At 44.9% G+C, this 124,866-nt stretch overlaps 1 protein-coding gene across 3 annotated transcripts; it reads left to right on the top strand.

Annotated features, from left to right (window-relative positions):
* Positions 1–68,213: 68,213 nt before the first annotated feature.
* On the top strand, positions 68,214–106,677 carry Zbtb38 (zinc finger and BTB domain containing 38). Of its 3 annotated transcripts, none has more exons than XM_059268403.1 (3): positions 68,214–68,320; positions 69,694–69,797; positions 100,385–106,677. In XM_059268403.1, the coding sequence occupies exon 3, from the start codon at positions 100,385–100,387 to the stop codon at positions 103,955–103,957; it is 3,573 nt and encodes a 1,190-aa protein (XP_059124386.1). In that variant the 5' UTR covers positions 68,214–68,320; positions 69,694–69,797; the 3' UTR covers positions 103,958–106,677. The 3 variants fall into 3 exon arrangements, with proteins under 3 accessions (XP_059124386.1, XP_059124385.1, XP_059124387.1); XM_059268402.1 differs by lacking the exon at positions 68,214–68,320 and adding an exon at positions 68,562–68,824; XM_059268404.1 differs by lacking the exons at positions 68,214–68,320; positions 69,694–69,797 and adding an exon at positions 92,357–92,511.
* Positions 106,678–124,866: the final 18,189 nt, after the last annotated feature.

The following is a 124,866-nucleotide window of genomic DNA, read 5'->3' as shown; positions in this document are numbered from 1 at the left end:
GAATTGCTGGTCATTTTAGTAGTTCAAAGGAAAACAACCCTTCCTTGTAGACTCAAAGACTAATATGCAGGCATAACCTCCTGACTTTTGTACACTTCCACACTAGTGCTGCTGCAGGCATCTGAGTGGGGCACTGTTGTGTGCTGTGAGACACCCCTGTAATAGGACATTTAGCATTTTCCATCACGAGGGGACTAAATACCAGCTGCCTCCAACACCCAAGAAGTTTCCATAACAACTCAAACTGCTCTTGGCATTTCTAAATACCCCCCAAGGGTTGTGATGTGCCAGTTGAGAATACTGACTTGTGGGAAATAAATGAATTCATTTAATCTTAAATATAGTATGCTAAGTATCATCTTACTTGGGTAATATTGAAAAATAATTTATAGGCTGGAGAAATGCTTCAGTAGTTAAGAGCACTCACTGCTGTTCCAGAGGACCCAGGTTCAGTTCCCAACACCCACAGCAGGGACCTTACAACCACCGGGACTACAGTTCCAAAGACTCTGGCACCCTTTTCTAGACTCTGCAGGCACCAGGTGTGCATATGATGCACATACATACTTGCAGGCACTCACACATATGCATACAATAAAAATATATTTTTAATTAATAATTTCAATTAGTAAGCAATACAGTTTCTTTGTAAATTATTTTTAAATTAAAAATGTTTATGTATATGAGTGTTATGTCAGCATGTATGTATGTACATGATGTGTGTGCCTGGTGCCCTATGGGGACAGAAGAGGGTCTGGAACTGGAGCTACACATGGTTGTGAACCACTGTGTGGGTCCTGGGAACTGAACCCAGGTCCTTTGCAAGAGCAGCAAGTGCTCTTAACTGCTGAGCCATCTCTCCAGCCCCAGAACATCTCCTTTGTAATCAAATATCATAGATAAAGCTGAAGTGTCTATGGCTACCCATATTCAAGTTTAATCACTTTTACACTTTAAACCACTGTATCTTCATATTGGTATAGTAGGGTATTCTTGGTGTGTAGGTAGCTATGCTTATTTGCACATTGGGGTTTTTAACTCCAAAATGAGTCTTGGCTATTTTTCCATGTCTAAACAGAGGAATGCCTTGCTCTTTGTAACTGCTGAACAGTATTTTACCACAACAGTGCATCTCCTAGCAGAGAGCCATAAAGGAAATTGTTACCCCGAATAAGGCGTTGCCTCTGATCTGGTCATAGGACCAGATTAGACAGAAGCTGAGGTCATCTTGAATCATCCCCTCTGCCATGTGACTGTTGCTGAGTAGATGTGAGCAAACATCTGTTCACATCAGATAGGAGACTGACGAGAGAGAGAGAGAGAGAGAGAGAGAGAGAGAGAGAGAGAGAGAGAGAGAGAGAGAGAGACTCCATCCACATCCAGCCTGTTAAACCAGTGAGTGTATTGGGGTTATTTGCAGAAGTCTGGGTGACTCCTGGGCACCTCTCCTTTCCCCATTTTCCTGACACATCAGAGGCTAATGTGGAGAGCAGTGTCTGTACACGTCTTTCTTAGAATTCCTCCCTTGTGTGGGTACATTCTGCCTGGGAAAACAGCTGAGACTCAGTTGCACATCTTATCACCCACAGCAAAGCCAAGCAACTCCACCTCAGCCTGCTTCCAATCCGTTCTCCATGTGCTATTTCCAAAGTTTGCAATCTATTTTCTCATTCATCACCCATTTGGGGGGGATATTCCTATACTCTAGTGGCAGTTTTTATTCATCAAGGATGCATGCTACTCCATACCATGTAGAGAAATATGACCACCTCGGTTCCCCATGAATATGCACCATCCTCAGGTGGCTCAGCCTTGGTTGTGTATCTTATTTCGCATTATTTGGGGGGCATTCATATTTGGCTGCCATTAAGCAAGAAGATATACCCTTCTCTACCACAGGGGAAAGGTAGCCATGTTGGAATTGTCCCCAGGAACACCCCATTAATAAATGGATCAGTCTCACCTGTACAACTTATCACCTACAGCGGGGGCCATACAAACACTCCTTGTAAACTCAGTCTCCCTGTTCAGGTACCAATTATATTATGTGACTTTTCCTAGCCAGCTGTGAACAGATGTTTGTTTAACCCATATAGGACATGGCCAAGAAACAATTCCACCCAAGTCTAGCTCGGGGGACCAATGACTATTGGGGTTACTTAAAGGAGCATGGGTGACTCTCAGCTTACATCTCCGCAGTCAGGAAGTTACGGTTCTAAGAAAGCAGGACTGGTGACTGCCACTCTGCTTCCTGCTTCTGTGACAAAATAACTGAGACTGAGTGGCTCAGTCAGCTTTCCGTTACTATAATAAACACCTGAGATAATGTGTAAGGAGGAAAGGCTTGTTTGGGCTCGCAATTTTGGAGGTCTTGTTCTAATGAGTGGCCTTGTTGTTTTGGGGTCTGTGTCAAGGTAGCCATTGTGACAGAGTGCTCAGGAGAGCAAAACTGCTCATCTCTTAGCCAGAACACAAAAGAGAGTCCCACCCCCATTCAGGGAATACCCTCAATGACCTAAAGGCAACCTACTAAACACCATCTTCTGAAGGTTTAATCATACCTCGATGGTATCCCCCTGGGGACCAAGGCTTTAAATCAGGGACCTTAGGGGAAATCTAAGATCCAAACTTAATGCTGGTTAACTTACAAGCAAAATATCAGTTTACTTTCACTCATGGCCAGAGGCTGTGAAGTCTGGGAGCCTGGTGCCAGCATTTATCAGGAGCCTTGACACTGTATCAGAACATGGCAGAAGAGGACGTATGCGAGCCGGGGACACAGAGAGCTCAGTTTTAATAAAACCACTGCTGTGACAGCAACACTAATTCATCCTTCATCTAATCATCTCCTAAAGGTCCCAGCTCCAGGCCTGTCACGGTGGTGATTAATTTCAACGTGGCTTTAAAATGAACATTCGAACCAGAGCAATGATTTCCCCCTTGTTTCTTCAATTAAAATATGAAGACAATTGTTTTCCTTGGTATTTAATCCTGGCTCAGTGACTTGAGTACCTAATATCAAGCAGGCATCCCTTGCATTCAAACCATTCACAGTATCCCCAGCTCAGTTTATAGGTGAGAAAACAGACCTGGAGAGATTATATGGTTAGCCTGAGGCAAATCAGTTAGGAAGTAGTACCAACACAGCGCTTGCTTTCTGGTAATAATTATGATGCAACATGTCAATCCAACAGTATGAGCTGAATTTCTAGGAGGTGGAAGGACAGTACTGAGCATTAGGAATACAGGAGTAAACAAAGGCAAGACTTCTTCCAGTATAGACCTGGCATGTTAATGAGGGGTGGAAGCAAAGGCCCAAATAAACGAATACATCTTACTGTTTGGGGCACATTAGGTTCTATAAATTAACACAAAGCAAAATTAAGGATTAATAGGTTGTAAGAGGGACTTTGGATGTCTCTGATATTGTGACATTGAAGCAGAGACCTCAATGAAGCAAGAGAGAGAGAGTGAAATTTCAGATGAGCTGGTGCTGCAGGCTGTATTAGTCAAGGTTCTTTATAGGAACAGAACTGACAGAATGAATATCTATATTCATGTAGTTCTGTTTCTCTCTATATATAAATTAATATATAAATATGTAAATATATGTATATGGGCCTTATTAGAATGGCTTATGGGCTCTCAGGCTGTAGTCCAGCTAGTCAAAAAATGGCTGTCTACCAATGAAAGGCCCAAGAATTCAGCAGTTGTTCAGTCTATGAGGCTGGATGTCTCAGATGGTCTTCAGTATAAGCTGGAATCCTGAAGCAGTAGAGGCTAATGCCACTGAAGGACGGACTTACCAGTGAGAGTGAGAGCAAGCTTCCTTCTTCCATGTCCTTCATACAGGCTGCCACCAGAGGCTGTGGCCCAGATCCACCACCTCAAAAGATCCAGATTAAATGTGTGTCTTCCAACCTCAGGAGATCTGGATTAAAACTGGGTCTTCCTATTTTAAATAATTTAATTAAGAAAAAAATCCCTCACAGGTGGGGTTTTACTTTTAGGTGTGGTCAAATTGACAAACAAGAAGAGTCATCACACAGGTAGCGGGCAGCAGGAGGAAGAGGTCCACGGAAGAACCTGGTGGATTGTACAAGGATTCCAGAGGACCAGATGGAACCTCATGGGAGCAAACACTAGGAGAGAGAGAGACACCATCACTTGAGGTTTCAAGGGTAGGGTCAGGATTTGGGTTTCTGTTGGGGGTGATGGGGAGTCTTTGGAGAATTTGAACCACACAATGTTATGATCCACTTTGGGTTTTTATAGCTTCATCCTAGCTCTGGTGTGGAGAAAAGACTGTAGGCAGGTGTTTTAGTTTCTTTCCTTGTTGCTATGGAAAAAACACCCCAATTAAAGCAACTTAAGATAGAAATGGTTAATTGGCTCCCATTTCTTGATTACAGTCCTCTTGACTGGGAAAGCACAGATGTGGCAGATTGAGGGAACTGATCACATTGCATCTGTACCTGAGAAGCCAAGAGTGATGGTTGCATGTGCTCAGTTCCCTCTTCACCTTCCATCCAGTCTAAGCCCCACCCCATGGTAAGATGGGTCTTCCCACATCAACTGACACAACCAAGATACTTCCTAACACAGGCATGCCAGAGGCCCATCTCCCAGGTGATTCTAGATGCTGTCAAGTTGACATGATGGAGTAGAATCAGGGTCATCGGAAAGATGCTACCAGAGGAACTCAGGGAAGAGAATGGAGCCGCCCTGGACAAGAGTGTTGAACTCTGGAGAGGATAAAAAGGTGTGGTAGTTTGAGTGTCATTGGCCCCCATAAGCTCATAGGGAGTGTCACTATTAGGAGGTGTGGCCTTGTTAGAGTAGGTGTGGCCTTATTGGAGGAAGTATGTCACTAAGTGTGGACTTTGAGGATTAAAATGCTCAAGCCAGGCCCAGTGGCTCTCTCCTTCTGCTTCCTGCCAATCTGGATGTAGAACTCTCAGCTACCTCTCCAGCACCATGTCTGCCTGCATGCAGCCACGCTCCCCACAATGACGACCATGGACTAAACCTCTGAACTATAAGCCAGTCCCAATAAAATGTTTTCCTTTATAAGAGTTGCCTTGGTCATGATGTCTTTTCACAGCAGTAGAAACTCTAATAAAGACAATAAGTTTTATAGCTACGGGTCTCAATGGGTTTAATAGGGATTTAGTGTACTAATTACTATGTGTAAGTCACAGTTCTCTCAGGAACACAGCAACACATAACGTAGATAGTGTTTACTCTAAATGTCTTTCTCTGAGCCCTGCATGCTGCCAGGAATGGCTGTAAACTTGGTTGTTATTAATTTTCTTGAATATTAGAGGGGAAGTATGCTTAGAAATTGGTCAAGCACAGATTCCAAAACCTTCCTCCAATTCGTAACAAAGAGAATAAGGCCAGAAAAGGCTTAGTATTTTATTTAAAAGTTTGTTGTTCAAAAATTATACTAGGGAGGGGGCTGCAGACATGGCTCAGTGGTTTAGAGCACTTGCTGCTCTTGCAGAAGCCACAGGTTCAATTCCCAGCAGCTACATGGTAGCTCAACCATCCTAACTCCCATTCCAGAAGATCCAATGCTCTTTTCTGACCTCTGTGGGCACCAGGCATGCTTGTGGTACACATATATAATGCAGGCAAAACATTCGTACAATAAAATAAAATAATCTGTTACTAAAAAGTCATTTAGGGGCTGAGAAGATGGCTCAGTATATAAAGCATTTGCTGCCCAAGTATGAGCCTAGAGCTTAGACTACCTTGAACCTACATGAGTTGGCCAAGTAAGATTCCTGGAGGCAAACTAGGTAGTTATATTAGCAAACTCTGGGTTCAATGAATAAGGTGAAGAGCAATTGAGGAAGACTCTATATTAGCCTCAGGCCATCATGCACACATCATGCACACACACTTATATGTGCCTCTATACATATGAACACACATATATGCATACCATACACACACACAGATACATGAAAAAAAAAGTCATTTGTACTTCCGAGTCTTAAGCTCCTCTAATTTGAATGTTAAATGTCCCATGAAGGCCCATGTATTGAGGGCTTAGTGTCTACTATGGCAGTACTGGGTGGCAGCAGAAACTTTAGGAGGTGTGTGGCCTTGTGGGTGTGTAGTAGAAGGGGGTAGAAAACCCCCCACCTCTTGCTCACTTGCCCACCATGAAGTGAGCAGTTTTGCATGGTAATACACTTCCCACCATAATGTGCAGCCTCACCACAGGCCAGAAGCAGCAGGGCCAAACATGCCAATGCCTGGAACCTCCAGAGCTCTCTCAGGTGAGTTAGCTAGTCAGGCATTTCTAGAAAGTTCACTAACACATGAACAGTTCACACGTCCAGTTCCAGTTTTCATATAACAAGAGAAATGAAGCTTTTATTTATTCTAAGGAAGTTGGAGTTGGGCAGAAGTAAAAGGGATGATTAAAGACTTGCCCGAAAGACCAGTGCATCAGATGAATCCAGTGCATCGGATACTGGAAACTATGATTAAAAATCAGATTAGGAAACAGGCTCCAGGCTCCAGCAAAGGAACAGTCGATAAAGTTCTTGTCTCGTAAGCATGAAGACCAGAGTTTGATCCCTAGATCACATTTAAAAAGAACAGGGGGTGTGATGACGAGCTAATTCCAGTGATGGGGAAACTGAGACGGTCACATTCCTGGGGTTCACTGGCTAGCTAGCCTCACTGACTTGGGGAACGTCTAGCGCAGTGAGAAACCCTGTCTCAAAAAAAACAAAACCAAACAAAGCACCAAGGAGGAAGATGCTAGAGGAACACACACACTAAGGCACACACGTTCACCTGTGCCAACGTGAACACAGGAGAGGGAGGGGGAGAGAAGCATCCTAGAACAGCCGGCACAACAGGAAAAATTATTTGCAAATGATTTCTAAAATGGGACTTATACCTAGAATATATGAAGACTCACTTTACAGCCCAATCATAAAAAGACTAATAACCCAAATAGGCATTTCTTTAAAGAAGTTATATAAATAGTTTGAGTTGCTGAGCTGGCAAGTGAGTTAAAGGCACCTGATGACCTGGGTTCCGATCCTAGAACTCAACCCACGTGGTAGAGGGAGAGAACTGGAACCTGAGTTATCCCCTGATTTACACACACACACACACACACACACACACACACCCCATGACACATGTCACTATTACCCTTCTCTCTACCTACAACACACCCATGAACACACACACAACACACAACACACACAACACACATATACACATACATACACAAAATAAATGAAATTTGAATGTGGTTAACAAACATGTGAGAAGATGCTCAAATTATTAATCACCAGGGAAATGCCAATCAAAACCACAATGACATACCATATCCCTCTATGATGGCTGCAGTGGAAAGGACAGAGTGTAGCAAACATTGATGAGGATGGAGGGATATGAAGGTTCATACACTGCTGGTGGGATTTGTTGGGAAAACGACATAGCAGTTCTTCAGAATGTTAAACTTTCCACACAACCCAGCGATTCCTCTCCTAATTAACCCACAAGAGAAAATAAAAAATATGCCACATAAGAGCTTGTGCATGCATACAAATGACTGCAGACACATGCTGTTTGTTGCAAGCACTGTTTAGAGCTTCCTCCACCGAGTCTAGTCTCCCTTCTGCTGGGCTCCACTGTTCTGAGCGGTGCTGAGATTCCTCAGCTGGGAAAGCCACGCCTCTGCCAGGAACTCCTGTTGTCTTCAGGGCTTACTGGGGCTTCCCAACACTGCTAAGTGCTGAAATCACAGGGCCCTCCAGAATACTTGCCTATCCAGGTCACTCCAGAGGCTGCTTTAGCTGGTCTGAGCAGCTGCCATGCAGACCTTTTTTTTCTACAGGGCCTAACAACACTGGAATAAGGGCTAATCATTTGCCTGGGGATGTACCCCCTCTAATTTATTACATAGTCTCCTCTTCTCCCTCCTACTCAATGTTGTTACCATTATTTAGGATGCGTATGTGGTTTCTTTTGCTCTTCAAAGCTGTAACTTTGCAGCAAAAGGCGAGGATGCAGTAGCCAGCACAACCTACGGCTTTGGGGTTCCATTTTCTCATTATTTAAAGTCTTCTTGATCAAAGGGAAAGTGACAATGAGACCCTTGGACTCAGAGAAGTCGGAAGTGAGTCGGTACCCCCGGGGGTGTGTACAGCCTGGTTGTCTGAATGCTGGCCCATCAGACTTTGGAGACAGCAGACTGCCAGCGCTGCTTCTCAGCCTTCCCCACCTCCTTTGTAGCTGGATGCTCTCAGCTAAAGAAGGCCAGACGCCAGCATTCTCCACAAGTCCTGTACGTTTCAGAATCTAAGACGGCACTGTCTGCAACTAATGCTTTATCCTGCCACCTGCCAGGTGGAAAGGGTGAGGGTAAATAGCCAGCTCGGTACTTCTCCACCAGCTTTTAGAGAGAGAGAAGGAGCAGTCCTCTGCCACCTGTGGAGGCCAGGTTTCAGAATGTTACTCCATTACCTTCTTGTGAAAATTGCCCAAAAAAATGTCATTAAGCTTAGATGGCATTGGTTTAAAGGGCACACAGACAAAGCAGTATGTATGTGGGTTGTGTGGTGTTTATGCAGTCATGGGAATGGTGGCCATGCATCTGAGACCAGATACTCGTAGTGTTGTGGCTGGAAATAAAACCAGAAGATGGAAATAATTTTCTGTTCAAAGATGGATGGTCAATAAACTTCCTGGCTTATAAATTTTAAAATATCATGTCATTGACAGCTAGATTAGCAACAGCTTATGGCTCATTTGACTGCAGGCAGAGAGCTGCAGAAGCATACATACACACATATTTATATGGTGCAGAGTGTCTTACTAGACATTTAATCTAAGGAGTGTCCATAATGGGTGCAATGCAATGCACAGGGCATAGCCTGCTTGCTTTCAGATCCATTCTTCATGCTTCTCCTAATGGCTCTGCATTACAGGTGCCGACCCCTGCAAACAGGTTTCCCAGGCTTGCAGGTCAGGGAGGCTGTTGTTGGAATCAGTCCATGAGAACTGCTGGAGGATGGGAGAGAGGGAAAGGCCAGACGTCTTTTGCTAAGCCTGTGGGCCTTGAATGTGCCACTGATTCTAACTATGGGATGGCTCCAGTTAGGAAATCTGCCCTGTCTCCAACTGCTGTCAGTGACCCCAGTAGACTCTGATTGTTCCTGTCACACAGACTGGGAGTGACTCCTGCTGCCACTAATCTGAGCGTCTCTGATTCTCTGTCATCTGTGTAACCAATTTTCCACTTTAAATCCCATCTTGACGACATGCATACTGATCACTGCTGCTCTGATTCAGTGGTGATCAACGCACATGTGACTGAGAAGACCCTCAGTCTGTGAAAGTGCAACTATTTCTAATGAAGCATTCTGCAGAAAGAGACAAGCAGAGTCAGGAAAGGGTGAATCTGGCTGGCATGCTGATTCAGTGCAAGATTGGTTTCTCTAGTCCGAGTCACAGGACATCCCTGTCCCCTTCCCTGGTACTCCAGAGAGTTACATACACTACTTGCACTTTTCTAAGACACTCCTTCCAAATCCTCATCCTATCATTCAGGGTGCACAGCTTTATCTGATGGACATCCTGGGGCTGTTTCCTGCCCCCTTCTCTGATCATGGTCTCCATCATGTAGTAGGCTACAGGCAACATTCTAACTCTTGAGTTCTGAGAACATCAGGTGCCAGCTGCCAGCAGGGGAGAGGGACCCTGTGCCTCTGCTTTCCTGTGACTCTTTGATGAGCTCTAAGTACATCTAATACTGAAAATTGTCCAGAATGACGTCTTTCTTATACTATAACATGGTTTTCCTTTAACATGGCCAACTATTACCAATTGAGATCGGGTACATTCAGGGTGGTATAGCCATAGACATGGACAACTATTATCATATCCCTTAAATAGGGATGTGGTTACCAATTTACTGTTATTTCTGGTTAGCTGGTTGAGGGTTTGTTCTTCATCTGTGGAAGTTATAGTCAATTGCCAGTAACATTTTAAAATGCCTAAATGCTCGTGAATTCCACTATCTTTTACTCAGCATGTTCGTATTATAAACGTAATGATAGTAGTGAATTAGAAGCCAATGAATGACTCTGATTCAGAATGGAATTACTCCTCTATTGTAAAGGAAGAATCCCCATCCATTCTGGAGCTAGTATGCGTACTGACTTCCTGCACCGGCCCAGAGGAATGAGATGTTGGAAGTTACAGTAAAAGGCATGCTCACAAGGACGTCAGAGCTTGGCAGTGGTTATATCTTATTCATAAATGGTTTCCATCATTACTTGGAACATCGTTCCTGAACGCTTGCCTAAAATCCTTTCCACTGCTAATTGCAAATTCAGAAAGACTGGGGGTTGGCGGTTGTATTTGGTGACAATCTCTAAAGGTCTCTCAACTACAGCGTGTCACCTGGGGGAGAACTACCTTGCCTCAGAAGTGTCCAGGACCTTCAACTTCAAGAAAAGCATGCAAAAGGCCTAGGACTTCAGACATGGGACCCTGGAACTGTAGCTACCCGGACAGTAAACAAGTATTTGATGAAAGACAGCAGATTAAACATGCTTGATTTCTCCTAACCAAGATGATACTAAGATAATAGTAAAAGCACTTGAAAAATGACACAAATCCAGGGGTCTCATGGCAGAGAAGTGATTTCAAAGAGTTTCTGGAGGTGGGTGGTGGACAGAGGAATTTTGACAGGAGGACCAGGGATGCCAAACCTGCATTGTATGAGTGAGGGCTGGAGGCTAAAACCCAGACGGAGATCTTTCACAACGCAAACTCTGGGAGCCCGGGCAATCTGTAAACATCAGCTGAGTGAACAACGGAGCTGGACTGGTGGTGATTAATAATACCCCATGGATGAGCAAGTGACCCATTGGCAGCCAGACAGGACTCTACTTCTGTGTACCCAGCCAGATGGAGAGGGGTAACCTCTAACACCTCACTCTCCTCTCAAAGATAAGACTCCATATGCTGGTATTTGGAGTTCCCTGTTAAATATCTGGGTCTTTACCTAGTTATCAGAGTAAAAGTAAAAGCAACAGATGGTTACATCGCATTGTAACAAGTGCATTATGTATTCGTTCACTTACTGCAGTCCGGAGTGGCCAGTGGCCGGACTCCAGGAGTCCCAACGAATCAGGTCTGTCCATTAGCCCCGGAAATCACTGGGAAAGTAATAATGGAAAATCAGGGAAGCATTTTGACCAGGAAGCAATTTGACCAGGGAAGACAGAGATGAAGCACCTAGTCTTCTGGGACCTGACAGCAGCTGTAGGCCTAGGGCGAGGAGAAATTGTACATCACATGCATAATTAAGCAGCCTCCATCAGTCTGTGGTCCACCTCGGTCTTCATTCTACAGGGCAACTCTGGAAAAGTCCTTATCAGCGGAGAGGACAAGCCAGTTCCCATGAGATGGTTGCTCCTCGGTTCCCAACATAGGAACATTGCTTCCACTTAAGGGTGATCTCATCAAGGGGTGACCTGCGAGGCTTTACATTCCTGGAACCCACGGTGATTCAGGACAGACGGGAGACTTTCGGGCACCTAGGCCCTGGAACAGGATGCTGTAAAGGCAGATAGTAAAATATCTTAGTTATTCTTATCTTCGTGTCTTTAGCCTGAAGAAGGTTAGATAATTTAGGGCTGAATACCCTGTGTCAATTATTTTCAGACACTCCTCGAAGGACCACACTCCTGTGCGGAGTAGAACAGGAGGCTGACATTTGACCCAAAGTAAAGGAGACAGACACAAAACGGAAGAGAAAGGCCGGGCTCTACGCCCCTTTTAGTTCCCTTGAAGGCTCAAGTGAGGAAACAGTGAACTTTTAGCAAAAGCAGGACCTCTTGTTGTTAGGCTGCTTCACACAAGTGAGAGACGGTGATAAGTCACCGCATAGGAAAGCTATCAAAGAACACGGCCCACCCAAGTACAAAAGAAAATGGAGTTGAATTAGAATCACATTTCAATATCTGCAATAAAAACATCTGAAGGGGCTGGAGCAATGGTTCTTAACCTGTGGGTCGCAACCCCTCTGGGGTAGACTAATCCTTCCACTGGGGTCACCTAAGACCACTGGGAAACACAGATTTTTACATTATGACTCACAACCGTAGCAAAATTACATTTATGAAGTAGCAACAAAAATAATTTTACGGTTGGGGGGTCACCACACCATGAGGAACTGTAGTAAAGGGTCTCAGCGTTAGGAAGGTTGAGGACCACTGGGCTGGACTGACAGCTCAGTGGTTAAGAACACCGGTTGCTCTTCTAGGGGACCCAGGTCCTCAGGAAACTTCTTCAGGGAAAAAAGAAAGTATAAGATTGCTCTGGTGCCTTCCAGTCTCTAGTGTTGCTAAGGATGTGTCAGACACAGTCCAAACACTTGCTCTGTTGATAAGAACCGATCTGCCTCCTGCTCCTGTGAAGTGGATCTAAGCACCTTGTTTACAGGTCTGGAGAGATCACCCAGAAATGTCTGAAGAGGTCAGGAATGATTGCTTGTGTGGAGAGACAGGAAACCACTGGTGTTATTTATTTTCTTAACAAGGCATATGATAATTTTGACAAACTTTAAAAATAATGAAACATGGGTTATACAATTATAAAAAAAGCCAGTAAAAACTTCTCACACAGCTGGTCCAGGTTCTGTCGCCCCTGGGGAATGGAGACAAGGACATCAGGAACTTCTAGAGCTGGCCTGACTGCCATCGACTGGAGGGGACTCAGCCAGGTTCCATGCTTTACAGTCATCATGTAAATGATAGATGCATGGTTTATGATTTCTTCGGATAATTATAATTTTCAAAGAGTCATATAATATACACACTCATTCCAAATGCCAACTGAAATATGTCATCGAAGTCCAGCAGAGCAAAATATAAAATCAATAATTCTCTTCGTAAGTAATAAAATGCTTATCATTCATTTTCCCCTTTGCTTCTGTCTAGTTAATATTATAAATTCCAAATATTAAATATGAAGCACAATCATCCTCTAACCACTTGTCGGTGACATCCGGTTAGGCTTCTACTTTGAGGGTTTTGTTTTGTTTTATTTGTTTGTTTGTTTTTAATCCTCATGGAACAGAAAGAGAAGTCACCGTGGGAAGCTCAGTTTGCTCAGGATTTTATCATGGGCAACAATAAAGTCTTGTTTTATGAGATTACATTTCCAGAAATGTATTTCAGATTATTCAAATCTGTTCTACATTGACTGAGTAACAAGGGCCACTAGGAATCCATTTACTCGAGAAGAATTTTAACAGGGCAGTGGAGAGGGTTCAGTGGGTAAACTACAAGCTTTGTAAAAGTCCTGTGTAAAAGACCCACGTAAAAGTCCTGTGGGTGCTGCATGCCTGCAACCCAGTGGTGGCGGTTGGGGAGTCACATGGATCCCGGGGGCTTGCTGGTTAGCTAGTTTAGCAGAAATTACGATTCCCCATTTGAGATCTTGTCTTAAAAAATAGTAAAATGGAGAGCCATGGAAAGAGAGGCTCAAAGTTGACCTCTGGCCTGCATACATGCACACACAGAACCACTCATACATGTGTACCTATAATACATAACACACACACACACACACACACACACACACACACACACACTTATGCCTGGCATGATTCTAGGTTTGGAAATTCGGAAAAATTCCTTGTGTTTACATTCTAATTCTAGGGATAATAACTAAGTATGTTCGATAGCAAGTGATAAAGAAATAAATCAGGGAAAGAATGGGAGCCAGGGAGGATGTGATGACTGTTCTTGGTTGTCAACTTGACTACTTTTGAAATTAACTAAAACCCAGGCAGCTGGGTACACCTGTGAGGGATTGTTTTTCTTAATTAAATAATTTGAAGTGAGAAGACCCACTTCTAATCTGGATCTTTTGAGGTGGGAAGATCCACCTTTGATCTGGGTCACACCTTCTGGTGGCAGCCTATAGAAAGGACCCGGAAGAAGGAAGCTTTTGTTCTTTGCCTGCTCGTTCTCTCTCTCACTGGCAAGTCCATTCTTGCGCTGGCTTTAGAGCCTACTTCTTTGGGATTCTGGCATATACTGAAGACCAGCTGAGACATCCGGCCCTGTGGATTGAACAACTACTGGATCTTGAACTTGCTGTTGGTTGAACAGTCATTGTTGGACTAGATGGACCACAGACTCTAAGCCACATTCACTGTATCAGTTCTGTCCCTCTAGAGAACCCTGACCAATACAGGGGAGCTGCCGTATCATGCAGAGACCTGAATGGAGTAAGGGAAGTTATCTGGGGACATATTCCACCACCCCAATATTTTGGAAATACATGAACAAATATATTTTTGACTTAAGATATATGTAGATTATGAAAGAGCCAGGTGAACTCTCAGAATCAGAACTGTGTAGACTGGGTAAGATTCAGCATACGTTTAGAGGAGGATATGGAAAAGGTCAATGAGAGAATTTCAAGCTCAAAAGAAAACAGGGCAAGAAATGAGAATGACAAAAACGGTCCATAAAAGGAGGGTCACCTGGACGGGCAGAGGAAGGAGGGTCACCTGGATGGGCAGAGGAAGGAGGGTCACCTGGACGGGCAGAGGAAGGAGGGTCACCTGGACGGGCAGTAGAAGGACAATGACGATGGGGAGGGAAAGGTACATGTGGTTAAGGAAAGCCCAGGGGGAAGGACTTAAAGCCAAATGGACTTCAGGCACGAGACACGAACTAAGGAGACCAGAGAATTCAACAAGGCACTGTCTTCACCACAGAGGTCTGCAGGAATGTAAATGAAGTCTGTATTCTCCAGATGGAGGAATGGCCACACTGAATGAACTCATTCATTGCTGCACTCGCTTACATCATACCCAACTGCTCTAGTTTTCTTTCTGTTTCGGTGATAAATGCCACGACCACAAGCAACCTTGAGAGGAAACTGTTTGGTTCAGCTTATAGCCTACAGTCCATCATTGAGAGAAGCCAGGCCAGGAGCTCAAGGCAGGAGTCTGGAGGCCGGAGCTGAGGCAGAGGTGGAGGAACACTGCTCACTAGCTTGCTTTCTGGCTTGTTCAGCTTCTTTTCTTAAACAGTCCAGGCTCACCTGCCCAGTACTGGCACCGCCCACATTGGCCGAGCCATCCTACATCAATTAGCCACCAAGAGAAAATGCCCCACAGACATGCCCACAGGTCTGATGGAAGCAATTCCCCAGGTGACATTTCCTCTTCCCATGTGTCAAGTTAACAACTGAAGCCAACTGTGATACCATGACACACTCAGGCCAAGGAACTCCGGTAGCAAACCTGCACAGACATATAACTTGACTGTAAAACAGAAGGGGACATAAAAGCCCCACACCTGAACTGCCTTCAGTCTTGCCAAGGCTTTCACTACGAAAAATAAAAATAAAAATCTGACCTCTTGCCTTGGACCATTTGTGCTACTCTAAAAAAATATCCTAGACATGGTGACTTATAAAACCTAGAAATTGAGTTCTCACAGTTCTGAGGGCTGGAGAGCTTAAGATCAAGGTGCTGGTTAGGGTTGTTCTGTTTCCAAGATGCTCACTTGAACACTAAATTACTCTAGAGAGGAGAGACCTCGACGTCTTCATGTGGCAGAGGCAGAGGAGCAAACACCCAGCTTCCTTCCTCGTGTTCTTTTATCGTGACACTAATCCATCCATGAAGGCTGAGCCCTTGTGACCCAAGCGCGTCCCCAAAGGCCTGGCTTCCCAACACTGCTGCCTGGGGGATGAAGATTCCAACTATGAACTTTGAATGACATACTCAGACCATAGCACCTTGAAAAGCAGCATTGTATGGGTCATGGTGAAGGCATCCCATAACACAACACACAGCAAAGCTTCCTTCAGAGGCCCTTCCCCGCAAATCCCTTTGCTTACTAAGGATGTTTAGACCCAGATCTCCCTTCTGCCCCCATCACTCTCTGTCCCCAGTCACCCTTTTCTCTCCTCTCTCTCCCCTTTCCTTTCCAACCAAGTCAAGCCTTCAACTTCCAGCCCAGTTCTCATCCTCTCTCGCTTCAGGAGACTCTGAACCCTTGCCATGAGGTTGACCTCCCATTCACATCCCTATTGCAGACAAACCGGAGAACCTTCCTCCAACCCACACACTCTGAAAGGTAGAGAAAGATAAGGAGTTCTAGAAACGTCTTACTGGACTGATCTCTCGTTACCAACCACAATGCAAAAGTGGACACTGAAAGAAATCAGCAAAGAAACCACCTACCAAAACAACAAGGATCTGTTTTCCAGAGAGAAGAGGTAGTGGGGAGGGGCAGCCAAAGAAAAGAAAAAACCACGATGGAGCTACCGCTGTTTGTGCACATCTGTCTCACATCTGTTCTTACCATTGGATTACAGAGACCATGGCACACATTGTCAAAGTCAGAACCTTTTGTAGTACCTTAGCAGACATAAGTGCATTAATGAGTGCGTGAACATGGAAAATGAATGCTTTGAGGCTTCCGGGGGGTCATGTGACAGTCTTGGCACACTGTTGTCTCCAGCAGCTCTGGAGCTTTCTTAGAAGCTGTTCTGGACTTCACTAGCTGTTTTAGGGACCTCCCCTGTTGCTCCTCTTGTAAGTGGGACTCTACCGAACAACATGCCCATCACCCAGCTTCTTCTGCAATCTGTAACCCCGTTATGAAGTCAACACTGTGTCTGAGCTTATTCCAAATTTCTTGAACCCACACCCTCCTGCCTAGGCTTGTTGGCTTCATAAGTCAATATTTCCTTCACCCCCTCTTGCTAATAATGTCAATTAAACTATATCAAAGTATAAACCATTTTAGAAGGTCAATTCAGAATATTCACAATGCTTACAGCTCAAAGTCAATTTTTAAGAACATACCATAAGTGCTATTGCAAAGAAATCATTCCTAACCCACAGAACTGCTAACACGTGGTGTCTCCCATGGGCGCTCCCTGGTAGTCCTTCTAGCCCTCCTCTCAGCATGTAATCCTCATGCAGAAATCCAAGCTTCCTCATGAGTCAACCCCTTTGCCCAACTCTAAACTCCATTTGATGCCCCAGGTCTAACCCTATAATTATCCGCTGCTTCTGCCATCCTCGACTGCCTCACGCTCACCTCTATCCCTTTGTCTTTTCCTGGAGCATCCCTTCATATGGGGGCTTTTGAAATTAGACTAAACGCATTTTGCATTATGATATGGCTACAAAGCTGTAGGGCCATGGAGTGGAATGGGGTGGTTTGAATGAGAATATCCCGCATAGGCTCATCTCTTTGGATGCTTGCTCTGCAATTACTGGCACTGTTTAGGAAGGCTTAGGAGGTGAATGGAGGAAGTATGTTACTAGGGACACGCTCTGAGAATCTACAGACTCCTGATGCTCCATGTTAGTTATCTCTGAGCCCTGCTTTCTGTTTAAGATATGAACTCTCAGCTGCCCTAGCACCATGCCTGCCTCCTGCCATGTTTCCCCACCATGATGGTGATGGCCCCTTATCCCTCTGGAACCATAAGCCCAAATAAACCCCTCCTCCTATAAGGTGCCTTCATTGTACGATTTATCACAGCAACAAAAAGGTGGCTAGTACAAAAACAAAACAAATCAAACAAAAAACCACAGTGACACTGAGATACCATCAATACGCCATATAAAGAGCATATAATTCAATATAATCCAATGGCTTTTTGAATAGTCACAGACATAAATGATCAATGCCACAATGATTTTTAGACATTTTTACCACCTCAAAAAGAAGCCTCCAACCTTCTCGCTGTCACCTTCCCAAGTCCCCATCTCATCCTAGCCCTAAGCAGTCACCATCCTGTTTTCTTCTCCATAGAGTACCCTGTTCTGAACATCTCATGCATGGTGTGGTGCACCACAAAAGGCTCAAGCTCTTATTCTCCAGACCATGCCCTGTTCTGAACATCTCATGCATGGTGTGGTGCATCACAAAAGGCTCAAGCTCTCATTCTCCAGACCATGCCCTGTTCTGAACATCTCATGCATGGTGTGGTACATCACAAAAGGCTCAAGCTCTCATTCTCCAGACCAGCTCTGCAGAGAGAAGGGGCAAGGGCTAGGATCGGCTGGGAGGCCGGGGAGAACCATGAGGGCGACAGTCAGGAGCTGTTGTGAAGTCACGAGTGCTCAATGATGAATCTCTGAGCTGCAAATAAGAACACTGGGCCACAAATGGCTTACACAACAGAGACACACTGTCTGTTAACAAGAAATCTGGAGGTAGGTTAGGCTAACATTGACCGTGTCTCACCCATGTTAACAGGGACCCAAGTCCTTATCTTTTGCTCCATCAACTTAGAGTACTGACTTTTGTACTGAGATTTCTCCCTCTTTGTTGCAAGATGCTGCTGCTTTCCAAGGCAACTTCTCTTAATATAATTAATTACAGAAGCATGTATCCCAATGACAGAGGGCACAAAGGGTCTATTTGCAATAGATATTTTACATGAGCCCAAATATTCTGAATATTAAAATGAACCTACAAACTGATAAGAGACAAGTGAGTCCACAGAAAAATAGTCAAAGGATAAGAAGCAAAAGTTTGCAAAGAAGACATCCAAATGGTCCTAAACTTACAGAAATAAATAAAACTGTTCAAACTCACCTGTACTATACATGGTTAGAGCCTTCCCATTCAAACTCTCCTATGACATTAACACGGAGTGAGGGCTTCCCAATCCAAGCACTCTTCTTACATGCATACAAACTCCTCCCTTAATTCCCACAGCAGCTCTCATGGGAGGGACTTTTATTATGTCCACTTGACAGGTGTGAAAAGCCCCAACACTCTCAGCAGTGAAAATGTAACCATGCCGTTAGTTGGCAACTTCAGTGAGTTTGGCTTCAGAGTCTGTGGTCTGAAGAGCTAGACATAAATCTAGTCAGATAATATCCAATGACATAAAAAATGAGAGGAAAGACTTTGACTCATATATTTTGCCACGTGGAATAAAAGTATGATTTACTTCAACTTTGGTGGAAATCATCTATTAAAATTTAAAATATGTAAAATAAAAACTATCAGTCTCACTTTGGACAGTGTATTCAATAGAAATTAAAATAAGAAGGGATATTTACTGAAGATTATTTTAACAGAAAAACAATTTCTTTAGCTCCTGGAATTAAATCTATTTGTTTATCCATTGCAACTGTTATATTGGCACATGATCAGCCATGCCAAGATTTATTACTCTCAATATCAATCAGTCTTGTTCCATTAAAATATTTTTGTGAGCTAGGGAGGTGGCTTAATGGTTAAAAGCATTGGCTGCTCCTCCACGGGATCTAGGTTCAATTTCCAGCACCCACATGGTGGCTCACAAACATCTATAACTCCAGTTCCAGGGGAGCCAATGGGCTCTTCTGGCCTCAGCAGGCACCAGGCAACACATACATGTACACAGACATACATGCAAACAAAATACCCATACACATAAAAGAGATGAATACAAATTAAAATTCTTACTTCAGTTTTTATATAAATTTGCTATAAATTTCATCCCTCCAGTCAGTAGCAAGACAATATTACATTATTTCTTATAAACAGTCTTTTTTCCTGTTCTTCTTTTATTTTTTTTTTCAAGACAAGCTTTCCCTCTGTAAGCCAGGCTAATCTGGAACTCACTCTGTAGACCAGGCTGGCCTTGTAATTGTGGCAGGCCTCCTCACAAATGTATGAGCCACCAGTTACTCAGCTGTTGGCATAAAATAATAAATACAACAACAAAATAATGTTATTCATTTCTAGTTAATACTGCCTACAGAAAGTTATAATCCTGAGCCAAGCTCTCCACATAGCAGTGAAATTTCAGGCATGTACCATTCGATTCTGTGTCTTTAATGCCTCTCATGGATCATCTTAACTCTACAAGGCCGAGCATCCCAGTGATATGGAAATGTGGAAAAAATTTATCTTTGATCTGAAGGCATAGTCCACTTAGTAAAATTATTGTAAGTGTTGACTCCAACAGCCAAAGACTCCCATATATGTGCATCGACATTGTTTCAGTATGTGCCCAGAGAAAGTGTGGGCATCTTAACTAAAGGAAGTTGCCATTTTGGTCAAAGCAGTCTCCAGTTGGCATTTTAATATAGTTCAATGTAACAACTCTCACGGATGCTAACCTGGATTATGGAAAGGGATGAGAAAATAGAAGGTCTTTTATTATATTGCTTTTATTTGCGAGTATGCATTACTGTATTACTTATGGATTTTCAACAATTCTAATATGTTTGTAAAAGTTTGTTTATTTGTTTGTTTGGTTGGTTCGTTTGGTTTTAGTTTTTCAAGACAGGATTTCTCTGTGTAGTCCTGGCTGTCCTAGAACTTGCTCTGTAGACCAGGCTGGCCTTGAACTCAGAAACCAGCCTACCTCTGCCTCCCAAGTGCTAGGATTAAAAGTGTGTGCCACCACTACCTTGCTATTTGTACGAGTTAATAAAAAGAAACTGCATGCTCAGCCTGAGCCTGCCTAAGCTAGGAAGAAGCCACAGGTCTCCGGCAGGGCACGTCATTCCCTGGCCGGGGCTCCTCCACTTTAGCACCGCTGACATGGTGGGTCTCCAAATGTCGTCAGACATTCTACAGGGGACAAAAATCACCTCTGCTTGAGAACCTCCGTTTGTCATCAGTGAAGAGAAGCCCAGAACCTGAGGAACTCTCTGTCCTCTTCAATGCTGAAGCTGTCATTTGTTTATACAGGCTATTTTCACCAAAGCCACTAGAGGGGACACTCTGCTATGCAGACAGCAAAAACAGCTAAAAAAGCAGGCGGGCAGGGAACTTGGTGTCCCCTCTGCTGTGACTGCTTTCTTCTTCTGACAGCTCCGGCTTTAAATAGTCTTTGATGCTGGGAGTGATAACCCTTAACCTTGAGACACCAAGTGTTGTCTGTCTTGTGCTTTTCTGGTGTTTTCGGACATAGCGGGGGAGAACAAAATGATCTTGGCTTTTAAAAACATTCTTCCTAAGGCAGCCGGATGAATCATCCTTCTAAACAAGAATTTTCATGAGGGGAGCCAGTGGGACATCTAGACCAGGAGGCAAGATTCTAGTTCTCTTCTTGATACTGCCAATTGCAGGCAGTGTGAGGTTGGCCAAGATCCTCAGCCTCTCTGGTTTTACCTATACCAGAGCTGAGGACCCTGAGCTAAGACACTGAGGAACTTGTCTGAGGTCGCTTGGTGTGGTCAAATGGGGATTTGAATCTGATTCATCTACTTCCTGGGGTAGCTGGGAGAATAAAATGAGTCTCAGAAGACAGAAGCATTCAGTTGTGTCTACATTGTGGGAATGAGGAACTGGCTGAGGGGAGCTCTGGGAGGAGGGTAGCAGCTCCTGGTCCTCCACTCTTGCCGGACTCCATCCTGAAGTTCATGGTTTCCGCCCTTCATGATGGAGGTGACAGGAGCCCTCCACGCTCTTATGAGCTACTTAAATGACTCAATAGATGAGAAGGATCTACACTAACACCCCCACCTTTATCCTTCTCTCTCTCTCTCTCCTTCCCCTCCTTCCTCTCTTCCTTCCCTCTCTTCCTGCCTCCCCCTCCCTTTCTGTCACCATGGAAAATCAAACCTGGGGCATTGTGCATACAGGGCAAAATGGTCTACCACCAAGCAACACTCTAGCCCCTAAAACCATCTTTTATTTAAATTAAAAATTTTTAAGGTATATTTTGATCATGTTCTTCCCCTCCCCCAATTCCTCCCAGAACCTCCCTACCCAGATAATTATATGTTCCCCACTTCTCTCTCAAACAAAACAAAAAGCAAAATAAATACGCAAAAAATATCAAAACAAAACAAAATGAAACAAAAGGTTAAAACAAAACAAAAGATAGAATTTGTTTTGTGTTGGCCAACTACTCCTGGACACGGGGCCTGCCCTAGGCTGTGGTTGGTAGACCTAACCTCCATTAGTCACACTCCATTAGAGGAAACTGACTGTCACTTTGCCAGTGGGTATCATTTATCAACAGCTTCTTGGTAAAGGGTGGGACTCTGTGTCCACTTCATGCTGCCACGCTTGGCGAGTTCACCATTTCGTTGGTGTCCTCCATCCCCTCTGCCTCTTGCCATCTTCCTGCCTCCTCTTCCGCATAGATTCCTGAGCCTTGAGGGGATGATTTGATGAAGACATCCCATTTAGGACTGAGTGCTCCAAAGTCCCTCACTCTGCACATTGTCCAGTTGTGGGTCTCTGTGTTAACTCCCATCTACTTCAGCTTCTCTGGTGAGGGTTGATGCCGCACTGATCTATGGGTAGAGCGCTATGTCATGAGGAGTCATTTCACTGCTATGTTCCTTTAGCTGAACAATAGCAGTAGGTTTTTTTCCTCTAGGCCCCATGACCTGTCTAGTCTCAGGCTCTACTACTTCATCAGTGTCAAGTATGAATTACATCAAGGGATTACAACCCTTGCCTAGCCTTATGTACAATAAAAAAAATAATACTAATGGCTATTCCTCTAAAACCATCTTTTAAGCACTTAAAATTTTTTAATATTTAAAAATTGTAGCCGGGCCGTGGTGGCGCACGCCTTTAATCCCAGCACTCGGGAGGCAGAGGCAGGTGGATCTCTGTGAGTTCGAGGCCAGCCTGGTCTACAAAGCGAGTTCCAGGAGAGGCGCAAAGCTACACAGAGAAACTCTGTCTCGAAAAACCAAAAAAAAAAAAAAAATTGTATTTTATGTGTATGAATGTTTTGTCTGCATGTATGCACGTGTAACCCAAACATGCCTGGTGCCACAGAGGTCAAATGAGGTGTCATATTCCCCTGGAACTGACGTTAAACAGTTGTGAGCTCCCCGTGTGGGTGGCCGGAAACTGAACCCTGGTCCTCTGTAAGAACAACCAAGTGCTCTCAACTGCTGAGCCATCTCCCCAGCCCCCATCTATCAATCACTTTTAAAGCCTGAATCAGAAGGAAACAAGTTCCCCTGAGAGAGACCCAGCCCGTGGTATACTGTAAAATGGAGGCAAATGTTCTGCGGCTGACGTAGTTAATACTTCTATCTTGCTTTCTTTTACATCGTCACTTAAGGCCAATGTTGACCCACTAAATAATGGCTGCTGGCCTGCAGCTTTAAAAGCCTGCACTGTCAGGAATGGTGATGTGACACATCCCTGTAATCCCAGCCCCGGGGAGTAGAGGCAGTCGGAAGGAGACATGAGGCTAGCCTGGGCTTCATAGGGAGATTCAGACTTTAAAAGCTAAGGGCTGGGGATGTGGCTAAATAGTACAGCCCTCGTCTAGCGTGTTACAAGGCCCTGAGTTCAATCTCCAGTACTGCAAGAATAAATAAGTAAAAAGAAAGCCGTGTGCTCATGTCTACAGAGGACAGGAGGGAGCACCCCAAGAATAGACAGTAAAAGGAAAGCAGTGTGCTCGGGTCTGTGGAGGATGGGAGGGAGCACCCCAAGAATAGACAGTAAAAGGAAAGCAGTGTGCTCGGGTCTGTGGAGGATGGGAGGGAGCACCCCAAGAATAGATAGTAAAAGGAAGGCAGTGTGCTCGGGTCTGTGGAGGATGGGAGGGAGCACCCCAAGAATAGATAGTAAAAGGAAGGCAGTGTGCTCGGGTCTGTGGAGGATGGGATGGAGCACCCCAAGAATAGATAGTAAAAGGAAGGCAGTGTGCTCGGGTCTGTGGAGGATGGGATGGAGCACCCCAAGAATAGATAGTAAAAGGAAGGCAGTGTGCTCAGGTCTGTGGAGGACAGAAGGGAGAACCCCGAGAATAAACAGTAAAAGGAAGGCAGTGTGCTCAGGTCTGTGGAGGACAGAAGGGAGCATAAAGTCCTCACACTGATCAGGGAGTAGGCAGGAGATATGGTCCCACAACTCACTTGGGGAGTCCCAGATACTAACTTGTTTCAGTTTCCCAGGGGCTGACTTCAGGGGGCACAATTCAGGAAGGACAATTCCACATTTAAAATCCCAAAATGTGAGGGGAGCCACTGGGCATCAGCTCCTAGACTGCATCCAAACCCTACACCGTTAACAGGAGGGACAAATGGTCACAATATACTACATAAAGTCAAATATAGACTACAGAAATCCAAATCCAACACTTACTGAATGCTTGTCCTTTACCACACAACAGACGTTGAACTAAGCACTTACATGGTGATCGTCATAAACTAAGTTGGAATGAGTTTGTTTTTCTTCTTGTTGCCTGCTAAAGAGGTCTGGCCTTTCCAGTCTAGCTTTTCCTGCTCCATGGGCAAAAGAACTGGACAGAAGCAGGACCAGAAGAACACTGGTTAGGGCTGGGCTGGAGTGAGAAGCTCAGAAGAAGCTTGGGAAAAAGGCAGCTGGAGCTGTGGGAAGCAGGGCAGACCACCGAGGAGCACCATGGCGCTCTGCACAGTGTGTAAGGTATGAGACACCCCGTGAAAAGTGCAGGTGTGGATTAATAATTAATTTCAGATTTGGGGGACGTGGGTGTGAACTGGCTGTGACGCCTGTTAGCCCACTGATTGTCAGAGTTGTTTCTGCAATTTGACTGACCACTTAGGCATCCTGTGTGTGTGTCCCTCGAGAAGCTTCCTGTTGATTGAAGAGGACAATCCTCCCTGATAAGGAGACCATTCTTTGGTCAAGGGTATATGAGTAGCCATGCTCCCTCGTAAGAACCTCCAAACAAGCTCTCAAGGTCTATTTGTAGGACACAGGAAGGAAAGGTTCCAGGACTCTAGACAGCCCAGTGAAGCTTTGCAAGCAACACTCTTACTGTTCTTAGAAAAGAACAATAGAAAAAGAGAGAGGAAAGAGCAAAAGAAAAAGGGAAGGGAAGGAAGGGAGGGGAAGAGAAAGGAAAGGGGAAAGGGGAAATCCTATAAAATGCAAGGAACCCAGAATAACCAAAATGATATTGAAAAAGAACAAAGCTGCCAGACAGAAACTGTCAAATTTCAAAACTTACGCATCCGCCGTAAGCAGACTAGTGTGGTACCAGCATAAAGACACCTAGAATAAGGGGATGAAAATTAAGAGACCAGAAATAAAATCCATTGGTGAAATTAGTAAGGCCACTCCACGTAGTTAAAAGGGAGATTTATTTAGTGGCGTAACTTACAAATGAAGGGATAAGTAGGTTGCAGGGTCTGGGGAAGACGTAGAACACTCTGGAGGTGTTCTCTGGAGAACTCTGCTCCGTCTACCTCCAGCGTCCAGGGTCCAGGAACCAAGAGAGGGTGGCGCATCCAGATCTCGGGTCTTCAGGGCCCTCTCTTGGCCCCACCTTGTAGGCGTGACAGTTACCGAAGCCTCAATGGAGGTTGGAACTTCCAGATCAAAGCTGGAATGGCTACCCACTACAAAAATCACTGATATTACAACTAGTCAACTTCTTACAAAGAAGTAAAGACAATTCTGTAGGGGAAAGAATAGATTGTCCTTCAAATAAACTCTATTTTAGGCCAATTTTAGATGTGCACCATCATTGTGAGAACAGTCTTCAATAATTGATGCTGGGACAATGGGACATCCACATGAAAACACTAAACTTGGATTTCTACCTCACACCACCTAAAACAGTTCATACAGCTAAGCCTAAGAACTGACCCAGGAAGACTGTTACAGGAAACTCAGGTGGCATCTTCATGACCTTGGGTTAGACAAAGGTTTCCCAACTCTGCCGTGAAAAGTACCAGTGATGAAAGAGAACAAGAATTTGCACTTCTTCAAAATGTAAAGCTCTTCTGCATCAGATAACATCAAGACTGTGAAGAAACATGGGGCTGAAGTGATGGTCCACCAGCTATGAGCCTTGCTGCTCTTGCACAGGACTAGTGGTCTGTGCCCGGCATCCATATTGAGCAGCCCATAACTCCAACTCCAGGGGAGCCTACGCCTTCTTCTGGCCTCTGTGGGCACATGCACACAAGTGTGCGCATATGATTATGCAGATATGCACACATACACATAAATAATAACAACACAATAAATATTTAAAAGAATGAAAGAGCATGTGAAGCAAGGGCTGGAGAGATAGCTCCGGGGTTGAGAGCACTGGATGCTCCTTTGGAGGATCTGAGTTCAATTCCTTGTACCATGTCAGGCAGCTCGCACTATCTGTAATTTCAGCCCCAACACCTTCTTTTGGCCTCAGAGGGCATCTGTACACACATGATATTACACACACACACACACACACACACACACACACACGCACACGCACACGCACACAAATAAAAAAATAATAAACATTTTTTAAACCATGTGATAAAACAACCATAGACAGGGAGATGATATGAAATATAAAGGATTTATATCCAGAATAGACTTAAAATATAAAGAGCCTCTACAACTCAAAGATTAAAAAAAAAAAAACACAGAAGGCAATTTAGGGGCAGATGAAGGATTTGAACAGACAATTCTCTAGAGAAGATAGGCAAACGGTCAACTATCTCATGAAAAGTACTTCACATCATTAGTCCTCAGGTAGATGCAATCCAAAGCCACAGCGGGACACCATAGCTCACCTACTAGGATGGCTATAATCAAAAAGAGACAATGAACTAGTGATGCAGATACCAGGAAATCAGAAACTTCACACATGACTTGTGGGAGTGTAACATGAGGTAGCATTTTGCAAAAACAGTTCAAAAGTTTCCTCAGAAACATTAAGCATAGAGTTTCCACATCTTCCGTGTCATGGTTTGAAAATGAAATGTCCCCACAGGCTCATATGTTAAAGCCTTAGGTCCCCAGTGGGTGGCACTATTTGGGGAGGTTCTGGGAATTTTAAGAAGTAGGTCTCAGCTGGAGGAAATAGATCAATGGGGTGGGCCCTCTGGGTATCTTGTAGCTGGACTGCTCTTGTTCCAGTTCTTCTAAAATCCTTACATACTAGATTTGGGTTTGGTTCTGCATGTGTATCTACATGGTGTGTATGTGTGTGGACACATGGGAGTGCATGTGCACATGTGTGTGCATGGACACATGAAAGCTTGAAGTTGACATCGATTTCCTCAACCACTTTCCACTTCATCTACTGATTCACTGAACCTGAAGCCCGCCAGTTCCAACCAGTCTAGGTAGCCACTTGACACAGAGATTGTCCCGTCTCTGCTCCCAGAGCTCTGGGATTGCAGGTGGTTGCCACGCTCGCCTGTTTTTTTATTTTGTTTTGTTTTAACATGGGTTTTAGAAATCCAAACTCTGGTTCTCATGTGTACGTGGCAAACATTTGAGTGACTGAGCCATCTCTCCCCAGGCTCTCCCTCCTTCCTCTCTGCTTCCTACCTGCTACATGTTCCTAGAACCCCGATGTTACTACCCAAGTACACGGGGCCAAGCAACCATTGGTTGAACCCTTTGAAACTGTGAGCCACAATGGATGTTTTCTTAATTTTTCCCTATCATACATTCATAGCAACAATAACAGTAACTAACACAGCTAAGCAATCATACTCCTTGACATCAGCCCAAGAGAAACAAAAACTTAAGCATGCATGCATGCATGTGCACGAGCACACACACACACACACACACACAACAACAACAACAACAACAACATTGAAAACCAGTGTCCATGGCAATATTGTTCATGATAGTTTAAAAGTGAGTTGTACTTGTACTACAGACCTGTAACCTCAGCCACTCGGGAGGCTGATGTAGTAGAGCTCTAAGTTCAAAGTCTGCCTGGGACACAGGGTGAACTCAAGACCAGCTTGAAATAAAAGAAAGGAATTTTTTTTTTTAATGCTGGGGATATAGTTCAGTGGTAGAGCCCAGCTTGTGTGATACTCTAGGTTCAATCTTCAGTGCTGTACCAAAAAACCAAACAAACTAGTGGAACAATTCAAACTTTCATCAACTGATTCAAAGATAATAAACAAAACGTCTTATATTCATGCCATAGAATACTATTCAGACATAAAAGGAATAGGGAAGGAAATAAGTCTACCACATGGACACACCTTGACGGCGTCATGCTAAGTGAAAGAAGCCAGTCAACGACAGGCCATGTATTGCATTATTCCATTTGTGTGAAATGTCCAGAGGAGGGAAATTCTTAGAGCTGGAAGGTATGTTGATGCTTGCCTGTGGCTAAAATGTACAATGTATCTCTGCAGGGGATATGTGACAAAAATGTTACAAAAGTCGAAGATGAGTATGTAAATATACAAAGTACATGCAAATATATGCAAGTATACTAAAATCCATTGAATTGCACACTCTAAGTGGGTGAACTTTCTGCTAGGTAAATTATCTCTGAATTGTGTTTTTAAAAAAACTGAAGGAAGAGGGAGAAACTGGAGGCGGCAAATATGAGAGGTCTGAGGAATTCCTTGAACCCTTAAAGGTTTTCCAGAAAATTAGCAGTAGACAGTCATATTATTGTAGCCAAGTAGGAGGTTTCCCCGATGAGGTACAGGCAAGAAGAACTCCTGAGGCCACTTCTCTGCATCTCTAAGTGGAAGGTCTGCCCAATTCCCTGACTTTATGCCCCCTGCCCCGCCCCCCATCCCCATTAGTATCAGCCACAGTGCCGGAAACACAAGGATCTGCCGCTCGCTTAAGTTTACGGATCATTTCTGACTATTATTTTCTTTCCCTCTTTTGTTTGTCTCATCACTAGGCACAGTGGGAAATAACGAACCTCTAGTCTTCTTACTAAAGAAATAAAGACCATGGTCCGCAGCAGGCGAGGCCACCAAGACCCAGGGGAAACAGAGCAGGGAGGCATCCAGTGGTATTTCTGTAGACAGGGCAGAAGTGGGTAAATAAACCTTCTACCATACAAGCCTGAAACTCCCAATGCCCTCCTCAGGTCAAGGTCAGGGTCTGGTGGACACTGCCAGCCAAGCTGACCTGTTATCGCTGCTCCCTCGAAGAAAAGCGCGGGGTTCTCCTCGGAATTCTCTGCTAATTCCACCTGCCTAGAGATCCAAACTCCACCACCAAGTGTGATTCCTGAGTGTCGTCCGGCAGAGCCCTCATGAAAAGGTAAGCACGTGGTGTCCCCTGGCCATCCGAAACAGACTCTGTGAGCCACGGAGAGAGGTCTCCCTGCCCCGCCTCCAGACAGGGAGGAAATGCTGTGAGACCACATTATTACTGAGACCAAAGTCTCCAGCCCCTTTCCCCCAAGGGCTGGAAATTCCTGGCTTTTGTCTTCCTCTTGAAATGAGGCATTTGAGAGTCGTGGAAAAGTACAAGACAGAATCACAAGCCACCGCGGAGAAGGTGCCAAGGAGCTCATCCTGACAGGGGCCCGACTCCTGAGCAGACATTCTTCCTGCCACCCCTTTGCCTTGGTGTGACAGCAGAGCACCTCTGGGGCTCCTGCTGTGTCCTGGCCATTCCCAGTGCTGTTCCCAGTGGGTCGGAGATAACAGAAGACTGTTAGGTGTAGGCCCCTTCTCATCCTCTGAAAACACCGTTGTTGTTCCAACTCCTCACCTGGCCGCCTCCCAGTTCTCGAGAGCACTGGCGTGTCCCTTTCCCCTTGTTGCTCCTACCTGCACAGACTCATCGCTTTAACCTCCCGGGTCCTCCACCTCTGCACATGGAGTCCAGGGCTCCGCCCACTGGGCCTCTTCACCCCACACCAGAGCTTGGGCCACCGGGCTTCCCTGGCTTTGCCATCTGCCTCCAGCTTCTCCCGACAGACTGCTCACTTGTCACGCCTCAGTGGTGGCATTGGCCCGTCAAGAGGACAGGAGGTCTACCTCACCGAGACAGAACCTGATGGTTCTGCCATGTTCTTATAGGGTCAGGTTTCCAGACCATCTTTTTCTTTTCTTTCCTCTCCTGGAAAGTACATCAGTCAGTCTTCCTTCGTTCACGCCAGCCTCTCAACATGGAGGCTGAATGAGAATGGGAGGTCTGACTGCCCAGGCTCTGCCACTGATTAGCTGTGAGACATCAAAGAAGGTCTTTATTTCTCTGAGAACACATTTCCTCATCTATCTATTTCCTCATCCACAGCTTTGTCAAAATAGTAAGTGAAATATTATCATAACGTACTTACCGTGGAGACTTAAACATTCACTGTAAGTTTTCAATATATGCCCTCCACATTTATTTTAAAGATTCCGCCTATTCATTCATTCATTCATTCATTCACTCATTCATGGTGTACTTAGTGAGCTTCATGCCAGGTATACTGGGCTATGACTATGTCTTCTAAGAGGAAAGCCACTTAGACTCAGGAGGAACAGCGGAGACCTGAGGCCTGCCTCCACAGCACATGCAGACACACCCTGAGCCCTGGAGGCTGCCCCGGAGACGGTGACAGTGAGTTCATCTTTCCGAGTCTTTAAATACCACTAGAATTCTTGCTAAGGTGAGCACCACAAGGAGGAAGGCACATGACAGACAGGAAGTGAGAGGGTCCTGGGGGGAACCCTGTCCTTCCCTGCTTCTTCTCAGTTACAGAGAGTGGCCATGCCTTAGCTGTATAGGAGGGCGATGTCCTTCAGGGCGGCCTTGTTGAATCTGTCTGGGACTGTTCCGGAAGGAGGAAGGGCGGGCGGGGTGGGGAGACAGCTGGAATGTTCTGGCCTGCTGTTCAGTGCAGCCAGCCTGCGAGAGAGAGGAGGGCCTCTGGACATCAAAGGTTCCTTTTGTCCCTTTCCCAGTGGCAGGGCAGCCGGGCCACTGGCTATGACTCAGGCCTGGCCCTGACGTCACCCACGCCCTGCCACTGGCCTCCGTTTGCAGCCAGGAACCTGACCAGGGAGTGGTTCTCATAGCTGCAGCAAATCTCCCAACAGGGAGGCCTCTGCTGTACTCTCTCCATTTCCCCACAGTCCACCTTAATTTTTTCTTCTTCTTCTTCAAGCCTCAAGGAGGGCTTTACTTGTAAATCGACTGTAAGCAGTCAGAATGAGTGACATCATGAGAAAATTACGTGGTGCAGATCTCAACCAGGAGTTGAGGAATCCAGAGGAAGAATGCAGTGGTGACTCCTGAGCCCAGGGAGTTGGCAGCGTCTGGGCTTCAGAGGAGCCAGCACCTCTGAGTAAGTGAAGGCCCCTCAGCCCCTCAGTCAAGGCCCAACACTGTGGGCGCCATCTTGCTCCTCAGAGCCAGGCCTGGCAGGCCCTGGCCCAGAGTGGGTAGTGGGGACTACCTTTGGGACACCCTCTACATGCAGCCTCAGCGGGGCCTGCTCTCTCTCTTCCCCATGGGGCCAAACAAGAACGTATAAACAAAAGCTACTCATGCTGAAACCCTGGGGAGAACGTCCTACTGGGTTCAAGCTTCTTGTTTTCGCTGCCCACCTGAGCTCTGTTTCAAGAAAGAGGCCAAAATATTTGTTTGGGGTCTTGGACAGTTTGCTTCCTGGATCTTCTATGGGGTGATCAGACATAAAACAAGTCCCATTCTAGGCAAACGTGTGCTGTGTCAGCCAAACAGTATTTTCACACTTAGCGGGGGCGGGGTGGGGTAGGGGAGGGATAATGGCAGTCCTGGTAGGTAAGGGTTCGCAGCCTGCCTGCCTTGAGAGCATGTTCCGCGCTCTGGCTGATGCACCTCCATTATCTCTTTGCTGTTCTGTTTACAGCTTTTCATTTTCCCTTCTGTTGCCACGGGGACGTTAAGCAGAGGTGAAACGTAGTTCATCTGTTTTAATTTCATCTAAAGACTCCTAGGTCTTCGCATAACCTGTCATTTATGAATTCTGGAAGTTTCTACTCAAGAAATTTCAGTTTCTATGAAAAAATATTTTTCACGTGCATGAGAGCCTCAGAACAGACAGGCCTAGAGCTGTAACTCCGTTCTTCTGGCTTCTCAAGCCCCCTCCTGAGTGAGCGTCTCTGTTCTGTGCATTCGCCTCAGGACATGAAGTCTGTCCTTCAGACGCTAATGTGGTGGCAGGTGTTTTAGAAACCAGCCCTTACTTTAAGGCAATGCAGAAGTTTGTCATTTAGCGAGAAACACAAATTCCTTCATGAACTAACATCATTTGAGATTAACTATCACACTTTAATATGTTTGGTAGGTCTTGTGTTTTACTTTTTAAATATAATTTTACAGATCAGGCTGTCCTGAAGAGAGGCTGTGCCAGCCTGCTGTTCCTCTGGCTGAAAAAAACTGAGTGCTGTGTGACAAATACTTGGGTGAGTGTCATCTGTCCCTAAAGAGTCCCTACTTTAAGTCTCTAATTCTACTTTTTTTTTTCTTTTTGGTTTTTAGGATAATAAAGAAAAGGGTACAGGGCACAGCTACTTCTGCACACAATGACAAGAGCTGTGTCAAAGGGGATGTGTGTCACAATAGGCTAATTGCTACCATAGACCCCAAATATAGACTGGCTCTAACACAACAGAGTTTACTCCTTGATCACGTGACAGTGAAGGTTAGCTGGGGTAACTCTCTTTCATGCATGCCTTCGGATGCAAGGCTGGGGATGCAGTTCAGTGGGGATGTACTCCGTGCCCAAAGTGCTCAAGTCCCTTGGTTTGATGATCAACAAACACTAACAAAAGCAAAGAAATTCAAAGTTTGAAGAAGGCTCTGCTACCTGCAGCATGCGGTTTTCAAAGTCACCAGGGCGCATCCTTGTGGGCAGTAGAAAAAGCAAAGAACCGGAAGAGTGTACGTTGTGGGAGGTTCTTATGGGTGGAAGTGGTACACGTCACCTTTCTTCACATGCCATTGGCTAAACCCAGGCACATGACTATAGCTAACTAACTACAGAGCAGCCACTTCCCAGAGACAACTGTGGAAAGGTTCTGGAGAAAGGTAATTCTCTTTAGCATTGAATGTGAAAACCTGGAAATGCTCAAATATAAGGCTTGTAGAGTAGAGCAGTGTGTTGTGGTGGGGGTTGGTGGTGGTGGATTAGATGATGGGCTGGAGAGGAAGCTCACTTATTGCCCTTGCAGAGGTCAGGTTCAGTTCCCAGTACACTTGGGCTCGGGAACTGGATCTATCTGGAATTATCTAGTTCCCGAGGATCCAATGCCTTCTTCTGGGCTCCTTGGGCACCAGGCATACACATGGTTCACAAACATACTTCCAGACAAATAAGTAGCAGGTGTATACACATAAAATAAAAATTAATCTTAGAAAAGCAGATTAGAATGCCAAGTGTATAGGGTGCACATCTGTAAGCCCAGGCAGGAGATAGAGACAAGAGGGTTGCTCATGAGTTCAAGGCCAACTGGTCTATGTAGTGAGTTCCAGGCCAACCAGGGCTACATAGCAAGACCCTACCTCAAAACAACAGCAAAAATAAGGAGACATGTAGGATTCCCTATTGGATACCTGCGGGTTTTATCTGGCCATGAGGGAAACAACAGTGAAAGAAATTTCCCAAGATGCCTCTGTCCATTCTAATCCTAAGATTTGAGGTAGACGCATCCCTGTTGCCAGTGGCCAAGAAGGGCACCTCCCCCTTGTTTTCCTTCCTTCTATCCTCTCGTTCTGGGTCTTTTCTGGCTTTGTTTCTTTTGTGTCCTTGAGTCAAGCAAACTAGCTGGAATTTCTCAGTGGGCCCCTGCTCCCAGGACTATGAGCTGCAGTAAGCTAGAGGAATGTTCCTGGAGTCCCGCGCTCACGGTTCTGCCCGGTCCTGGAGACTATTTTACCCCATCTGTACCAGGCCCGTGATGCTTAATTAGTGAGAGGGGTCCTCTAAGAAGAGACTTTCAAATAAAACTATTTGGAAAATATTTTAATATAGACTATGAAAGACTTGGACAGGAATATTAATGCATTAACCCACAAAATATAAAAAAATTATACCTGATGCATATATAATTCTGGGTGTTTCTTTTCAGGAAGTCTCATTTACTGAAACAAGAGGGGTAAAGGTATGGGCCCTGTTTGGAGAGCCTTGTCTCACTTTGTCATTTATGTAGATTTTTAGCCATTGTTGGTCTTTGTAGAATTCTCTTCTCACTGGTAAATGTTAGGAAAGGGTTCCAGTATCACGCCCGGGCTGCATGGTACATAGTTCTCTAGTTTCATGGTCAATATCTATCTAAGGAGATTAAATGTTGCCATTGGACTTGCTATTCCTGGCTCCCACACCTGAAGAGCAAGCATTGTCCATTGTGTGGGAAGATCTGGCTGATTCGACAGCTTCTTAGAGTGCTGTTAGTCCCTTCAGATTGGGAGTGGACTGAATAAATAACAAGTTGATGGTTTCTTGTTTTTCAAAAATACTTCCACCTCTGAAAGTCCACTTTCTGGAGTTGTTGAGGACGTAGAGTGTCTGCTGAGTAGTCTGGGATGACAAGGGAGTGAAGAGTAAAGCATACTGAGTGTGGGAATGCACTGCCCGCTGGAAGCAGACATCTGAAGGAGTAAGTTGAGGATGAGCACAAGGTTTCCAAAGTCCCAGCTTACCAGTTTTTCAGGAAACACGGAGTCCAAGGCCACAGTCAGGACGAGCGTTGTCACGGTCCACTCACTTAGGAGATAGGCTGCATTGGTTACTTTCTCACGCTGTGACAAGACGCCTGGAAGAGTGGCTGGAGGAGGAGACATTTATTTAGGCTCACGGTTCCAGAGAGTTCACTCCGTGGTTGTCGAGGTTTGTGCTTCTGAACAGAATGTTGTGGCAGCAGCAATGTGTGGCAGTGGAGCTTCTCACTGTAGCTAGGAAGCAGAAAGAGATCTATGGAGGGACCAGGGTAGAGTCCAGTTGTGATGACATGCCCTCACTTACCTGCTTCTCCCAGTTTCCATCTGCCAAAGCTCCCAGAACCTCCCAGTATTATGACCAGCTGAGGTCCCTGTGTGCAACCCATGAGCCCATGAGGGAGCATTTCAAATTCAAACCTTCACACTGACTAATCATGGCTTGTTAATTTCAGCTACCATCTGATAGGATCCCCTCAACACATATTGCATACCAAATTGATACAGAAGGGATTTCTAACATTTCTAGCTACACCGTATGACAAGGAGAGGTGTGGGACCACCAAATCGAGAAACCAGAATTTCACTACTGTAAACATATAATGTCTGAAAGAAAGCCACAGAGCCTCATGACCACTTGACAGTGTTAGCAGGTGGGGTGACCTCAGAGACATCAGCAGCAAGGCAGGATTGTGTACAAGGACACAATTCATATTTTAATATTTGACATTTTTTAAATGGCATCAAAATAGATTTCACAGGAAAAAGGCTTTCATAAGTCTGTTTCACTTTAATCTTGTATTTTATTATTTTTCCACTTTAATTACACGAGTTGTGTAATTCATATTGGAGACACCACAGTCTTTGCAGAGTTAGGTCACCTGAAGATGTTTGCCTGACCTTGTTTATCCACGATGCACACTGACAAGTTGAACCCAGCAGCCTCACATGGGCAACATCTGGGCCGCTTGGTTATTTGACCTCAGGGGTTTTATCGTTCTCAAAGCACAGACGTGCTAACTCCCTTCTTCCTGGAGAATTCAGCGTTATGAATGCCCTGTTACCCCTTTTAGAGAATTTTGCAATGAGCTCACGTCATATTTACGAAAGCTAAGAATTCATAGTAATTGAGCTTTGTCATTTCTCACACTGAAATCCCCTAGTTCTCGTCAAGAACCAATTTGGAAAACACCACACAAAAGACTTTGGGGTTTTATTGTTAACTCAAGAAGCCTCTGGTTTTTACCAGAACTTTAAAGCTCCTTCTCACCTCCAAAGCAGTGTTTTGTTCTGTTTAAACTACAGTGTTGAGACCCTTAGAGTGAGTGAGGTTTCATGTGCAGAATGGTTTGGACAGCGTAGGAACGTGCTTGTGAGACCCATGGCCACCGCACGGTCAGTGTTGGTGTCTTTGATCTGTAGATTGCTATGAAGTACAGCTGTTTTGAAAAAAGAAAAATTCTCTCTGACTCGCCTCAAATCTGTGACCCTTAGCTACATGCCTAACCAAAACACATGGTACGACTACTTCAAAGCCCCCTTGATAAGGCCTGACTGTGGGCCAGAGGCTCAAAAGGCCGCCAGCTTCACTAAAGTCTTTGAGAGAAACTGGTTGAGTCCTTGCTGTGCCAAGAGAGGTTCCTGGAATTCTACTGAGGGTCCAGCACATTGGAACAAGGTGGCTTGATGTCCACTTCATGGAAGCAATCTTAGTTACTTTTCTGTGGCTGTGATAAAATGCCCCGACAAAAGCCAGTTAAGGCAGAAGGGATTTATTTTGCCTCACAGTCTGGGATAGTCCATTGTGGTAGGAAAGGCAAGGCAAGGAGAGCTTGGAGCAGCCGGACACAGCACATCCATAAGCAGGGAGCAGAGAATAATGAATGGTCCTACTCAGTCTGCCTTCTCCATTTCAGGAAGTACAGGATTCCCACTCAGGGAATGGTCCTGCCCATAATTAAGAGGGGTCTTCCCACAAGAATGAACCTAATCAAGATAAATTCTATCACAGACATTCTCAGAGGCTAACTTGTAAATAATCATGAGTATACCTGGAGGCCTGAGTCCTAAGCGATTCTAGAACCTGTCAAGTTGACAGGTGACACTAACCCTCCTGGATGCACTGATCTTGGGTTGTGCTTCCTAAGCTACAGGCAAGAGTTCAGTCAGTCTGTCTCATGTGATGGGGGTCACCCTTCTGTCCAGAATCTCATAGGCTATCATCCTGACTCACAGGAGGAAGGAAGTAGTCTGTGAAAGGCCTTTCTCGTTGACTAAAGTTCCTGACATCAACTATACCAAGGTGTCTTATGAAAGAAGAAGCTTAAGATTTCCCCAGGGACAGGCTGCATCCTCCATCTGCAGCTGGGCCATGCTCAGCTGGACTTTCAACTTCATTTCAACACTTCTCTTCCTTCCTCCATTCCATATAAGACAGACTGCTTTTTAGTTTCTCGTTGTTTTAGTTTTGTTTTTTGTTTTTTTTTTAATGACTATTATCTTTGCATGGGCATATTTTAATTTAGCCATTTTTTAAATGGATACTTTGATTGTCTCTGGTGTATCACTGTTACAGATATGTAAACACTCTGGAAGGTAAATCCTTATGGGTAATTTCAGACAAATGCCCAGAAAGTGAAGTGTGAAGTTGAACGATCTGTTTTTGAGGTCACCGATTAGTAAATCCTGTTCCAGAAAAGCATCAGTGTCTATTTCAGAACCTGGTCCCCTTTGACCAAACGGGGATGAAAATGTATGTTCTCAGGTCCCGGTGACAACAGAAGCTCTGGTGGCAGTCCCAGACATTTTAGATGTATCCATATCACTCCACGGAGACTTTGACTAACCATGTCTGAGAATCACCTGCTACCTTTCAAATATCGGGAATATACATTTTAACACACACTTCCTACTCTGATATACATCAAAGCCTGAACTACTTACACGTTGTGTCTTGTTGATACCTAATCAATTCCATAGGCATTTATTACCCAGAAGACAGTTAGGGAACTCTGAGCTGGCATACTGTCATAGTCTGTATTGCTATAACAAAACACCTGGTAGATAAAAATATCATTAAAAAGATATTTATCTAGCTTATAATTCTGGAAGTTCAAGAACACGGTGCCAACACCTGCGGGCGAGGGCCTCTAGGCAAATGACGTCACCATGGTGGGAGCACCTGTTAGATAGAGAGGCAGGATCCAGGAGAGGTGACAGGCTTATTTACAGCAACCATTCTCAGGGAAACTAATCCCATCTCACAAGACCTGCAATAATCCCTTCAGTGGGCAATGCCCCCATGACCCAATTACCTTCCGAGAGCCTCACTTCTTAAAGGTCCCACTGCCTCAACACCGCCACCCTGAGGGCCAAGCCTCCAGCACGTAAACTCTGGAGGAAAAACTGTACCAAACCAGAGCACACATCCGAATGAGAAACTAAAGATTCTTTTTGGCTTCTGAGTTTCAGCTTTATCTGGTACGTTACAGCATGAAGATGATTATTAGCAAGGGAACCAGGAAAGCCGACTGTAAATATGAGAGCAGTACTGTAAACATAATCATTTGCCTCCTAATGATCACCCAGAGATTTATTGGCAGAGGGTGACCCAGACGGAGGACCCAAAGATGCCCAACCTTCTGGTAGCAGACAAAAGGAGCCAACCAAAAGGCCAACTCCTGAAGGGGCTCCTGCCTCAGCCGAGGAGACTGTGTCTCTTCTCTGATAGGCGGGGTCATACCTCAGGATACACATGTACAGTTTGGACCTCCGGAGGGGCCCAGGTCATCCTCTTGGTCACCTAGTGATGCCAGACCCTGTGACCTGTGAGCCCTGAAGTGGACTTAGGAGGAGCTAGGACAGTCATTCAGAGAGCATCTATAAGCTACTTTCCTGCAGAACCGAGCCACAGTGGGTCTAGGGGCAGAAACTAGGACAGCAGAGCAGCATTGTGGCAAGTGCCAAGCTTGAGTGTGTGGGCGGATCTCAGGTCAGGAGACATGAACCGAAAAGAAGGCAGAGCAAGGGTTTGGTGTGGAGCCCCCGTGGAGCCCACCCCCAGGAAGACTGTGATGAAGTTCCAAGCCACAGGAGGTGTCTGTGGAATCTGAAAGAGTCTGTGACTGAGCCTTCTCACCAGGAAAGTGGGAACAATGAGCCAGACAGCAGGGACGGGAGCATGGAAACTTAGAAACCGGAGAAACAGTAGTCACAGAGAACCTGTTGAGCAAACCCAAGCAAGACTTAAAAGCTCTATCATCTGAGAGGAAGTCTAATGGCCCATTGCATCCGAACAACACGGCAGAAACCATTAACCCACACCCACCAGTCACATGATGGTTTCTGATAGCCCCACACTTCCTCTCATTCTCCTGCCTCAAGTGCCAAAGGGGCATATCCCGTCATCTGCCTTTCATTTGTTTGTTTGTTTGTTTGTTTGTTTATTTGTTTTGAGACAGAGCTTCTCTGTGTAACCCTGGCTAGTCTCTGTAGACCAGGCTGGCCTCAAACTCAAAAATCTACCTGTCTCTGCCTCCTCCTGAGTGCTGGGATTAAAGACGTGTGCTGCTGTTTGCCTTTCAAATTCTACCTCTACAGACTGCTCCCCTGTCAAAGGTCCCCCTGTTCACATTCAGATACCATAAACCTCCACGTAGTTCCTCTGTGCCTCTCCATGTCCACACCCTCAGCTGGTGAAGAACAAAACCCAATGGTAGCGCTTCAGCTGTGCCCATCTCCATGCTTAGACACCAGAGAAGCAGATGTGCCCATCTCCATGCTTAGACACTGGAGAAGCTGATGTTATCACCAAGTGTCTCGACTTCTGCACATGTCCCCATCACCCAAGAGCTGTCCTCATCCCCACTGGTAACTCTTGATTCTTGGCTTTCTAGTCCAAATGTATGTGTGCAAGCTATAATAAGCATGGATTCTAGTGGTGTTTATGCTCTCCCTCAAGTCTGGGACTCAGCTGATGAAGACTAATAGTCCAGGGATGACTAGGGTAATTAATCCATGTCCTCATTATGTCTGCTCTATAAGAGCCTCATGTTCCTGTTGTCTTGAAAAATTTAATCTTTTATTTTATTTTATTTTATTTTATTTTATTTTATTTTATTTTATTTATTTTAGTGCTGGGCGTAGTGGTGCACACCCTTAATCCCAGCACTCAGGAGACAGAAAGGCAGATCTCTGTGTTTGGGGCCAGCAGCCTGGTCTACAGAGTGAGTTCTAGGACAGCCAGAGCTATATAGTAAGACGCTGCCTCAAAACGAACAAACAAACATTTTTTAGATTTATTTTAATGTATGCATATGAGTGTTTTCTGGCATGAATGGATATTCCTGCTGCCCTCAGAAGTCAGAAGAGAGCCTCAGATCCCCTATAACTAGAGCTAGAGATGGTTGTGAGCCACCATATGGGTGTTAGGACCAAACCCAGGTTCCTTGCAAGAGCAGTGCTCGTAACCACTGAGCCACCCTGCAGCTCCCCTTGAGAACTTTCATGGCTGAGGCATCTTCTGATACAGGACATTCTGGTCACTCAAAGGACTGCATCCTCGGGCTAGGAAACTGGTGAGGATGGTACCTCCATACACCTAAGCGGTGGGAGAGAGAAATCCGAGTTCCATGACATCTAGATAGGGTTTATACAGCCCACTGGAGAATCCTATGTGGTCATAGACCAGAAAGCCCAAAGGCAAAAAGTGTCCAGTAGGTCCCCTGATTGGCAGGTACTGCTGGTAGCCCTCCTCTTACTCATCTGTATTGACTCCATGCCCCACCTCCACCAGGAAAAGGGGCATCTACACAGTCTATGACCATAGCAGCAGGAAGGTTCTAGCCCAAGAAAACTCTGTCCCTTCTTCATAAATTTGTACCCCCTTCTTGTGCTATAGAAGCAGGTACCACTGGCTCAAAGAGGTTTAGCAGCTCCTGATGGGAATATCCATCACCACAGCCAGGAGCACCCAAGCAAGCCTGAAGGCTCACCCCAGACAAGAGACCAGCAATTTCCCATTATCGAAATGCCAGGCAACGTAAACTGCCATGGTGACAGTTGCCAGGAAAGCCAAAGCAGTGAGAGCATTTTAGTGACCATCCTACCCAGGATCAGTAGTCCCAAACGTTATTTCTGTTTTATTGTACATCAGCAAAAGGAGACCCTATATATCTACCAGAATGGCTCAATAGAAAATACTGCTGTCGGGGACTGGAGAGATGGCTCAGCAGTTAAGAACACTGATTGCTCTTCCAGAGGACCTGAGTTCAATTCCCAGCACCCACATAGCGGCTTACAACTGTCTGTAACTTCAGTTCCAGGGGATCCGACACCCTCAGACAGACATATGTGCAGGCAAAGCACCAATGCACATAAAATAAAAATAAATAAATTATTTTAAAAAAGAAGAAGAAAAGAAAATACTACTGTCACCAAGGGCAGGCCAGGGCATGGGAAAACTGGATGCCTTGTACCTTTCCAGTGAGAATGTAAGATGGTACAGCCATTCTTTGAAACAGTTGATAGTTTTCTTACAAAGTAAAACATTCTTTCCATATGACCCAGCAAATCCACCCCTGGATACTTACACAAGAGAAATGAAAGCTTACTTTCGCACAGCGGTCTGTATATAAATATCCACGGCTTTGCATGTAACACCTAAAGTTTAAAAGCCAGCCAAAGAGTCTTCATTCACCAAGCGAATGGGCAGCCAACTGTAGAGTGTGAAACACTATCTACGAAAAGGGCACCTTTTTGCCTACAAGTTAAATGGATCAGAAGGGCCTTACACAGAGTGAAAGAACGCTCATCTCAGAGGGTTACATATATATAGAATACTTCCTAAGGGACTAAATCACAGCAAGGGAGGTGAGCTCTGTGGCTGCCGGGGTCCAGGATTGGTGGGTATGTGACTCTAAAGGAGGCCGTGGGAGTGACTGAGTAATCTGTGTCCTGATTGTGTAGATGCTGTATGTGAGAGCACGTTACAGAACTACTAGAACACAGAACTCATGTGAAAACCAGATACATCGGATAAGCTCCGTCCCTGAACTCAGAGTCAGTGTCCTACTGTTTGTAAGACCCCACTTGGGGAGTACCATGCTTTCTATCCATTTCCTTACTCAACACAGGGTCTTACCCTGAGGCCAGGCTAGACTTTAATTCCCCATTCTCCTACCTCTGCTGGGATCCCAGGTGTGCGTCACCACCCTTCCTATGCTGTTTCTGTAATGTCTTGTGACTCCTCCCCATTGCCAAAAAAAGAAAGAAAATTTTATTTTTAAAATTTCTTAAACTTTTGTTTTTCAAAATAGGAGGCTGGACAGATGGCTTAGCAGTTAAGGATGCTTGATGCTCTTCCAGAGGACTTAAGTTTGATTCCCAGCACCCAGGTCAGGCAGCTCACAACCATATATCACTCCAGCTCCAGGGGATCTGATGCCTCTGGCCTCTGTGTCCACATATATACATATACAATTAAAAATAATAAAATAGGGTCTGGAGCGATAACTCAGGGTTTAGGGACATGTGTTGTTCTTGCAAAGGACCCGAGTTGAGTCCCAGTACCCCCATCAGGCAGCTTACAACCGTCTGTAAGTTCAGCTCCAAGAGATCCAACATGCTTCTAAGTGCACGTACACACACATGCACACATGTGTAAGATAATAATAATAAAATAAATCTTTTTTTAAAAGTTTTTCAAAATGAAAAAGAAGAAGCAGAGGACATTTCCTACCCTGGGGAAGTGACTGTCCTTTGTTTATGTGGCTGACTTGTGGTTGGATAGGCCTGTGCAGTCTCCTGGCATCTGTGGCCTCACCCTCTGCTCCCAGACAGCCCAGTTGCATGGAATCACAGCTCAGACAGTCCTGCTCTCAGTGCGAACATGCCCTCCTCCCCCTCCCTGAGGCTGTAACTTCAAAGCTAAGTAAAGACCCCAAGATCTAAGAAATGGCCACACAGTGAAAATCAGGACAATCACTCTTCTCACTCTGCACCATAATTTCATTTCCAGAATGTGCTTTGACGGCTCTGCACTTCATACAGATGATTCTCTTTACCTCCACCAAGTGGGGCCCCTCCTTAATGGAGGGAGATTAACCCTTCTTCGCCCCCTTTCAATCTTGTTTAGCTGAGAGCTTGCTTTTCCCAGCGCTGCTCGCCGGGCATGAAGCCGGCTGAGTGCTCCAGGGTGAGCAAGGTGGCTGCCTTCCGTTTGAGGCACAGGCACTGAGGTTGAACACCTTTTTGCCCGACTTGGCCCTGAAAAGTCCGTTTTGAAATTGAACTTGTGAGCTGCCTGGGTCTGCAGTATGGGGTTGCATAAGAACATGGGCATTTGGGTCAAGGGAGACTCTGAGCTCAACACCCCAGAACCTGTCGTCACGAAACCTACATCTTATTTATCCCTTGGCCCTGCAGAAGGGCCTCCGGCGTCACTTGAGACTCAGGCTGAAGTGTATGAGACACTCTGTGCGGAAGTGACGATGTGTCCACATACAAGCCGCTGCCCCCACCCCCCATTACTAGCCTCAGCCCCTAGTTTCCTGCCATGTCTTATTTATGCGTGTGTATGATTCATTTCAAGACCATGAGAGGGGCAGAGGTGTGAGGTTTTCAGGCCTGATGGTGAGTTGGTCATCAGGACAGGAAAGGAAGCAGTTTGAATTGCTGACTTTTCGTACCACTCGACCAATCCCTAGGTTTGTACGGGTTTTGTTTCGAAGGCAGGCTGAACAACAGAAAACGAAACTTGTGGCTTATTTTTAGCTGTTCATGCTAACTCATGAGATGTTTCTTTGCAAAGCAAATAGAAGAAAGGTGACTTCAAGCAGCTAAATTTAGAATGATTGACTTACAGCGATTAAGCCCGGGTCTCTGATCTGACCCAAGTATCGAAGACACTTGGGCCTAGGGAATTTTGAGCCTCTACTTATATATTTTGTTTAAAATATTTTCAGTTGAGCTTTTTAAAGATGTAAGTGTATTTGCTTTGGAGAGGAATTGAGAAACACATTATAAACCCTGTTCTCCTGGCCGCTGATCATTTTCATGTAATCTACAGCAGCTCAACAAGTAAAGGACAGTCTGGAATTTCTTCTAAAAGGAACCAGTCTATGAGGTCACAAAGAGCAGAGCGCTGGAAAGTCAGGAGCCTTGTTTCTGTGCTGGTGTAAGGTCTGACTGACCTTTGAACTTGAGTGTGTAGATGACATTGTCCAAACCATCTTCCCCGTCCTAGAATTCTGTGGAGCACTCAGGTACCAGAGCCCTGAGGAAACAGGGAGGTACTCTTTGGAGGTGGAGGTGGTCTTGTTAGGCCACCCTGATTTCTATTTCCCCTTTCCCTGTCCCAGAAAGGGATGTTTCACAGCTTCTCAGTCAACTTGGGGTTTTTCTTTGAGGAGTGAGTGATGACACCTTTAAAAGATCTCCACAGGAGTCTCCATCCCTTCTCTCGTGGGCCATAGTTGTTCTCCATTTTAGGAAGTGTCTTGCTAGCCCCAAACTGAAGCTGCCACTGGCAGTGAGGGGAGCAGGAAGAGAATCTCACTGACTTACGTTAGGAGTCAGTGTCATACTCTAGTGAGTCATTTCCCAGCACGAGGCAAGACTCCAGGTGCCCAGGGAGACACAGAGACACTACAGGAGAAAGCCCAGAGACTCAGTAACGATGGCTGCTCCAACCAGCAAATGTTTACTGTGCTTTTTGCTCAGGCCAAGGAAAAGGAGTTCCTGGGGTGTTGGTCGAGCTGCCTGGGCTGAGGCGAGGTATCAGATAAATGAGCTGCAGGCTCATTTATCTGATAAAAAAAAAAAGACTAGTACACTCCTAGGTTCAGTGTGGGGGTATTTGTTGTCAAGGGGAGGAACATATGGGAAGGATGATTCTCTCACACGAGGTAGATGCTGTATTCCATAGGAAATCTTGTTTATAGTTCCACCTTTCTTTTTCTAGCTGATTATTATTCTCTCTAGAAAAAAGAAACAGCCTCCCTGCCAGGTCAGTATTTTTTTGTTCCGGAGTCTAGACTAGCCTATCGTTTTGTGTGTCTGGTCAGTGGCAGATGATCATGGGGGTAAACGGGCCAGATGTGGTAATGCCACTGACCTGAGTGGACTCAAGGTCATCTAAATATTGTTCTTCAAATAGCAGGTGTGTGGGTTCGCTCGGATCCATTGAATGAAGACTCAGAGGCACCTTAAGTATGAATCTAGCCTTTCTCTTGGCTACAGGGGTATCTAGCCTCTAAGGATTGAACTGCTTTCTCTTCACCCAGGGCATTTGTATTTTTCTCCATATTTACACTCTAGCCAGTTGATTTCCACATGTTCAAAACAACCTGAAAGAAACTTCCGAAAATACAATGCCAAGTGCAAATTTCTCGATGTGTCAGGCACCACAATTTTCTAGGTTTCCGAACCAAGTTTTGCATAGGCTTTGTATCCTCGGGAGACTCTCAGACAAGATTCACATAGGGCAACAAGAGAAACAAAGGATAACTGAGAAGCAAAACATGAATTAAGGCTAGGTGCTAGCACTCTGGAACCAGGCCAGATGTAACTCAGTAGGAATTCTTTCAATTCTTCAAATGCACTAAGGAAGGAAAACAGAGTTCAGGCAGTTGCTAAAGCTGACATAGCAATGTCCATCTCGGAGGGTGTCCAACTAGCCTGGGTTGAGCTGTGTGGCCTCCTTCCCAGTTTTCACCTTCTCTTTGTTGGAAACCTGTCTTTCAGTTTCCCCTTCTCCTTATCTAGCTCTTTCTTGGAGTATCTGCCTCTTTGTGGTCCCCAAGGCTTCTGCCTGACCTTGCCACCAGATCTTTCCCAGATGCTGATGGGTGGGAGCAGAAATTCGAAATCTAAGACTTGAATGCATCCTAGCATTCCAACTGCTCCGGCATGCCACTCACTCACCCCCTCACTAGACAGAGTGAGATAATCCTTTCCCATTCCCAGGCAGGGTGGAGCAGGTTGATAAGAAAGTCCCTTTGAGAGCCATCTCACTGGCCTACAAAATTGCTGACAATTAATGGAAATAATCTGCCGCAAGCTACAAGGAGGCAGGAGGCTTGGAATTCGGATCTTGGTCTACGCAACCTAGAAAGCAAGCTGGGGTGGGTTCTTTTAGAATCACATACAAATAGAACTTCTATGTACATGTACAGAAGGGATTTTAGATTGGAGCAAATGAACAGCCAGGTCCCAGCACTCAGGAGGCAGAGGCAAGCAGATCTCTCAGTCTGAATAGCAATCTCCAGGATAGCCAGGGCTACTTAGAAAACCCTATTTCAAGAAAGAAAGGAAAGGAGGGATGGAGAAAGAAAGGAAAGATGGGAGGAAGGAGGGAAGGAAGGAAGAGCAAGCAGCTGTTAAACTTCATTCATTAAAATGATACATTTAATCATTTAGCTTAGTTGAGGAAAATATCTTACTGTCTTACTCAAAAATTAGGCTCTTAAAAACACACATAAGTCATAAAAGAGGATACAACCTAAGTGCTTTTCTACTTCCAGCTCTGTCATAGTTTCCTTCCTTCTTTCCTTCCTTCCTTCCTTCCTTCCTTCTTTCCTTCCTTCCTTCCTTCCTTCCTCCCTTCTTTCCTTCCTTTTTTTTATGGTGGAAAAGTGCATTAAAATATAATTGAAGAATGAAAGTGTAAAATCCTAAGCAAAACTCCATGGCTTCAGAATGGCCATTCTAACTACAGGAGTTCACTGAGTTGTACAGAAGTGTCTGAGCGGCTCCCTTAATCTAGCTGTGTGATGTTTTTATTTGTGAGTTCCTTACAATAAAGTAAATTTTATTTTTTAAAAAAGTCCACTAAAAAATATGTAGGAGTCGGGGAGGGCTGGGGAGATAGCCCCAGGTCTCAGTGGGAAATGAAATAAAAATGAAACAAAGAAAAGAAAAGAGTGGACAAGGCCCAGGTCTCAGTGGGAAATGAAATAAAAAACAAAGAAAAGAGTGGACATTCATGCTGGGGGACAGCCACCACCCAAGGCTGAACTTTGATTTCCACATGCATGCACACACATGTGCATGTATACCCCCTCCACACACATATACTTATACATAATAAACATATAATAAAAATAAAGGGAAAGTACATGGTGGGGAAAGGGCCTCATAACATACACTTGATGTTTTTGTTTCAGATGAGAACACTGGTTGTGACCTGAAACCAGACTGGCCTCGGTGTCTGCACTCGACTTTTTCCTTCATTGCTAATTTAGGGTAAAAGCCAGATCATCTATAACAAATTTGTTCATAAATGCTAAACACAGTAGGTATAGAAGGAAGTCAGCTGTGATTTTTAATACAATGAGTGGGTGAACTAGCTTATTAAGGGTGGGATTTGGAGCAAATCTGTATGTATGTGGTGCTAAGGATCAAACTCAAAGCCTTATGTATACTGAGCTATACCCCAAGCCTATGGTGGGGAAGTAAATTTTCCTAATATGGAAAAACTGGACTTTTCTCAATGAGATTTTAGCATGGGCAGAAATGGAAGCTTTTCCTACCTACTCTGCACCATGAAACATTTACAAACTGCAACAAACCCCCCTCCAAAATTGTTACTCTGCTTTCTAGTCCTAATTTCCCAACATGGTCTACTTGATACTTTTTTTAATTCTTTTTTCAAATGGTTGGGCCCAGGCTGTCTCTGGTTGGTGACAGCTTAGATACCCACAATTCCCTGGGCCTGGTTCATATAAACAAGGGTAGCCACAGCCACAGGGGACCAGGGTGCTCCATGAGAAAACATCCCCCAGGATGTCATCCCAGTGGGAAGATTTCTGGAGTTAGGTAGAGATGAGATGCAGGAGGTAGTTTCATCCCTTAGGGATGGGGGAAGGTCCAGGTTTTCCATCAACTAGTCTCAGATTTTAATCCTAGTCTCTATATGATAGTTATCTTTAAAACTGATGGTAGTTAATACTATAGGATACAGTGCTATTAGGTTAGAATTTATTTATATAACATAGTTAAAATATTAAGTATGATTTTTAGTTTTGATCAGCACACAGAAGTTCCTGCTCAAATCTCTGGACAAGATGTAGCCAGTGGAAGAATAACGAACTTTCTTTAAAATGTCAGGCTGCTGTGGGATGGTCTGTATGTCAAGTGTGTTGCTGATTGGTCAGTAAATAAATCACTGATTGGCCATTGGCTAGGCAGGAAGTATAGGCGGGACAAGGAAAAGAATTCTGGGAAGTGGAAGGCGGAGGGAGAGACACTGCCAGCCGCCATCAGGACAAGGAAGATGTAAAGTACCGGTAAGCCACAAGCCATGTGGCAAAGTAAAGATTAATAGAAATGGGCTAAATATAAGAGTAAGAGCTAGACAATGACAGGCCTGAGCTAATGGCCAAGCAGTTTAAATAATATAAGAGTTTGTGTGTTTATTTTATAAGTGGGCTCTGGGACTGGCGGGACTTGGTGGCGGGAGCTGGAGAGAAATTCTCCAGCAACAAATGGCGTCCAACGTGTTGGCAAGAGTTTCCACCTAAAACCTGAGTAAAAAGATTCTAAAACGGAGCTAAAAACAGCTCCTAGTTGTCTCTTTCAAGCTAGCGGCAGCCTGCGTGTTTGAGCTACTATGGCGGGTTCCTGGTGTGCATGCTCGACCTGCAGTATGGCGGGAATGAGGCCTCTGCAAGTAACACATTAAACTGTGTGGTGAATTTAGCCTTTGCTAGTACAAAACAAAAAAAGAGGTTTCTGGGCTACACGCTACTTTGGTAAAAGTGTAGACCCACTATTTCTGAGAGTTATGGCTCCCAGAGCTGGCGGAAAGCGGCCCGCCGCCATGTTGGGAAGCTGAAATGGGCGGAGCCAGCAGCCACTGCGCCGTTTCAGGCTTAGAAGGCTGCAATTTAAAGCAATAGGCTCAAGCTAATATAAAAAAATAAGCCACGTAAAGATGGCTACCACACAGAGAATCTGGATTATGTTCTCTTTGATATTCGTAACTGCAGAAAAACATTTGATTGTAAAAGCTGTTGAGTTATGCCAAAATGTATATTTTAAAGGTATCTTGACTTCAAAATTTGGATATAAGGATATGTTGCTTTGGAAAAGAGTCTCTGCTCTTGTTTCCACAGAAAGCCAGAGACTATGGATTTGTTCCAGATTAAGATACATCAGGTTTGACCAGCCAAGACCCCCTGAAAGGTCTCCAAAGACACCATGGCCCAGATGATTCAACATCCAGAATAGTTTCAAGTCAACTGGCTCAGATATACAGCCTCACGGACTACTCCATGATCCTAAAATTTTCTTTCTGTCTCCAGAAGATACAGCGCCCCCCTCCAGCAGGAAGTAGTAAGAGAAGCTACGCCCAAATTCCCAAATATACCAAGCTGGCTTTAGAGATGGAATTGGCTCACTCCCCCTCTAAACCCAGACATATTGCTCAAAAAAAAAAAAAAAAATGGTTAAGAGATTCTTGTGTCCCAAATCAGAAGAGCCCTCTGGTGTGGGACAGAGAAAAAACAATATTTTTATTTAAATCAGGTTGATTATAAATACAATCTCTTTCTAAAACAAAAAGGGGGATAGTTTAGATATGATAGAATAAAAGGGTAGATTAATGAACCTACTTTTAAAGAGTAACAACTTGTTTAAAATGTTTTACATTGCTATAGATTTTAGTTTATTGATACAAATTTAAACTTAATTTTGTTATACTGTATATATATTTCTATTCTTGTTTGAGGTATTATGTTTATGTAACTCATTTAAAATTGTAATGGATAATTAAAAATAGATTAATAGTTAGTCATCTATGATAATATTTGTAGCCATGTTAGTTAAGTCTTCTAGATATACATAGATATATTTCAGATAGATAGGTAGTCTTCAAACACTTCAAAGACCTACAGAATATGGCATTTAAAATGTTTTAAAAATTTAGACTTTCTGGACACTGAGACATGTCTGCTCCTGACAGCACCGATTTACTTCAGAGAGGAGGATGGGCATCGAAGACACTCCATACGGAGTTTATCTTCACCTTTACAAAAATAGCCATTTGGGCAAGAAACTGTTCTTGCCTGGACTGCTTGATCAACTGGACATGCAGGACCCATAGAAAGGTGACCACTAAACTTTGCTTGACAAAACGGTCCTTCAGGTTCCTGCTTTGCAGAGAAAACTGCCAGACATTCTACAAGACACAGAAAAAAGTAAATAAGAGACTCTAGGCCTATGAGCTGAAGACAGATGCCCCAACTTTACAAAAAAACTTTGCATAACTGTCCAGGCTCAGCTGTCTCTGTCTACCCTACAAGACTCCTAAAAGTTGCTTATATCCTTCTCCATTTCTCAGGTAGTAGTATATCCTTCTGAGGTCTTTGATGTGGTTAAAGACTAGATACTTACAATTTTCCTTAGTTATAATAAAAGATAAGTTAGATATAAAACCTTAAACTTACAAATATAAGATAGATAGGATCTCTTCTTTAATATTGTAACTGTAATTCTTGCTTGATAATTGTTTTGTTATATGTAATTTTACTATGTTAAAGTTAAAACCTTCCTTTTTAAGAAAAGAAAAGGGGAAGTGCTGTGGGATGGTCTGTATGTCAAGTGTGTTGCTGATTGGTCAGTAAATAAATCACTGATTGGCCATTGGCTAGGCAGGAAGTATAGGCGGGACAAGGAAAAGAATTCTGGGAAGTGGAAGGCGGAGGGAGAGACACTGCCAGCCGCCATCAGGACAAGGAAGATGTAAAGTACCGGTAAGCCACAAGCCATGTGGCAAAGTAAAGATTAATAGAAATGGGCTAAATATAAGAGTAAGAGCTAGACAATGACAGGCCTGAGCTAATGGCCAAGCAGTTTAAATAATATAAGAGTTTGTGTGTTTATTTTATAAGTGGGCTCTGGGACTGGCGGGACTTGGTGGCGGGAGCTGGAGAGAAATTCTCCAGCAACATCAGGCAAAAAGCTGGGCGGTGGTGGCGCACACCTTTAATCCCAGCACTAGGGAGGCAAAGCCAGGTGGATCTCTGAGTTCGAGGCCAGCCTGGTGAGTTCCAGGACAGGCACCAAAACTACACAAGAGAAACCCTGTCTCAAAAAATGTCAGCTAAAATATCATCCTTTTTTTAGATTCTTTTTTTTTTTTAATGTGTTTATAAGTGTTTTGCCTGAGTGTATGTCTGTGTATCACAGGTGTGCCTGGGACCCATGGAGTTCAGAAAAGGGTGTTCGATCCCCTGGAACTGGAGTAACAGATGGTTGTGAGATACCTTGTGGGTGTTGGGAATCAAACATAGGTCCCCTGAAGGAGCAGCCAATGTTCTTAACTGCTGAGTCATCTCTCTAGCCCCCCAACGTTGTTTTAAGTTATTGATAAATCACTTTATTGCACAGTGAGGTAGCACACCCCTTTAATCCCAGCATTCAGGAGGCAGAGGCAGATAGAAGATCTCTGAGTTTGCTGCTAAAATCACCTACACAGTGAGTTCTTGGCCAGTCAGGGCAACACAGTGAGAGTCTGTCTCAAAGAACACAGACACTAATAATAATTAGTTAAAGAAGGAAAGAAAGAAAAAAGAAAAAGAACTACCAAATTGTTTCCAAGCCTGAATATAATCAACCTCATAAAAAATTCTTCTGCCTTTTATATTTACATAAGAATTTAAACAAAAATGTTATACATGGTAAACATTTATTTTTAAAATTCAGTTGTCTAGCTAACCAGATCATGAGTTCACCTACTCATATGTAGATTAGGTATAAAATGAAACCAGCTGTGATTTTCAAAGCTGTAAATGGCATCAAGAAACGTGCAAACCCATCCAAATGTTTATAAACCAAGGATTCCTCTGGGACTCGGTGCCCTGACTTGATGGTTTTTTTAAATGAGAAGAGTCGAGCTTTGTTCATACTTGAATTATGTACTTTGCATAAGCCATGCAATTTAACTTTAACCCACAGGCCTGGAAATAAAATTAGCTCCGCCTGCAGAACGCAGAGGCCAGGGCAAGCAAAAACGTATGACTCGTCACCGCCTTGCTCCATCCTCCAGCGGGTGCTTGCCGCATTATTTTGGGAACCTTGTGTTTGACTTGTCAAAGCCTACAATTTTCATTGTGGAAAAGGGAGTCTCATTTAACTTAATGTCTGTGCATATGCCCTGAGGAGGAAGGGCATGCGAGTTTTTAAAAATCCTAAGCGAATGCATGCATATCTTCACCACTTGTAATCGTGACAAAGCTTAAATAATTCAGGCATGAGCATGCCTTGTTGTTTTTTTTTTTTTTCCAGTACAAAACAAGATTTATTAGTTGACAGCATCTGCCCAAACACACTCATTCCTCAGAATATTTACAGCTAGAATTCATGTTTGTTTAACCCAAGTAGGTTTGGTAAATATATCACGTTTGATCACTGTTTAGGGAAATCACAAAATAACATTCAATATGTGGTTTTTTGCTCATTTTGACACAAATAGTGAACAAGGGCACCCCACAGAGAGGTGTGAAAACCCTTTGCCCTGGCATCTGGTTATAAGATGTACCAGTATAGGGCCCAAGCACAGCTACCACCCTGCACTATAAAGCAGGTCTTGACCCTTTTGGGGGCCGAATAACCCTTTCACAGGGGATGCATATCAGATATCCTGCATGTCAGATATTTACATCATGATTTATAACAATAACAAAATCACAGTTATGAAGTAGCAATGAAAATAATTTTATGGTGGGAGGTCACCACAACATGAGGAACTATCTTAAAGGGTCAGCATTAGGAAGGTTGAGAACCACTGCTATAAAGGGATGTAACACTATTCACTTATCTCCAGGGAGCTTGAAATGGATGACAGTTGTTGTCACTGGCATTTATTATTCCAGACAGAGGAGGCACTGACTTGGCTCAATATAGTCACCACTGATTCTGTATCTTAATAATACGTTGTGCATATATAATGTGAACATCTAGCATTCTGATGTCATTCACGGGGACTTTCTCAACAGACATTGAGTGTCATGTGCCAAGGTGTTTCCTTCACCCTTCCACTCTTCTTGAAGGACCCTGTTTTATAGATGACCGTATGGTAATGAACTTGGCGCTTGTAATTCCGCATAACAGTCGAATTCTAGACTCCCTTGGTAAGGAAGGAATTAGCACAAACACACTCCATTCTAATTTTCTGTCGCTGTCAATGTTGTTAGCCAGGGCTTAGAGAGCCATGATGTGGGGGGTGGGGAAGAGGGCTCCAGCATTGGTGTTAGGAACACCAGAGCTACGGTTTTCATTAACGCCACATTCATTTCTGGAGCACTTGTGAGAGAGACGTGTGCTTCAACAAGAAAATGACTTGCTGTGGATCAGGTAGGACCCACCGTCCGACTGACGGAATAACGCCTATGGGCTAGAGATAGGCAGGGGTGCCTTCCACACAGTCAGCTGCAAATCACTTCTGTTCCAGGGAGAAGACAGAATTCAAACTAGAAACAATCCAGTTGGGAAGCCTACTACCTAAGCCGAGATTTTCAAATGGATTTTCTCCTTTCAGCAATTTCTAGGGCACACGGATGCTTTGCCGACCTCGTTATTAACAGGCAGTTCTCACAGAAGATAGAGTCACTAGAAAACTGCAAACCAAGGGAACATTAATTCATGGTTGCATTGTTAAAATTGATTAACATTAGCATATTGGTGATGCAATAGGCAATTAAAGACCGTGTGAGAGATGAAATATGTAAAGATTATATATTTAAAAATAATCGGAGCATTTCATAAAAATGCTAGCTTATACCTGGGCTCTGAGGGTGGGGGTGGGTATGGTTTCTTTGTAAAAAAAAAAAAAAAAAAAAAGAATCTGTTTTGTTTTCTTAAGGTAAAAGACTTGTTAATTTTTTTTTCTGTTTTTAATTTGCTGGTAGGATCTTAAAAAAAAAAAAATCTACCCTGCTACCCTGATGTTTTCCTCTTTGGAGACATAGTTACACTGGTTTTGTAGCAAAATGGTATTTGCTTTGGAAGTATTCCTTTAAAATCCCTAATAATAAGCAGCCATTTAACAGTTTTCATTCCACTGTGTTAAATGTTTTGTTGCAGTTTGAGCTCCAAGTGTGTGTGTATGTGCGTATGGCCGTGTGTGCACATGCGTGTGCGTGCATGTGTATGTGTGTGAGAGAGAGGAAGGAATGAAAGGGTCTGTGCCTATGAATTCTTGAAGCCTTTTTTTAATTAAAAAATAATTCCTCATAATTATGAAGTGGAGTCTATAGAAAGTAATCCCAGTTTATTACATACAGCCAAACTGGGTCCCATCAATCCTGAGCAGTCGGGGAGGTGGCAGTGAAGAAGACATGGAATTGGGTGTCTGAGTAGATGAGATTTAATTTTCGGGAAACATTTCACTCATAAAATGGATAGCAACCCCCCATCAGCCCTGGCCTCCTAATGTCAATGCCATGGTGCCAGTGTAGCTCGAATAAACCTCAAGTAAAACAAAGGGACATCGCCTCTCAGCACACACGTCTCTCCCTCCAGTGCGTACTGTCCATTGCCCTTCGGTATTCCTGTGACTGGCTTGTTCGCTTTGGAGGGGGAGGGGGAAGACGAATCCCTGCATTTTCTATGTTTGGAACACGTACAGTATGCTGCTGTAAATCTTACTAGTATTTAGGTCAATATCCTAAAGATAGCTTTAATTGTTTATGAAGGCCAGCTGTACATCCTAAGGAACCTGACATCGAATTCTTTTTCTGTACCGATTTTATTTGGCTTCTAACTGTAAGAAAATCCACTTCCATCTTCATACGATTCTGTCTGCAGAGGTATCCGCCATTCTGTACTGCAGATACATTTAGCCGGATACATTTACGCTGCCTGTGGTTAAAGGTTATAGAACGGATACAGACAACCGATCATGCATTCTTCTACAAGCCTGCCGGCACCTTAGGGTTTAAAAAAAAAAAAATCTACAAATGCTATGCCCTTTTTCAGAATTCATCTTCACTTGGCAGTAGCTTAGCAGGTTTGAATTTTTTAAAAAAAATTTTTTTCTGCTGCTGTTAGCAATTCTATGAAAGGAACAGTCTATAAAATGCATCCCCAAGCAGATACATACTGTATTGCAAGCTCTCTCCAAGAAGAGGATATGACAGTGTTCATTCCAGCTGATTTTCTTCCTTAGCAAAAGGACTGTTTGATTTTCAGAAGCAGAAGGACTCATTCATTGTGCGGCCGCCCTGCTTAAGTGCAAGAAATGCCTTCTACTGCCTGGTTGCAGAATTTGGAGTTTGCTAAACAGTGGTTAGTGATTGGGCTCATCCTGCATCAGCAGTTGATGACATTTTTCTTTGTTCCCTCCTACCCAGTTGAGCCAAGACTCTGAGGCTGATATGCAATGTCACTTACAACATTAATCAGACACTGCATTTAAGGTGAGCTGTCCCTTGCCTCCTCCTCCTTCCCTCACGCTCGCTCACTCGCTCGCTCGCTCGTGGGCTGCATGCAGTGCGTATCTTGCTTGTGTGAGCCTAAGATGGCAGGCAGGATTAGCCGTGCTGTGCTGTGTGTGCGTGCTGTGTAGAATTCATTACATGTTGCCTAGTGTTTCAGATGTGAGTATGTAAATGCTCTCTATGCCATATCATCTGGTAGCAAAGACTTGCTTTGCCTCATTACAACCTTCGTTATTTCGACATCATCTTTTTTTCGGATTCATCTGCTTCTGGAGGTTTGCTTTTCATCACATTCAGAATAAGATCCTGTCTTTTTCTTTTTTGAACAAAGCCAAATAAATCCCACAAAACCCTAAAACCCAAACAAGAACAACAAAACCCTGCTACCAGATGGTGGCTCCCCTTTCTTCTTGCATTTGCTGTCTTTTAAATAATGTATGTTGTATTGTTAATTAATGTGAATATCAAATTAAACACTTGAAACTTACATGTTTATTATGCAGGTAGGAGGCCAGGTGGACTCTATTTTTAACTCCTAGGCACTGCATCGTGTGCAAGCAACACAGGTTCTCATATTGTGTTTTCAGTGCTGGGATCAGTGGTTTGATTTTCAGCAAATGTGACAGTGGCCTTTGCAGCGGTCAGCACTGAGCTTTGAACTCTCAAAGGAGCAAGGGAGAAAAAAAAAAATTCCACACACCACCTCCTTGGTTGCAGCCTCCGAGAATCCTTGGATCAGAAACTTCTTTTTTCAGTCCTGTTTTGCTGTTGATAAATTCAGCCCTCGTGATCAGAGTGCATTCAAGCTGTTCTGCGTATGATTTTTGGTGTGTGTGACAATCGCATCTAAAACTTGTGAGCAAGAAGACGGAGAAATCAGTGGGTCTCCATCGCCTTCCATAAAAATGGCCGAGTGTCTTGTTATGCTAACGCTGCCCTGAGTGACGCGCACAGGTAGGTTGGAATTTGCATGCTTTATAGATTTTTTTTGGAGCCATGCAGGAAAAACATTAGATGCATTAAAATGTGACTTTCAAAATTAAAACTAAGATATTTGTAATATGTTGGGGATAGCATTAAACTGGATAGCCTCTCATATCTAAATACTATATAAACCTAAACATAAACAACTTATAAAGTGATTCTGCTGTAAAAGTGAGATGATTTCTTTTTCAAAGAAATTTAGTTGTATGATAGGTGTGGCGCCACTAGACAAAAGAATTTTTTGAAAAGTCTGGTCATTTGGCTCAATTTTAGCTTGAAACTAAAAACAAATGGGTTTCTGAGATAATTTCAAAGAGCGTAAATAAGCTCAATAGGAACTATCAAAAAATGTTTAATCTTTAAGAAGCGGACTTTAACTGTATTGTGTGGAATATGAAAATTGAAAGTCAAATTCTTTCAAAATCATATTTTTGTCATATACAATGATAAATCCACTATTTGTATGTGCATGTAGCTGGAGGGCGGGGAGTTATCATTTTTAAAGGGAGAAATGCTAAGATTCCATGGCCCTCTTAGCAGAAATTGAGCTCCATTAAATGAAGCTGAGCCCCTAGAATGGCTGGAAGCTGAACCCCTAGAATGGCTTGTTGCAGAAATACAGTTGTGGCTCTCTATGTACCAAATCCTGGCATCTTCCAAAATCATTTCACAAGCTCTTCCCTTTGAGCCCTAACCCCTCAAAAATATTTTAGTTTCAATTTAACACTGGGCCAGAACCTGTTTCCTTGGTAACCAACTCGTATTTAAAAATGCAGTAATAGATATGCACAAGAATGTGTCAGAAAAGGAGACATTTGCCAAGTGAGAGTCTCACAGTTTTGTGTCCTCTCACATAGAATGTCAACTGGCTTTAGACATTTAAAAAAAAAAAAAAAAAAAAGCAGTCTTCAAGCCTTAACATCTCAACTGCATCTCTAAAATACAGAGGCTTGCTCCATGAACGCCTTTCTCTTCCCCCTTTGTGCTCAATGCATTCTAAATTAAGGTTTCTCCATGCGCTCTAGAATGCAGGTCAAGGTTTGTGGAGAGGTGTGCTTCCTTTCTCACGGGCTCACCAGTGCCTCTGAAACAAAAGCTGTTGCAGAAATTCTAAGAATCAGCCAATGCCTCTGCTTCTACCTTCCTCAGCCCTCCATGGTAACCTCCCAGTTCAAGGTAGAGCTGGACCCAAACCCATGCCTTCCTTCCCCATGACAAGTGCACACTGAGCCCTCATGGGAGCGTCTCTGTGGCTGTTGCCAGACCTGAAACCTCCCTCCTCAGGGAGGTGCTCCCAGGTGAAGAAGTTTGAGATTCAGAACCGTATATGTAAATAGTTGCCTGTTTTTAGCAGTCTGTTTCATTTCCTACAGTATGATCTGCAGTCAAATCTCTTAGGGGTTAAAGAGTGGTGGTTGTTTATTGTTATTGTGTTGTTTTGAGGCCAACTAAATTATTGTGCTTGGAATCATTCTGTGGCTCAGTTATATTAGAACGTGATTCATGTGGTGATTCGTTCTCTGGGCTTGCCACGAAATAGCCTTCTTCCTGCAACACCTTTTTTTTTTTAAAAAAAAATCTGCTTGGGAGCCATTTTGCTTCTTGCCTGTAACTTAAAATGACTAAGTGCATTTTGAATATAGTATCCATCAGTCGCAGACCAAAGGGAAATGTCAGACTGACTCGGAATGGACTTTTATTTTAGGACCAGCAGCATTAACAGTTTCAGGAAGATCGGGCAATTGTCAGTCGCTCTTGGATAAACACAGTGAGCTCAGCATTTTTAGTTAAAACACTTGCTGTTCAGACAGATTCTAACAGAATGTCTTCCATCTTGATAGGCCAGTGCAAATTAATCATTTTAAATGAATCTGAATCTTAATTACAAGATTAGATGGATGAAATGCAGTTGTTGTTTTAACGTGAATGAATGCCTGAGAGCCCCCACATTCACAGAATGTCGATCCTTTTGTTTTCTACTTAAGCGTGGTGACGTCATCTTGTAGATGTTCATATGTAATGATTTTTTTAATTGACATTATTCATTTGTGTTGCTCTTGGTCATGCCTAAAAGAGTTTCAAATATAATTCATAGATCCAGAAAACCAAATAAGACTGTTGGGAAATACACTGAACCATTATCACTCTAATAAATAGACCAGTGAATGGAAGAATAATTATTATTTATGACTTTGTTGTGTGTCGCTTGGAGCGATGTTTGCAAGGCACAGAGCTTTTCTAAACTTACCCATTTACAATTATTATTGGATTTCCTGGATGAGCTGAAATGAGGGAAGCGCCCCTTACTCCTTCCCGCGCTGTCTAACAGACTAGGTAGGCTTAACCCATTTACACTTTTTGGCTGAGGTGTTTGTGCCGGGCAGGCCAGAGCAGGTGTGACAGGAGAATGTGCAAACAGCTGCTTTGTTCTTACCAAGATGAAATGGGCAAATGTGTGGTTTTCTGCCTGAATGATTTATCGTATGAAATTCTCAACCCTTGTTTTTCTTTGGGGAACAGAGAAATGTTTTTCCAAGCTTGAGCTCAGTGGCAATGTAAGGCTTCACCTCTTGCTTCTACACTGACGTGGATCTAACTCAGTCTTTTCTGAGGAACCCCTGTAGACTGGCAGCCAGGCCACAGTGTAGACTCAGGGCCTCTTTATTGCTTCATATGTGAGTGGGGGAAATCTAGAAAACACTTAGTACCTTTCTCTTTATTACTAAATCATGCTAAGTAAGCCTTTGAGTTTCTGGTCCCATGTGGCTTGTTCAAACAGCTACTTTCCAAGGCTAACCATTCAACACATTTACTGAGCACCTACTGTCTACCAGGCATATTCTAGAAGCTAGAAATATAGTAATCAACAAGACAGACCGGAGCTTGCTTCTCATGTTCCTGCCTCTGATGTGGCAGGGTAGACAGCAGGGGAGTGGTAAAAAATGAACATGGAAGCAAATAGCTAACAAACACAAGAACAAGAAGGAAAAGCAGCTGGGTGCAGTAGAACAAGCCTATAGTTCCAGCACTGGGCTAGCCTGGGCATGCGACCCTGTCTCAAAAACAAATAAAGAAGAACTAAAAGTTAAAAAAACAAAACAAAACAAAACCAGCAAGGGTGATATGCTGTAGGGAGAACCACTTGAATGTTTGGTTTGGGAAAGCCTTCCTGGGGCTGTGGCACAGGAGTGGGGAGACCTGCAAGGTAAGGACGCAGCCGGGCAAGGAGAGGGCGGGCCTGCACCACGCAGCGTTCAAGCACGAATTGCAACCATGTCTTTGTGGACCCTTCAGCCTCTTGAAGGCAGGCTTCACAGCTTCACGGTTGCTTCTGTCACAGGGAGCTCCTGATGTGAAGAAGGCAGCCCAGGCCCTTGTGGCTGGTTCTGGCCTGGCAGACACCAGATATGGCTGCCTTTGACCCCAGCAGCACCCTGAATCTACCTGGGAAGGCAGAATGAAACACTTGGCACTGCATCCCAAATAGTGATGCAATGCTGGCTCAGACCCAATATCAACTCAGTAACGGCCTCTTGGAGCAAGGAATGTTCTGGAAAGTATCTTGTTTTGTTTTTCATAAGGACTCCAGGATTTAAGCTCATGGCAAAACATTGAAACTTTGATTTTTTTTTTTTCCCAAAGATAAAATGCTTGAAGGGTCTACATTTCAATTGGCCAGTAAACAGCCTTTGTCTTGAAAAGCCTAGCATACTCGGGCTCTGCAGTGTCTTTGAAAGGCCTTACTGCCGTCATTTTTTTTCTCGGTTATAGTAACAGGGCTAAGAAAGGTCTTAAGAGACAGCTCTTTCTACGCCTGTCAGGTTAGGCTGCTGATGAGGATCGGAGCACAGGGATGATCTGTTAGACAAGTGAAACACTATATGGTTCCTGAAAGCCTTCTGAACATTCTAGAAGCACTTTCTAAAACTGATCCATAACGTAGCCAATTACATAGTACCATGGAGGTGGCCTGGCTGATTCCTCATACTTCATTGGTTTTATGAAACATCCTCCTGCAGGACAAGCTTGCTCTAGTCCTTTGCTGCAGAGAATTGCCTGCCGTGGGTGGAAGGAAGAGATGCTTCAGCAATTTGGTTCACATCTTGGTGTGTTCGAGCCTTTACGAAGTAACAGACACTGTTATCAGCTAGGCAAAATGGAATATGACAGGGCCCCCATGGGACTCTGTTCTCAGGTCCCCACACAGGGCTAGATAATGATATGGACAGGCACAATTATGTATCATTCCTGTTGCAGAAAGCAAGCTTTGTTACTGTTCCCTGAAGTCCATTCTTCAGTTTACAGGCAGCTCAGGCAACGTCAAGGACAGGTCTGCAGCTTGGACTCTGTTTTCTCTCACCACCTTGCTAAGACGTGTTGGCTCCTGATAAGCCACCGTCTGCCCGGCTACCCTTCTCCAAGCTGGTCTGCCTACACTGCCAGGTGACCTCAACAACGGCTGCCACTTTTGAATTCATGAGCAGATGTTAGGCTGAGAAGCCCTTGAATGCAAAACTTTGAATCTGTGATGCAGGCAAGATGCTTTTGCCTTTTCACCTTGCTGACAGCCAAGGGGCGGAGACGCCTGGCTCCTGACCAATCCACAGAAAGCTTTCTGGTCAGCAGGTAAACTGAACCCAGTTGCTAAATCACTCATCTTTGTTAGGCCATGTTACACGATCCCGGCACATCACCGCTGTCCTAAACATCTCAGTGACCAGAAAATTGCTCCCTGGTCTTGCCGCTGACTCTGCATCTTTTCCTTTAATGGCATCTTTGCGTCCGCGGCTCCTGTCTGCTAAGGGCTGGACACCAGGACGTGTGTCCACCCTCACTCTGTCAGACCTGCAGAGGGGGTTTGTTTTCTAGTACTGCTTTGTTTTTAAAAACGCCAGTCTAAATATTCTTTCTGTGTTCACGACTGCATGGAGGCTTTCATTGTTTGCTTTACATAATAACCATCTTCTTTCCCCTCGCTCTACCAAATGGGTATTTTGAAATTTCTTTTTCCTTCCGCATACTAAAATCCCTCACCAGGTCTGAGGCCTTGCTCTAATTAAGGCCTCGCTCTGTGCTGCCCTGGTCCCCAACACCGAGCCTGCTGCAGAGTGCCCGCCTGAGGGCCTTACAAGCCAGTGAGATGAGGAAACAAAGGCCACCAGCTGAGAATGTGGTTAAATCCCAGAAGGGCAGCGCCCTTGTAATCCCCACCCCACCCCACCCCCTTTTCTCTTTATTTCTAGAACTGAGAAAGGGAAAAGGAGGGTTTTTAGTAGTGGGGGGGGACCTACGCCATGGATTCAGGGGGAACTATGCCTGTCTGCAGGGTTCAGGGAAGTCATGTGGAGAGATGGGGAGAACAGGGTGTCATCCAGAAGGCAAAATGGGGTGGCGCCGACTGAAAGGGCAGCGCTGAGGCGGGTGGGGGTGCAGAAGGTTAGAAAGTGGGAACAAAGGGAGCGGCAGGCAGCGGGGACAAATGGGGGGGGCTACTTTTCCCCACTCTGAAGCCAGGGGTTCAGGGTACAAGGGAGAAAGTGGACAGGGTATGCAGTAGAGACAGAAGTCGGGTGCAGGCCGCAGGCCGGCTGCACACAGACAAAGCTCTACGCCATTCTGTTGGTCTTTATTACTAGGGGTTGGTAGGATTGGGGTGTGAGGGGGGTAAGAATCTAGAAAAACAAGTTATTTTAGTTCTGAGAATTGTCATTTTTTTTTTAACCTAAATGGGGGGACTTTACAAAATGACCTTGTTCCTTAATTATTCCAAGTAGCCTATTGGCCGGCACCCACTAATGGATCTCCTTAGATGTGATAAATCCTGGAGCCTCGCAAAGTCTCCAGTTCCATCCTAAGGCTCAGAATGCCAGAGAAGACCCCCTTCCCTATTGTTCTATTTAGATCTCCACTAAAGTTTAAATAAAATGAGGGGGCTTTTAGGATGTGCTGTGCCCAAGTGCTGTTGGACTTCTACAGAGCACGGACTGGAGTTCTACCTGCAAGGTCTGGGAGAAGGAAAGACTGTAGCTGGAGTGTTTCTCTCCAGCTCCCGCCAAGCCCCAGCAGTCCTGCAGCCCACTTATAAAATAAACACACAGACGCTTATATTATTTAAATTGTTTGGCCTAATGGCTCAGGTTTCTAGCTATCTAGTTCTTACATCTTAAATTAACCCATTTCTATAAATCTATACCTTGCCGCATGGCTCGTGGCTTACTAGTATCTTACATGTTGGTACTCATGGCGGTGGCTGGCAGCGTCTCCTGACTCAGTCTTCCTGTTCCCAGAATTCTCTGCTTGTCCCGCCTAAACTTCCTGCCTGGCTACTGGCCAATCAGCATTTTATTTATACAGAACAATATCCACAACAAAAGACAGACAATGGGACCAGTGACTCAAGGACAACACAGACTTTATTTGGGAAAAGACCTAGAGGGATGTTTGTAGTCTAAGGAATCTGCCTGTTTTCTACTTACAGGCTGCGGTAGTCCTAGGGCAGAAAAGGAGAAGGGGATGGGAGATGTCCCTCTTTTGGCCCTTGGCCAGCCAATGCTAGGGTAGCTAGAGAAATAAACTGAGCAGTGGGTTAAAGAATGTCGGTGAGCAATAAACGCTCCCATGGTGGTCAGCCTTTATTACTAGGGGTGGTCAGCCTTTATTACTAGGGGTTGGTAGGATTGGGGTGTGAGGGGGGTAAGAATCTAGAAAAACAAGTTATTTTAGTTCTGAGAATTGTCATTTTTTTTTTAACCTAAATGGGGGGACTTTACAAAATGGTGTGACCATGGCTAACACTATCCAAAATACCTGCTGTAAGCTGCAGGGCCAAGAACTTCTCTTTCTCAAATCCATGCTTCTCTGAATTTGGCTCTCTCCTCCTTCCTCCTTTCCCTCTCTCCCTCCTTCTTAGCCTCCCCCCTTCCCCCTTTCTCTCCTCCTTTCTTCACCATCCAGCATGAGTGGCTCCCCTTTGGTTCATCTACTGGAATCCACGAGGAACTCTGTATCAGTTTTTATTTAAGCTGGGCATGGTGCCATCCACCTTTAATCCCAGCACGCCAGAGGTAGAAGCAGACAGAGTTCTCAAAGTGCAAGGCCAGTCTGGTCTACACAGTGAGTGCCAGGCTGTAGATGTAACCAACCTTCTTATTAAATAAGAAACACAGAACCAATGCAAAGAAGAAAGCCAAGAGGTCAGAGCTAAGAGCTAAAACCTTACCCTTCCTCCTGCAGTGGTCCTACCTCTCCGAACTCCTACCCCTGTGTTAATGTCTTCATATAGTGTTCCTGTTCTGCCTTCTCATTGGTTGTAAACCCAACCACATGACCGCCTCGTCACGGCCTGTCTGTATAGGCCTCCAGGTTTTCCTTGCTTGGTATTGAGATTAAAGGCATGTGTGTCCAATAATGGCTGTATCCCTGAACACACAGAGACTTACCCAGCTCTGCATACCAAGTGCTGGGATTACAAGTATACGCCACCACTGCCCTGCTTTCCTATGGCTTGCTAATAGCTCTGACCCCCGGGCAACTTTATTTATTAACATACAAATAACATTTTAATACAAATAAAATATCACCATACCAGGCCAGCCAGAGTTACAGCGAGACCCTGTCTCAAAAAAACAAAACAACAAGAAAGAAACAAAAACAGTGAGTTGAAGCAAAGCTGAGGATATGGTACAAAGAAGAAAGCAAATTTCCACAAGTTTTGTACTGATGAAACAAAATATGATATAAAATAATAACTATAGTAGATATGGCTGTGATTGTGTCTCTACACTACTGTGGGCAATGAAATTTGAATTTCATATGATTTTCTCATCATTTAATGTTCTTCTTTTTGACACTCCCCCCACCCTAATCACTTAAAAACGTAAAACTTGGGCTGGAGAGATGGCTCAGTTGGTTTAGAGAAAATAGAGCTTTTGCAAAGGATCCAAGTTGGATTCCCAGAAGCCATCTTGCTCACAACTGTCTGTAACTGTAGCTCCAGGGGATCCAGTGCCTCTGGCCTCTGTAGGCACCTGTACTATGTGCTCATACCGCAACACAGACACATATCATGAATACACATAATTTAAACATATTGTTTAAGCTTAAAAAATATAAAGTTATTCTCAGGCCATACGAAAACAGGTCACAGGTTAGATTCAGATTTGAAGATCGGTCCTCCCTCCCTCCCTCCCTCCCTCCCTCCCTCCCTCTCTTCCTCCCTTCCTCCCTTTATTGAGACATGATTTCCCTTTGTAGCTCAAGCTGGATTTAAACTCATGGTTCCCCTGCCTTAGTCTCCAGAGTACTGGGATTACATGCATGGATAATAATTCTGTTTGTAAATTATAATCTGTTTGGGGGGTCAATTGGCCAGATTAAGCCGATATGTTTTGTTTGACTTCTAATAATATTTTTAAAAACTGTGTGTGCGTATGTTCGCGCCCCCGCATGCGCACACACATGTGGAGATCAGAGGATAACTTTGGGGGGCCCAGGGACTGAATTCAGGCTACCAGGCTTTGCAGCATGCACCTTTACCCACAGAGTCATCCCACTGGCCCCAGTGTCTAGTAATATTTTCTACTGAATGTTGTCTTCTAATTTTATTACTTTTTCTTATAAAACTATGATATACATACTGTGAAACAGTTAGAATATTAATGTTTTACACCTGTCATTTTAATCTTTTATCTACATTCTGTGAACATTTGAATGTTTTCTAGACACATTGTCTATTTCCCTATCTGATTAACACAGCACAAGCATCTTATATCATTTAAAAATCTTTCACAAACATAACCTTTTAAAACTTTACTATGAAAATCTTGAACATAAATAGGAGGGGAAGGGCTTAACAAATGTCCCCTTCTTTCATGCCACGGCCTTCATTATTTCAAAGGAAATCCCACACTTTATATCTTGTCGTTGTTTTCAAGATAGGGTCTCTAGCCCTGGCTGTCCTGGAACTCGCTTTGTAGACCAGGCTGGCTTTGAACGCCCAGAGATCCGCCTGCCTCTGCCTCCTGAGTGCTGGGACTAAAGGCGTGGACCACTAAGCCTGGCTTTCATACCTCAAATCTTTTTATCTCTGACTCTTGAGTATGGTTCTCTAAAAGAGACAAATTCTAAGAGAAAAAAATTTGTCTTAGGAAGGAAACTATGTAGGGCTAAAAGAATAACGTCTGAAACTTTCAAATGATTCAGGAAGGAGGGAGAGAGGGGAGGGAAGGAGAAGGGAGGGAAGGAGAGGGGAGGGAGGGAGAGAGCAGGAAAAGACCTGCCAGCACCCTTGGCATTCTTCTGTAAGCTTGAAATATTTCTTTAAAAATGTTTACTGTAGATTATTGAAAACATGTATAGCTGCAGGGCCACACCATACTGTCAAGTGCCACCACATACCTTAGGCAATTACGAATTTGTCCAGTTAGGTCATTAAACAAGCAAGTACAATTCCAAGTCAGTTCCACAGTCATTTCACACTACAGTAGATTTCATTTACTCTACACACTTCCCTCTTTCTCTTTGGTCCTTGCTATCTCTATTTAAAAGAAAAAAAAAGTCGTGGCTTTCTGTCACAGAGATGTCCTATAAATTGACAGTCTAGGGTCAAAGGCTTGGTCAGATTCTGACTCTTTCCTTTTGTTTGTTTGTTTGTTTGTTTGTTTGTTTTTTGAGACAGGGTTTCTCTGTGTAATAGCCCTGGCTGTCCTGGAACTCTCTTTGTAGCCCAGGCTGGTCTCGAACTCACAGAGGTCCACCTGCCTCTGCCTCCCAAGTGCTGGAATTAAAGGCTCGGCCACCACTGTCAGGCCTTCCCCCACTTTTTTTTTAAGGGGCAGGGTCAACGTCTCATCTGTCTTGCGTGAAAAGCCTGATTTGGGGTTTCACTGGACTATCCCGTTTCCACTAACAGTTAACCTGGGTCTGGGTAGCAAGCGCTCAACTCTCAATTCCTACTCTGGGTGGAACAGGAATCCTCCTGTAGGTCAGGCCACATCACTTAGGCTCTCAATTCCTACTCTGGGTGGAACAGGAATCCTCCTGTAGGTCAGGCCACATCACTTAGGACAGGCGTTTTCACACATTTCTCTGCATCTCAAGTCTAAATGCCCGGACAGAGGCTATTGTCCATGTCAACACAGCATCACATCCCCAGAAGCCCTTCAGGAATGTGGTGTAGACGATAGAATGATAAGGATGCGGACAGTCTGAAAGGCTTAAAGGGGAGGACCTAGTTAGAACTGATAAGGGGTGATGTTGGCTATAAACTGACAGAGTTGGGAGAGAGCTGACTTGGGGGGATGACTTTCGTGGGTTTAAAGAGGCAACATTTTAGTCTTTTTCGTTGCTATCTTGAAGCCCTATAAAGAAAAGGGGATAGTCAGGGTTAAACTGCCCCCATAGTCTTAATCAGAAAGCATACGCAGTATAGCAGAAATCCTGTGGGAATGAAATGAGACAGAAAACAAAGACAGCTTCCTGGATAAGGCCGAGGAGCCATGCAGCAAAGATGTGCAGACAGAAGTTTAAGAAGAAACTTAAAGTCTTAGATTCCTTTTTTCCTTTTTACATGCGTTGAAATGGAAATTACCACAAAGAAAACACCCCATGTAGTTATTTTAGAAAAGAAAATTTCTGTAAAGAAAATCTTTTCAGTAAAGTGTATAATTATGATAAGGTGGAATGTTTCTGGAAATTTCCAGATAGTTCCCCATACTCAGAAGGATGATTGAGACAGCCTGGTTATGAGAGAGGATGGAAAATTTTGAAGGACTGGCTGATTACGTAAGTTTTAGGCTACTGCTGTGATAGTTTAGTTATTAGTAACAATTTAAGGAAATCTGTTTGCTTTTGGAGAGACATTTCGCTCCCTAAGAAAGAAACGCAACTGTTTGTGAATGCCCTGGTAGAGGTGAGGAGCCGTTCACGTTCTAAGGCACTTAAGAAAGCCCACGCAGAACTTCACTAGTAACAAACTGTCGATGACATCTGATCAAGACACCTCCCAGAACACGTTAGCGAGGGGAGAAAGTGGACCCTGGAGTCCGACCTGGGTCCAAGTCCCACATGACCCTAGCAGATCGCCCGTGGAAAATCACTGCAAACAACCAACATCCTAAAGTTAACCTTCACTATTAACACTCACGCCTGCTTGAAATCAGAGAGCACTTTCCACACGTATTACTTAATTCTATTAAAAAACGGAAACAAACAACACCCAGGAGGTAGGCATTAATACTAAAACTCGCTGCATGTTAGACACCAAAGCTGAAGGTCAGAGACGGGGCCTTATAGCAACAAACCTGGGCTGTCAACACAGGCAGGCTGAATCCAAAAGGCCCAACTGCCTTGCTCTCCACCTCCTACCTGACAATCACAGGGAATCACCAACAGCAATACGGCTTACAGACTCTTCTTCCATGAACATCAGTTTTAAAGACATTTTTAGTTTCCAAAAGCCTCAATGAAAATATACAAACATGCAATTAGACCCTGAGTTTCTTTGGTTTTGTTTTTAAGGTTGGAATCCACCATTACCAACAAGTTAGCTCAGGTTTTGTGGAAGTTCTCATTGGCAGTTATGTAGACAAAAACATTTCAGGCTTTTTTTTTTAAGGGGAAGATGAATCATTGCTTAATAAATACAGTTTAGTGGAGCTGATCTTTCTGAACACTGGCCTATGGAGAGAGGATAAAAGAGTTCTTGGCATTGAGAAGGCTAGGAACTGCTCATTACATGTTTATGCACGTTACTCAACCCGTCAGCCTTCACAACTCTGTGTTTTTAAATGACACCATTCTTTCCTGCATCGTTTAAGATGCTTTACTTTGCATATACTATTAAAATCTACTCAACTCACCCAAATGGTCACATTCCTAAGGCTTGGTCAGGAATCGGGGTGCATAAATAAAGGGAAAGCACTGTATTCCAGGAAAATACCCTTTTTCAAAATCCTAAGGTGTAGCCTGGGAGTGAGTCTTTTCCAAAGGGGGGAAAAAAATGAAAAGACTCAATGCTGGATGATTCAAAACAAAAACACCTGCACCCAGGTGTGCATGAGGCAGTAAGCGCAACACCGCCCGAGTTGGTGGAGGAAGGGTGCCAGCGGGCAGTCAGCGGCCTTTATTTGAGGAAGAGGGTCCGCTCTTTGGGGTGAGACAGTTCTTACACCATGTTGGGAAATAATCTAGGCCTCCCCTGACAGCCATGGGAAAGCACAAGTGACAGCTTGTCCCTGGGAATTTGGTGCGGTGTCGAACTGCAAAGGACTCGGGTGCGCGAGGCCTGCGGTGCACCGGGTGGCCAGGGCCTGCTGGGTGGCTCCGCAGCGGTGGCGCCCGGGGCCGGAGCCTCGCGGCCCGCAGCGCCCCTGGGGCCCGTGCGAGGTCTGGCCGCCCTCCGGCCTGCACCGGGGGTGGAACGGGCGTCCCAGCCCAGCCGCCGGCGTCCATTTTCTGGGCGGCGCTGCGGCCGGACTCGCAGGTCCGGAAGCTCCATGGACCCCGCGGGAAGCGCGCGGGCGGCGGAGCCCCGTAAGTGCCCCCGGGGCCCGCGCGTCTCCGGGAGGGAGCCGGGAGCCGGTGGGCAGCGCTGGCGCCGAGCTGCAGCGGCGGACGCAGAGCCGGCCGGCCGGGCAGCCAGCGTCCGCAGGTGGAGCGTCCCGCCCCACCAGGCCCAGCTGCAGGGGGGAAGCGGGGCGGGCGGGGGCGGGGGTGACTGACGCGCACCTGGGGCTCGGGATTGCCGCACCTCCCCTCCCGTGGAGCGCGGACCCGAGCCGCGTCCTGACCCTACCGGATCGTGATGAGATCCTAGTGCGACACCAAGCCCCTGAAATTGAACCGGACGTGCAAAGGCAGGGCCCTGCCCCCAGGGGGGTTGCAGCCTCGGCCTCCTGCTCCTCCTGCAGCCGGCGGTCTGTAGGGATAACTCAACAGCCCGCCGCCGTTAGACACTTCTTTGCAGGTTAGCTGATAAATAGCCTGAGATTTTTAACCTATCCGCGGCTCCGCTCTATAACTCCTGCTTCGCTGTGGGTAAGTGCCTGATTCCATTCTGGACTTTGGGCCTGACTGAAAATCCCTCCTAAATGATAAGCGTTTATGTACTGAATACCTATTGGAAAGGTTAAAGACTGTTCTAACTGGGGAGCTCAAGGGCTCGCTCGGGTTCTCGTGGCTGGAAAGAATGGGAATTTTGTTGTGGTTCCAGAGAAACTTATAGTGACTAACTGTAGCTAAGACCAAAGAGCAGAGTTTTTGTTTTGTGACGGGGTCTCGCTAAGGAGCCTAGAATGTACAATATGCATGCAGCCCAGGCTGGTTTCGAACTTACAGCGGTCTGCTGACGGCTAGGATTACAGGCTTCTACCACACCGTCTGACAAACCAATGTTTTTCCAAGATCAAAAACGCATTAGTAGAATCCCGTTGGTGGGTCATTGCTGAAATTTTTTTTTTTAAAGATTAGAATATATAGTACGGTAGAAAAGACTTAAAGAGTAAGCATTGCACATCATAAAGATGAGCATTGTCTAATGAAGCCTCTGGCTTATATAATGTAATCTGTAGAAAAAAATGGGTCACTGTCAAAAAGCCTTTAAGACCCCAACTTAGTGTTTTGGGGCACAGGTTTTGCGTTCAAGTCAACCTGGATTTGAGTCCCAGCGCTCACTTAACCGTATGGCCCCCAGCAACAGGTTCATGGCCGTCTTTGCAGCTATAAAATGGGGAAGTGTTCCCTACAGCTGAGGGGTATTACAGAGATTGCCCCTCCACTGGCTACACTTGGTGCAGTCCTTGACTTACAGGAGGCGCTCCACATATACTAACTGCAATTACTTTTGTGGCCGAAATATCGAATCCTAGAAACTAGTCATGAAATGCTGCACTTTTGTCTTCTCTTAGATCTTGATGTGGAGGAGATGGAAGACTCAGAACCAAGGATTTTCAAGTGATTTCTGCCAAGGCACGGAAACCAACTCTGTTAAGGCTGGTCTGTTCTGACTGAGGTAACTAAAATGTGTATCTTTCCTTACTCTGCATGAAATAAGAAATGGCAGTTTTTGAAAGACTCCTAAAGAGGGCTGAATCATGATCTCGACCTGCCAGGTTTGTGTACTGCAAAATTTCCATGACTCTTAAGCAGTCTGCTATTAAGGACGCGTGGTGTGCCTGCCAGGCCCCTATGGTGAGGGAGAACTAGAAAACAGGGCTTCAGGACAACTGGCTTCTCGAGTTCTGCTGTTAGCTTTTATGAGAGCTCCATGTCTTGATAGATCTGTGGCTTCCTCAAGTCGTAAGGACCCCAAAACGTGACAGACGCCTATAGAGAGTTAACATGAGTTTTTCTTGTTACCCCTAGTGGGTTGAGGTCAAGGCAGGACTGTAGTTCCCAGAAACATAGCCAGCCTCTGCACTGGCTGTAGGGTGAGCCCCTGCTAGCTGTAGAGTGTACAAGCGTGAAGACATGCTTGCAGGTCTCACACAGATGCATTGGCAGCCCAGCACACTGAGCTCTACCTTGGAGGTGGTTACAAAGTCCTAGGTGGTGACAGTTACAGCTACCATTTGTCAAACGGTTGCATGTCTTTATGTGCCAGGCAGTACGTTAATAATTTACTCCCCAACGGTACCGAGAGTCGAGGAAGAAGAGATTTAAAGGATTGAAATGGAAAATGGTGGCAGGTCATGGGAGGCTTTGCAGTTAGCTCATCCTTTATGGAGTGTATTTTGTATACACAACAGTGCTTTGCTAGGGCCACCCAGTTCACGTTTAAATGCCTGTCCTCCAGAAGCTTGCAGTCCAGAGAGGCAGGGGCCAGACCCCTCGGTCATGACTCTAACAGCTGCTCCAGCAGCCAGGTAATGCCATCTGACACAGAAACAGACTGCAGGAATGGACATTTCAAAGTTCTTGCTTTTCAATTCGGGGTTTCATTCTTTTCCACTCTTAATACCTCTTAAACGTATGCTTTCAATTTATAAACAATCATCAGGCCTCTGGATTCATTTATTTTTTTATTGAACTTCTCTGAGATTCTTGGGTATTCAAAAAGGTTATTATGATTTTATAATTATATTAGTCATGTCTAGTCTTTTAGCAAGGATTTATTTGTCCAGCTGTCAGTGATTTTTCTGTTGGTAATCAACTTCAAGCATGTTGGAGATTGACTTATGTCATTTTCATTTTCAAACTCTTAAAATTGAACTTGAAATTTCTCATCTTTCCATTCCTGTCTCTTGCAATGGAGGCCTTTATTAATTTTTATGCATAGCCCATAGACGGGGAGGAGATGCAGTCTGACGAGAGAACTTTTTGATTCAAAACAATCTCTTTTAGCTCTGTGGACCAGAGGACTGTGGGCATTCTGAAATAAAGCGGTTGAAAAACGCAAACACTTTTGTTTGATTAATGCGATAGAAAGCCAAAAGGCAGCCCCAGGAACCGCATTGAGCACCGGAACTCAGATTGCATGACCTGACTGCCACTTGTTACAACATAGGTCCCCTATAAAAACAAGTGAGACCATGAATGTGCACATGGTTTGTGCACTTTATGAACTTCTATAAATGTTATGCAGCAAATATTTACCAAGTAGCTGCTGTAAGTATGACCCAGCTAGAGGGACTGGAGAATTCAGCAGAAAAACAAGTGGCATGTCCCTCTCAGACTGTTAATAGAGCTGGAAAAAAAACCAACAAGAAATATACATATACAGACATACATACACACTCCGTGTGTGTGTGTGTGTGTGTGTGTGTGTGTGTGTGTGTGTGTGTGTATGTGTGTGTGTGTGTGTGTGTGTGTGTGTGCAGGCAGTAAATATAAAAAGAAATCATTCTGGTAATTTAAGGAAGCATTTGAAATAGGAGTAGAGGAAGACTGAGAAAGCATGCAGCATATTCTGTGAAAAGGATCGAGTCCAGTTGAGTTAGAACTGGTCTATACAGGCGTCCAGGGAGAAACAGAACTGGAAAATATTTGTTGCTGAACAATAATGGTCTTGGATGCCAACTAGGAAATTGGAAGGTGTTAATCAATGGTGTCTTTAAGGCTCTTTGAACAAGGAAATGTCATGGCTGTGCAGTGGGAACCTGCTGTCATGCGTTGCTTAGAGGAGGTTTCGGAAGAAAGCTGATGCAGTCCACCAAGAAAAGGGGCTGGCCCCGAGTGACGGTACTCAGTCAGGGTTGCCAGTGGTAAGATGAGAGGAAACGACCGTCAGCTGTCTCCCTGGAGAAGGAGCTGGCACAGCATTCCCAGAGCCGTGGTACCATGGTGACCCTGAGAAGGAGGCGACAAATATGGGTGTGAAGCACCGAAGCTGCTGTCTGTCACCCAGATGGGGCTCAGGACCCCATCGGAAGGCCAGTTCAGGAGCTATTGGTATACAGGGGAAAAAAATGAAAAGATGAGCGAAGAGGTTTGCCATTAGACTATCAGAAGAACGTGACTGAGTATTGAGCTTTTTAAGAAAAAAAAAAAAAATGACCTGGGAAGACGGAAGCCTGTCAAGATAGAACCTCAAAGGAGCATGTTTCTAGAAGCCTCTAGAACATGGCTGTCACTAGGCCCTAGAGTCAGAGGGATGGGCTCAAGAACAAGAGATTGACAAGCGGTGTATTGTGTGTTTGTGGGCCTTTTCCTCTGCAAGGTAATGTGGTTTGCACAATGAATATTAAGTGCTTTCATTTGCATAAGTTTATAGCTTGCACAAATCAAGAATAAATCTTGCATAAATCACTGACCCTAGCATGTTCCCAAACATACTTCTCATTACTAAAATTCAGGCTGCTAAATGTGGTTTTGATAGCGGTGTTAACACTGTATTCCATTATCAGCAGAGAAACCAGAGAATCTGTCCTAAAAGAATGAATTAAAAAACAACTTTCTGTTGTTGCAAAAAGTTTCTAAAAGTAACTTTACTCCGTTGCCTTTTACCGTATATCTATTAAACACTGTGTCTATTTTTCTGGGCATATGAGCTTAATGCAATGGAATGAGGGTACTGGAGTCAGATAAACCCAGTCTCACGAACTAGCTGGGCCCTTTTCCAGACTGGTGACTTAAGCAAAGCCCCTGTAAGCCTGAGTTTTTCCACCCTAAGCTTATTTGGTCTATTTTGAAGCTTTGAGTGGTAGTTTGAACAGTAACTACACCATGGTAGACAACTGATGAATGATGATTCCTTTCCCCTCACAGCTGTGTGTACAGATGTAAATGTATGCTACGGTGAATCTGCACAGGAAGCCGTATCTCCCTGGTTCATTGTAATGTATTTATTTTTCCCGTTACTATTCTGTCCTGCGTGTGTTGAAGTGAACAGGAGTTTAGTATGGATCAGGCTTCACCAAGGGCCATCTGGCGAGATGGCCCTAGTGATTAAAAGCATTTGCTGTTCTTGCAGAATCCTTGATTTTGCTTCCCAGCACCTACATGGCAGTTCACAAGGGACTGTACCTCCAATTCCAAGGGATCTGGTACCCTCTCTGGCCTCCACATGCACCTAGGTATGCATGCAGGGCACACACATCCATGCAGACAAAACACTCATACACATAAAATGGAAACAAATCTTTTAAAGGAAAATTGTTAAAAATAAACAAATGAATAAATTAAGTAATTAAAGGACTCCCCCTGAGTACCTGACTGAAATGTAGACTTCTGGGCCCTGAGAGTCTGTCTGATTCAGTAGGTTTGGGGTGGAGCCAGGGAATCTGTGTTGTAAACGAGAATTACCATGACCGCGGATGGAGATTACCAAATGGCAATTCCTAGGAAGCAGAAGAAAGAATAAGCCTGACATTTGATGTGCTGGTTCAGATCCTGTTTCCCTTAGAGATGTGTCTGTGCTCAAAAGCTGTTCCCTTGTGTCATCCATGTCGATGGATCCTATTTGTAATCACACTGAAATAGGGTCCAGGTGCTCATGGGATGCCATTACCCCACCCTCCATTGCCCTCTGCAGTGTCCCACAGTCCCCTTCCCAAACATCCGTGTGTTTGTGTGACCCCAGAAGCCTCTGATCCGCTCTGAGAGGGCGGTGATTGGCTCCTAGATGTAAATGAGGATTTCCTCTTTTAAAAACACACTGCACATTCTGCTTGAACACACACCTTCTGGTCTCGTGGTCCATGACGTGACTCCAGTAGCCATCTTCGTACTGAATCACACGTGTGTCTGATGGAAGTGTCACCGTCACACCCTCTGGGTACTTGCCGTTGAATCACACCCTCTGTGTGTGTTCACCCTTCCTATGGCTTAACTGAGTTTCACATTTGCTTTCATGGGAAACGATGGGAGGCCCACTCTGCTAGCGCACGCGCGGGTGACTGAAGTGGACTTGTTCCCAGGCTGGGCACTGGAGCCCTGGCTGTCCTCGGGGCCTGTGCTAACTGGAGTGAAGAAAACAACCCTGACCTTCAATGTTTTTTCCTATCAAGGTCTAGTGACTCTGGAGTGTCTTTAGGCCCTGTTCACTGTGAGTTGACTTTTTGCACAGATGTACTCTCAGTCACCTGGAAGACACATCCTTTCCTAAACAGAAATATACTTCTGAGTGAATTCTTACCCTGCCTTGGTATCTCTTTAATTTCTCAGCATTTGTCTCTGTCTTTTTCATTTTGCTTTTTTTTTTTTTTTTCAGGAAACCAATTAAAAGAGGTTTTTGTTTGTTTTTTTTTTTTGGATAGGATCTGAGTGCGTTGAGACTTTATTTATGAGTTTCTGGCGAAATGCTTTGCACTTCTCTTCAGAAATACTCATCAGCATGGTTTTCTTCTTTTGTAAAGTTTAAATGGGAGTCTTTCTTTTAATCCTAACAACCCTCTTGCCTTAAGAATAACGTGATTTTCCCACGAGGCTCCCTTGCTCAGGGAGATAGTAAAAGCTCTGGTGGTTAGTTACTGTGGCATTCAGCAAACAAATACTCTGGGAAGCAAGATTTACGTTCCTGGTGGAAAAAGAAGGCGCTCTGTGTCTGGAGTGAGAGTGTCCCCAGAAGGTACCCTGGTTGTCGTGTGCAGGTCCCAACCCGGTGGCCATTTTCTGTACGAGTCCAGGGTGGAGCCCCACCCACTGTACAGCCTGGGAGTGGATTTCTAAAATGAAAGCACAGGCAGAAACTGGTGTAAGGAGCGTAACCTGTGTTTAGATTATTTTTAGATGAGTATGCTTAAGCACAGTTGCTCTAAACAGCATGTTGTTGGCTTTTTATCTGGGGTGGATGTGGGGAGTTTTATGGTAGATAAATTCTCCCTAAAACATGTGAACAAGGGAACTATTTAAATACCCAGCGAGTGCCAGAAAGATGCATTCTGAGTTTTGTTGTTGTGGAGAGAAGGTCCCTCAGTGTAGCCCAGGCTAGCTTCCAACTCATAATCTCCCTGCCTCGGCCTCCCCAGGGCTGGGAGTCAAGGCTTTTGCCATCGTACATATCACACCTGATGCATTCTGCTTTAATGAAAGTAATTTCAGGGTGAAATTGGCAAACGCCACCCAAATGTAGTTCTTCATAGGCTTCTCCTACTCCCGGCCATTTTTTCCCTGTTGATTTCCTCGGTCTAGACGATTCTACCTCCATTTGTAGGCTGGCCAGAGTTTCCGTAGCCTTTCCATACTTGAAAAGCCGTGTGTGTGTCCTCTTTCTCAGACCTTCTGTGTGCTTACTCAGCATGTCTACAAATGTCACCCAGACTTCCCAAGCTCTAGGCCAAAGTGACTTTCACAGCCCCAGGAGGCCTCAGAGGCCATGCCACCACACCTGGCCTCTCTCCAGGGATCATGGTGCTGCCAACAGTGGCTGCAAACTGGAAACATGGAGGAGGAACTGTGGGAAATGTGGGAGATGGAAATGTGTGTATAGAGAAAGTATGAACATCTGGGGTTCAGCCCAAACAGAGGACTCTGTACATTGGCACCATGTGTCTAGAACTCCGTGGGAAACCATAGCAAATGTGAGGTGGTCGGTGGAAGGTAGAGAGGAGGTGAGAGCCCAGCCAGGCAGAATCGCCAGTCATCCTCCAGGAAGTCCCAGTGACCACTCAGACTATTCTCCAGACCGAGGGGGTCAGCTCTGTGTCTCCATGGCGTCTCTAGAGAGGAAGCTGGCCCCCAAGCATGGGCTTCTTTTGTTTGATGGAGCCGTCCTGGTTTGTGTCTCAGTGGATATGCTTTGTTACTGTTTTGTCCCATTGTCTTGAAGCTCCGACTGCCAGGCTCCATTCTCATGGTCTGTCATTTTGTCCTTGTCATATTAGGACACAGTGGTGTACTGGAATGATGTCAACTCGGAGTCCTCTAACACAGTGCTGAGCTAAATAAAGGCCTGTGTGTTACTCAGCCGTTACTGTTCCCTATTATACCACCAGCCGAAGATGAGTATGGGCCTCTTTTAAAGGGAGGGTGGGTCGATCTGATGGGTTGATCACCTCTTGCAGCTTGAGTAGACCCCATCATGAAAACACACAGATCGAAGTGAGGAGTTTGCTCCCCGCACACCGCCTCCCAGGATTCATGTGTTGAGAAGTTTCCCCATAGGAATAGAGTGAAGGGATGCTGAAGAACTGCTATGTCCCCCAGATGCATTCCACGCAGGGAGATAATATGAGCATTAAGTGTGGGCTAATATAAGAAGATAGGGAGTAGTTGGAATGTGGCAAGCCAGAGGGCACCAGACCTTTTTATTAAATTATTAATTATAAATAATTAAAGATTTATTTATTTATTTAAAAAGATTTATTTATTTAATGTATGAGTGCTTTATCTGCATGTATGCCTATGTGCCAGAAGAGGGCATAAGATCTCACTAGAGATGGTTGTAAGCCACCATGTGGGTGCTGGGAGTTGAACTCAGGACCTCTGGAAGAGTAGCCAGTGCTCTTAACCTCTGAGCCATCTCTCCAGCCCTAGAATTTACTTCTTAATTATGTGTATGTGCGTGGGTATGTGTATGTAAATATAGGTCCCCACTTATACCCGAGGAGTCTGATCCCTCTGGAGCTGGACTGAGAGGTGGTTGTAAGCCTCCAGATGTGGGTGCTAGGAACCCAGCTTGGGTCCTCTGCACAAGCAGTACCTGCTGTCAAGCACTGAACCATTAATCCAGTCCCAAGACCTTTGAATAACGCTGTGTGAACTTAAGAGATTAGCATGCAGACTGCTGTCAGTTGTGGATTTTCCTATCTTCTGTCTGAGTCCACCCATTAGGGTCGCCACAGTGGCAGCCTGTACCAACCTTTTCTGTGCCTCACTGGGCCCAATCCAAGGAAAGCTAATGGCCCTTGACCTTTCCTTGCCTGTGTCACAGCGTATAAATCACCCACTTTGTATGTAACTATGTGCATTTCATGTGGGCAGAATAACTTTCTGGGAAGTCTGTGGCCGAAAACAGCACATATAGTTGTGCTGTCTGGAGAAGCATCAGGTATCTGTGGCAACCTTTGTTAGGCTGCCAGTGCTAGGTGAAACAGGAGGAACTCATCAGAGGAAATCCCTCCTTGTCCGGGACGGCCCTCCCAAGGCAGCAGGATGGAGCCAAGCCTAGCATCAGAAGATGGGTGCCAGCAAAGGACAGCGGGCATCCTGAGGTGAGATTTAAGGTGTTGACTTAACTCAGCAAGAATGTTTACTAAACTGCAAAGCAACAGCTTTCTAAGTTGTCCTGGAATTGTACGAATGGTCCCCTCCCCTTCTATTAACACTTTATTGACCTTCACCCTGGAGTTTGAAATGCCTTCCCTTTCTCAACATCTTTTAGCAGTTCCCATTTTCCTCTTGGTGGTGAGTGAATCATGATGTGTGTACAGCATTCAGCACAGAGACTGGCACATAGAGAGTGCTGAGCAAATGTTAGCTTTGATATCACTGGCTTCGTCATCATCTCCGTCAGAGCTATTACCACTTCACCAGAGGCAGGGCAACTCCATTTCCTTAGACCCCATTTAACCCACTGGTGTAGGTCAGGTGCCCCCATCACTATTAGACGTGAGTGAAGACAGAACACACGTGTAAGAGAGTGCTCCAGAATCGGTTCTCTTTATTTCACCCACTTTTATTATAGTTATCAGTCTTGTTTGGGGATGCTGGAGTTAGTAAGGCAAATTTCTGCCATTCTGTAAGAAAGGGGGCCGGGAGTGGTTGTGTCAAGCGGGGCCACCAGTAGGGAGCCAGAATGTAGTTGTTCTAAGGAATTTGCTCCAAGGTGTGTTGACGGATGAGAAGCCATCAGACAATGCAGTGAAGGCATGCTGTTTGTTCCTCAGCGTGGTTTTGGACTGGCAGTGGGGACCTAACCTGAGATCCTTGCCTCCCACACTACCCCAGACCCACTAGATGGAAGAATGCACCTAAGATCCTCCTGATGCCTGTGAGTCTAACTTTTGGGGGACATTGCCATACACAGACTGGCTTGTGCAGACAAGCCTGCCAGCTTGCTAACTAGACCATGCTTGAGGACAGTCTTGGAGGGTGTGGGTTGGAGTCTGCTTTAGTAATGCATGCTGGAGAATTGGATTCTCAGTAAGAACTGAATTCTGAAGATGGCTGTAAGTCTCAAAGAAGAGAAATTTCTGTCTAAAGGTATAGAAAACCTTTTCTGTGTGTCTGGGAAGTGGCATAAATGATTAGAATGAGATATTTTACTGGAGGAATGTGTATCACTGTAGAGATGAGGGGTGAGCTGCTCCCTTTGAAGGGTTGTGAGAAGGAAGTCAGAATCAACTCCAGTGTTGGCGACTAGCAGTATTGCCTGACCCTAAAGAAACAACTTGAGTCAGAAATAATCCCATTCAGCCATGGTGGCTTGTCCAAACTTCACAAGGGTTGGGAGAAGAGAATGTCACTGTTTTAGAGAGAAATCTGAGCTTCGTATCAAATTAATCCAATTTAGAAAACGAACCAAGTCTCCTCGGCCCTTCAAAGTTCTTGCCTACATTTTGAAGGTGCCATAGTCATAGTGGCTCTGTTAACTTGTATGCTGTTTTCTTGTAGTACTTTTAGGTGGCCCTTTGCCCTGATGCTTAGCAGCATGGGGTCTCAGTCAGTGCCAGTGAGGGCTTGGAAGTGCCCTGTGTATATAAAGGGTCCGTGCAATGGTTCTATTTTTTCTTCTCTGTCAACTGCTAGGAAACTCACTTTGCAGTTCCAGATCCATGCCCCTCTCCCACTCATCCATATGTGTTATTGCCTTGATGGTTTTACTGGGTTGAATGGTGAGGCCTCCCGAAAGATAATACCTGCAACCCAGAACCTGTGAATGGAACCTCATTTGGAAAAATGATTTCGCACATCATCATAATTAAGGAACTTAAATGAGACCATCCTAGATGATCAGGCAGGCCACACAGAAGAGAGACATAGACATAAAGAAGAGAAAGCCCAGAGAAGACAGAGGCAGAGGTGGGGGTCCTGCAGCCATAAGCCAAGGAAAAGTGGCAATCACCAGGCAGCAAGGAAGGATCCTGCCCATGCTCCACAGTCTTCAGAGAGATCCTGGCCTTGTGAGCACCCTAGTTGGACTTCTGGCCTCCATGTTGTAGAGAATGAAGTAGCGTCAAGGGTGTTAATTTGTTATAGCATCCTTAGGAAACCAGTTTAATGCCCCAAGCTATCCCTGATCTAAAGGCACCTGGGCATCTGTGAAATTCAGATTTACTCCAGGCTATTCCAGCTCAGGGTGACAGCAAGAAACAGTTTTTAATAAGGGTCCCCTGGTGGTTCTGGTAGGCCTGCCTGTCCCTCTCAAGCTCCTTTGGGACTGTTCTTTAATGCAGTTGTGTTCCTTGGACAAAATCCATGACCGCATTTGCAGCCCCCACCCCATGTCAGTACACTGCACAGTGTCCCCCAGCAGCCGAGTCTTGTCTAGATTTAGAGAGGCACCTGCCATTCCCACAGGCTACTTAGAGTCACACTTCATTATCCTCCTCCACACTGGCTCTTTTATCTGGGATCCCTGCCTGTTAAGGGCTAGTCACCCATTCTTTCCTCTCTCCTCTAATTTCCAATTAGGAGATTCTCCCACCCAGATAGCTTTCAAGCCTTTCTCTTCTCTCCACTATCTTGTTAGTGCTAAAATCTTTGGGGCTAGAGGAAAAGTCCAAGTCCGTATGGCATTGACACTCCCGTCTGGGGCCCTGCCATTCTCCTTCCACATCTCCCATCAGGCCCTGGGAAGCAGCCACGCCCTCTGTCTATCCCTCTTCAGATGTGACATTCCATTTCCTGACTCTGTGTTGCTCAGTCCTCTTCCAAGAGTTGAATGCTGTTTCCCCTCTTGAGTCCTCCAGGATTTAGCTCCTTCTCCTTTTCTGAGTTCCCCAAACTAATCTTGAGGCTCCCTCCTCATCAGCCCTGCACACCTATGAGCGGCTTCTCTGATCACCATATAGGGGTTTGTGCAAGCCCATCAATTCCATGAGACAGCTCCTCTAGGAGGTCCCCTGTAAAGAAACCAAGGATTCCAAAGGCCAAGAGGAGGAAATAGTTCCGTTTCCTTGAATCAATATTGTCTCAGATACTTGTTAGTAAAACAAACCACTTCGTGGTTTTAGGGAATACATTGAAAATGCATTACTAGTCGGGCGGTGGCGGCGCACACCTTTAATTCCAGTACTCGGGAGGCAGAGCCAGGCAAATCACTGTGAGTTTCAGGCCAGCCTGGTCTACAGAGCAAGATCCAGGGCAGGCTCCAAAGCAACACAGAGAAACCCTGTCTCAAAAAACCAAAAAAAAAAAAAAAAAAAGAAAAAAGAAAAAAAAAGAAAGAAAAGAAAGAAAGAAAGAAAGAAAATGCATTACTAGTAATATGTTATAACATTGACTGAACATTTTCTTGCCAAGGTCTATTTTTAACATAATTATCATAATCCTCCTGGACATTGCTGTCATTTTACAGAACAGATTAGACAAATGCTGTGGTCAGGTAATGAAGGACGACACAGCAGAATAAAGAAGTGAGCACATGATCTGTAGCTTGGTAATGACATACAGGTTGGCCAGCAAAAATTTAAAAATGCAGCTAGTGATAATGCAGACTCTGACGTAAAATATGTCCAGGAATCAAACATGCTAGTCAAAAGGAGATGGTGGTTTATGTTTACTAATGTTGAGATCACACACACAAATATTTTTGAAACACAGAGCCACATGACCAAGACTGATTCCCATCCTTGCCGATTATAAGCTGTCTGGTGCTAGGACTTCAATCTAACTCTCCGGAGCCTCGGTGTCTCTTTTTTTTGGAACGGAAATATCATTTCATAGCCACAAGGACATCATGTGAAGGAAAATGAGTCGGCGTGTATGAAAGTGACTTGTAAATGAGACAGGACCAAACAGTATGAATACGGCTGGGTGCTCTTGCCTTTGTTCTGTGTTTGAGTCTAGAAAGGAGTCCGGATGGGGAGGGAGGTGTTCTGCTTGGTAAGCGGGCATGGGAGCCGAAACAGCGGCAGGCTGTCTGAATTCCATAGCTCGGCAGGGAACCAGGCTGCTGGGAACGGGTTTGGGAGAACGGAGGAGAACGAAATTAGTCAAGCGGTTACTGAAAGAGTGAGTAGACAAAATGAAGCTTTTGCACTCAGTCCCCTGTAACAAAAGACCAGGCCTGAGCTGTACGTCACTAGCTCCAGGAAGGGTGAAATCATGCTCTCTCCTTCCGAGGCCATTCCTTGCAGCTCTGTAGCCTTCTGGATCTGAAGTCAAGAGCTCACTCACATCATGTTCTTAGTTCTTGATTCTGCGTGCAGTAGTGTTCGGAGCTGCTGCTCAGGGTCGCATGCTGGCTGTGTACCTCCAGCCTCCTCTTTAGGAAGGAGACTGAGGCTCTATCATTCCTATTTTGAAAGATGGAGAACTATGTCCCAGGGAGTCCCAGATAAACAGTACTGCCCTTCAAAGGCAATTTGAATGGGTGCAAGAACATTTCTCTTTAGCTACCTTCCGGCCTTTTAGTCATCACCATCCTAAGCAGAAGCAGCAATCTGTGTAACACATTTAAACAATCAGTGGGTTTCTTTTAAGATAAAATTAGTGTTCTTCACTATGTCAGCAGGTGAAAAGGAAAGGGACCAAAAGAACACATTTAATAGAATAAGAATAAACATGAAATTTTGAGTTTCAATTGCAAAATTCAGTCCTGGATGTTTGGAACTCGGAGCTGGTAGAAAAGGAAAGAAAAGCCCATGTGCTTTCCTCTAAAAGTACACACAAAATAAAGCCAGTCAGCTGCACTTGTGTTTGCTGGCTGTGCTGTGTGCTTATCTCCCGTCTGATCCAGCACTCTGGAAGCAGTGTGAGCTCCCTTTCCCAGGCTGAAGCAGGCATTTTCCAAGGTCAGAAAGTGCAGTCCCAGCATAGCCGTTTGTGGGGCCTGGTGCAGGAAGGCCTGTGAAGCCAGAAGTCTGAGACCTGTCTTGCTCACCATGTGAGACCCTTGGCTTCTCTATAACATTCTCTTCACAAGAGAATGGCCGAAGGAATTAAGAGATTCAAATAAGGAAAGGGAAAACCCCAAAGGGCTGTGGTAGGACGGGGGTCTGCATTTGAGGTTGCCCTGGGTCTCCTGAGCCGGCTCTGGAGTCTGTGACAAGTGAAGAAGGCATTCAAGTGTGGCTCCTCCTACGCCTTTGAGTGTCTCAGTCAAACTGCTCGACCGCTGGAGCAGTGCTCTCCGTCCACCCTTCTTGTTTGGTGAAACATTTTGGGGAATGGATTTGCCAACTGGGGAGGACAGAGTGTTCCTTTGGGTGTGTTTAGCACCATCTTGTCGCATTGCACTGTGACCTGGAAGTGGGCTTTGGTCATCTAGCTGTGACACACCCCAGGACCCAGCCCTGACAGAGCTTCCACCGGGGAGAGAAGGCTTGGGTCAGGAAACCATGTTGATGAAGTTGTCACACAGCAAGGAAGTTAGCAGAGGTAGAGAAGAGCCCAGGCACTGCCTAGGCTGGGCCCAGCTTTGCCTTCAGAGGAGAAAGGTCATCACCTAAGAAGAGAGAGGCTGGTCCAACCGAGCAACAAGACTTGGAATTACTGCTTAACCCCAGTGCTTGGTGATGATTTTGATTCAGGAATTTGATGGCAGTTTGAAGCATGATCTACCACAAAGTGTAGAACTGTGCTAAACCTCAAACTGAACCCATTTTTTTTTATTTTTTTTACCAAACAGACTGCAAGCTAATGAATCTATTAGTACTTAAACTACGAGAAAGAAAATATTCTATAAGCTAAATCACAACCAAACTGCTAAGATCTTAGATTCCTAGGTCCCAAGACTGCACTCTGAAAATCCCTCCTGCATGAAGACAGAGGAGCAGAGATGGTCTGCAGAGTCCTGAAAGTAGATAGTCGAGGTAATGAGACACAGTGTGGGGGGAGGGAAAAGACTACTCCCACTGAATCATGTGTAGAAACCCCAAACAGGTAATATTTGCGCTGGTGAGTGATTATTCCTGAATTCACAGCCAAATTTAAGTGAGCCTCTGACTAAGAGGGACAGTGCATGACATGGGATGTACTGATCACAGAAGCACTTGCCTTATTTGGCCTCCTTCCTAACAGCTGATAAGTAGTTGCCTTCAAAGGGTTTTGTTGCTGTGTGGGGTGGTACAGGAGGCAGAGGCAGATGGGTCTCCGTGAGTTCAAGGCCAGCCTGGTCTACAGAGCGAGTTCAAGAATAGCTAGGAGAAACCCTGTCTTGAAAAACAAAAAGAAAGAGGGGGGGGGAGGAAAGGAGGGGAGGGAAGGAAGGAAGGAAGGAAGGAACGAAGGAAGGAAGGAACGAAGGAAGGAACGAAGGAAGGAACGAAGGAAGGAAGGAAGGAAGAGGGTGTTAGTAAACTGTTAATGCCTTTTTGCATCAGCCTAGAAGAAACACTTATAGCGCCAGTGTTCTCCACTAGTTCCATTTGGCTACCTAAGAAACGGTGATACAAAGATCTAAGAAACTCACTTAAGTCCTGACAGAACCAGGTCGGACTAACACCTAACACCAAGGTTGGACTCCCGCAGTGCCAGCCTGCCTCATCCTAAACTCTCCTTAGGTGGAAGCCTGTCTTGGGAGTGGACTACTTTTAGGCACTGAGTGTCTCTGTTCTCCTCGATCAGTGACTGTCATCCACCCCTTCCTTCTGTTACCCCGTCTTGATAACCCGTGTTAGATGCAATAGGCGGTAGGTGGTCGGCCTTGAAGCAAAAGTAGATAAAAAATAAAAACTAAAGTGATATTCAACTGCCATATGTTACTTTCAGGTTTATATAGTTTAAGAAAATAAATTAATATGGAGAATAATGATTTCCCTTAAATGTTCTTGCCAGGGTCACCTGTGGAAAATATGGTACCTTTAAACATAAAAGAGAAATGGCCCCTTTCTGGTGGGTACAGGTGCAGATGAGGTTCATACTTGACCAAGCAGTAGGCTTGGTGGTATGTGGTTTGTGCACCACCTACCACTGTGTATATTGTAAACTGTACCCCTGGGGCACATGGTAGCCCCAACTGAGTCCAGGCTACAGTTTGCCAAACATGCAGTGGAGAGAAGACCGATACCCTACAAACCTCTGGGACGTCACTCGCCATACACATCACTCTCGCAACCCAGAAGATGAGAAATAGAAGGGTTTTCTTTTTTGAGATTCATTTATTTTATGTGTAAGCATGTTTTCCCTGCATGCAATCATGTGTACCACATGTGTGCCTGGTGCCCACATCAGTCGGAAGAGAATGGTGGATTGCCCAGAACTCAAGTTATAGGTGGTTGTGAGCTGCCATGTGGGTGCTGGGAATGAAACTGGGTCCCCTGAAAAAGAAACAAGTGCTCTTAACTGCTGAACCATCTGTCCAGCCCCCAAATCGAAGTTCTTTATTATGTCTTCATGTTCCTGGATTTGAAATAAAAATTGCAGTTTTTGAATCAGTCTGTGATTTGAACCCCAGCTCTGCCATTCACAAACTAAATGATTTTAGCGAAGCTCCTCAGCCTCTCCGACACTCAGTTTTATCATTTGTAAAATAAGATTGCACTGGGACCAGCAAGCTGGCACAGCAGTTGGACAAATCTCATACCCAAGTTTAACCCCCGTTAAAAGCCGGATGCAGTGGCACACATCTGTAATCTTAGTGAGATGGGAGGTGAGGACGGGTGAATCGCCCAGAAGCCAAAGGAGCAGCTGGCCTAGAATAGCAGCAGCAGAAAACCGTAAGGGGGGAGGGGGGAACCAGTTTTCAAAACTTGTCCTCTGACCTCCACATTCACACCCACGTGTATACAAGTAGTTAAAAAAAAAAAAAGCTGCAATAAGGCGTCCTGGGATAATGTATATAATGTGTACACTGGTGCTGGACACAAGTATTATGCTTGTTCGGTGTTGGGCACATTGTATGGATGTCATAGTTACCTGATTGTCTTCCTGCCAGTGGACAAGTTTTCAGTTTGATGCATTTGTGAGGAATGCGAATGCTCTTCTACAGTAATACTCAGAAAAAATGCCGAGCAAGCCTCCAATATAAGCATGCAGGAGACATAGGCATTTATTTAATGTCCTGAAGGATGTGTATAGCAAAGTGCACAGTAGGACATAAGAAGCATTACAGCCTAGGACCTATCTCCCAAAGCCCCAACACAGCGTCAGTGGTACTGATGATTCTTTCTCACGTCCCCACTACTGCATCTAATTGCACCTTGTGCTGAGCACCACCAGGGTAAACATGTGCTGCTATGCGTTTTTCCATCTTGCTTTTGGTTGCCTTATGGGAAGACAGCTCATGTGTATAAGTCACATACTGGGCACTGGCATGCACAGGCACCCACAGTTCCATAACCCAGAAGTAGGTCACAGGCCAGCACCAGCTCCAGAAGAGCTGCTCCTCAGTAGAGAAGGCAGAGACTGTGGTCAGAAGGAATTTAAAAGTGGTTACGGGGAGTGGGATGCTGTGTGAGTGGCAGAGGGAGGATGCCACGTGGAATAGTCCTTTACATGCATCTAATGTCAACGACACATGTGTGCTGCCAACTTAACATTTTTAGTGTTAAATTCTTAAAGCTTTTGAGACAGAGTCTTACTTTGTGGCTCTGGCTGACCTGGAGCTCACAGAGATCCACCTGCCTCTGCCTCCTGAGTGCTGAGATTAAAGGTGTGCACCAGCCAGGCGGCAGTGGCGCACGCCTTTAATCCCAGCACTCGGGAGGCAGAGCCAGGCGGATCTCTGTGAGTTCGAGGCCAGCCTGGGCTACCAAGCGAGTCCCAGGAAAGGCGCAAAGCTACACAGAGAAACCCTGTCTCGAAAATAAAAAAAAAAAAAAAAAAAAAAGGTGTGCACCACTACACCTAGCCTGGAAATTGATTTTTAAATTTGTTGTCAATTCATTGTAGGTATCTGAGATAATGGCCCAGTCATTGGGCTGTAAACAAAATGTCACCATAGACTCTAAAGGACTAATCTTTCCTTCCTTTTGAGGGAAAGCAGTGGTAGTGTCAGCCTGGCATGGAAATGGCCCAAAGGCTCATGTTAAAGCCATGGTTGCCAGCTTACAGGCTTCGGAAGCAGTTGGATTTTAAGGGCTCTGACCTCAGCGCCTGAATCCACAGATGGACTCATAATCTGATGGCATTGCTAGGAGGAGGTGGGGACAAGGAGATTGGTCAAACTGGAAGAAGTAGGTCGGCATGCTCTGCCTGGTTCCCAGCACCTCTCCCGCTCAGTCTGCTCCCTGGCTGCCATGCAGTGAACAGCCTTTCTTGCCCATGCTCTTCCTCCATGTTGTGTGCCTCACTAAACACGGGTAGAAACGAACCCGAGCCAAAATAAGTCTTCCCATCTTTAAGTCATTTTCTTAGGTTGTTGTCACCAAGACTAAAAGCTAACACAGTAACATTTTCATCACTGTAAACTTATGTGTTTTTTACTTGTGTGGGTAGAATACCTTTATGGATTATAGATAGCCCTGGCTTGTCATATGCAGCTCAGTTTGCGTAATGTCACCTGACTGACAGATCCCCAGAAATGCTCTTTCGTGGGGGTGGCTTTGTTTTTCCTTTTTCCAAGCCACAACAGCCTTCTTGACTTTCATGCACTTTGGTGTTTTTCCCCCAGTAGGAGATAGCAGAAGTGTCCATGCCACCCCAGTGCTCTCCCCTGAAAGCCGGGAATAGAACCAGGCACATTTGTTTAGTGCTGGTACTATGGTAAAGGAAATGTTTGTGGCAATTTCAGAGCTAACCAATCTGGGAAACTGCTAAACAATCTCAGCCCTCTTAGAATCTTTACTCTGCAGTAAGGCATACACTTACCAAGTAACTGTTAACTAGTCATAAGTACTAAAAAGGTCGTGGTGGGGGACTGCATGCCAAGAGTATGCAGCAGATGAGTGGTTTGTGGGAGGAGGGAGGGAGGTGTTGGATGGAGACCACGGTAGCTTGCTCTCTGGGCTCCCAGGTATTCCAGCCTCCAGAAGCAACATGTGAGGGGGGTGGGTTGGAGTGGCAGAAAAAGAGTTTGAATGGTAAGGGACTCAGTTAGCCTTTGTAAAGATCCTAGCATCCAGATACAAGACTGCAGCTCCTCACTGGCCAGGAGATCTTCCCTGTCTCCTGCAGGAGGTCACACTAGAGGCTGGGCCTCCCCCTGCAGGATCTCTGTCTCTCCAGCATTCTTCTGAGGCTTCCCTCAGCGGATCTCATGCTGCGCCCTGACTAGAACCTCCTAGTCCCTTCACATCACTGGCCTGTAATGAGAGGGCCAATTTACACTCTGTTCTCAGGTCAGGAGATGAACTCAAGCTCACCGTCCTCACGCCTGCCTTCAGATCAGCACATCCTGGCTGTGCGGACGTTTTCCAGGCTGTGGAGCAAACAGTGAGTACGTGGCAGGTTACACCTGGAAATGCCTGTGGTACAGCTGCTGCATACACCTGGAAATGCCTGTGGTACAGCTGCTGTATACACCTGGAAGTGCCTGTGGTACAGCTGCTGTATACACCTGGAAATGCCTGTGGTACAGCTGCTGTATACACCTGGAAATGCCTGTGGTACAGCTGCTGTATACACCTGGAAGTGCCTGTGGTACAGCTGCTGTATACACCTGGAAGTGCCTGTGGTACAGCTGCTGTATACACCTGGACTGCTTCTGGCAGGGTTCCTAGGCCCAGACCCATCAGCAAGGCCCACTGTCTAGCAATGCCCAGATTGACCTGAAGACTGCTCCTAGGGTAACTCTTGGCGCCCATCCTCTGCTGCCCCACTTGAGAGCCTCTCCAGCATATTCTTCAGTAGCTTTCCAAAATCTCTGACCCATGACTCTCGATGGCTGTTATGACAGCCCTTCTGCCTAGAGCCTTAAGGGCCTGTCTCCGCAAACTTCAGCAGTGGTCTTGTGTGATGAATTTGCAGTTTGGACTCAGCACCCTCTTGTATATAGAACAAGTACCTTCTTGCAAACTGAGCACCATCCTCCATCAGAAACCACATGCCCCGGTATACATGAGTAACTGCTATGGGCTTGATTTCCCCTTCTCTCCTGTGGGCATGATAATGACACCAGCTTCTATCTCTTGAACCTTGCCTCTGCTCATTCATTGAAAACTATCAGTATATAGTAATCCTTTCATTTATCCGGCAGAATCCTAGGTTCGTGGAGGGCATTAAATGAGTTAATATGCAGAGTGCTTCACGACCTGAAATGTATTAAATAAAATTATGTTATTCAAAGTGGATTTGGGGACTGGAGAGATAGCTCAGTGGTTAAGATCACTTACTGCTCCTGCAGAGAAGCCAGGTTTGGTTCCCATAACACACATGGGGTGGTACTCAAACACCTGTAACTCCAGTTCCAGGAGATCTAAGCCCTCTGCTGGACTCCGCAGGTACTGCATGCTTGTCATACACGTACATTCATATACATATAAATAAAAGTAAGTAAATCTTTTTTTTAACTATTCAGGAATTTCACATAATGAACCCCAATTACCCTTACTTCCCAGTCCTCCCAAGTCCACTTCCTGCCCCTCATTCTTGTGGCCTCCCTTCCAAGAAAAGATTGAAAAAAAAAGTCCAATTTGTGTTGTCCATATATATAATATAGTCACTGGAGCATGGTCAAAATCTTTTTTTTTTTGGGGGGGGGGCTTCGAGACAGGGTTTCTCTGTGTAGCTTTGCGCCTTTCCTGGGACTCACTTGGTAGCCCAAGCTGGCCTCGAACTCACAGAAATCCGCCTACCTCTGCCTCCCGAGTGCTGGGATTAAAGGCGTGCGCCACCACCGCCCGGCGGTCAAAATCTTATAAAACAAAGTGTATTTGGAGAATTTAGAAGGTGAAAATTGGGCTAGAGAGATGGCTCAGAGGTTAAGAGCACTGGTTGCTCTTCCAGAGGTCATGAGTTCAATTCCCAGGAACCATATGATGGCTCACAGCTATCTATAATGAGGTCTGGTACCCTCTTCTGACATGCAGGCATACATGGAGGCAGAATGTTGTATAAATAAATCTTTTTTTAAAAAGGTGAAAATTGTAATCAGCAATAACTCTTTATGTAATATTGATTTACGAACATATATCTACTTCTGGTACAAATTGTTGAGTTTTTTAGTAAATATCTACCAAGGGCCTTCTCTGTATCAGACCCTATTCTAGGGGCATAAGGCACATGAGTGAAGAGATAAAAGCTTGCTGCACTCTGGGGCTTCAATTCTAGCGAGCAGATGGACGGTGAATGTGAGGAAGTGATGTGCGGTGCCGGAAAGTACCCGTGTGCTGTGGGAGTCAGAGAGCAGTGGGGGCAGATGGAGACGAGCATGCACGAGACGGGCAGTCTGCATTTTCCTTCTGCTCGTTTTTAAGACAAGGTCTCCTGTGTAGCCCAGGCTCTCCCTCCGTCAGCCTCTCTAGTGTTGAAATTACCGGCCTTGCGCCACCACGTCAGGTCTCATGGGTTGGATTTTCCATTGGGTTGAGCCACCTCTGCTTCATATGCTTTTCCTCACCCAGCAAAACCTGAGTGGTGGCTTCCATGTGTCAGGAGCAGCAGCAGTGGAAAGGCTTGTCCCTCCCAGAGCCTCCTTCCTGGGAAGAAGCATGAAGAGTAAGCAGTAGTTCCCCTTTACCTAGACTTCCACTTTGCGCTGTTCCAGTTTTCCAAGGTCAGGTCCAGCCTGAGCATACTTAATGGAAAATCCCAGAAGTAACTTAGAAGTATGAAGCAACTTTCATAATTAAAAATATAAAATAAAATATATTATTTATCTTAATATTAAATTTATTTATATTTATATTAAATATTTATATTAAATAAATATACTATTGTATATTTAATTGTTAAATTTTAATTATTGTTAATGTCAAATGGGGCCTAATTTGTAAATTAAACTTTATCATAAGATGTATGTCTAGAGAAAAGTGTATTTGTGTATGGCAGGGATGGCACTAACTGGGCCCTGCAGATAACTAGGGACGAGTATATGTGTGATAATTGCAGGTTGAGATGAGCAGTATAAAGGCAATAAGGTGATGGGAGGTGTCACTTTGTCACTGGGACAAAATGTCTAAGGCACGGAGACTTAATGATAGCCCGGGATGGCCAGAGCACAGGGAAGTGAGCTTGCCACCAGCAACCCTCTTCCTTCAGTGAGGCTCTGCCTCCTAAAAGGCCTCCAACCTCCCAATCAGTACTGCCAACTGGGGACCAAGCACCACACGTGCATGGACCTGTGGGAGACGTTTCATGTCCAAGTCATAGCAGAGGGAAAATAAAAATGGGAGCATATAGAAGAGATGGCCGTGACTTCAGAGCCAGGCCTGAAGCGTGAGAGGAGCCATCCCTAGGCAGTATCTGAACAACGGTGCTGTGAAGGTGGGAGCATATAGAAGAGATGCCCGTGACTTCAGAGCCAGGCCTGAAGCGTGGGAGGAGCCATCCCTAGGCAGTATCTGAACAAGGGTGCTGTGAAGGTTCCAGGACCAGAAGAAACCTGGCAGACGGGAGAAGCAAAGGGAGCCTGTGTGGAGCAGGAATGAACAAGCGAGTCGGGGAGAATGGGGCACCCCATGGGATAACGCAGTGCCCACAGGCTGCAGAAAAGCCTGGATTTTATCCCAAGATGGAGAAAGGCCTCCGAAGGCTTTTAGCATGAATCAGCCAGATCTCTCTGTCTTTGTGCTCTATACAAAGGGTTAGGTGTATGAGTGCTTCTACCATAGTCAATTAGGCAGGTCACAGTTTAGTTCTCTAGCTGCTTGCTGACATTCACTGAATCACTAATGCATGCTGAATACTTCACTTACTGGGCTGTGTCCGAATTCCTACTCTGTGCTAAGTGATGTATTTGCTGGGTTATCTTTGACAGTCACTGAACTCCCTACTGTGCGTTGTGATGCACTTGATGGTGTGTGTGTGTGTGTGTGTGTGTGTGTGTGTGTGTGTGTGTGATTTCATTCCCTCTGCCCAGTTCCTACTTTCCAGGAAGAATCGCATGAACTATGATTCCACTGTCTTGGGTTGAGTCCCCAGGACCAAGCACAAAAGACCTGGGGAAGGTCAGGGAGCAATAGGTTCAGATTGACTAGCACCAAAGCAGCAGCTGGTGCGCTGTCCATTTTAGGATAACCTGTCCTTGCCACTTGTGAAATGTGCATTCTTGTTTAGAAGCCAGAATGTGCAACAGTTCTTCCCTCTACCCACCCTCAGGGACAGCAGTCAAGTGAGAAAGGAAGGGCCAGCCTCCACTCATTCAGCCAGCCCTTTAAGTTCACAGGAAAACAGTATTTGCCCTTTGAAAACCAACTACCTGGATAGACAGCTCATTCTTGCAGTGAGACATTTCAGAGAACAGGAACTTGTCCTAAGGAACAATATTCAGATTGTAAATGCTTTCAACATTTGGGGCTATTGAATGCTGGTGGAATTTGCTGAAACCAGGACATAGAACTCCGAGGGCTTAGGAGACAGCCTCTGAGCCTGTTTGCCAGGTTTCTCAAGCCAGCAGGTGTCTGGGCAAGCTTGATCCTGAGATGAACCCATGGTAGGCAGGCCATCCTAAACTGCTCCATTTCAACAAGAAAAAAGAGCCCACGAACCTGTTCCCCTTTCGTCTTTATAAAGAAGCAACCCCAAACGGTTAGGCAGGCCTACTGCATCACCCACGAATCCGACACTACCCGTTCTCACAGTCAGTGCACGCAACTACAGGTCTGGAGGCCCGCTGTTTACCTACTCACCACAGTGGGTGAGGTTGCCCCAGCCAGCCACCCCTGTGTGGAGTGCATTCAGTAGTTCACGACATCATCACTCTGAGTTTCAGGTCAGAAAAGGAACTTCCCTTGTCGCGCCGTGTCACCTTGAATTGGATAGCTTTCAGTGTATTGCAGCCTGGCACACACAGCTTGTCCGTGCCCTGCTGGAACCCATTTTGAAGACAAAATCAAAAGGATGTTCCTCTTCCTAGACACAGTTCTGCCCTATAAAGGGCTTCTGTTTTGTAATCTGTTTTCGAGATCTGGTGCTTGTGTTTCTAACACCCCATCACGTGTGGTCTGACGTAGACCTCACCGTGACTATGAGCAAATGCACTGCGAGGATGTGTGTGGGATGGCGGAGCCAGCTCCCTGCAGCAAACCGTCCTTTGTTAGAAAATTTCCATAGGGCCTTGCAACCCCACACAGTGGATTCTGCTTCCATAGGCCTGCGCTGGCTGGATATGGAATGTGAGTTTGACTTTTGCAGGATTCCAGGTCAGTATCCTCATACAGAGCATTCTTTTTTTAGTTAGGGTTGATTTCTAAGTTTCTTTTTATAGAACACGACTTGCAGTAGAGAGGGGAGAAAGCTGTTTGTCGGTTCAACTCTATTTTATTTATGTTAGGAACTGAGTTGTCGGAGGGCTGGCAGGAAGGCTCGGCCTTCTTTGATCGGAAGATTTAGCAAACCCGAGTCCAGACCGGCTCTGGAGAGCAGCCTTCCCCTGGGAAGGGCCGCTTCCTCCTCCTCTGTCATGTCTTAAAGGTTTACCGATAAAACATAACAGACTTCAGGAGTTGGGGAGATGGCTCATAGGATAAAACGTTTATTTTGCAAGCTTGAGGGCCTGAGTTTGGATCCCCAATACTTATGTGGCATGAACCCGTAACTATAGTGCTGGGGGGAATAGACAGAAAATAGCTAGAGTTCACTGTCTAGCCTGATTGGTAACCTTCATATTCAGTGAGTGACCCTGTCTCTAAAAAAGCAAGGTAGAGAATAATAGAGGAGGACCCTGCTGTCCCTGGTCTCCTCATATGCACAGATAGGGACCGTGTACATGCATACGTGCGTGCGTGCGTGCACAAACACACACACACACACACACACACACACACACACACACACATGCACACCAAACACCAGATTTTAATGGCAAGTCCTATAAAGAGGTACATTGATAATTCTAAGTGTTTTTCCCTCTGTATGTTTTGATAGAATTGTCTTAACTGGTTATAGGGAAAGAAGCTTTACTTAATTAAGCTGGAAATACTGGGAAGTAATGGTTGCATCATTTCCAAGAATTATTTTCTTGTTTTCAAATTCAGTCAGGGAACAAAGGCCTAAAAACAGCATCCTGGATAGGATGATGTGGGGCCTGATTTTTAAATAAATGAGTGGACAGAATCATTTGAACAGAAGATTGTTGTGACCAAAGTAGTTCTTGAGACTTAGAAAACAAGATGTAAGCAGTAGTAAATTGTACAAACAGAACAAGATGGCAACCGTGCCAATCAAAGAGCAGCTTTCCCTGAGACTGGTCAGGGGTGGCCCCGGGGTCTACCTGGCCCCGGGGTCCACCCACCTGCTTAGCCATACTCAAATCCAAAGAGAATTTGGAAACACCTCTTCACTCACCTCAAGGTGGGAAACAGCGTGCCTCTGTGGGCATGGCTCCATCCCTCACCCCTCAGTTTCCCTACCTGTCTCCCTGGGATTTCCGCTTTGTGTCTTACTTTGAGTCACTTTATGTTGAATTCTTTTAGGCATACATATGATTTTCTTTTTATTGAGTAAAATAAAATTAATTTCCTAGAGGCAAAAATTATTTCAAAGTATTATGAATGTTGCCTTACAGACTAGCACAGTAATTTCAAAGTTTTTGTCTTAGGATATACTTACACTCGTTTTATTTATGCATATGAGTGTTTTGCCTGCATGTATGTCTGTGTACCGCTCGCATGCCTGGTGCTCACAGAGGCCAGAAGGTGTCAGATCCCCTAGACCTGGAGTTATAGATGGTTGTGAGCTGCCATGAAGCGAGGTCCTGTGGAAAAGCAAGTGCTCTTAACCACTGAGCCATCTCTTCAGCCCCTGGACTTATCATTGAAGGTTCAAAGAGGTTTTGTTCATCTGAGGTCTGTCACTATTTACCATATTCAAAAATTCAAATGAGTATTTAAAAACTCATGCAAAATGACTTTGGTCAACCTAATTAAACAATAAAGTAGCATTTCACTTAAAATGATGATTGTGTGAAATAAATAAACCAGTAAGAAGAGTGGTATTATATTTTGTCAAATATCTTCAATTTTGGCTTAGTAGAAAGACAACTTGATTTTCACATCTGTTCCTATATCCAGTTGTAATACAGCATATTCATTAGTTGAAGTATATAAAGAAATTCAACTTTGCACAAACAAGTAGTTGGAAAAGAGGGTTTCTCTTAATAGCCTTTCTAGTTAACTGTGGACAGTCTTTGATATTACACCAAAATTTGAAATGATGTTCCTTAAAAGTTAGTTGCAACAAGGACTTTGAATCTTGCATACTTTATTACTTTGTAAGTCTACTAGTCTCTTTTGCACCTTTTAGCACATGCATTATTTTTTTTAATGCATTGGTCATTAGAAAATACTGGTCCCTTGAGTTAGGTCAACCTTCCAGATTTGCTAAATAATATCCAAAAAAACATACTCGCTCACATCACTATCAGCCTCATGAGAAGAATCACTCTGTATTGTGAAATGTGGCTTCCAAAATTTAAATTTCACATGAAAACAAAATCTTATTGATAGCAAAATACCTATGCCCATGAAATGACAGGGGATCTTAGTCTGTTTTCAAAACTGTAATAGCTGCAGTCTGTCTATCGGTGATTCTCTTAAAACGGTATTCCAGCACAAAAGATTAGTCTGGTTAAGCCCACAACTCAAAAAACTACCCAGTTGCTTTTCTTGGAGGCAGTTATGCTTCAATATGCACTTTTAAATATTTTACATGTACTGCTTTGTTTTATCACACAGAATCCGTACACACACACACACACACACACACACACACACACACACACACACACACGTGCGCGCGCGCCTCAAGGTTAAAAGTTAATCAAATGATTCATTTTCAGTCCTTCCATTGATTACCTGTGCATGATGTCTGCTGAGGGCCGGCACCTGTCATTGCCATTGCTGGTCTATACTTTTCAATATACTGAAAAACACAAATAATATCTCTATGTCACTACAAATGGAGTTTTGACCTCACAAATCAAGAAAATGTCTTAGGAAACCTAGAGGCCCTTGAAACATGCTTAAAAACTGCCAAGCTAAAGGATGCAGGAATAAAATTGTCAAGAACTAATTTTTATTTTCCTCTTTCTTTTGCTCTGGCTAAATAGAGTTGAGCTCACTTTGGCCTGATTTTTAAGGCTTTAACTCAGGAAGTTCTGTTTGCACATATGTAAATACAGACATTTGCTTAAATTGCTCTCTGCTCATCATCAACATAGGCAGCTTGCATGTGCTGTACAGGGATAGAGAGTACAAAGATGGGCAACATCGTTTCTGCACTGTGGGGCTCATCAGGAAAGATGCATGTGAACAAACATCTTCCCAGCTCCGATGTGGGCATGAACACACAACCAGAAATCCTGCAAGAGGGAGGCTGCCCAGGTGAGGGATTACTTGAGATGGGTATGTCTAAAGACTGCCAAGTAGGAGAGCTCCAGGCTGGAGACGCAGACCTCGAAGAGAAAGCATGAAGCCCACAGGAAGTAGGTCTTCCAACGCTATGAGAAACGTGGTCCATGAAAAGGAAGGTGTGCTGACTGGACCTCTGGATGTGGGGGTGAGAGGCTGGGATGGAGAAGGGACTCCTGCCCCCGACTGTTCGAATATTTACCATGAGCTGAGATTTATTTTCTTTTTTATGAGGTAGATAATTCTGGAGCTGTGGCTGTAGCTCAGTCAGTAGAGTGTGCTCCACAAACATGAAGACCCAAGTTTGCTACCCATTACCCTTATAAGAAAGTTGGGCATGCTTGCAATCCCGGCACTGAGGATACAGAGTCAGATAATATCCCTGGGACTTGCCTAGCCTAAAACAATGAGCCCTGAGTCCCAGTGAGATACCTTGTCTCAAAAATCAAGGTGGATGGCTCCTTAGGAACAACACCTGAGATTGACCTTTGACCTCTTCATGGTCATGCACTCGCATACCATGTACACCCCCAATGTATGCATCTGCACACACACATTAACACACAAGGTAGTTAATTTTGAAAACAAATATAGCAGAATAATTTTATTAGTCATTTACTTATTTGTTATATCTAGCTTTTTGGCTTTTGGGGGGGAGGGGGTGGACAGGGTTTCTCTGTGTAGCCTTGGATGTTCTGGAACTCACTCTGTAGACCAGGCTGGCCTCGAACTCACAGAGATCCACCTGCCTCTGCCTCCCAGGTGCTGGGATTAAAGGCGTGCATCACCACTGCCCAGTTTATCTAGAACATTTTTATTAGCCCTTTAAGATATTTTTTATTTTACATGTATGAATGCTTTGCCTGCATGTATGCCTGTGCACCACATGTGTGTCTAGTGCCCACAGAGGCCAGAAGAAGGCATCAGATTCCCCAGAACTGGAGTTTCAGATAATTGTGAGCCACCATGTGGGTGCTGGGAATTGAACATGGGTTCTCTAGAAAAGCAGCCAGTGCTCTTAACTGCTGAACCAGCCCCCCTTTTTAGCCTTTTCATGTTTCTCTATTTTTTCTCAGTAGCACTTCCAAGAATAGTGAACTTGTTGCATGAAACTTTAAGAAAACAGTTTAAAAAATTACGTGTAAATTAAACCTCATCTTTCTGACTTACACTGTTCTATTCCAAAATCTGTTGTGAGCCTTCCATCTGCAAAGGCTCCTCTGAATTCTGGTTTAAGTTACTCTCTGTGTTTAAGAAACGTGGAGGGTTTGTTGTGAGGGCTTACATCTCTAATGTCCGAGAACTCCTCCCCTTCAGTGCTACGTCCCCGTTGGTCTACTTCCTGTTTCTTCTTCTGCTGCTGCTGTGACAAAGCCACTGAAGGGCTGGTGAGAGGGCTCATCCGACAAAGGCACTTGCCCTACAAGCCTAGTGACCTGAGCTGTCTCTGCAGCCTGTGTAATGCTAGGAGAGAGCGGAATCCACGAAGTTGTCCTTTGACCGCCGCGTGTATACCATGACACATGTATCACCCTCCACATCACACACACAGAATAATGATTTTTTTTTAAATTAAAACAATTTCAACTTCCAAGGGAGTTATTCCAACTTGTAGTTCAAGGAGCCTCTCCGTCATGGAGGAGATGGAAAGGCATGGGCCCTTGAGGCAGCTGTCACATTGCATCCCCGATGCTACCCTTTAGATGCATTTCTCCACTTGCACAGTCCAAGCTCCCAAACAAAGAGTGGTGCCATCCACAGTGGGCAGGTCTCCCACTCTCAGTGGAATTGAGACGACCTCCCACAGGCATGTCCAGAGGCCGGCCTCCCAGGTGATTGTGGATTCCGTCAAGTTGAAGATAGTAGTCGTCACACTTCTTGTTCTTAGTGCTCTAACCACGGTTACTAAGAAAAGCTGATTGGCCACGAATGCTCAGGCAGTAATGTATGTATGCCGGGGACATGGCTACATGGCACCAGGCCTTGCCAAGCCGCTGGCAACTGCAGTCCTACCTAATCCTTCCTGCTTTTCAAGGAGAGACATGTCATTTTTCGTGTATGTGTGTGTGTCTGTGTGTCTGTGTGTGTGCGTGCATGCACGCGCGTGTTCAGAGAAGTTAAATAGGATAAGATTATGAACCTGTGGAGAAAGTAGATCTATAGGGAGTATTTCTGCTGTCCATTTTTACTGGTAGAAACAATCACCCACACACAATTCCAGAAAGATTAAGTTAGAGACAAGGCAAAGCAAAGTAGAACTAAAGTTAGATAAAGAAACCGAAACAATGGTCACACCAGAAACCCCAGCTAGGAGCGGCTGCATAAGTGACCGAAGGCCTGCGCTTCCTCGTTTCCAGAACTAAAGCTGGTGAGCGCATATGTCGTTTCTTTGTCAGAACTGAAGGATTCATAGGAAGATGCCCTTTCCCTGGCACCAAAAGTGATACAAAAATTTATCAAATGATGCTTGTGTAAAGGAGCTAAATCGCACAATGGGGCCCAGCTTATAACAGACCCTTTACAAAAAAGTTAAGAGGAGTTTTTGTGTGGACATCTGGTCCCACTGAATAGATGTCATGAGCTAAATGCTATATAGACTCCAGGACTGGCAAGACATTGCCACTGGCAGCTAGAGAAATATTGCCGAGTTGTATGCTTTCTGGAGACTGTATAGACTGATGGCGTAGGGAGGGGAGCTAGAGGCTGCATGGTGAGTATGTCTTGGAGACCAGACAAGGGTATTGTTTCACATTTAGATGCAAGGAGGAATTGCCGAGAGTGAGAACTGTGAGTTACTGTCTGCATTTTTTTTTAAAGGGGAAGGTACTGGAACAGTACAGATTGTATCATGTGAAGTCAGGGTCTTCATCTCATGTGTATCTTAGGTCACTGTGTGCTGTGTATTTGTTACTGTGGACAAGTGTAAAGGCTGCTGCGGTGGCCACTAGGGTGTCAGTAGGCCCTGGTTATCCCAGGTTCACAGTACAACATACAGAGAATGACAAGATTATTCAACGCCCCCCCCCAACACACACACAGTGGTGTAAGAATGTGTGGTCTGTCTTAATTGTCAGCTTGATTGGGCTGAGAAGGATGTAGGAGATTTGTAAAGCGTGGCCCAGGATGTCGCAGAAAGGATAAGAGGGGAAGACCCACCTGAATGTGGGCAGCACCAGGCTGGGGGCTTGACTAGAGTAAAAGGGGGTCAGCTAACCAGGGCTCCTTTGTCTCCTCCCTCTGCCTCTCCCCTTCCCTCCTCCTCCCACCACGTGTCAGCTGCCCTGTTCGGTCACACTCTTCCAAGATCAACTAAAACCTCTGAACCACTGTTGCTGGGACTTTTTCACAGCACCAGCAAGTCTAACTAAAGAGAGTGGGTTCTGCATGCTGCATGCACAGCATCCTTAGACCTTCCAAGGAGAGTGTGTTACGCATGCTGCATGCACAGCATCCTTAGACCATCCGGGAGCCATCATGCCTTTCATTCATTCTGCTGTAGGAAGCCGTGATGAGACCCATTAGCAGAGACTTAGAAACGCACTTTCCTGGTTTAGGGTCTTGTCATCTCTGTTTGCCTTCATTTTAAAACCTCTGGTCTTGTCTGATTATAATGAAGGAGAAATCAAAGTGGTCTGGTTCTCAGCAGGTCGTGTGGAGAGGAGCCAGGTGTCCCTGGTGGTCAGACTCAGTCTGCCCCTCAGAGGGAAGCTCATCGGAGGAATGAGTTAGATATGGCTCCTTCCATTCTTGCTGTTTCTCTGAGCAGATACCTCACATAAACGTACCACTCACTTATGGGAAACTTAAAAATAAGTTAGATTATTTCTGCTTTATGAATTATGTTTGGATCAGATTGTTAAGGTTATCTTTGAAAACATATAAAAGAGGCTGGGGGTATGGCTCAATGGTAAAGCCATTGACCAGCATGTAGAGGCCAGAGATTCAGTCCTCAGCAACATATGCACACCACACCACCCCCACTCCGCACCCCCCACTTCTGAACCCCCATCAAATGTAGCTAGGTGTGTTGTTACATGCACACCCTTACTCCCAATACTTAGGAAGCAGAGGCAGGCCTATCTCTGTGAATTCAGTTCTAGCCTGGCCTACATATCTAGTCAGTAGGACTTGGGATATGACTCACCTAGCATGTGTGTGTGATAGCCTAGCTTTAATCCCCAGATCCTTTGTGGGGGAGGGGATTTCAAAGAAGGCAGAGGCAGGTGGATCTCTGAGTCTAGATAACAATAGGACCGTGTCTTAAGGGGAAAGTCAGATGAACAGAGGATGCTTCTAAAAGACCATGATGCCACTAAGCTCTAGAGTCTCAGAGAAGCAGCCAAGTGGGGAGACCCTTTCTGCTTGGACATACAGAAACTTGCCCTCCCCATATTTGGACACACACACATAGCCAAGACTTCACAGCAGGCAGGGGAAGGAGTCCTGGGAGGATTTCCAACTACAGCTACTAGCAATGGCATGAGAAACAGTCTGGGGCAAGAAGATTGGGCTTCTAATGTTGACCTCCAGGTCTTAGGAAGAGCAACAGGATGAGATAAAAGTCTGAGTTTTCATGTGAAAAACAGTTTTCCCCAGAAGTATCAAACAGCCTAGAAATGAACAAGTCACTGATGGAAGGCCCCTGACCGTTTGTTTCTTGTTTCAGATGACAGTCATGTCCCTCTCCAGGGACCTCAAGGACGACTTTCACAGTGACACGGTGCTCTCCATCTTAAACGAGCAGCGCATCCGGGGCATTTTATGTGATGTCACCATCATTGTGGAAGACACCAAGTTTAAAGCCCACAGCAATGTCTTGGCTGCCTCAAGCCTTTATTTCAAAAATATATTTTGGAGCCATACGATCTGTATTTCCAGCCACGTCCTGGAGCTGGATGATCTGAAAGCCGAAGTGTTTACAGAAATACTTAATTATATCTACAGCTCCACTGTTGTGGTCAAGAGACAGGAAACTGTCACTGATCTTGCAGCTGCGGGGAAAAAGCTGGGAATATCATTCTTGGAAGACCTTAGTGACCGCAACTTCTCAAATTCCCCAGGTCCCTATGTAGTCTGCATTACTGAAAAGGGCGTGGTTAAAGAAGAAAAAAATGAAAAAAGGCACGAAGAACCAGCTGTTACCAATGGGCCAAGGATCACAAATGCATTTTCCATCATTGAAACAGAAAATAGTAATAACATGTTTTCTCCACTGGACTTGAGGGCAAGCTTCAAAAAGGTGTCTGATTCCATGAGAACTGCCAGCCTCTGCCAGGAGAGGACCAGCGTCTGCCACGAGGCAGAGCCTGTCCGCACGCTTGCTGAACATTCGTATGCCGTTTCTTCCATCACTGAGGCTTACAGGAGTCAGCCTGTGCGGGAACCCGACAGCAGTTTATCTGGTAAAACAGGAAAAGAAAATGACGAAGCGCTTGCCACAAAAGCAAAGCCATGCCGAAAGCCAAAGACCCCAACCCAGGATTCTGACTCAACTACAGAAAATGCACCACTGCTTCCAGTAACCAACCCAGAAGTTAATGACGAGACAAGTCCACAGCCAGCTCCAATTCTGCCACACTCAAAACCTCCCAGCAATGAAGGAGAGGTCCATTTTCCCAGGGAAGAGGAAAAGCAGCCCCCTGATATTCCGGGTCCAACAGCGGCAGAGGCCCCGCCCCTTGTTTATAATTGCAGTTGCTGTTCCAAATCCTTTGACAGCAGCACGCTGCTCAGTGCCCACATGCAGCTCCACAAGCCAGCCCAGGAGCCTTTGGTATGCAAGTACTGCAACAAGCAGTTCACCACCCTCAACAGGTTGGATCGGCATGAACAGATCTGTATGAGGTCTAGCCACGTGCCCATCCCAGGAGAAACCCAACCGTTTTTAGAAAACTATCCCACTATTGGACAAAATGGAAGTGCATTCACAAGTGCAGAATCCTTAGTACCAGAAAACAGGATGGGTGAACTTCCCAGCGCTGGGAGTGCCTTGCCAGACACGGACCACATGGTGAAATTTGTGAACGGGCAGATGCTCTACAGTTGCACTGTGTGCAAACGTAGTTATGTGACTTTATCCAGCCTCCGAAGGCATGCGAATGTGCACTCATGGAGAAGAACATACCCTTGCCATTACTGCAACAAGGTCTTCGCCCTGGCCGAGTACAGGACGCGGCATGAAATCTGGCACACTGGAGAGAGGCGCTACCAGTGCATATTTTGTCTCGAAACGTTTATGACCTACTACATACTAAAAAACCATCAGAAGTCTTTCCATGCCATAGATCACAGACTCTCCATCAACAAAAAAACTGCAAACGGAGGCTTGAAGCCTCCTGTCTATCCATACAAACTTTACAGGCTCTTGCCTATGAGATGCAAGAGGGCACCTTATAAGAGCTTCCGGAATTCTTCCTACGCAAGTTCTCGAGAAAACAGTCAAAGGAGTGAGTCTGCGCCGGATACATTTGTTGTTCTGAATCTGCAAAGCTCTGAAATGCCCACACTGAACTTACAAGATGGCAGAAACACCTTGACCAGAAGCCCCGCCATCCCAGTGGAAACACCTTCACATGAGGGCACACCCACTCCTGCCCAAGTGAAAAATACAGAAGGCTTTAAGTGGAAAAAGGAGGCACTGAAAACTGGCCTTGTCAAGCACTTTGATTCAACTGAGGCGTCAGTTTCTTCCACTGGAAACTCTGTCAGTGCCAGCCTCCAGGCAGAGCCCACCCGTGTTTCATCTGTGGGGAAGGGCAGTGAGCACTCAGCCTCTGTGATCAGCTACAGTGGCTCGGTGCCCTCTGTCATTGTGCACAGCAGCCAGTTTTCATCCGTGATCAAGCACAGCAACACGGTTGCTGCCCTGACCAGCAACCACGAAGCCCCGTCACAACCAGTCATCAGTCCGTCCCTGAGAGAGGATAGCAGGCCTGAGGCAGAGAAAGCCAGCAAACTTGCAAGCAGACCCAAAAGTGTTAAGGAGAAAAAGAAAGCTATTCCATGTAACAAGGGAGAAATAACAGAGGAGGCGAAATACATTGCTGATCATGGCGGGTCTTTGGGCAAAACCACTGATGTCGTCGAAGGAACCAGTAAAATCGAAACTTACATTGCAAAACCTGCTCTGCCAGGCACCTCCACAAACAGCAACGTTGCACCCCTTTGTCAAATAACAGTGAAAATTGGGAATGAAGCCATTGTGAAAAGGCACATCCTTGGGTCAAAGCTGTTTTACAGAAGAGGGAGAAAACCCAAGTATCAAATGCAGGAGGAGACGTTGCCTCAGGAGAGTGACCCAGAAACCCATGGGGACAGCCTTGGGCTTTGCCAGACTGAATGCGTAGAGATGAGTGAAGCGTTTGATGACGCGAGTGACCAGGATTCCACTGATAAGCCGTGGCGCCCGTACTACAACTACAAGCCCAAGAAGAAGTCCAAACAGTTGAGAAAAATGAGAAGAGTCAAGTGGAGGAAGGAGCACAGGAGCAGAAGCCCCAGCAGGAGGTGCAGATACCCAGCTGAACTGGATCGTGCAGAGGTGAAGCCACCTCCGGATAAGGCTTTGGAAGAAGAAGAAAATAAAGAGATGCCCAAGCTACAGTGTGAGCTCTGTGATGGCGACAAAGCAGCAGGGGCGGAAGCGGAAGGCAAGCCCCACCAACATCTCACGTTGAAGCCTTACATCTGCGAGCTCTGTGCAAAGCAGTTCCAGAGCCCCTCCACTCTCAAGATGCACATGAGATGCCACACTGGAGAGAAGCCATACCAGTGCAAGACCTGTGGGCGGTGCTTCTCAGTGCAAGGAAACTTACAGAAACACGAGCGCATCCACCTGGGCGTGAAGGAGTTCATCTGTCAGTATTGCAACAAGGCGTTCACGTTGAACGAGACTCTCAAAATCCACGAGAGAATCCACACTGGGGAAAAACGTTACCACTGTCAGTTCTGCTTTCAGGGTTTTTTGTATCTTTCCACAAAAAGGAATCATGAGCGGAGGCATGTTCGGGAGCATGATGGGAAAGGCTTTGCTTGTTTCCAATGCCCCAAAATATGCAAAACAGCTGCTGCCCTCAGAATGCACCAGAAGAAACATTTATTCAAGATCTTAAGTAAGCAGGAAAAAATAGGTGACATGTGCCATGAAAACTCAGATCTCTTGGAGAGTCAACTGGGCACTGATTCGGAAGACAGTGACCAAAAGGATGATATACAAACCTTTGCTGAAAATGTTGAGTGACAACAGCAGTTAGAAAAGGCCTCAAAAAGTTGTTTGTGAGATTGTTTTTCAGTTTTTTTAAGTTTAGTTTTGTTCACTTAATAGTCACAAGGAGTGGGGGAGGGGTTAATTCTCATGTGTGTAAACTCAAAAAAAAAAAAAAAAAAAAAAAGGATCCTAGCACGTACTTTGGGTTTGGGTTTTACCATTCACTTCACACAGAGTGCATAAAAACCAAAACAGCTGAGTTCTCTAAGGACCCAAGTGTTTGTGAAGGCTAATGAAGTTCTGAGCTGTGGTATTTTGAACAGTGAAAAAAAGCAGCTGAATTTTAGCCTGATTTAAAACTTTCCTGTGAGCGCTAATGAGGACTGCTGAACTGTTGTTAGTCACTGGAGAAAACAAGGGTCAGAATCATGAAAACGGCATCTCTGAGATGAGTGTGTTAAATGCTAACTGAGCTATGACAGTATTTATTCCCATCCAGTTTCTGCACTATTAATCTTTGTTTAAATTAATGGGTATTTACAAAATACTTAACAATATAACTGAAAATATGTAATGGGTAGCCTAAAGTAGGACATTCATACATTATCTAGAACTACTCTTCTGCAACATAAACCTTGTAAAATACATATATGAATCACTATAACTTTTAACTGTCTGTGACCCTTGTAGAGAACCATAATGAGCAATAGACCTGCAAATAATGAGGACTGATGTCGAAATCAGTAGAGCATTTGGAATCTGACTTATGAGCATGTGTGTGCTTCTCAATGGAATGCTGTGCTATTCTCTTAAAGTATGGCTGAGCTGTTATTAGAACTGGTCTACTCAAGTCACACAAAACATAAGTCATGCCTTATCTATGGGGAAAGCCTTCCCACAATTACCTGAGATTACCTATGCCGTATAATCCTTTGCAGTGGCCACACCTCAGAGAATGAAGAATGGTCAAATTCTTCTGAACTCTATGCAGTCTTCCAGTCATCCCAAGGCCATGGATGTTGGGGGCTATTCCACACAGACTTAAGGGGTCATATAATCTTGATGTCTCCCATTCTACTGAAGGAGTATGCAAGAGGTTGAGTACAAGACATACCTCTGTGCTAATGAAGTTTCAGGCACTTGGAAACAGCAGAAAGTCTAATGCCTCAATTGTACACCTTCTTGGAGATGATGCAGCCCACAGGTACATACTAGCTAAAAGGACAACAGAAGCCCCTCCCCCACTGGTGACATGAGCACAAGGGGAAGTGATGACCTTCCTTGCCTCAAACAGCAGCATTGTTTCTGAGGGATGGGGAGATAGGAGGTGCAGGGACAGGGTTCTGCTCCTTACTAACAGGACTCAGAAGCATCCACAAAGCCAGATGCTGTCCTCATGTTTGCAGACATCTAGTTCCCTAGATGTCAAAGCCTCACTTATGTTTCTAAATCGCTTTTTATATTGATGCAAACTGTCGCCAGACATTGCCCTCAAAAGTCCATTTGCCCTTCAGGATGATCTTTCATGTGGACTAGTATCTTGATAAGCTGGAACTCATGATTCTTACTGTTAAAACTGCCAGAATCGGAGGGAGGGAGGGAGAGAGGGAGAGCACATTCCTATCTTCCTTCAATCACCAGTGTGAGCAGAATTCAGAACAGTTCGAGAGTGGCCAGCAGCCACTCCTGTTCCCTGGATTTGGTAGATGGAAATGCAGGAAGGCTGTCATTATGGCTGGAAGGTTGTCATTATGAAGAAGTAGCTCAGAGGACTCCAATTTCTTCCAACAAATGTTGTGGTGTGTCCATGAAGAAGATTTAGTGTGGTTTGGGGTAGGCAAGAAAACATTTAAACACCCAGGAAAAAGGACATGATTCAAGGTGACCTTTTTATACTGTAGTTGTTAAGCAACTCCAATATTGTATCTGCATTTATCATTTGTTCATCTACTTTCACCTACATACAGTATTATATACTAGAGGAAAATGGGGAAATGCAAACCAATTCAACTTTATTTTATCCATTGTATATATGTACACCCACACCATTCACTTGTGTTTTGTTAAGGATGTAGTCACAAAGGGCTTATGAAAATCACTTTTGAATTAATAATTAGATGACAAGCAATCCTATGATCCACTAATTTGTTCTATCTCAGTTAAGATTATAAAGCAATCAGTTATGTATTTAAGTTGTTTTGATTTAACTACAAATATGAAGTTATATGTACTAATGTCTCCCAGCCCTTATATGTGGATATTTTTTAAGTGGACTTGTATGCTGATAATTATAGACCAAAGTAAATATGGCAGAATATTTATACATAAAAAATAATTTTGCAAATATTTTCTATAATTGTATTATTCATTTAAAATGTTGATAGCTTGTGTTAGTTTCAGGGAGGGGTGTATATTTTGATAAAATACTTGACTTTGTAATTCTGTATATTCTATACAATTTATAGCAGAGCCATTTTAAGACAACTGGTTACATTTTTTTTGATTGTGAAAATGTTATGAGTGGTGTTTAAGTATGCATCGAGTACATAACGACCAAGTAGAATTAAAGTAAGTGTAAACAGTGAACATACTGTATGCTGTACAAGATACATTTGTCATTTGCTGTTTTAGCATCTGTATTTTGGTTAGAAGATATTATTAAATGCAGATGTTAAGGATTGGAAAGGTCTAATTTTATTTTTAGAAATAATATAAATTTCTTTTGCTTGATTAAAATAGCTTATTCCTACATTGTCTCCTTTTAAATGTCTTAGTGTTAATTCTTTTATGCAGCTGTTTCATCCTTGTGAGTCATGGCTTTGTTGCACACAATACTCATTCAATATAATTGTTTCCTTGCGTACATTTCATGGAACCTACATGCTTAGGACTTATAAACTGTGATATTAACAAAATGCAGACCAGACATGGTGGTGCACACCTTCAATCCCAGCACTCAGGAGGTAGAGGCAGGTGGATCTCTGAGTTTGAAGCCAGCTGGTCTATATAACGAGTTCCAGGCCAGCCAGAGGTACCAAAAACAACAAAAAAACTGAGTAAGAAACATTGAATGCTCTAGTAAATGAGTGTTGGGATCAGCCTGATGTGATGACAGTATCTCAGAGTGAAATACTCACTTGAAAGTATTCTGGTCTCACAGAGAACAAATTATATTTACTGAATCCCAGGCTCTTAGCAGTGTCTTTAAATCTAGGCTTTCATTATCAACCCCGGTTCTGAAGAGAACCCCATTACCTATTTTGTAGTGAATTTGAAACAGTTCCCCAGCTTTACAGGGTAATGGTTTGCCTGATTCCAAAGTCCATATGTTTGAACTTTCTCAGCCTTTTTAATAAAAATGTGTATAGCAAACTGGAGAGTGCAGGGACAAGACAGTCTGGCAGCTTTGGAATGTTCTAGAGGCTTCTGTGGAGTGGGCCGAAGGAGGCTGTGTCTAACTCAGTGTCATATGTCCTTAGCCGCTCTTATGGTCTAGAGATACTGCCCCCATAAAACCTGTTTCCAGAGTGTCTGTTGGACTGTGTTTTTCAGACAATGGCGTGAAGTTATCATTTCATGCCGCTGTCAGCCGGAAATCTGTCACATGAAGAAAAGTGTTCCATTGCCACAGACTACACTCCTAACCTTAGCTGGCCGTCCTGTGGCAAATGCAGTCAGTCATAAGGGGAAATGTGGAAAGAGGGTTCCGAGGGCCAGAGAATACAACCCCCCGACACCAGCAAAGAAATTCACATTTTTTTAATTACCAGTGGTTTCTTGCTGCATCGCTTTTCTATCTGAAGGGCAAACAAACCAGATTTACCCAAAAACTGATAACTGCTATCTACTAAAAACCAACTGCATTATCTAGTAGCGGCATGATGGTACAGACCTTTTATCCTAGCTGGGAGGCAGAGGCAGGTGGATGTCTGTGAGTTAGAGACCAGGCTGGTCTACATAGTGAGTTCCAGGATGGCCAGAACTATTCAGACCCTGTCTCAAAAAGTAAAAGCTGGTAGTAATTAAAGTACACACATTAAAAGCATTTAAAATAAGTCAGGTTAGGCAATACCATCACCTCGTTGATGTGGCTTTCCTCCATCGCCCATCGATCTCTTTGCAAGGATGCTTCCAGCTTGGATTTTGTCCGTATCAGAACTTCTTACCCTCCCTCTCACCAGCCCCTGGCCATCTATTGACTTTTCCTTCCAGATAGAGCTGCTTTTTCCCTCCCTGGTCTGTACCCTGTGGCCCCAATTCTCCTAGAAATATGGTCACTGAGCAGGTATGTTGGCATGCAGTAATCTCTCCAATTATAGACAATGGATAGGAAACCTAGTCATGTCAGAAATGCTATGTTTATTATTTGGCAATAGTAAAGGCATCAATACTATAGTAAATGTTTTCGTGGGCGAAGGAGATAGCTCAGTTAGTAAAAACGACTGCAATCAAGTCTAACAGCTGAGGCCCCCATGGTGGAAGGAGAGAACTGACTCCCACAGGTTGCCCTCTGACCTCCACACATGAGCTGTGGCACAACACACACACACACACACACACACACACACACACACACCACACACATACACACACACACACACACACACACACAATTTTTTTTTATTTTTATTTATTTATTTATTTTTGGTTTTCAAGACAGGGTTTCTCTGTGTAGCTTTGGAGCCTGCCCTGGAACTCACTCTGTAACCCAGGCTGGCCTTGAACTCACAGAGATTCACCTTTCTCTGCCTCCTGAGTGCTGGGATTAAAGGCATGTGCCACCACCGCCCGGCTTAAATATTTTTAATGTTCCTAAAAAAATCAAGGTTAGTCTTCTGATAAAAGTTATGCCTTTTGAGTAATAATAGGTGTAGGTATTTTTTGCCTAACATTCAAAACTTTTGTAGGTAGAGATTTTAAAAGATGGATCAATGCTAACATATATAGAATTCTTTTCTGGCTGTTGTTTGGTTTTGATTTGGGTTTTTTTAAAACAGGATCTGGCTATGTAGCCCAGGGTTGCCTCAAGTCTAAGATCCTCCTCCTTCCACTCCCCACATGCTCTGATTACAGGTGGGCCTGAATGCTGTGGGATATTTGTACACTGTGTAAAAGATATATTGCTCTCATTGGTATAATAAAGAGCTGAATGGCCAATAGCTAGGCAGGAGTTATAGGCGGGACTTCCGGGCAGAGACAGAGGAAGTAGGAGGAATCTAGATGCAGAGGGAGTTGGACATACAGAATGAAAGAAAGGTAAAAAGCCATGAGGCAAAACATAGATTAATATAAATGGGTTAGTTTAAGTTATAAGAGTTAGTGGGGCAAGCCTAAGCTGAGGCTAAACTTTCATAATTAATAATCAATCTCCATGTTGTTATTTATGAACTGGAGGCCCAAAGAAAAATCCATCTACACCTTAATATACTTAATTCTTAGTATTATGCATTTGGGTAGGCTTGGGCCATAAAAATGAGAGGCAGCATGTATGTTCCAGGTACTTAAGTCTTATGAAGGAGACTGATGAAGCAACAGAGAATTAGGAAATTGACCCTGAGCTCCTAAGGGTTCAAAACCAGAGCAGAGAGAAGTTCTGAGGGAGCCCCAACCTTTACAGGTCAGGTCCAAGTTGGTATGATTGGAACAAAGGAGCCATAGGTAGATGTAAACTGTTCAAAAAGTCTGTGGGTAAGCCTGCTGGACAGGCAGGCAAAGGACACATAGTAGGTCTCTGTGGACCTTAGCACAGCATTGAACTTCTTTCTCTTCTAACACACAGGGCTGTGGTGGAACTGGGGAGGGACTGAGTAGGAGGGGACATGGGCCGAGAGGTACCAAAAGTCCCAAACAAGGTGAGGCCCTTTGGAGGGCTGGTGCAGCAAGGGAAAGTACCTGGTGCTTTTGAGAGAATCACTCTTCCTGTGGTGTAGTGAATAGACCACCAGAGAGGACAGGGCCAGAGACAAGAGAGCAGATGAGAGATTGAGAATGGGTGGGTGGGAGGTGGAAGTGACTTAGATGAGGCTGAAAATGGAAAACAGAAGAACGTTAGAAATAGTAAGGGCATGTCACATTCTGGACATATATTTTTAGATCTTTCAATGTGGAAATTTTCAAATGTGCACCTCCCAAGTACCCATAATCCTATGCCAACAATTAGTTACCAATTATAGTTTAGTTATCTCTCCCCAGCTCTCCCTTTTCACTGTATTATTTTAAAGTAGGGCCTGGCCTGGACAGCATACCATTTCATATGACTAATGCCCCAGGCTTATTCTAACAAGTAAATAGCATGCTGGAGAGATGGCTCAGCAGTTAGGAGCACTGGCTGCTCTTTCAGAGGACCCGGGTTCAAGTCTCAGCACCCACTTGGCAGCTCACAACCATCTGTAACTCCAGTTCCAAGGGATCTGACATCCTCTTCTGGCCTTCTTGGGCACCAGGAATGTGTGTAGTGGTGCCCATACATACAACGCTCATATACATAAAATAAGAAATAAATCTAAAAACATTTTTTAATTAATAGTTACCATCACAGGAGATAGCTGTCAGTAAAGTACTTCCCACTCAAGGCTGACGACTTGAGTCTGGATTCTGAGCACGCATGTAAAAAAGCTGCATGCATATACCTTGTCTCTGCTCTGGGGAAGCAGAGACAAATCGATCCCCAAGACTCGCTAGCCAGCCAGCCTAGCCAAATCAGTGAGCTCCAGGTTCAGTGAGAGACCCTGACTCAAAAAGTGAGGTGGAGCATCATGAAGACACCTGACATCAACCTCTGTCCTCTGCGTGGGAGTACACAGTCATGCCTAGCCTGGTCTACATAATGAAACACTGTGTCGTCGTCGTCCCCCCTCCCCCCCCCCCCCCACCCGCCGCTCAAAAAAAAGTCACTGTGTCTGAATGTGGAAAATGCCTTGAAAGGCTGTGGTGGGTCAAAAGCAGCCATTAGAAAGTGACTGTGAAAGGTGATAGTGGATCAGATTATACGTCTGCAGCGACTGGGGAGATATTTAGGAGGTAAAATCAGCAGGACTTGGTGTTGGGTTGGATTTGAGACATGAGGGTTAGGGAGGGATCAGGGATCATCTTTTGGCAATGAAAGACGTCCCCCGTGAAGCCTCGATGCGAAAGGAGCCAGAGTTCCAGAGAACTCCAGTATCTGAAAGATGAGTCAATAAACGCTCCACTCAAACGGGTCACCTATGGAGAAGGCCAAAGCTTAGAAGAGAGTCAGAGTCTGTGGGACAAGCCAGTCTCTGGAGAGATCAAGTTCCTTCAGTGCTCTCTGCTACATAATATCACAGCCTGAAAGTCAGTCAATTACACTCACACATCCTGGTCCCTCTACCAGAAGGGCAAGGAATTGACGTGTCAGCTAGAAAATTTCACGTGAGCTGCCAGGCATTGCCACAGCAAAGCTGACTCATCTCTGGAATGGCTGCTTTCTCTCCCACACTCTAACAACCTGACACCATATACAGGAGGAGAATAGGACGTAATTAAGACCGTTAGGCCTGATATATAGCTTTTAAATATTCAGACAAATGGTATACAGAACTCCAGCTGTATACTTCTCTCTGTAAAATTGGGGTTGGGGAGGGGTTGGCTGTCACCACTCCCACAAACTCCAGTCCTTTCATCACACTATGTCTGTGTACAGCTCCTGGCCATATTAAAATGTTCTCCTATGCCCGCAGTCATTTTTCAACACTTAATTGGAAAGGTTCTGCCTTGCGGTGCTGTTGGGAGATGGCCCCTTCGACCTCTGCTCTCTTTGTCTGGGACCTCACTGCTGCTCCGTGGGAGTGGATGAGATCCTGGATGAATGTGTGTTGTTGATGTGACCATAGCCTCAAACCCATGGGAATGACAAAGCCTTCCCCTTGTCCTTGTGCAGATGTTGATAGTGTGTGCAGAAAGGTATGGGCTCCAGCTTCCTTCTCCCCAATGTTTACAGCCGAGAAAGCTCCCCTATAGAGATCTCCTACCAGCATAAGCTAAACCTGCCTCCTCGTTCAGATATATATATATATATATATATATATATATATATATATATATATATAAACCACCTCTTCAATTCAGATGTACAAAATAAATGCACTGAGTTTCTGGGCTGCTGCTGGTGTGTCTCCATCAAAGCATACAGCCCGCCTGACCTCAGCTTTTCTGTATATATGTCTGTCTGTATGTATGTATGTATGTATGTATGCCCTTTCTCCATTCCCTCATTGTTCCAGTCAGGTCAACCCTACAGCCGTTTGGGTCTTGACATGCTCTCTGCGGAAACCATCCTCAACCTGGCCTCTGTGTCAAGCTCCATCCAGTAGAGTGGAGCCCAGAGCTGGTTTCCTCAGCACCATCCTCCCAGGAACTGTATAGTGATATCAAGGTGAGACACCTACTGAACAGCTGATCTGCCATCCAGGGTGACCAACATTCCAGTTTGCCCAAGATGGGCGCTGCTCCCAGTTTGCCCAAGATGGGCGCTGCTCCCAGCATGCATACCTTCAGCACTAAAACTAACACGGTTCTAGGCAAACTGGGATGGATGTTTGGTCACTGTAATGGGAAGTCTCTCTAGAAAGGTGGGACTCAAGGGGAAGGAATTAGCAATCATAACAGAAGGAGAAGTAACTGGGGGAACTTAAATCAACGAGAAGCAATGGGCCACAGAGAAATGTGCCCTGGCTCTACAGGTCTGGGCTGGGAGAATAGAGGGGATAACCAACCCCAGGGTTCACTTGCAGGTCCTACTGGAGTCCTTCAGTCAACTCACATGGATCCATCCACTCCTGGTTCTCTGAAGGGCTGAGCACAAAAGGCTGCCCACACAAGGCATTTCCCCCAGAATTTTTAAGAGTCCAAAGTGCTGGTCTTTCCAAGTCTTCTCAGTGTGGTGGATACCTGTGGGTTTTCCTGCTGAGCCCTTTCCTATTTTTACTAGGAAAGCCCCTAAATTTCCTTCAGAAGCCACCCTTGCCCTCTCCTTCAGCAGCCCCGCTTTACAAACATATCTGAAATCAGGATCAGGTGATTGGGGCCTGAGTAGGATCTCACCAAGAACCTTTCTGGTGAGACAGAAACGATTGTTCGCCATATGGAAAGGATAGACAGTCTAGTATTACAAGATCAACAACATACTGAATATAGATTGAAGGTCCCATAAGAGTATAACGGAGCTGAAAAATTCTTAGCACTTAGTGACGACACAGTAGCCATTAGAAAGACCATCAAAGCCCCAATGCTACTCAGGAGCTTTTGGTGAATCTGGTACAAGCACACCTACATCAGCGCCACCTGTGTAAAAACAGCCACACAATTCTATATGGTACACAGTACTTGATAGTGGTCATAAACTACTGGATCAGTTACTTTTCTCATCACATGGCCACATGATACTTGACAGAATCAAGGAAGGGAGATTTACTTTACCCTACAAGTTCAGGGGCTAGGATCCGTCATCGAAGGGAAGACATGGGAACTGACGGGTGGTTTGTCCATATCTTGGTGGATCAGGTAGCAGAAAGGTCTCAACTGAAAACAGTTCTCAAAGGCCCACTCCCAGGAGCCCACCTTGGCCAGCCAGGCCCCACAATCTCTTGAAATGACACCACCAGCTGCAGACCATGAACCTATGGAGGACACTGGATTCAAACAGTAACAGCTGTGTTACTGGTCTATACATCCGCTATGCTATACTTCTTATGGTTATTTTGGAGTGTGTTTGTATGTGTTAAAGTTGTGAAAAATATACCAGTAAGGCCAGCAACAGCCCTCATACATCTCATGTTCACCATTTTTCTCCATTGCATCAAGAGGCCACATCCAGCAATCAACCTATGCTATCTAATTTTGTGCATGTAGGAAGTTCATACAAGAAGTTTGCCTAATGACGTATCTCAGAGATTATCACATCCTTAAGTGACACAAACCATCATAGGCTTTGAGCAAAGCTGGATCCAAGGCTTCACACAGCAATATTCTCACTCTCTCTATCTCTGCCCCCCCTTCTCCCTGCATACTTCCGTCTGGGTTGGCTTCAGTACAACATTGCTTCTCCCAGTTGATGGCAAAGATGTCTAGACTTAGCACAATAAAGCTCTCCAGCCAAAGAAAAAGTAGGAGCTGGAAAAATGCCACAGTGGGTCATTCATTTGAAAGCCCGAACACCTGGATTCCGTCTCCAGAATCCACACTGGAAGGAGAGAGCTGACTCCTGTAGTTGCCCTCTGCCTCCCACGTCTGTGCTAGGACATGCACATGCGCTGTGCTGCTGAGTTTTTACTGTCAACACAACCTAAAGTCACATGGAGAGAGAGATCATAGAAAGAAGAATTGTCTATGTCAAATTGGGTTATGGGCATGTCTTTGGGGCTCATCTTGATTGATGATTGATGCAGGAGGGCCTGACACATTTCTGGAGGCACCATCCCTAGGCAGATGACTCTGGGCTGTGTAAGAAAGCTAGATGAGCCTGAGTGAGAAGCCAAGCCAGTAGGAAGCATTCCTCCATAGTTCCTGTATCCAGTTTCCTCTTTGGGATTCCTGCCCTGACTTCCCTCAATGATGGACTGTAACATGTAAGCTAAAACAAACCTTTCCTTTGTGTGCTTTGGGTTATGTATTCTATCACAGCAACAGAAAGGAAATGCCCCATCACCACTATCACCATACCATACACACAAATAACAAACTAAAATGATAACAATAGAGCTGTATGTGGTGGCACATGCCTTTAATATAAGCACTTAGGAGGCAGAGGCAGATGGATCTCTTTGAGTACAAGGTCAGCCTGATCTCCAAAGTGAGTTCTAGGTCAGCCAGAAATACATAGTGAGACCCTGTTTCAAAAATTTGGAAAAAAAAAATCTTTTTTTTTTTTTTTTTTTTTACTCCAGCATAATGTGGCAGCACACACCTGTCATCCTAGCCCTCAGCATACTGAAGCAGGAAGATTGAGAACCAGAGGCCAGAGGATCAGGGAGTTTGCTGTGAGACTGTGTCTCCTAGTACTGTCAGAAGCTGCGCCCACAAAGTCTCACCAACATGACTGTCTAAACAGGAGCCGGACAAGGACAACATGGGACAGTCGTGCCAAAGCTGATGGGGAAAAGCCCACCAGGCTCAGCCCTGCACAAAGCCCTGCAGACAAGTAAGGAATGCTGGGAGTGGGAGAAATAGTCTTCCCTAGGGAAGAGCATGCCAACGCTCAACCAGTACCAAGGGGGTCAGCCCTGGAAACATACATACAAGTAACATTATACAGACTCAGCGGGTTATCGTTAGGGATGCATACAACAGCAATCAATGAAAAAAAAAAAAAAGGCCATGAATTTGAAAGAGAGCAGGGAGGGGTCTAGAGGAAGGGTTGGAGGGAGGAAGGAGAAGGGAGAAATGATGTAATTATATTATAATCTCACACACATACACAAAAACAGACCTATAACAACGACAAAAGGGTCAGAGGCTGCAGAGTGAGATCCTGCCAACGACAACAACAATAATCATATTCAAAGAGATACCTCTAACCATCTCCTTGGAAACTGAATTCCAACACAGCACCGCCAGCATCATAGCTGACCCTCAGTCTCTTCTAATTAAAGTGGTATAACGTCCTTTTAGGACTTGTTGGAGAGGAGCTGGCCAGAATGGCACCAAACATTCAACATCAGCCAACTAATCCAGGCCCTGCGCCAGACGCTCTAATCTTTATTTAAGAGAATCTGGGGGAAAGGGTATTGCTTTCACTGATTACCGGATGCAGAGCCTGCAGGCCCAAGCCAAGGACTCCACTGTTCTAGGTGTTGAGAGTGCACTCAGAATTCAGATGGAAGCCATGTTCACTTACTGAGCGATTCCTCAACTCCAGATATCAACTTCCCAGTCCACAAACTACACCCTTCCGAATTTCACTTTGCTTGGAAAAGACAACAGTGAACTTTCACATCCCCCTCTTCCACCTGATCGCACTAGCAATTCACAGATAAGAGGAAGCGCAGCAGGATGGACAATGCAAGCAGTGTGGGCAGTTATGAAGACCCACCCAATTTCCAGGAGCTCTTAAGGGTAAGAGAAATGTCTACTCTAAAGTATATTAAGTATAAACTCAATAAAGCTGAAAAGCGGGCTAGTGCAGTTGTGTATACATGTGTGTCCGCTGTGTATTTAAAGAGCTAATACATGTACATGGGAACATGTTTTTCACAGGATACAATCATTCCATAGATGCCAATGACTCTCTCTCTCTCTCTCTCTCTCTCTCTCGTGTGTGTGTGTGTGTGTGTGTGTGTGTGTGTGAGAGTGAACTTGTGTATTATCCTTTTTCAGACTGTAACACTGCACACATCACTCTGTATTGTTTCTTTAAAATAGAATGTGGGAACATTCCATCCGTCTTGTTCTTTCAATAGCTGCCTAATGTGTAATTGTATGATGAATATGTAACTAGTTTCCTGATGGTGAGCATTTGTTTTCAATCTTTTGCTTTTGTTTATGCATTTTAGATAGATTTTTATAGCAAATATAGAAACAAACTGGGGGAAAGGTTTTTCTGTTTCTCATTTAAACAAAATCCTGCTAGACAAAAACCCCATTCCATTATGAGCTTTCTTGGTGGTTTGCATTGAGTTCAAATTCTGAGTTCTCAAAGCTTTTCAGAATTCTGCTCTATATCTTAAATGCCAGTTAAACAAAAGCCCGTGTCTTCAGGAACTTTCTTGCTTAAACAAATGCCGTGGTGGAAGGGAAGAATAGTATACGATTGAACCCAAGGAGGCAGGGCAAAAATTGAACTAGAAGCAAAAACATCTCCCTGTGGCATCTGCACTCGGCTGCGTACCCCTCTCCAGTCATCTTTCTATGTTCTCTCTGTGCTGATGAGCCGCTTCTGCTCTCTCAAGCTGTGGGTGGAAGATGCGGTCTCGTGGTTCCCCAGCAAGGGAATGTTTTCCGTGCCCCCGTGCGAGGATAGGTTCCTGCACGGTCAGGAGTTAGCCTCTGGTCCAATGAGCTCTGACTAGAGTCAGAGCCCAACAGTGAAAGATGGCTGCAGAGACTCCACCCACGGGCGAACCTCACGCTGGAAAAGGCTCTCAAGTGCCACCTGGTGGCCCTACAAAGACAAGAGGGTTATGAAAACGCTGTTTAAAAAAACAAAAAATCCTGCAGGATCCTGGAAGATCTGCCACAATGGCTTCAACTTGGCTGCCTAGCTTCCGGGGCTGGAGTCCCCCAGGACAGATGTGCCTGGACAGTTCGTCTGCTTGACTTAGATGCGGGCTAATGCGTGAATGACGGCAGCATTTTGCGTTGATTTGTGAGTTAGAGGTGAGGTGGAAGCGATAGGAGGTATGAATTTGTGTAACTATAAATGGTGCCTCGGCATTTAGCCGTCCCAGGCGGACCGAAGAGTAACCTTATTCAGTATTCGTTTCACTTTGATGTGTTGTAAAGATGCTGGGGTTTTTCGTTTTGTTTTGTTTTGAAAGAAAGTTAGGGCCGGAGTGGTGGTGCACGCCTTTAATCCCAGCCTCGGGAGGCAGAGCGGGTGGATCCTTGTGAGTTCTAGGACAACTTGGTTTATATAGCAAGATCCAAGACAGCCAGGGTCACATAGAGACCCTGTCTTAAAAAAAAAGAAAAAAAGAAAAAATTCAGACTTCTTTGGGTAGAGGCACTTGTTTTTGGACATGATCTTTTTTAGTTTGGGGTTTTTGTTTTTGTTTTTGTTTTTTTTTTTTTTGGTTTGTTTGTTTTTGATTTTTTACATTTGTTTAATGTGTGTGTGTGCACGTGTGTGCACGTGTGCCCACAGGGACACATGCCACTCACACATGTGGAGATCAGAGGACAGCTTTCGGGAATCGTTTCTCTCCTTCGGACATTTGGATCTCAGAAAGTGAATTCCATTATTCGGGCTGATCCATCTGACCAGCTCCCTTTTGGAGAATTTTCGTTTTAAGATTCATTTTTAATTTTGTGTGTCTGTGTGTAAGGGTGTGCGTGTGTGAGCAGATGCCTGCAGAAGTCAGAGGCGTTGGGTCCCTCTGGAGCTGGAGTTACAATTGGTTGTCAGAGGCTGATGGGGGCAGCAAAACTCAGGCTCTCTGCAAGAGCAGCACACATTAACTACTGAGCGTCTCTCCGGCACCCTTTCTGAGAATTTTTAAATAAACTGCAATTGTATCTGAAAGCGAGCGAGCTTTGAGAGGAACTCTGTAGCGGCAAAGACAAGACCCTCACTTGGACTTCTGGCAGCTGAGGCCCCCAGTGAAAGTGTTAGCAGGGAAGCCCAGGAGCTCTGCTCTCTGTTGTCTTCTGGCATCCCAGAAGACAACAGACCACCTTCTTGGAGGGGACCCTTCCCTCTGTGCACCGGCAGAGGGAAATCCCGCCAGCAGAGGTCACTGGTGCACCAGCTGGAGTCCTCAGCAGCTCTTCTCACCGGTGTTCCATGCATCTCTCTGCCTTGCTCCCTGCTCAGCTCTTTGAAGGGAATCAGTGCAAAGTGTGTGCATGCTGTTGGCAGATTTTCTCAGTGGGGCCCACCTTTGATACCCTCAACCTAAGCTATCAACATTGATTTAATACTCAAGGCAACTTTGGCTTGTACATCATCAAGTTTAGCCTGGTCCAGGAAGTAGTTATATGTGCTTTTAGCCAGGAACTTAAGGAAGGCACTACTTTCCCCAATACCACACACACACACACACACACACACACGAGAGAGAGAGAGAGAGAGAGAGAGAGAGAGAGAGAGAGAGAGAGAGAGAGAGAGAGAGAGAGAGAGAGGCGCACTTGGACACACACATCTAAATGGCTTGAGTGTGCATACAGAGAACCTACTGAGTAGGAATGGATGCCATGATGTGACATGGAGTGGTACAGACACCAAGAGAAGGTGCCTGTGGACCGTCTGCATCTGAGCCACTTAAGAGTGTCAGAGCTAGCCGTGGACAAGAGCTGTGTATAATGGAATGACCTGCCGGCCCTCTTGAGTGGCCATCAATAGCCGTTCTAGTCAAGGGGGAAGGGAAGGGGACAGTGGGACACCTAAACACCACCAAATCATCACAGGACAGGACTCACCTCATGCTGTCCTGGACGAAGATGCTGCCAACCTCAGAGGCCAAGTGAGAACACTAACTACAGGAACCAACAGGCCTGTGGCTTATCTCCCAGGCAGGCATCTGGGTGACTGGGCAGCCAGGTAACTGCAACTCACGGGCATCGGGCAAAAGATGGTGATGACACTATGATACTAGAGGGATGGATGGAGGTACAGTGGCTCCAGCAGACTTCTTGGAAGGAAAGGAAGTTGTCTTTTGCCTAGAAAGAACTCTCAGGAAAAACATGTGACCTAGGCTACGCATTGTACTCCATGGTCACAGGGATTGGGTCCATCGATGTGTATGTGATCCACTTGGAACCAATGAGACAATGACTTTTCTAGGACTCTGGTAAGAGAAAGTGCACATTTCTCTTCCCAGTGAACTTGTTGCTGAGGGCGTATGGATCTGGAGGAACACCTCTATCTTTCCAACACAAAGGAAAACCCAGAACTGAGTGGCCACGTTGGGGTTTGTGACAGCTGGTTTTAATGTCAATTTGCCACAAATTAGAATCACTTGAGTAGGGAGCTCTACCTGAGGAATTGTCCTGGTTGCCTTAATTGATTAGAGAAGACTCACCCCAAATGTGGGCGGCACCTTCTGGTAGCACCCCAGATAAAAGAAGGTGTGGCAGAAGGAAGATTGTTCTCCTAGCTTCCTTGGCCTTCCCGCTTGTTAATGAGTCGGTTTCCCCTGTTGCTGCTGCTGCTGCTGATTTTCTTCACTGATATCAGAACCAGTGTTTCCAGGCTTTCTTTGTTGACTAAGGACCAGAGGCTCTTCCAGAAACTTCCAGGTTTTGAGCACCAGATTAGGACTTCTGGGGTACATATATCCTGTTGTTTCTGATCCTCTAGAGCAGTGGTTCTCAACCCTCCTAATGCTGTGACCCTTTAATACAGTTCCTCACGTTGCTGTGAACCCCCAACCATCAAATTGTTTTCGTTGCTACCTCAAACCTGTAATTTTGCTACTGTTAGAAATCGTCATGTAAATATCAGATAGGCAGGATATCTGATATGTGACCCCTGTGAAAGGGTTATGTGACCCCTGTGAAAGGGTTGTTCAACCCCCTAAAGAGGTCATGGTCCACATGTTCAGAACCACTCCTCAAGGACCCTGACTAATACAAGTCCTGAGACATGACCAACACAGCAGAGCCTCAACGTGCCTGGAAACTGAGGCCCAGTAGCACTGTCTGAACACCAAATCAAGCCCTACCTGGAGTTTATGTTATAACTGGAGTTTTCAGTGGACCCGTGAATTTTTCCTTTGCTGATTAGAATTGCATTTCTGGTCCTCCTTGGGTAGGAAAGACAAGATTGATGTTTTGATGTTACTACCTTTAAAATTCCTGTTCATTTTTTTTAAAGATTTATTCATAGCCAGACACGGGAGCACACACCTTTAATACTTTAATAATTATGAGGCAGAGGCAGATGAATCTCTGTGACTTCAAGGCCAGCCTGTTCTACATGGCAAGTTCCAGACCAACCAGGAGTATATAGTGAGACCTTGTCTCAAAAGGAGGTGGGGATGGAGAGATGGCTCAATGGTTCTTTTTTTTTTTTTTTTTTTTTTTTTTTTTTTTTTTTTTTGGTTTTTCGAGACAGGGTTTCTCTGTGTAGCTTTGCGCCTTTCCTGGGACTCACTTGGTAGTCCAGGCTGGCCTTGAACTCACAGAGATCCGCCTGGCTCTGCCTCCCAAGTGCTGGGATTAAAGGCGTGTGCGGCTCAATGGTTCTTAATCACTTTTCTATTGCTGTGAAGATACACTATGAGCAAGGCAACTTAAAGAAGAGAGTTTATTTGGGGCCTTGCTTAGTTTTAGAGGGTGAGTCTATGACCATCATATCAGGGAGCATGGCACTGGAGCAGTAGCTGAGAACTTGCATGTTGAGATAACAACCACACAGCAGAAAGAGCTAACTAAGAATGACATAGGATTTTTTTTTTTTTTGCGGGGGGAGGGGTTTCAAGACACAGTTTCTCTGTGTAGCCCTGGCTGTCCTGGAACGCTCTCTTTAGACCAGGCTGGCCTTGAACTCAGAGATCTGCCTGCCTCTACCTCCTGAGTGCTGGGATTAACATGCACCACCACTGCTCAGCTGACATGGGCTTTTGAAAACTCAAAGCCCACCCCTAGTGACACACCTCCTCCAATAAGACCACACCTCCTAATCCTTCCCAAACAATTCCATGTAGCAGGAATCTTAAAAGTTCTTATTAATAAAATCAAACCTGAGACCAGTTATTGGGGTGAATGCTGGACGATCAGAGAAGCAGAACAAGCCACAGCTGTCTCACCTCGCCAGTTCCTCAGCTGATCCTGTTTCCTCAGACTGGAAGCCTCTGAGTCCTCATCCGAATGGGTCTCAGCTGAACTGCTGCTCAAAAGCCTGAATGTATAACCAGGCCAAATGCTTAACAAGGACAAATGCTACTAGTTTCTGGTTCTCATGCCTTATATATCTTTCTGCTTTTGCCATCACTTCTTCCTGGGATTAAAGGCGTGTGTCACCATGCCTGGCTTTTTCCAATGTGGCCTTGAACTCACAGAGATCCAGAGGGATTTCTACCTCTGGAGTGCTAGGATTAAAGGTGTGAGTGCCATCATTTTCTAGCCTTTGTATCTAGTTGCTGTTCTGTCTCTCACCCCAGATAAATTTATTAGGGTGCAGCCGGGCGGTGGTGGCGCACACCTTTAATCCCAGCACTCAGGAGGCAGAGCCAGGCGGATCTCTGTGAGTTCGAGGCCAGCCTGGGCTACCAAGTGAGTTCCAGGAAAGGCGCAAAGCTACACAGAGAAACCCTGTCTCGAAAAGCCAAAAAAAAAAAAAAAAAATTTATTAGGGTGCACAATATTTGGGGGAACACAATACCACCACAATTCCACCAACTAAGGACCAATCCATTCAAACATATTAATCTATGGGGGCCATTCTCATTCAAACCACCACAATGGTTAAGAACATTTTTGCAGAAGATCTGAATTTAGCTCCCAGCACCCTAACTCCAGTTCCAGGCAATCTGATGTCTTCTTCTGACCTCTGCAGGTACTATGACCATATGTGGTACATATATGCAGGCAAAACACTCATACATATACATAAAATAAAATAGAAATAAACTACTTAGGCAATTTCTTTGTTTTTTTATTTTTTACTTTTTAAATTAAATAAAAAAAATGTTCCAGTAGGATGTAAATCTTGTGTACAGATTGATAAATTTTAACACTTATGAAACAAAAGATTTGACCTCTCTGGGCGTCCTCATTGTTGAGTGAATATTGGTGAGGCTACATATATTGTCTTCTTCCCAGAAGCTGTCTTCCCAGCCGGTTACATCCACTCTGCATGTTTTGATGTAGCTGCTCTTAGATCTCAAATGCAGTACGTCTTTTACCCCACACTTAAAGCAGTGGCGCCAGCACACTCGACACTGAATAAATTATTTTTAGATTCTGGGGCTTCTTTTGGCCCTGTCTCCAGAGGAATCCAGCTTTGGATGGAGGAGGTAGAGGAGGCTGTGAACCCAAGTGCCCACAGCCCATAGTGCCGCTACAGTCAGCACAGTGCACATGATACCCAGCCGAGGGACCCAGAGAGCCCATCACCAACACAATGAGAAATAGTCACATGGAGGAGGTTCGACAGACTTTAATGGGTGGAAGAGATGGAGGGAAGGTGTAGGAGACAATGGGAGTCCAGCTCCTACCTTTCCCAGCTTTTCTAGCATTCTTAGGAGGAGGAAGAGGAGGAGGAGGAGGAGGAGGAGGAGGAGGAGGAGGAGGAGGAGGAGGAGGAGGAGAGAGGGATAAGAAATATTAGGTAGAAAGAGAGACCTACACAATGAGAAGACAGAAACACAGGATAGCTTTGGGAGGGCCTGGATCAATACCCAATAGCCTCTTCTGTTTATTCAAATGGGCTTTTTATAACAATGCCAAGGGATGGGGCAAAAGACCTTCCTCTTGCAGGATCAAAGCACACCGCACAGCCAAGTGTAGACCCTTCCAAACATCTGGTAACCACACCCGTGGTCAAATCATCCCCTTATGCAGCCCTGCTGGGTAAAGCAAGCCCAGATTCTCTGACCCTGAGTAATCTGGGCCTCCACAGAAGGAGGGTAGGAGGGAGGGAGAGAAGGAAAAGAGAGGAAGGGAGAGCACGATCTCAGTTCTAAATCCTTCAGGGAAGGAAAATAAATAATTAAACCTAAGATGCAGTTGTGAGGTAAGATGCTGTTGAGTTGGAAGCAAAGAGGGATTCTCTGGTCCTTTAGCTGGATATTTATCATTCACGTCCATCTCCAGTTCCTCACCATGAAACAACAAAGTCCTCAGAAGTCCTCTGGAGTGCAGCATCTTGCTGAAACACTAACCACACCAGTGTGTTCAACGTTGGCTGAGGGGTTTATTTTATATCCGACCTGCTGAGGAAATGTGTATGTATCAGCTAGGATGCACTGGACAGCAACCCAGAGAAAATCCCATAAGGAATCCCCAGGTGGGTGTTTCTAGAGCTCAGTTTTTTCACCTTTTATTCACCTCTCAGCTCTGTCCTTACTGTCAGCATGTGCAGGCAGAAGATGACCCAGAGCAGTCCAGGCATCAGGACCTCACCAAGACCAATGGGAATAAGAAAGGCCATCATGCCCGTATGCTCTGCCTTCCTCAAAAGCACTCAGCAGCCCACAACAGACCAACCCTGGAAAGGCAGACGTATATAATCCCTTAAAAGGTTACCCTCTGGAACAGCTACAAAACCAGGGCTCTGTGAGCAAGCATTGTAGGAAAAGGCGTGAATTATGGGTGAATCAACATGTTTGCCATGGAATCACCACAATGACAAGATACTGGCCGTCATCCAGGCCAACCCAAATCCAACCAAATAAATTATTCAAGTAACCCATTTCCACAGTAAAATTGTGTCACAGCCATTGACTAAGCAAGCAAGGGCCCTGTGTGAGAAGTTCCGGTGTCTTCTAGAAACTTGATGACAATGAGAGCCTTCTTGGTGTTCACCACAGACTCTTTGCAGCAAATGAAGAGGCTTGACGAGTGTGCTTGGCCTCTTCCTGAGTAAAGGTCACAGGCAGGAGAAAGCAGCTTGTTGTGTGGCTTCACAGAACAGTCACCGTTTGTTCCTTCTCAATGAAATGCCACAGTCTGGGAACAGAACTGAGCACCCTCCAGCGCCTCTCTTGCCAGCCCCACCTCAAGAGCTCACCCACATGAGCTGGGTGAATTACTGTGAAGAGAATTGTGGGCATGGGGGGGGGGATGGACAATGACCCTGGAAGTGGCCAAGGTGAGGGCAAAGGGTGATTTCCCAGGAAGTATGAAAATTGCCACCTCAGAGGCTCCTCCACTAACAATTGGCCTTTTATTCCCACCCTTTCTCTCCAGTTATGTAAGACCAAGTCTTCCCTGAATGGAGGGTGGGGGCATCTGTGTATGTGTATGAGTGGGAGGGGAGTGGGAGGGAAGCGGCAGGGCCCAGAGGCCCAGGAAATGAATTGCACCTGTTATGATCATACCTTAAGGATCACTCTGGGACCACAGGCTGCCACTCTTTTCTTCCTCCCATGGGATCCACTGTCTCCCCCACTTCAGACTGAAGCACGTTTATTTCCACAAGGAAACTGAAGAAACAGTCACAGAATGATAGAAAGACATCTAGACCTATCTAAGTGCTGTTGCAACTCAATAACAAAAGACAGCTCAATTAAAATGGGAAAATATTAAATTAGGTGTGGGATGTGTAGGGCATGTGATTGATATTGGGTGTCTTCTAGTATTCTCTACTTTTTTTTTTTTTTTTT

The sequence above is a fragment of the Peromyscus eremicus genome, chromosome 7 (assembly GCF_949786415.1).
Source record: "Peromyscus eremicus chromosome 7, PerEre_H2_v1, whole genome shotgun sequence".
Lineage (NCBI taxonomy): Eukaryota > Metazoa > Chordata > Mammalia > Rodentia > Cricetidae > Peromyscus > Peromyscus eremicus.
Note: the sequence above shows the minus strand (reverse complement) of the source record. Positions and strands in the feature narration are given on the sequence as shown.

What these genes read in the sequence shown, in the direction of transcription:
- Zbtb38 (XM_059268403.1), top strand. Translation starts at nt 100,385, where the DNA reads ATGACAGTCATGTCCCTCTCCAGGGACCTCAAGGACGACTTTCACAGT.